Source organism: Oxyura jamaicensis, chromosome 1 (assembly GCF_011077185.1).
Source record: "Oxyura jamaicensis isolate SHBP4307 breed ruddy duck chromosome 1, BPBGC_Ojam_1.0, whole genome shotgun sequence".
NCBI classification, from domain to species: Eukaryota; Metazoa; Chordata; class Aves; order Anseriformes; family Anatidae; genus Oxyura; species Oxyura jamaicensis.
This window is the reverse complement of record NC_048893.1, coordinates 193,808,125-193,943,050: the sequence shown is the minus strand read 5'-3', so window position 1 is coordinate 193,943,050 and position 134,926 is coordinate 193,808,125. Positions and strand designations below refer to the sequence as shown.

The window sequence follows — 134,926 nt, the reverse complement described above, 5'->3', positions numbered from 1 at the left end:
GTCCCCTACCGGACCCCTGGTCCCCACTGGTCCCCCATCATCCCCCCACTGGCCCCCCGCTGTGTCTGGTCATACGGGACAGGTGTACGGCAGCATGCTGGAAAAAGCCAGCAAAGAAATCATTGTCTGTTCCTGAGGTGATCTCTCTGTCTGGTGTTGCAATAAAAGATTTATCACAAGTGCGTTTGTCTGTTCATTAAATGAGGGAGTGCGAGAAGAGGTGGAATTGCGCTTGTTGCAGCGCGGAGTTGGTCACACTCCGAAATGATCGTCCCTAACACACACACAGAGATCCTTCATGTCCTCCAAGTGAACAGAGACAGTGGGAATGTGAATTCACGGAGAAACCCTATTGAACCGACCCCAAGCTGCTTCCTGCGCCAGCAGGACCCCAAACATCTGTAGCTGCTGCGCGGTTTCCATGGCTTAGGCTGGCTCTGCCAGGAAGATGCTCTCCTTTCTCACCGAGATGAAGAAATCCCTTGCTGTGTTCCTGAAGAGACAGTAGCTGCAACTGGTAGGCAATAAAAGATCTCAGGCATCTATTTGCATTTTTCTCTTTGCAGGATTGTGTTTTGAAAATAAGAGACATCACCTGGGCTTCGTGGTTTCCGAACGCCTGACACGGAGGTTTACACTGAAAAGGTCAGTCGAGAGGGATCTCCCCCTTCTCCCAGGTTAATAACAGCTACAAAGCTGCTCCTGAGCTTAATGGTGTCATCCTTCTGCTAATGCTTTCCTCAGAGTTCAAAATGTTTCCTGCAAGAGCATTCTCATCAGGCACCTTCGTGTAACCTTAATATACCTTCTAATTGAGTGATATTGGAGTGTCACGTTGTTACTTCCTACTGCACTTCTGTCTGCTGAAAACATCCATTTCTTCCAGTTGTGGGCAGATTTTTTTAATCTCGAGGTGTACTGCCAATTTGAGATTAGAATCTGACTTCGAAGTTGTAAAGAAGTGCTGTTCCTGATGTTCACATAACATTGAACTGCTTAGGGCTAAAGCAAAGAAATAAAATTGTGTTTTTCTAAAACATCTCTTGCGCTGTGGTTATCTCAAAGGGCTTTATGAAGTAATGTCAAGTAAAGGGACACCTTTAAGCAAAGCAGCCATTCTGTGCACAAATGTACCTTCAGACATAGATTTTTTTTTGGCCAAGACACTAGAGTTATCCATAATCATTTAATAGGGCTATTGTGTATACTTAATGATCACCTGCAATGGCATGAGAAATGTCCTGTAGTGGTCATCACTTAAAACCATTAAGGAAATATAAAGGGTGCATATATCAAATTCATCCTTGGACTGACTCTACTACATAGGAACACGCAGTTCAGTCAATTTATGATTACAGTGTACGCGTGAATCTTTCCTGCATACTCCAGTAAAGCTATTACCCTTATAAAGCACATAATGTGTTGGCTATTAAGTTATGCATTTATAATGAAGTACCTGAACAACAAACCACACCTGAACTTGTTGCAGGGAAAGATCTGACCCTTGCTGGGTGGCAGGCAGGTAATTGCTACTGTAATCATTCTAGCTTCAGCACTACTCTGTAACAACAGGACATTGCCATTTAGGAAACACAGTTTCATTTCTAACCTTTAAGCAGAAGGATATGTGTGGACCATATAGGATTTTCCAATCTGCATCTGTCCACAATAGATATGATTAAGTGCATTTTTGTTTAGCTATTGATTTATTCACCTGGCTTCCTCAAATGTCAGATATATGTATGTTTTTTTTGTCCAAGAAAAATAGAGCTGTTTGGAGTATTGATTGCAGCAGCGGAGTCTGCGGTACAGCTCGGTAGAAGGTTTGGTTCACATTTTAAGACATTGCACTGTTCTTTAATAAACCTACACCTCCTTTGGATGTAGATGTAAAATCTGCTGCCAGGATTATATTGTAATCTTTATTACTTTATTTTTAATCTAGAAAAAAAAAAAAAAAGGAAAAAAAAAGTCTTTTCAGATTGTTTTGAATTATTAGTGTGCAGTAATCCTCCCTTAAACCTGCTTAGACTTTATAGATTTTATATACAGTAGCATAAAAGGATGTGAAATGTTATTATTAAATTCATTTTTTTTTTCTTTTTTGGTATTCCACCTCTGTGATGGTAGCAGCTTAGTTTTTAATATATACATATGCTTTTAAAAATCTGTGTGTATGGAGAGAAAGAGAAAAAATCACACATGAACATAATAAAATTGCAATGACTCTTGTCGCAGTTACAAGTTCAAATACAAACTATACATTTTATGGGTGGACTATAAATGTTACAAGAGCCTTTTCATGGAGAATCTTTTTCTTTTCAGAGAACTTAGTGACAAAACCTTCCAGATAACATCTTTCCCAGCTAAGAAACAGATGTGGGTTCTGTAGACTCTTTGGATTTTATTTTTACAGACTACACCAGTTCTGACATTCTTTTTCTCGAAAGGGTGAGGGAACAACAGCAAAACCACCCCACCTCTATGCAGTTCCACTTCTGGGTTCTGCTGGTGGCTTTACCTTTCAATTTTTCTCAAAAACTCCTTCACTTTTCTTTGATGTCTTTCTGGTTTCACACTTTCTGCAGATTGACTCTGGACTCTTGTTTTCTTTACTCCATTCACACCATACTCTGTGCGACCCTCCCTGAAGCACATCATCAGAGTCTTCATTTCCTCATGTTAAACACATTCTATCTCTGAGCAGCCAGGAGGCCTCCTGTATTCATATCTGATACCCTTGCACTAGGTGATATTCAACTGTAAATTTTAGTATGGGAGAGCTACACCACAGAAGTACCTATTAATGTTTTCCTGGTAATAAAAAGCACTCCAGAAGAGGATCAGATTTTGACATTTAAAGCTAGGTGAGATGAATTCCACTTTATGAGACTTCTCTGTCACTAGTGAAGCCATAGACCAACTCTGACTAATTTCAGTAGTGAAAGATAAGGTCCTGAATTATTTTTTGATAGGAGGTGTGGTTGGCACCTGAGGTGATGGATAATAAATGCCTTCTTTTCCAGCTCAGCAGCTACCTCAGAAGGCGAGTGACCGTTAGTCATTACTCTCTGAAAGTAGTTTGGTAGCCTCTGAAAAATGAGAGAATCCACTTAGCTCATCATCTGTATTCTCAAAGATAAGTTCATTATAAATGTTGCTCATTGAACTGTCCCAGAGATTATATTACTGTTTTGGTCTCTTCTGGAGAGAAGACACTCTTGGAGTTCAATTAACTGTGGTAGACCAAGTTTATCAAAGAGATGCTCGTAGTAGTGAATTGGCTGTAAGCTGGAAGTACCTAGGTAAGGAACAAGAAACAAATGCTTCAGGCTCTCAGATGAAAGTTAAAGCTAAACATATTCACAGTAAGAATGAGTTTAGAAAGAGGTAAGCAAATATATGAGGAGAGAAATATACAAACCAGGATGACTTGAAAAGTTCCAGCAATATCAACAATGGATAAATTCCAACAGGATACTTTCCTAAAAATTGCTGTATTTCCCACAAGAATTGAGCCCAGAGCTTGTGATGATCTCTATATACAGAAAGTTGGAGTCAATTATCACAATGCTGTCTTCTGCCTTTACAAACTATGGGATAAGTTCTTCAAACAGAAAGTATGTCCATATTGACAAGGACAAGAAGTGGTTTGCACTGTCACCCTGCTGCAAGAACTCTTTTCTTCTGAAGTCTGGAAAACAGTTTCACAATCTCTACAGTTTGCTCAGTGTAGAGACTAAAATAACCTTTAGAAGAATATGTCAATTGTGATAGAAAACAAAAGACTGGATTCATCTGCTGCTATAACTTGGCACAGCTCCACTTAAGTCCATGAATATATATTGATTTACACAAGAAGAAATTCTGATCTATGAACATTTGAAGCTAAGATTGAAACAAACTGAGATGCTGTTCCCTTTCACTAAAAGTCCTGCTTACAGCAGGACAACAGAGTCCCTTTTTCATTAAAATAAAATGTGTAAAGTTCTGAAAGATACTATAGAAATGTGACATCACCAGAACTTTTGCTGATCTTATCTGAAAAGCATTAAAATGTTATTCAGAAACTTCTAAGAGCTAATTTACATTTTATGCATTGGATACACTACAATAATGATTATCTTTCACAGGCTAATTCTGCAGTGCATGTTTAGTCTTTTTACATTTCTTTTGCTGTCAAAAGTGATCAAACAACAGGAAAAAAAAAATTACTTGATAATAATTGAGTATGTCATCTACTTTCAATGGCTCAAAATTCCAAAGCTAAGATAGACTGAAAGAGCAGAAATGTATGGCGTTACATTATACTTTATCTTCCAGGTAGCTAAATATTGTGACTAAAAGTCAGATTAGACAGTTATATCTGTACCATGCTTTACAGAAGTAAAAAAAAAATAAGTCTTGGACATTGACAAAGCTTTCTTCAGTACAGGCTATTGATACAAATTGTTTAGGAGCTCTGCCTATAATTTTTCACACTCTCTCTTGTTTTGGCACCGAACTACATGAAATTTACAAAAGCAACACCTCCAGCTCTCTAAATCACAACCATTTTGAGAGCTGATGTCTACGTACAACATTTCCACAGTCAGTCATCATCAACTTATTACCAGTTATGTGACTTGTGGTGAATCCCTGTAGATGAATGCCTGAGAAAAGATTTTCTTTGCTTCAAGATTTCTTTCTTTTTGGAGAACCTTTCATACCAGCCAGACTTTCAAAATCTGCACTATAAACACAGTCGTGTAGTGCTGAGCAACTTCCTGCAAGTTACTAAATGCTTTCAACTCTTGTTGATCCTTGGGAACTGAACACATTTGGCTATTTAAAGGAAGAGCTGAGGCTTTTAAAGAATCAAGTGCAAATTAATTATATTAGCTTACATATTTGTGGTCACTTTGGGGTATATTTTGGCATTTTCTATTTTTTTGACATAAATATATACTTAATGTGCAAGCACCTACTGTTGCTTCTTTTATGACTCCCACACATCATCATCTTCTGTTGTTGTGTTTTCTTCAGTATACTATCTTCAGTGTTAGAGGACAAAAAGCTTTTAGTTTTAGAAGTTAATGTGCATTTCCATGACTTTCAGCAGATAATTTGCCTCCCTTATGTATGTAAACATAGTAATGCTGTGAGCTTTTCTGTATTTTTCCTAAATCATAGCAGCCAGATATCCAAAAGGCTGATTCAGTCGAGGACTTTTTCTCTAAACAATCAGCGTAATTCCAGGCCAGAGCTGTTGACTGCTCAATGATCTGTTGAAAGGTCCAGTAGCATTTGGCGCACAGATACTGTTTACAGCATGCCCTTTATTCTTTCTGGCACATTACGGAGCCTTCTGCTTCCTCCTGCTTCACTGATGATCATCTCACAGTGACTGGGGAAGTAAAATAATATAATTAGTGAGTGTAGGTATCCCCAGATAATGTTAGAAAATCACACAGTGATATTATCCAGCTTTGTCCTTAGCATATTTAACAGAGAGATGGGTCGTGTGCTTTTTTTGACATAGTTGTTACTATAATTCTTTATGACGGCCCTTCACATTTGATGACATAGCAAAATGCAAAAGCTTTAAGTCAAAGTGGGATCAATTCAACCTTGAAATAGAATACAATCTGTGAGAATAATTAAACAGTAGGATGCCTTAGCAAGGAAACCGTAGATTCATTATAATTTAAGTTTTCTAAAAGTAAGTGTTAATATCTTTTTTATAAAATATGCATTAGTCACCTGGAAGAAACGTACAGCCTGCATTCTGGGGTTATGAGCTGGAGACATTACATTACAGCCCCTTTTGGTCTCAGAAACTATGAATCTGTATTACCATATAATGGTAAAGACAGAATGCCTGGTTCCTCTTTAGCTCCAGCTGAAGAGAATTTGGTGAGTTAACCAACCCCTTGGTCTTTAACTTCCTAACTACCTCATTTCTTGAAAGCTTGGGCAGTCTGGGGGTTGTACTCTTGTGCAAATTGAACTAGTCAGTAAAGACCGGTCCCTCATAAAACTAAGCAAGTTTGATTCCAGACTCAAAACCTTTTTATTTTTTAATGTCTGACTTTGAGATTTTTAGGAAAAATGAAAGAGATTCCGTCCCATTTCATCGGTTTTGCCTGAGCTCATTTCTAAAGTACTTCTCCACATTATATCATGGTTATAATATTTGATGTTATATCTGTGGATGTTCAGTCCTGAGGATCTCAGAGTCTAAGTTCATAACCTTTCTACCCTCCAAAGTTTTATATTTATAATTCAGATATAGATATTGCATTTTATTGCAACATTGAGAGAAATGAAGGGGTGAGATACTCCTAAATCCCTTCTCCTTCAATTTAATAACTTGCATGAGTAGGTGCTACTCGGCTACAGGAGCAATCTCACAATGACGAGATGGGCGTGAAATGCTGTTTTGAAACTAGACCCATGTGGAAACTCACAGTCAGGTGCAAGGGTATTTGAAATAGTGCATTCCTGACGGTTTCAGTTTTATTGTTCTTGTTTGGGATCTTTTCTGGTGGAGTTAAGTATGATTTTGCACCCTAGGAGTTGAAATAATATCTGGTTACATTTAGATTCATTGCTATGTATGTTCTTCACACAAAAATATTAGAGATTAGCTCTTTCCACCTCCATCTATGTAGCTGTAGTGTTAAGCTCTTTTGGTTTTTTTCTCTATAAAATTCAATAACAAGAAAAAATCCAATGCATTTATACTCACAGAAAACCAGTCATGCAAAGCATTCATTTATGAACGAGATATGGTTACACTGAGTCAATACTAACACAATTACCTTCTTGAACAAGCTCAGCTACTCTATGCATTACCTAATTCTTTCTCTTTGGATTCTTGCTGGTTTTTTGTCTGGTTGGTTGGCTTGTTTTGTAAGGTTCTTGTCTGTATTCTTTTGTTCTTGTGTTTTCAAGAACATCCACTACCAGCTAGAAATGTAGAAGTGCACACTGTTGTCATGGAAAACCTGACTTATCTATCTATACAGATATCTTGCCATCACTATAAACAAAAAACAGATGCAAGATCTGCAAACTGTATTTACAGCTCAGAGACACAATGGTCTATTTCGTACAGTTGGCTGGGAAATGCTTTCCTCAGTCTGTGTAAATCTTGAAGGAAACTCTTCTTTTTCCCAGTGGGACAGAAGTTTTCTGTATTCCAAGAGGGATGAGGGATTTTTTAAAATTTTATTTTATTTTTATTTTTTGAGCAGCAGGGAGATGAGAGGGCTAAGAATTGTCTCTCTTAAATTGTTAGATAAAAATAAATTAATTGATTAATTGTATGTGAGTTTTGATGTCTTAACTCAATCTAATCCAAATCTTTTGTTTCAATTTAAACTTTTCTTATATGAGCTTTGTCGCTAAATGGCAAAGAGTATTGAAGATAAAAATCAACGTGTCTCATTTGGGGAATATTGAAAGAGGAAGATTTCTACTATTTCCTAATAGAAATTGTTTTGAAATTGATAGTTTCACATAGAAACTCCACTTCTGCAGAAAAGGCACTTTCCAAAGACAGCTGTTTCAATTAAAAAAAAATGTAACTAGTCTTGTCTATCACTGATTCTCAAAGATGAACACTGCAGGCTTGGAGTGGGTAATTTCTGTCAGCCTCTGAAATCAATTGGAATCTTTTACTAATTCCTGAATATTGAATCAATCATTTTGCAAAGTGTTATAAGTCAAAACAGTTGTGTCGAGATCATTAAAAAATTGGAAATAGGTTTCACTTTTTAGAGACCTATTGAGATTCGCCATATCCTGCTTTTAATGCCCAGCAATGTAACAGGAACTGATTTAAAATGCTTAAACATCCCCCAGAGCATCCAAGGAGCCTGTAGCTGCCTTGTTCTTCTTTAGCTGTAATCAGGGGAAGGTACTCCACCACCACACTGACCATGAGCCGTTGTTCTTAACCCTACAGAAATGGGAATTACCTGGGAGTGTTGCACTGGACACAGATTGAAGTTACTTCAGAAGGCAGATGCAGGTCAAAAAAGCAAGTAGAAAAGATGCTCTTTTACCACAGCAGTTTGGCCTCAAGTAATGTTATTACCAAATTTAAGCCTGTGTCATTGTACATTTCCTATCTAGCATTCATCATAAATTTTCAGTCACGTACTTAGTAAATTAAAAGTCACACATTCCCTGGAGAACAGATAAGAAAGCCCATGCCCTCTCCAGGTGCCTACCTCAATCACTAAGTTTCAGAGCCATAGTTTCTCAGATCCCAGTGCATGTTGACCAAGAGGAACAGCAAAGGTGGTCAAGAGAGACACTCAGAGTGCTCTGTGACCTGGTCATTATGGCACTTTGTGCGAGAACAACCTCAAACCTTTCAGCCAAAAGAAGAAACATTTGTGTTGTCCTGGACTGAATTCAAATCCAGGCTCCTTATCAGAGAGCTGTTAGCTAGAATGGACTTATCAGGACCATCCAGCAGAGCTTAGCCTTGAATCTAATCTAAGCAGCCTCCTAGCAGTATGTTAGTCACAGAGACCACTGCTGACATTAATATTCCTTCCTCTGGTGTTAATCGTTATTTAGAAAAATCACTGCAGCATTTTTTTCCAGGCAGAAGGAATGAGGGTAGAGCACCCCTAAAGCTTGTAGTGTCATGAAGGGGATGTGAAGCAGTAGCTCTTTGGGAAAGCACACTGCTGGCAGTCTGCATTGGCTCCATCCCTCTGCAGCTCACAACTGTGAAATGGCTTGTTTTGTCAAGCTTGTCAGCAATCTGCATCATTCCGTTGACAACACAGAAAGCTTGGGCTGGCTCACAGCACAGCAATTTCCAGTTGACGAGCTGGTTCAATTGATACATTCACTTTGGGAAATAAAGTAAGAATATTCTCAGTTTGAGCGAAGCTAGCACTGCACGAGTATCCCCCTCATCTAAAAGAGACACATGATGACAGCGTGTACATGACAAGGCATGATTAGCAGGAGGGAGAAGGAGATGCAGTGTATCTTTTGGAGGGAAATTTTTCATTCAGTTTTCCTTTATCTTTTGAAAGGAGGTTTTATTTTCTTTATTGGTCATATGTGCCATTTGAAGCCAATGGGAGTCTGTGCTTCCACCTTTTCCCCAGTTCCCCTTTTCCCACACATACTGCAGACACTGCCCAGCTGGGGTCATAACCCAACAGCTGTGTCACACAGGATTTCTTCTCCAGAGGGATCATCACTTTGTAAATATAGAATTAAAGACTCGTGAATCAACAACTTTCTAGAAGAGTCAAAGAAGTGCAGCTGGACACAGGAGGGACCGATCCTTGCAAAGCTGCAGGGTACCAAAGACAAATACAATCTCTAAAAAAGGATGCTGAAAAACAGTAGACAAGGATCAGAAACCTAACAGTAAACCTCACTCCATTGCTTGCATTCAGGCACCTTCCGGAGCAGGTTGCTTTTGAAGTTGCATGATATAGCATTAATAAGAGCAATCCGTGGTTTAGCACTGCTCTTCTAGGCACTACTTCATCATTTTTCATTGCAGAGAAAGAAGGAGCTCATTTTTTTATATATTATTTATTTATTTTTTACAAATGTGGCATGCACAAGAGGAATTCCTCATGTTTTATGTAATCTGTTGCTGCTAGCTTTTTCTGCCACTGGCATTCATTCTCCTTTCTTATTGCTACATTTGCCATAGGTCTGAGCACGTAATAACAATGCAGTACATGTTAGCAAAAAGATCAGAGTGGCCTCTCACTGTATAACTTGCTGCTACAGCTGCTGCAAACCCCATCTTCTATTCCTGTTTCTGCTTGGCAGAAAACCTTTCCTGAAAACCTTTAAATAAATTAAACATTCCCAGCGTGCAGCATTTAGTGTCAAACTTTCCTCTTTTAAGATGATTTTTCTCCTTCAACTTTGTACAGAGTATGTATAATTGGTAGTCTTACAATCCTGCAGTGCTAATCATACCTTGAACACAGTAGGCTTATTTTGCTTCTAGTATAGATACTGATCCTTAATTACCCCTGCATTGTTTTAACTACCTCATCGCATCCTTATCTGTGTTGATGCACTTCGCTTCACATTATATATTTAAAGTTGGAGTCTTGACAGGAGGCAGAAGCAATCAAACCATGTTGTCTGGCGTAACGGTGGGGAAACTGCCATGCCTCTCATGCAAAATATTAATAATAGACCCGTGTGCTGTCTTTGTAAAACAAAAACATGTCTTGTTTAAACCGCTTAAAAGTTACCTCCCATGTGATGTTGTCAGTATGGGCGCCCAGCCTCAGACATCTAACGGAGTTTTAATCTTTGAAGAGGAAGCATTTTTTCCTTGTAAATCACACTGTAAATCCCTGCTGCTGATCTCAGGGCAAGATGCTTACATTAAACTGTTGCTGCAGATAGGGACAAACTGTTGCTGGGCAGAAGATGAGAACCAGCTCACATGGGAAGGGAACAGCCTGCGGATTGCCAGACGAGGGAGCTGTTTAGGTGCAAGCTTGAATTTCAGATCCAGACTGTCTGTACTGTAAGGAGCCTAAATGCATAGCTGCTGCTCTAAATATCTGTGGGAGCCACACACTTAATTGCTAGATCTGGCAAGAGCCAGGAAATTCTTGCATAGGTGCTCTCTCTCTCTTGCTGAGCTTGATTTGAGGAGGTAGGGATACATCCAGGATGATTTAATGGAAAAAAAAATAGGAGGTGTAGTAAGACTTAAGAGGCAACAAAAGTGTATTTAAAAGCCGTATTCACAGAGTGGTTAAGAGCTACTTCAGAAATATATGAAGCCACATTAGGGACTGATTTCCATCCCAGAAATATAACTATTCCATATTGCATTTCCTACGATCCATTTTAGCCTAAATATTTGAATCAAAGTAATCCGGCACAGCAAGAGTGGACTTTATTAATCTCATCAGAGGAAAGAGAAAAGGCTAAACAAAACAAAACAAAACAAAAAAATGCAGGTGGTGGGGAATAGCAAGTCCTGGCAATATGCTTGCAGGGCATGTATAATCTTCGTTAGAAAATTCAAAGCCCGTCTGGTTGGCATGAATCCTAGCTATGTAGCAGTTTGTTTAATGGTGCTGGAATGCTCGCTCTAAATTAATTCCTAATGGATTATTGCAAAATGTTCTGTAATGATGACGTGCTTGAGCTGTTAATTGATTATGAAATGCCTTAAGAACTTTATGAAAAGTGTAAGATAAAATTATTATCAGATCATGCCACTCATTAGCTTTAAAGAAAATAGATGTACTTTATTTCCAACTAGCCCCTAAATCTCTTTTGTTTGGAAACAGATTCGTCACCCTCCTTTTCTCTGGTAATATTGATACCTGCTGCTTGTTCGAATGGAAAATTGTTCAGAGAGATTAAGGGCCTGAAGCAACCTCAGCGAAGTCAACTGGAGTTGATCCCACTGACTGCAGAAGGAGCTGGGCCAGTCCTTGTTTGGTTTGCCCAAGTACAAACAGAGGTTTGTGGAAGAACTGCGATTAGGGCCCGCATCCTCTGACTTCCATGCCTGCACGGCAGCCATGAGACTCTTTGAATAGAGGGGATGTGAAAATTCTTTCTGAACAGAACGCATTACTTTATCCTAGAAGAGTTTCAGACTCCTAGACATCTTTTGTTGTCAAAATAAATTTTACCTAAGTGGTGAGATGTAGGAGATTAGGACGACATTTGCTGTGAGACATTTGCTTGGCTGCTACTGCAGCAGTTGTGCAAGCAGCCATCCTAGAGCACTTTATACTGTGTTTCCTAAGGAATTTGTAAGATAAATCCTGTAAGGAAGCTCACCTTGGCAGCTCGAATTTTGCTCAGTTCCTGCTCTGTGCTTTTGAAAGCCACAAGGACAACTAACAGAGCACAGTTCTGAAGGAATCCAAATTCTGTACTCTTGGTTAAGCACTGGCGTGATCCTGTTGTCTCCCAGGCTGACTTGCCATTTTCTATTATGACAAACCCCTGAAAGAAAGCAAGCTTAACAGGAGGCTGAGTGCTTTAAATGTTGGGTGAATGCAACCCCTGGGTAAGTTATTCACATTGCACATCTGGTGGTATGCTGAGCCTGAAAAAGAATGGTCTGCTGTGATGTCGGGCTGTTAGCTGATTCACCCTGTGCCTCTGCAAGCTGTGCTGGGAGAAGGCAGAGAATGGACAGAGCAGGATCATTTCCCCACCATGTAAGACTAAAGATCCACATATAAATCACAGATTTTCCCTAGGAAGAATTTATCTCATTCTTTGTATCTCAGTTTTTAGCACCTAAAACCCATTGTGTTTTATTAGCACAATTAATTAGAAATAAAGGTGAATAAGCAAGCATCAGCCAATGAGACAGAATCCACCTTCTGGGCTGTTTGATTAAAACGGTTCAAGGACTAGGAAATTCGAAGGCTTTCTATACCACTGTATAGCAAATTTGTCATTACTATTTACAAAGGAAAAGTTTTCCATGCAAAATTTTAGACTTGCCAGCATCTCTCATACATTCAAGTGCTGCATGCAAGACAGATAAAAATCCCACCTGATGATAAGCTGTATTAGGAAAGAGCATCTCTGATAGAGAAAGAAAAGCAGTACTTACGGGTGACAGAAATAATGGAACAGTGGTAAGTATGTTCCAAAATCCCTTCACAAGTTGATGTTTTGAATATTAATTATTATTGTAAGCGAATACTTTGGCAAAGTTACAGTAATTGTTACTTACATAAGTACTGCTATAAATCAAAACATACTTCTTAAAATGCTGCATTTGATTTTTGAGATTACTGGGGTTTTCTCAACTTCTGATTGTCATCTCTGCAAAGTTTTGGAAATAGACTACAGTCTCCAGAGTTCTGCTAAAATTTGATTGGATTTAATTTTCTGACTCCAAGTTGGTCATACCATGACTTCAGCCTAATTCGTTTTCTTGTAGACTTACCTTTGGAAGGAGCTTAACGTGAGAAACAATATCTGAATAAATAAATGTTTTATTTCCTATTTAGATTTTCAGATTTTAAATATCAATAAATATAAAGAATATTAAATCCAATTGAAATCTTAATTTGAATTTCAGCAGACCAGATTCTGTATAAATTTACATATGTATAGAGTCACTGGTGTCACTGAACTGTTTCATACAATTTGGCCTTCATGTTGGTTTCTGATGCAGAAAGCAGTTTTGCAGTTTGCACATCCATTATTATTTCATCACAAATACTCAAGATTTGGTTACATTTACCTGTCTACCTAATTTCAAGAAGGAATTTGAACACTTAGAGTATGACTTGACCATGGCAAGGGGAGTGACCAGTGCAGTCTGTGACCATTCAACCCCTAAGTGCCACTGAGAACAAGGAAAATAATCAGTAGGACATAACCTTGTTTTGAATAGGGCTCATGCATGAAGCTCAGTACTGATCCGTGGTGTAAAGCTGAATTTCAGCTCTAGTTGCCACACTTGCAGTGAGTATACTATAGCTGTCAGTTAAGCATTTTTATAATGTATAAATGGGAAATAAATTAACTAGGAGACATGATAGTTGTATTTGTAAGAGTTTTCAAGTTGTACTGCTTCACAAATAATGCTGTTTCCACCACTCACTTGGAAATGAACAGATATTTTGCAAAATGGTTTTCTATTTTTGCAGAAATAGCGAAGACCCTTAATTTCTGCCGAGCACTCAGTCTAGAGGAGTCAGCACACACCCACTTTACTCCAGACCTCAGATGCTGACAGGTAACACCAGGGCCTGGAAAGCTGTAAGTGGAAAGTGAATTCTCGGTATTCATATGTAAATTGAAATAACTGATGTCCCATTGTGCTTTTGCTTTTGAAAAATAGAAAGAAAAAAAAAAAAAAAAACATAATAAAGTATTTGCATATAAAAAGGCTTTTAACTCACATTCTTTGCTCATTGGCAATCTTCAGAAGCTCATTTTTCTTTGCTGCTGTTAAATTTACCTAGAAAAACATTCACATTGCTGGTCAAGTAGAAGTTCGTGAACAATAATTTATTCTTCATTTATCTATAAGATGCAAACCTAGACACAGGGCAATTATTTCTATGCACAAGTGGTAGAACAAGGTAAGATTCTGTTTTTGTTGTTGTTTGTTTGTTTTTAAATTATCCTAGCTAAAGGTATAAAGATGCTATTTCAGTAGAAGATCTTATAATAACAGGGAAGGAAACAAGGATGTCTTGAGTTTCTAATCCTGAGTGTGCAGCTGTGTGACTGGATAACCATAAGCAAATGGCTTAATCTCTTGGGGGACTACTGTTAGTATTATTTCTACTGGTGTAAATGTGGAATAACTCCATGGAAATCAGTGGAGTTGCAATGCTAATCCAACGTTGCTTCCTCATCTGTAAAAGAGGTTAATGACATTCTCCTCTCTCTGGGGTTGTGACATGGATATTTAGTTATGTTGACTCTTCACTGTGCAAAATGCTAATACAGTGTTATTGTTAGTGCTAAATTTGTACAGTACAGGTGAAACAAACAGTTAACACACAAGGTACTCATGCTTAACCCACTCTGCTAAAGACATATTGTAATGTATCGGCTTTCATTATAGCACCTCTAGCAATTTTCCCATGACTGCTTTCATTATGGAAGGAAGACTGGTCTATTATATTGGGAGAGCACCCAGATGCATATAAATAAATTAACACCAAAACGTTTCTAAGTGTAAAATGTGCATATGTCCTCCACTATGCTCTTTGTTTTTGACAGGTCAAAGAGAGCACTGTAAGTTTAAAATAAGCAGCTTTCATTCTGCAAAGCAATTTGTTGTTATATATATGGTGAGGAAGAATGAAGTATACACAGACTAAATGGTGGTCTGATAAATAATTACTGCCAGAAGTGATCTGCAGCTTTCAGGCAAACCTTTTAACATTTTTCTGTCTCATTATTTCTGTATATAAATTAGAAACATCTTCGGAGGAAGTAGCAAGGATACCAGGCATAAAAGCTTTAGCAGGTACCTATCCAGTGCAAATGAGAACATAACTGTTTAATTACTACTACATCAGAACTAGTAATTAATGAAGCAACTGTGGCGAGGACATAATGCCTTTGTGTTGTGAAACTGTCACAAAGCAAGTCGTAAAACTTGTGAAAGTAAAACTGCAATAACAAAACTTTGTACTGCTGTTTGAGGCTCATGCCGGCAGTTCTCAAGGCGTTTGACAAGACTGGATGTATTATTTCTACTTTGCAGCTGTGGAAAGTGATCCCACTAGGACAAATGCCTTGTCAAAACAAAGTACCTGGTGAATGAGCTGGGAGGAGACCATGCAGCCAAGTGCAGGGAAGGGAAGGGTGGAAGCAGAGCTGCCATTTCCAGCAGCCGCCATCCCATGGAGCTGCTCCCATCATTGTTCTCACCATGGGAAAGTTGACCTGCCAAATCCCATCATCTATTCACTGGCATTAGGTGGGTGGTGGAAAAACAGAGAAGTGCCACATAAAACAGCATCAGCCCATTAAAGAACCCTTCCTTGTGAGTCACTGTCTCAAGCATTTGTATCTCCTTTTTCTTTCCAAATGCCACTCTTCTCACCTGTGTGCTAAAACTGATGTTTTGCACTGTGTCTTCAACCAGTAACTTACAAGTCTGCTTGTTTGTCCCCTCTGATAGCACTGCAGTGACAAGGAAGCCAAATTAAGACTCTTATCTGTGTGGTTTTCCATGGTCTAAACCTTCCAGAGGTTCAGCTATGATCTCTTGATTTATGTTTGTTGTACATAACATGTTCCAGCATGGATCATTTAGCTTGCAAGGTCTAGTGCATTTGGGCTGTGTGGATGAATCTTCCTTCTATCCTAGCCAGTATGATTGTTTTGTGAGATTTATTTTTTATTTTTTATTTTTTTATTTTTTTATTTTTTTTTTTCCAGAGAATATCACCACTAAAACAGTCCTATATTAATCAAGAATATCTTTACACTGAAATCTAGAGCTGGCAGTGTAGTTTGAGTATCTTGGGCACCAGCTGCCAAGTACTTACACTGGATCTCAAGCTGGTTTGTGCAATTCATGCTATGATAGATACATTGCTTCTCATTCCCACATCATGCTACTTAGCTTGGTTTTTATCAACATGATATAAGAATATACTAGATAAGCTAAAATACGCTTTGTTGCCAAAATGTTTTCATTAAGAAGCAAGGATACTACAGCTATCATTGGAAATTACACAATGCGAAAAGTTTTTATTTCCAACATTAGGTATTTGTATATTCACATGCCGAAAGAAAAAACAAGCAATGATGTTTCTTAGAAGGATTTAATTTAGGAAATAAATTGATCAAGTGACTTTTACTGTAGCCTCTATGAATTAGCAATAGCACTGGTTCGGCCAGCTTGTCCTGAAAATGAGCTCATTAAATCTAATTGGACATACTGATAGCAAAGAATCATATGATAAAACTTTGAATTTTATGTCCAATTAGAAAAATACTCAGTGGTGTTCAGCACTTGATTCCAGTGGTGGATGTCTGCCAAGATACATTTAACTGAAGTGTATGTGTGGGTTAGATTAATGTATTTTGAGACAGAATCAGCTCTGACAACAGGGAAGTCATCTATCAGAGGCAGTAATTCAAAGATCACAGCAAAACTGCTTCTTAAAGGAAATCACAAACTTGGGAAAATATCGATGTTTATTAAAATTTATTATATCTTATTTAAATAGATGGCTTAGTAGAAGAGATGAGGATTTTTTTAAGAGTTTGTATCTTGATGATAGTGAATGAAAGTGATTGAAGACGTGTCTTGCAAGTAGAAAATAAGGCTTATATCTTTCTCTACAGTCAAAAGCAAAGGGATAATACACTCTTGATGCACAGATGAAATGCAGAGCACCTGTGAATGCACTTCTTATAGGCATCACAAAGTCTGGACTCAGCAGGGTGAACTGAAGAACTGAAATTACACATCTAAGGTCCATATTCTCAAAGAAAAGAATTAAACAATTCCCAGGGTAGCCCAGAATGTCACATAAGGGCTTGGTGGCCAGCCTGGATGAAATCCTGAGGCTTCTGTGTCCGAGCACTTCCCTTCTCCTGGACTTTGGAGCTTCTGCCTGCTCAGGGTGCACAGCACAAAGTCTTGCTGGAGCAGCCTAACTGAGCACAGCTCATTCTTTCTAGAGGAATGTAATGGCTGAAGGACAAGCCTAAACTGCAGTCTCAGCTCCCTCATTATCTTTGGATGTTCATCTCATGCTTGCCTAATGCCAAATGCATTGACAGTTCAGAGCACAGCAGAGAGTTCAGTCAGTCTTTGCCTGACTCAGAGGTCCCCTCACCTTTTTCTCCAAGTGTCCAGAACCTGGCAGCACTCCGTTTTCTTTTCAGTCTCATGACCCTGAGTAACTAAACCCCTAGGGATGGAATGGGACTCAGTGACTAAACCCTCCCATGGACACCAACAACAAGTTGAACATGAGCCAGCAGTGTGCCCTGGCAGGCAGGAGGGGCAACTGTATCCTGGGGTGCATCAGGCACAGCATTGCTAGCTGTTTGAGGGAAGGGATTGTCCTGCTCTGCTCTGCACTGGTGTGGCCTCACCGTGAGTACTGCGTGCAGTTCTGGGTGCCGCAATACAAAAAGGGCATAAAACTGTTAGAGCGGGTCCAGAGGAGAGCTACAAAGATGGTGAAGGGTCTAGAGGGCAAGACGTATGAGCAGCATCTGAGGTCCCTTGGTTTGTCCAGCCCAGAGCAGAGCAGGCTGAGGGGAGGCCTCATGGCGGCCTGCAGCTCCCTCACGAGGGGAGCGGAGGGGCAGGCGCTGAGCTCTGCTCTGTGGGGACAGCGACAGGACCCGAGGGAGCGGCATGGAGCTGGGACAGGGGAGGGTCAGGCTGGGTGTCAGGGAAAGGTTCTGCACCCAGAGGGTGGTCAGGCTCTGGGACAGGCTCCCCAGGGCAGTGATCACAGCACTGAGCCTGACAGAGTTCAAGAAGTGTTTGGACAATGCTCTCAGATAATAGGGTCTGAATTTTGGGTGATGCTGTGTGGAGCCAGGAGCTGGTCTTGATTATCCTTGTGGGTCCCTCCCAAGTCAGGAAATTCTATGATTAAAAGGGTAAGTATGTCTCCCTGAGTTAGCTAAACCATCATGGAGTGCATATCTGGCTCAGCCCAACACTGAGTATAAAAGCTAAACAAGTAGCAAAAGAATTTTGGAGAAAGAAACTGGCTTGAGCTGTTTTCAACCTGCACGGCTTGAATGCTGGTGGAATGGCTGGACCCACAGAGTAGCAGTCAGTGGCACAGTATCTAGCTGGAGGTCCATAACAAGTGGAGCATCCCAGGGATCAATACTGAATCCAGTCCTATTTACCATCTTTATTAATGATCTGCATGATTGAGTGCACCCTTAGTAAACCTGGAGATGACACAAAACTGGGAATAGTAGCTGATTCACCAGAGGGCCATGCTACCATCCAGAAGAACCTTGGCAGGCTGGAGAGGTGGGCTGACAAGAATTTCTTCAAGTTCAACAAGTACAAAGTCCTGCACCTGGGGAGGAACAACCCAATAAGGAGGAACAACCCCAAATAAGGGGTTGGACCAGAGGACCTCCAGAGGACACTTCCAACCTCAACCATTCTGTGATTTTACAAAACTTCTTATGAAATCTTTAGTATGTAAACAGAAAGCTTTAGAATAGAGCTTAAAATACCATATCCACTATGAAAGCTAGGAAACAAACAGGAAACTTCTATTTTCTGTAAATCTAGGTATTTATGCATCTCCCACCACTACACTATCTAAATGAGTCATTACCCATATATCTCACGGCTATTAACCTCATTTTATACTTGGGTAGACAAGGCTCAGGTTTTCTGAGTCCCAGCTGAATGACTTCTACTAGCTCAGGCATTCTGTGTTCTTATTTAAATGTTGTCTTTTCTTTCCTACAAAAGTTGGTTTTACAGGTAAGAGAATTTAAAAGGAAAACCAAGGACATAAATGTTGTGTAATTCTGTCTCTTTTATTGTGAAACAACTTCTTGTTTACAAGGAATCAAATTTAGCTTTTAGCAGAGGACTGAGCAGTAGACCTAAGCACAATAAGTGCTGATTGGTCTCGTGTGCATAAAATTTAACCTTGGTCAATCTCTTTCAACCAAAATGTATCACTGTGTGATGCTGATTCATGCCTAGCTCTTCTTTGCCACCTGCAGTGGAATGAGACGCCTGACCAGCCAACCCAGTCTGCGTGAGAGGAAGCTGATAGATAACGTGCAATAGAGGTTTATTTTTTTTCCCCAGTATGTGTTTACTCTGCATCACAGAAAATCAATTTGTCAAATATTAATTGAATTCTCCAACATTTGGCATATTTGCATAACTATTATGAAATGGAGCATTATCTCCCTTGGTATTATGGCCATTTCCCTTAGATGGTGTCTCTTTGATCCATTAATCATGTTTCCTGTATACTCCCACAGAAGCTTAATTGCTCACATCCTGCAGAACCCACTCACAAAGAAAGAAATTAGCCCTATGTAAATCTAAGGTTATTACCTTGCCTCTATAAATGAAAAACAATTAAATTATCCTCTAAAAAGGACAGTGATAAAAATCCAGATGAGCATTGATCACCCAAGGAAATAGAGTGAGGTAATTTTATTGGGCCAGTGGGAAAAAAATGTTTTACCTTTACCAAGGACGTTACTGGGGCAAATAATACTGCTGCCCATATCTTTCTCCACTAATGTTTCTGTCCCCTTCGCTGATTTCAGTATTATTTTATTATCTGAATCAAAGGGACTGATTCAATAGAAGGCTCCAATTTTAGGGCTGATGTAGGATCACACTGGTGGGTATGTCTGCTTCCTATGCAGCATCTAGACATTATTTGTAACTCAAGGTATGACCTAAGGATGTGAGAACACTTTTAGGTGGCCACTTAAAGCTACAGCTACCTGCAACCAGCTGATAGGAACTGCTGACAAAAGGAATATAGCTTAAATCCCACATCTTGGACCCAGAGGGACATAGTTTTCAGAAAATAGACCTTTAGCCTCAAATCTCTACTAAATATAGGAACCCATGTCTTCAAAAAAAGATGAGCAAAGCTTATTTATTTATTTATTTACTTCCCCTAAGAGGAGTAGATGGTAGAAACTGCATTACTTAACAGCAGTTTGGTGGCTACAGCCCCCATTGAAAGATTCAATGTTTTTCCATATACCTCAGAGTCAACTCTCACAGAGATGTTCTAACCATCAGGTATAGCTCTTTCTAGGAAAGCAGGCTAGTGAGGATTGTCTGCCTCTTCCTGGGAGGCCATGCCACTGTGTAAATAATAATTCACCACTAATTTGTCCACAAAGAGATTGACTCTAATCAGGTTTTTCAGACAAAAGAATGGAAAATGGGAGGCCTGGTCTCCAATCACTTCTTCTGCCCAATCTCAAAAGAATACAGCAGCATGTTTTGTGCAGACCCTGTGCAGTTGAAGTGTTACCTGTGTTTTGAGTATACCAGATGCCAACCTACTCCCCCCCAAAAATGTAGTTCCTGTTCTCGTTCAAGTTTAAGTTCTGAGTTCATCCCGAACCAAACAGTTGACATCAGAACAGCTTGAGCATGTAAAGGTGAGCAAATCTAGAAGCTCAGGGACTTTTAGGATTAAAAAATGCTGACTTCTAGACTTCATCAGCTTAGCTAGGCTTTTCAAAATCAGGATTCTGGGACCCAGTTGCATTTATCAGATCAAGCCCTAAGAGACTAAACCAAGATTACATGCCCAAAAATCTACGGTATCACAGGAAACTGAAGCTCAGATTCCAGATTACCAAACTAGCATTTAAGTCATGAACCAGCTTCCCTTCCACACTGTCTTCTCTCATATTTTATTCTAGATTTACCTCTTTTCAGCCACTAATGACCCTTTCTTCTTTGATCCCTCCTTGGTTTCCCTATTATTTAGTAAAATCATGGCAGCAAATTGTCTCCATGTCTGTAGAGAGATTGGTTTCTGTCAAAACGAGCAAAATGGGAGCAAGAAAAACTAATATATCACTGTTCCATGTTCACTGATTTATTCTAAATACTAGTTTGTTCACTCTATGCAGCTTTTTCCAAGTTCCTTCTCTTGGTGCAAATTCATTCTCAGTCCTTGTAAATTTTTCTTTACCAACTTTTTCTTTTGTAAGTTTCTCTTTGAAATGCATTTCTTCCATAAAGCCTCTTAATGACTCCATCTATATAATCAGTTTCTTTCTACTAAAGAAAACATCAAAGCTAATTTGTGATAGAACCATAATTTGGTACATCACAGGTCTGTCTGATCATATAGTCTGTTTGATTCAGACTGTAAAGGGCTTGATCAAGCCAAGATCCACTCTTTTCACTGTGAATATTCTGCTGGTATTTCATAAAGAGTATTATGATGTTTTAACAGATATCTGAGGATAATGTCATGACCATTTTTTGAGAGGAACCCATATTTTACATCTTACTTTGCCTGTCACTCAGTGCAGGAGTTGTCAGAGATGGCAGAAACCAGCAGTTAGGAAAAGGAGCACCTAGGACATCGTGTTAGTTGTTTTATGCGTAAATGACAATTGAGACCTTAAAAGCTATTCTGATTGAACTCTTCTCATCATTCATTATATTGGCAGAACATTTTTTTTCCTTTTAATGATTTCATCCAGAACTTTTAACCTTTCCTTCAGCAATTGGTAGACTTGAAGCCTTAAGCTATTGTTCAAAGTGTTATTACATGAATTTTATTGCTTACAATACAGCATTTGGATGCACTTCTGAGAGAATCTGAAGCTTGTGAAAACTTCAGCAGACACTTTTCAATATATGCTCCGTGCACTGGATGATGCCAAGAGAGAGTTCATGCCAAAACACGTTCTCCACTGGCTGTTTCTGATTGCTTTTGCTAGTCTTCCTCCATGTAATAAACATAAGCAACTAAACGGAGGAGGCAAACAGTACAAATCAAGCCAAATTAGGTTAGAGAAAAAGTAATCATTTTAAAATTAGGAAAAAAAAAAAAAAGGGGGTTTTCCTAGCTCCCAGTTTCCTTTGTATACATGCTGAAAATATGCTGCTTACTGCTGACATAGGACTAAAATAAACAAATTTAAATAAACTAAACAGTTTTAATCATATAAAGAGGTGTTTTTCTGCAAGGGAAAATTTTAAACTATTTAAGACATCTTGCTTGCACTACTTAAAGAAAATACCAGAAAAGCCAGCACTGTTCTACTTTCTGCTTGAAAGTACCTGCAGTAAAGCAAGTAATGTTCAGTTTAGGCTCAGAAATTGAATAAAAGCAGATATTACAAGAAGAAACAAGTGAATTTTAGCCAAACAAGATATGGCTTGGTAGTTAGTAAAAACTGGCAAAGACCAGCTGTAAACTCCTAATTGTCCTGTTTGTGAACATAATTACTATGCACGGTATAACTGCAGAAAATTCTATGCATGGTTTCTATATATTTTTAAAGGCTGAACACAGATTACAGAAATTTTAGTAAAGCGAATGTGCACGTACCATGTTTGTGCTATAGAATTCTGCATATATTGGTACTTCTGAGTAATTACACGGACTGGGTACACACAACAGTAAATACACGAAGTTCCTGTAGAGAAACCTGAATTCAGCTCTGTTGGCTTCAAACTCCGAGAGACATCATTTGTTTGAGAGTTGGAGAGCCCTGATCTCATACAGCATCAAGTTTCATGCATGGATAATAGCGTTCTTAGGCGGTTTTGGTACCAATCCTACCATCCCAAGACTGGCTCTTTTCCAGGATCCCAAACTGCTACGCCCATTTAAGAACTCTGGGTAAAGTCCCAGGGATAGAGAATGGGCATTGCATAAGCTTATTGTTGGTTCCCTACTCATAGAATCATTAAGGTTGGAAAAGACCCTAAGAGCTTCTGGACTAATATCATAAGAAAGCATTTTTTGTTTGTTTTGTTTTGATTGTTTGTTTGCTTGTTTCTTTGTTCTGTAAGACAACACTGTTTATATCTAAAATCACCTCTGATTTTTTTAGGCATTTCTTTGTCTCGTTGTTGACACTAATTTTAGGTTGTACATAGTCTTTAATTGAATTACATGATAACCCTTTCTACAACTATTTAGCTTTTCATGTCTCATTTTTTGCTCTGTGGGGTAGTTTTATTTGTTGTTGTTGTTGTTGTTGTTTGTTTGCTTGCTTTTGTTTTGTTTTACTTTATTTTGCTTTAACCTGTAGCATCTTTTTTTATGAATAGAAACTGCAAGATGAGAATTTATACAGGCATGGCTCTGGGTATAGTTGCTTTGGTATTGGAAAGTGTAGCTCTGCCGACCTCTCTTACATGACATGAAGTGTAATAACGAAAGATACTCTTCCACGTCTGTCAAGAAAATTTATCTCCAAAAACAGTCTCAGGCAGAGACTATTACAGGCTGTGCTTGCATGGGCTGAACATAGTGTATTAGTCAGTCTCTAAAATAAAGATCAGGAAACACCTATGTTTGCAAAGCTTACATGTAAAAACTGCACTTAATGCAAACTGTTTAACAAAAGCAAACTGGTTTTGAGATCCTGTATCTGGAGGGTTACAAACCTTTGTAAAACCAAGTCCTGCTAGTTCCCGGTGGTCATTACAATTAGACATCCATTGTCAGGTGCTAAAAGAGATAAAACAGCATGAGAGAAGCAATCACAGATCACAACAAAATGAACCATAGGAAAACATTTAAGACCACATGATAATAGGCTATGTGACATTGAGGAACACTGAATGCAGAGAATGGCCGATTCAAACTGAGAGAAGCTCTTATTTTATTCGGGTATTTCAGTGATCAGCAAGAAGGCGACAAGAAAGCTGTATTACTGTCTAATGAGGTGCTGCAGCACCGGGGGCAGGGAGTGGGGGGGCTAGTGTCTGAATCTGACACCTTCTTCAAAGCTCTTCCTTCACAGTTTATCAAGGAGAATACTTAATTCTTGCAGGGTGATGAGTCTTGCACAAGGGTGAGCTGACAGGTGGTTGTACCGTTCCATTAATGGATCTCAGAAAACCTACAAACCAGTGCTTCCCTGCCAGAGACACAGAAAAACCTGCAAAGCCCATCCTTCCCCTGTAAGAGCAAGAGACATGAGCATCCAGCAAGGAATTTCTAGTGAAGAAGGGAGCAGGCACTCCCAGGTGGCTGTAAGAGATACGTAGGTGCCGGATTGTTCACCCTGTCCATAATCTATTCAACTCAAGGCAACTCCTTTCTTATTTTTATTTCCAGACAGATCATATATCCAGACACAACAACCCACAGAGCACACCAAGACAACATGCCTGTGCCAGCATCTCTCACAACGGGTTGTCTGCTGATCGAACAAGCATTCTCTGTGACAGGGAAGAATGGACATCCTCAGATTTTTGGGGATTTTTTGTATCGTCCTTTCAGCTCCTGACCACATGCTGCAGGCTGCTTCAGCAGTGGACTTCAGTCATACAACCCCTCTTCAACTTCAAACACACAAAATAAAAAGTTTATTTTTTAATTGTATTTTCAAGTACATTCACTCTGCAGGACATTTTTTTTACATACACAATGAATTCTGTCTTGAAAATATATTCAGATTTTCCCCTAACAATTCTGAGAATCTGTAGATAACTCCTCTAAGTATCTCTCCTTGCCCCCAGGAGATATATGACTGGTAGCTGAACCACAGGGGAGCTGTGATCTCCAGTTTTACATATGCCTAGCTAGATGTGCTAGTATCACTGCATCACCCTTCACCTTTAATAAAAGGAACGCATCTACTTCATAAGAGGAAGGAATTAATGGAGGCCTGTAATACTATAATTCAAACAGGTATATTAAAAAGTAAAAAGTGTCACCGTATTAAAATGACTGTTTGCTAAATACCTGTTTTTATGTATGTAAATTAGGTGGCAACAGAAATAATTCTGCAATATGTTGACTAGAAAACACCCTTGAGGTAAAGTTCTTATCCAGCCCACGTAGGCTTCATAAGCCTTTTTTCCAATACTATCATTCTAGAGCATATATTTGACCTCTTTCACATCTTCTAAGTAGAGGACTCTAAAATCTATAATCTCAATTACTCTCTTAATAGACTGCCTTCAATTGTTTTTTTACCTGTTGACCTGCAGGATAAAGCTATTTAGAAGAGATGTTATTGTGGAGAGCGCTGCCATAATGAAAATGCTGAAGGACAAAAAAATCCAATAAGGAGATTGGAAAACACATTTGGAAGCACACTGCTCAAGTTTAATTTATTCAATGTGCATACTGTGAAACATCTGGGTGTCTTTAATGTACAATCAGGTGTTAACTTTGTACCAGCTATTACAGTCAGCAGTTTGCAGGAAGTTGCAAGCACTTGACAGAAAGCAAATTGTCTGCCTAACTGATCCCACAGCACAGAAGTCTTTGAATCAGAAGACAGTTTAGCACTAAAATGCAGAAGACAGGGAAGAAAGCACATTTAACTGCTGTGTAACCTTCCTATGCTTATGTCTTTTGTTTTGCAATCCTGTAATTTTTGGAGTATTTCATGTGCAGCCATGCATCCAAATGCACCACAGCAATTAGGTTTTACCAAGTAATCTCAGCTCACCTGATTTCAGTCCTGTAGGGCATAGTATAATGGGTTACTATGCTGGTTAGCTTATAGTAAAAAATTACTTCTTCCTTTTTCTAGAGGAAACTGCCACAGAAAGCAGTTGTGTTTTGCACAAACAATTAGAGGAGGACTACTGGAAATATGGGGAAGGACTCTTTTATCAGGGAGTGTAGAAACTGGACAAGGGGTAATGGTTTTAAACTAAAAGAGGGAAGATTTAGGTTGGAGGTTAGGAGGAAATTCTTCAGAGGTGGTGAGGCCTTGGCACAGGCTGCCCAGAGAAGCTGTGGATGCCCCATCCCTGGAGGTGTTCAAGGCCAGGCTGGATGGGGCTTTGAGCAACCTGGTCTGGTGGGAGGTGTCCCTGTGACTCGCAAAAAACTGACTCCGCAATCAGTACGATTGTAAAGTAGGTATGTTTATTCAGTGCTGGGCAGCACGGGGGGTAGTCCCACCAAAGTCATGCGCACAATTCAGTCGCTTGCATTCTCTTTTATCCCCTAAAATATTACATATGCATTAATTTTCGCAACACCTCAATGTATATTCATTTCCTAGCTCTGCCTAGTCCCGCTTCATATGCTAATTATCTTATCAGTCTTTCTGCGCTTGTGTAGTACTCTCTGGTGGTCGTCTGGGTGGTTGTCAGGATGAAGTAAGACACCTTCATCAGAATTGAACTTTTCACCTCGTCTCCCTGTGCATGCTCTCTGAGCCCTTGGCCACAATCTGGGCCATAAGCTTGGTTTGGCCTGGTTCTTCGGGGTCCGAGGGGCTCCTGTTATCTCGAGGCCTTGCATGTTTGACATTCTTTATCTTATCCTTTTATAAACAGTCCTCCTTACCTCTAAGCCCTTTTATAAACAGTCCTCCTTCTCTCTGAGCCCTTGGTCACAGTCTGAACCATACAGTTGGTTTGATCTGTTGGGGTCTCAGGGGCTCATCTGGAGGCCTAAGCGCAGCACAGGCACAGTACGGCACAAATGTAAGCACATGTTAAGCAATGAGTGTTGCCTACATATTTATTCTTAGTCAGTCGCTGTCTAATTTCTAATCCCATGTTTCACCTGCCCATGGCAGGGGGTTGGAACTGGGTGGGACTTCAGGTCCCTTCCAACCACTCTGTGGTTCTATGATTTCAGCATAGACCGTTTACTATATGCTTTATGATCAGTTACAAGCATTTCTTCCCTTTGTGCTGCAGCAGCTCAGACCTTAGGAAAATATTCAGTGCAAATTCTCTAGCACAGCTTCTCTTGCTTCATCCCTTTGTGCTGCAGAATTGTTTCTCTCAATGTGAATAACAAGTTTCTCATAAATCAAGGGTATCAGATGACTTCGCTTTCAAATCCCACCTGATCTAAGTCTCACACATATAATGAATGGTCACTCTTGTAACAAAAACTAAAACATAAGGATGAAAGCACAGAAGTGAACAAGTATTGTATCAGGCTTGAAATGTGTGGCCATTAGTTAAAAAAGTGGTTTATAAAATAAAAACCAGCACTAGTTACAGGTTGCGGTAGCTTTTAATTAGAAGATCCACTTAACAAGCTGTAAGCACACCTGGAAGACAGGCAGAGCAGCACTGTCCATCCAGCTGTACTATCAGTGCCTAAATTTACTCCTTTTGATTATACAGTACACCCCAAAGTCACTCTGAACAATTATGTTAAATTTTGCCATGGAGAAGTTAGTGAGTGAAGCAGCTATGCTGAGCTTTGGTCTTCCCTGTCATCTCCAGGTTAGCCAACACCCAAGCCTTCATGGTTGGAATCATGGAACGACTGAATTATGGAATCACAGAACGGTTTGGGTGGACAGGGACCTTAAGAACCACCCAGTTCCAACCGCCGCCCTGGGCAGAGGGCTGTGAGGTAATATGGAGCCCCTCCTCCTCCCCCCTCAGGGCTGCGCGAGGCCGGGCGCAACCGCGCCTGCGCAGCCATGTTGCGGCGGGAAGCGGCGGGAAGCAGCGCGCATGCGCGGAGGGCCAGCTCCGCCGGGGCGCTGCGTTTCCCGCCGCGCCCGCGCTGATTGGCTGGCTGGCGGGGAGCGGCGGCGGCCGGCGGGTAGGTGCAGGGGGCTGCGCACTAATGGCGGCGGCGGGCGGGCGGGCGTTTAAGGAGTCGTTTTGTCGTCCCTCGTCTCTCTTCCCTTCAGCGTGGTGTGCTGCAGCCGCTTTGCCCCGGCTCCCAGTGACCGGAGAGGGCCCTTAGCAGAGTTATGGCTGGAGGGGGGAGGTCTCGAGGTCTCTGGATCTCCCTGGAGGCGTTGCTTCCTAGAGCCTGTGCGGCGTTGCCGAGAAACCTGGCTGGTTTTAACCGCTGGGTGCCCTGGGTGCCCTGTGCTGCCGTTGGGGCCGTCCTAGCGGTGGGGGCCGCTTTTGGTCACAACCTGTGAGAGGGGGCCTGCCCATGGCAGGGCTTGGACGAGGTGATCTGTAAAGATCCCTTTCTACCCAAACTGCTCTGTGATCCCCACTATTAAATCCTCTTATTTTGCTTTGCACTCCAAATTTTCCTTCCCTATTGCAACCGCCGAGTAAGGGATGGCTCACAGGAGCCACAGTCCTCTCTTTACCCTGTAGCAAACTTGGGATTCACTGGCTCAAAAACCTGTGTTAACAATATCTTATAGGTAATTATTGTGCTTTTCCACCTCACCTGATTGCTTCAGTTATTTATCTTACTAAAAAGTGTATTTATTTCTAAGAATGACTTGTTTATGGTACTGAAAATTATGCAGGTGTAACGCTGCCTCATGTTGGTTGTTAGTGCTGCCTGGACTGTGCACTAATAAAACATCTTTGATTTTTTTATAACAAAACTATCCATTAAAAGCTTTTTACTGGTTTGTTTCAGGACAGCGTTTTCAAGGATGAAAATATGTAAAGATCAAATATAGAGGTCTTTTTTTTTTAATAGCTGTCGTTGCTTACATCACTTATGCTCAAATTTTTGGTTTTTTTTGTGCTCTCATAGGAGTTGATTATTCGGTGTTACCAAAGATGAAGAGAAAAGTGGCAAAAGTTGGGAAATTGAGGCTCAGTCCTAATGAAGAAACCATGCTTCTGAAAGAAGAATATGAAAGAAGAAGAAAACTGAGGCTACAGCAAGTATGCCTCTATTTTTTCAAGTTGTCCATATAATTTAAAGATGTAACAAATAATTTAGAAAAATCAACCTAATTTTACTTTATATAAGCTAACTCTTTGCAATATAGTAACACTAGGTGTATACTTAGCTTGTGGAGTAGTTTCTGTTGTCATGTTCATTTACTAGTAAATAGGTATCTTTCTTATGATACTGTCTCAATTAGATTAACACGGGCCTTTGTTCCAGAACCTCTTCATTCCTGCCAACTTCACTGTATCTATCTTCTTTTTTTGTCTATCAACATACAGATAACTCTTTTTACTGATGTGTTACACAGTGGATAAAGAAGAAGAAATAAGCCACTTGTGGCAAATACAAATCTGTCTCTATACTAGATCAACCAGCTTGTTACAGTGTCATAGCTCTTAAAGCATTAAGTATTGCTCCTTTTAGAATTACCTGTCTGTTCCTCATCTCATGTTTCTTCCTCTTATGTTATGCTGTGCTGCTGTTAGGATGCAAGGCTATTTTTCCATTTCTTTTTACTTTCTTCTTTGCTTACTTCTTTTTACCCCTTAGCCTTCCACTGTGCTGTCTTCTGAGGCATTAATTTAGCAGTATAATTGCCATTTCTCTTTAGCGTGTGTTGCATCATAGTGAGAGTCTAATAAATTATTGTATTGTATTTTTGACAAGAAGTCTATTTCAAACAGTACATTTTATCAGCTTTGTGTCTCTCTCTCACTTTAAGTAAAACTTTTAACAAAGATTAAATTTAGTATATGATACTGATTTTTGGAAAAGGGTAATGGCAACTTTAAAGTATTCTCTGGACAGATTTTCTTAATGTATCCTTCCATCTAATCTGCTGTTACAAGGAGGGGAGCGTGTGTTGTGGAAGTAATTGCTGCAAAAACACTGTGCTTTTACTAAGTTACTGACAAAACAGAAATGCTATTTCTACAGGTTAGAGAGCAGCAGAAGTACATTGCCTTACAGATAAGACAGAAAGTAAAGCAAAAGAGGGAAGAACAGCTACATCAGTTGGAGGAGGCATTGAGAGCTGAATGGCAGAAAGAACAAGATGAGAAGATAAAGGCCTTAGAAAAACTGTTTTTATCAAGCTTGAGAGCTGTTGGTGAGGGTCACCGACAAGCCAAGGAAAACGTAAGTACACAGCTTAATGATGTTCTCACAGAAATACCTTGATGTTCTAGAAAGACCAAGGTTGCTGTTTGTTTTTTTTTTTTTTTAATATTTTAATATTTAATATTTCAATTTAATATTCTGGATGGAAACTCTTAGGCATCTAAGCATGAATAACCTATTTAGTTATTTTTAGAAGCCTGCTTAAGAGTCTGCATGATTTTGTCTTTTTTTTTTTTTTTCAAGTAGTTTTGTACAGTCTTGCAGTGGTTGGAGAATACTGCATTAAGTGCTCAAGTAGTCCAGTCTGCTGAGGCTTGTGCTGTGCAAACTCCTGAGTTGTGTGTACAATATCACATTTGCTTATGTGATACGGTTTATTAAGTTAATAGTTTGTCCAGATTGCATGTGGTGAGTTGTCCCAAATATTCCAGTAACATAGTAACTTTGTTTCTCTACCATCTAATAGTTTCTATGATTAAGAAGATGAACTCTTTTTTTTTTTTTGTCTTCAGTGCCTTAGACCTTCAGTGACTTAAAAGGTCATGGTAAGGACTTCAGAGGCTTTTGTACAGATGGTGAACTGTCATCACTTAATTTCGCAACTGCAAACTATCTTCACTTCAAAACTGTAACTTGTGTAGGCCTGATCTGAGAGATTGCTGGGGTTGTTCTTGCATTGATAGGCAATTGTTGTAATGAATGGCTGAAACATAGTAAGGTGCTTTCACTGTACAGTCTAATCACTATTTAAAATGTATAAATATCTTTATGTTACTCTCTTTATAAAGCGATGAAGAGAGAAGCTAAGGTTTCCACATCAGTCTTCGGTTCCATTGGCTGAGGAATATGGCAAACTTACTGCTGTTGGTGGTAGACAAGAAGAGAATAAAGGAGATAGCAGAGAAGAAAAAGTCATTATTTAGTGGATCTTTACTCTGATATGATAGAAAGGAATTTCAGGCTTTTGATTCTTACCAGCAATATTTAATCTGAAATATAACACTGATAGTATGAGAAGTAAGTCCTGGATTAATCGCTTGCAATATTTTATTAAGGAACCTGATTTAGAAGCTCTGGCAAAGCAAGCAGAAGAAAGGAAGCAAAGAGCAGAGAAGAGGCATAGGAAAGCCTTGAAAGAGGAGAAGTTCCAAAAAGAGAAATTACTTCGTGAACAAGCCCGGTATGCAATAGATACTCAGTTTCATTAAGCACAGAGTGTGCTTCGTGGTGTTACGTGGTGAAAGCAAAAATCACCATGCTTGTCTGCAGCTTTTTATTTTTTATTTTTATTTTTTTTTGTGTGTGTGTTAAAGGATACTAGCTTGTGGACAAGCCCATGGATTCTGATAAAACTTTGTAGTTTTAAAGCCAAGATCCCAGTGTCAAGTACGCAAGTTGATCTGATCGACTCTCAATGGCCAGGGAGCCTGTCACCGATGTTTTACTATTTTCAGTCCAGGTTATTGGCAGCTATTTAGTGACATGAAATAAGATGTTCTTAGTGCAGCTCCTGGTGGAAAGTTACTCCTTTGAAAAGAGGACCTATTGCATTTGACACTGTCTTCCTTATCTGTTTAAGAAAAAAAAAAAGGGGGGCACAAATAGGTCCAAACTTGGGCTGACGTGAAAAATAAATTGTGTACTCTTGGGGATAGTTGAGCTTGAGTAGAGTTGACACCTATTGATTAAATACTTAGCTTTGTGCACACTTCAATGATTAAAATATGTTGAAGTGATGCAGAGCTTTCAGAAAAGCAGGATTTTGATTTGATCTGGAGAAGCTTGCGTGTTGTTAATGTTTTTGCATTACTTCAAAAGCTAACTTTTCAATGCTGCCTTTCAGCATAAGTTCTGTTGACTCTTTGGTGTGCTTGCCTTTTCCTGTCTCCCAGGAATTAAATGGAGTCAATGATTATATTTTTAGGTTTGCCTTTTATTTTACACAATGCTGTCATTGTTGCTTGAATTACTTTTCCTCTTCTCTCCCCATTTATTTGCTAGACGAATAAATGCACGCAAGCATGCTCTGGACGTGGAAAGAGAAAGAGCAGCAAAAGTTGCAAGCCTACCACCTCCTCTGCCACATCCTCTTGAGGTATGTATCCACGATGATCATAATTTCAGGTTACCATATCAATACAATGCTTTATTTATTGGTTTGACTCCTCACAGTGGGATATCTGAAAGTGCTATTTGCATGCTATAAGGAGAGCGGTTCAGTAAAAATAAAGAAAATTAATGAAGTATTTATTAACACACTTCTACTAAGCTTTGTAAGCTAAACCGTCCTTTTCTAATCTCTTGTTTGTGTGGATTTTTTCCTTAAAATCATGTGAGATCTCCTTTTTTATGGCTAATGTGTGCTTTAAACCTCATAATGTTTTCATTTTCACTTACTAGCTGTAGTGGTGTTAAACTCCATAGTTATCTATCCCAATATTTATCTGCCACCTCAGTCTTCTGCTGTAATAATACAGTAGTGTTACATTTTCTTTAATAGTGTACCCAAAGCTCCCCCTCCTCAAAAAAAAAAAACAAAACTATGTACTGTATGTGTAAAGGCTTTTCAGTGAGGTTATGGAAAATGCTCTTTTCTCTGATCATCTAATAAACTGGAAATAATAGATTCTGAGTTCTATAAGCGAAGTCTGTACTTGAGAAATGTTATTTTGCTGTTACGTGTAATTATATTATGGATCTGTGCTTGCCCTGCTTTGAGATGCATGTGTCAGCTGTTGTAAGTGGGTTTTGTATTTGTGCATTAAAACTCAAGTGCTTTTGTGTTAAGGTAATGCTACTGAAACAGGAAGGCAGAGCTCTGTGATGAATGTCAATTTATGCAGAGACGTTTGCTGTAGGCAGCGAGGTGCTCTCAGTCATTCAGCCCTCTAGATATTCCTTGGGCTGATGTGATTAATTATTAATCGTATGCCAATATTGAAATGACATAATGCTTTCAGGAGAATTTTGTGTTTGTTTTTAATATTTAGCTTTCTTCTGTTACTAATTAAAGTACGGAACGCGTTTCTCTTCCATTTAGTTGCTTTGTCAGAGACAACTGTTCTGTGATAAGGCTGTACTTATTTGTACTTTTCTTTCTAGAATTTGGAAGTGAAAAAGATTCCTGCAGTGAAGGCCTACGGTGCTGGCAACTTCTCCAGTACACGTTACCATATTTCAGAACCTTATGTGGATAGAGAAATGGATGGAGAACAGGTGATTAAGTGTCTGTGATATATGCATCTGTGTATCTATATTGCACGTTGTGTCTGGCTATCAGATATCAGCAGGTCAGCTTCCTAGAACTTGTTTAAAAATAGAAACTTGTGTAAAGCAGCTTTTATATGAATTGGTAATCAGAATCCTAGCTGATGGGAACTTCTGAGGACTGTTTTGTGTTCAGTTGTTGCCAGGATCACTCCTCACACTCTTTCTAATGTGAGTAGGCCTCTGAATGGAGGTGAGTTCACAAGACTGGCATGTTAGGGCACCCCAGTCCTCTGTTTTGTGGCTTATGCTAAATGAATAGTTGCAGTCGCCCGGTTTTCTTCCTCTTTTAGTTGTGTACACCCAGTCTTCACCTCATATTCACATTCATCTGTTCACGCATTCAACAGTTTCAGCTTGCCAGAATGGCAAAGGTCTGAGAGACGTATAGGGAGCGAGCGGCTGAGGTCACTGGGCCTGTTCAGCCTGGAGAAGAGGAGGCTGAGGGGGGACCTCATTGCGGTCTACAACTTCCTCGCGAGGGGGAGTGGAGAGGCGGGTGACCTATTCTCCATAAACACCAGTGATAGGACCCGTGGGAGCCGGGTTAAGCTGAGGCAGGGGAAGTTTATGCTTGATGTCAGGAGGAGGTTCTTCACCGAGAGGGTGGTCGCACACTGGAACAGGTTCCCCAGTGAAGCAGTCACTGCACCAAGCCTGTCTGAATTTAAGAAGAGATTGGACTGTGCACTTAGTCACATGGTCTAAACTTTTCGGTAGACCTGTGTGGTGCCAGGAGTTGGACTTGATGATCATTATGGGTCCCTTCCAGCTTGGGATATTCTATGATTCTGTGATTTGAGAAAAAGAATGATGAACAGAGCTATGCCAGGTGAAAAGGTTTACTCAGGTTCACAGTACAATCAGACAAAGGCTCAAGTCGGATCAGAAGAAGGGGATGATCTGGACAAGAGAGAGATGGAGTAAGCTTTTAGAGATGATGACCTGTTGTTTGGTTTGTCTGTGAGTTAAGATCACAGTCTAAGTTCTTGTATGGGATCAGCCTCTTTTAGACTAGACTCTCTACAGTCGATAAGCTTCTCTTTGTGAATGTTCTCTCTAGTGGCTTTGTTTTCATTCATGAAGTTTAAGGTTTTCTTGACCTTTAAAGGGCTAGGTCTAAACAACAAGAGCAGATGCTGTGGTTTGAGCTTCATATCAGAAAATTCCTAAATGTCAATCTTCCACCTAGCTTATGTGCAACTTTTTTACTTGAGTATTTATTAAAGTGTTAGTAAGATTGTTTTTAGTTAAACATTGCAGATTTTTTTTCTTGTTTCCCAAATGAAAATGAAAAAAACCCTGGCCCTCTTGTTTAAAACAAAATCGTGACCACAGAAGTAGTGAATCAGTAATATTGATTACATTATTCATTTTAGCTTGTATTGTAGGGAAAATAACAACTCTGCTATAATGAATAAATCATACAAATGACTGTCCCTAGTGGAGTTAGGAACTAGAATGCTTTGACACCGAACACTTAGCAAGTGTGTAAATATGCATTTTTTTTCCCAACTGTATAAACACAGTTTGGTTTTGTTTGCAGCTGAGTACTATAAAACTTCTGAGAGTGTTCTTATGGTATTGTATGCCTTTCTGAAGTGGTTTTGCTACAGAATTATTTATTGTTACATATACTTTAAACTACCACAAGAACTTGGTGGACTAAACTATTAATTGACTGCCAGCCAGATGCTCGGTTAGCTGCTGAAGAGGAAGTGAAGCGCTTGGAGGAGCTGCACCGAGAGGCAGAGAGGGAGAAAAGAGAGCAGGTTGCAAAGGCCCATCTCAGAGGAAGCCATGCCTTGAAGAAGGTCCATTTGGCTCAGGTAGGCAAAGTAAACATTGTGCCTGTTTTTCATGTCAAAGTGAGGGGTGTTAAGTAAGCTGTAGGTTTCCTGAGGGGTTGTGGTTTCAGGAGGTGGACTAAATAGAGTTTTCAGAATGCTTTCAAAAAACCATCAAGCTCATCTTAATTTTGTCTTATAAACTTCCAGACAGCCAAGAAACATTTTTGACAAAGATAAATCAAAAGTATGTTTGGAAGCAGCATAGATAGACACTGCAGCTAATCTTTTTTCTCACTCAGTGCCATAGCTCTTACAGGGACTAGTATTACAGTGCCTTTGTTTGAAATAAGTCTTTTCTCTTGTTCTCATTGGCAGAGGTCAGGGTAATCCACTGTCAGTTTAATGAGAAGTAGAAATGGAATTCTTGTTTTTTTAAATGCATGATACCACAGAAAAAAATTTATACTTGACAAAGTTGTGAGTTCTGTACTTCAGGACTTTGTTTTGCTTGTCTTTTTTCATTATATTATAAATGAATGAACTGAAGTAATACTTTGTGAGTTAACTGCTTGAAGTATTTAGCTAATTAATGATAAAAGTAACGATAGAACTTTTCTGCCTGGAAGATCTTCAGTTTCAAAGTTTTAATTTCATCAATTGTTCCTACAGCCGTTGTTTTTATTAACTTGTTTACTTAATAGCTGTGTGAGATCAAGGAAAAAGCATATAATGATTTTAAATGATGACTAGAACGGTGGATACCATTTTGCAAAGCACCTGTAAGAATGTCAGTCACCCTAAAGCTGACTAATGTGCTTTTGAGAAAATTGAAATCTATAGACTCATTATCAGTCCTTCTCCCTCCCTTGCGTTCAGATTATTTTACATAAACATTTTAAATTAGTGTTCAAAGCATTCAGTTGTGGGTTGGTGCTTCTCCCAGATTATTTCCTCACCTTTGTACCCTATTTTTTACAAAAGGTGTAAGGACCTTTTACTACCAAAAGGCAGCAAGAGATGCCAATAAGCCTGAACTTACTCTTCCTTAACTCCAAGGACTTCTGGGGAACACTCTTTGGAGCACCAGACATAATCTGTTAATGGAATAGTTTAGAGGGTCTTCTTCAAATAATATACTGCGTACACTTACCTAAGTGTATATGCAGTGAAAATATACACTTAGATATCTAGCCTTCTTCCAGAGTGCCATTTTTGAGCTGCCTCCATCTTTTTTTTTGTTAGTTATCTGAAGTTCTACAAAGTTGCAAGAACTTCTTTTTCCACAGCCTTTTTTTTAACACCTCTGTTCCTAGTGTCTGTGTTTCAAATTTCTGATATTACTGTATCTTGTCAATCATGCATGATTTTTTTCTGTCTGAAAGACTCTAAGACAGAAATCAGATGAAATAGCAGGAGGCGAAATGTGTAAGAATGCACCATGTGTATTTATATCTAATAGGAAAGAATTCAGTCATTATCTGAAGTGCAGAGATTACCGCGTTTGTACTGACATGAGCTAGTACAAATGCTGATAGTCTGTCTTCAAATCCATACTTGGATTCAAGTTGGGTGTCTTTGCAGTTATGCTCAATCTGTTGTTGGTGTAAAACTTGTTTTATTAAATGTGTATGCAGGAGAGGAAAGTATTCAATACTGTTTTATATTGATTGTGGGCATACCACTTTGTTATTGTATTGTACCTGAAGCTTGTGCTGAAAAAAATTGAGTTTCATCGTGACTTTATCATGGCACATCTCAAAGTATCTATGAGATTCTCAGAAATTACTAATATTTCTTATGAAAAGGCCACACTTTTTATAGTTTTTGGAAAAAAAATCAACATTATTACCTTAAATTAAGTTTCTGTTAGTGTGGAAATCAGGAAATATTTCTTATTTTCCTTAAGAAGTAATAGCAACTGTTGAGAAGGGATTTTGTACTTCAAAGTTTGTGACAGTAACCGGCAATAACACAAATATCTCAAATAACCCAGCTTCCCCTGTTCTTTTAACTGAGATATGATTGGCCCTAAGTGAGTACCTTACCTAACTGAGGAATTGTGAAAATTATGTTACTGATGTTCATTGTTAACAACAACAAAAAAAACGACCTAGAAGTAAGGCTTTTTTAAATAGCTTTAATGTCTCACTGTACTGTCAAGAGTATTAGCTTACTTCAGCAACTGTTATTTTGAAGATGTACTAACAAAAAGTACTTATTGGAGGAAGTACTCACCTCCTTCAGAGAACAGAAAACTTAATTCTGTTTAGGAAAGTTGGCCTACAGTGTACAACTCAGTTCTTCATTTAACATGAGATCTTTTAGGTAGTGTTTGACTGTGTTTAAAGGTCAAATATGCTCTTCTCAGAGCACCTGCTCTCTAGAACAAAATTAATTAAATGTTTAGGATTAAACAAACTTCATGGTAACCAAATGGAAGTGTTTTATCAGTCCTGACACACACCTCTCTGAATATTAATGTACAATGTTTCTCCCCCCTTTCCTTCAAGGACAGGGAAAGGCTACTGAAAGAACTTGAACAAATGCAGAACGTGGATCGGATGCGCAGGAGGCAGATGGTAGCGCAGATGCCACCTCAGCTTTTTGTACCTGCTTACAAACGCATGGAGATAAAAGATGACTGGCAGAGAGAACTGGAGTTTGCCTTTGAAGATATGTACAGTGAGGACAGAAGTGAGTAATTTGTGGGAGGCTGCTGCAGCTGCCTGTTCTGCGTGCAGCAAGTAGAAGGGCTGTGCGTTTTTATTCCTGGTGGATGCACACTTGCAAACCAGGATTACGTACTGTAAGCAAGCAGTACATACAACACAGCACTCTGCATTAAACACAAACAGCACGAATTGTCTCATTCTGTTCCCTGCTCTGGCTGAACAGGCTGAAGGCTGCTTCACGGGAAAATGTCTGTGTATGCAGAACGGATCTCTCTAGCAGTTGGTCTCAGACACTCACTCAGCCCAGTAGCTGGTCCCTGCACCCCAGCTCTCCCCAGACATATATCCCTGAGGTTTCCAGCCCTACTCTAGCTGGTCATGCTTGGACACCCTCGCTCATAGATACATGTACGTACACCTTCTATTCCCCCCCATTCCCCAGAAATGGGTCTTAAGCACCCGGCCTGTCCAGAACGGATGGAGGACCCTGTAGCCCTCCAGTTACCTTGCATGTCCCCGCATGCCCTGTTATCCTCAGTCTGTGCAATGTCTCCCTCACAAAGGTGGCTTTAGATACTCATTGTACCCAGCAGCGGGCCCTGGATCCTCAGCCTCCCCACTTGCTGGCTCCTGGGCATGCAAACAGCTGAGTTTTTCTGCTCTGCTCCTTAGTGATACACAGACCCCCCTGTATGTGCAAATACATGCACCCACTATGAATGCCTGCAATAACTGACTCTAAATACTTAGTCAGCCTCATACTAGATACCCTCAGTTGTCTGTTAAAGAAATAATATGTACGTGTGCTCGCAGGTTTCTTAGTTGAGCCTAAGCCTCCTGCAGTCTCCCCTGTTAATTAATCTTGGATCTCCTGATTCCTCTAGTGGCCAAGCTGTAAACCCTCTGTCCTCAGTATCCAGCCCAGTCTTGGGGCTGCTGTGATACCCTGCTCCCAAGCCTCTTGCTGTTCTCACTGGCTAGTCTGGCTTGCTGTTTGCTAGTCACTGCACACCAATACGTATACCCATGTACTATGCACACATTCTTGTTTATGCTCCACTTGCTGGCTCTTACGCACCTGTACATGTGCATGCATACAAAGTAGAGAGTTCCTCACTTGGGAAAACAGATAAAATGGAATTCAGCAAGAATACAGAACAGGCTGCCAGGAGCCAGGTTGTGCACGATCAGACCGGTGTACTTGCTGGCCCCTATTACGTGCTTATTCCTCAGTTTTCTCCTAAGATTTGCTAATCCTTCCCTTTCCCTGCTTTTTTTTTTTTTTTCCCTAACTGTCCGTAATAAGTCTAGTACAACCCTAGGGTGCTCTTCCCATGTGTCCCATACCCCTTGGAGGCAGAAACCCCTCAATCAGTAAGGAGATCCTGAATCCTCTCCTATGGATTCATCTTCCAGGATTTTGCACCTGGACCATGGGACTGGTGTCCCTCATGTGACACATCTGTGAACAGCCAGATCAGGGTGCTCCTTTTTTTCTGATGAATTTGTTGGGATTCTCCTGTGATGGTTCCATGTGCTACTCCTGGAAAGAGTCCAACAGAGGACCACAAAGATGATACGGGGCCTGGAGCATCTTCCCTATGAGGACAGGCTGAGAGACCTGGGTCTGTTCAGCCTGGAGAAAAGACTGAGAGGGGATCTCATCAATGTGTATAAATACCTGAGGTGTGGGAGACAGAGGGATTTGGCCAACCTCTTCTCAGTGGTTTGTGGGGACAGGACAAGGGGCAATGGCCACAAGATAGAGCACAGGAAGTTCCGCACCGACATGAGAAAGAACTTCTTGACGGTGAGGGTGACGGAGCACTGGAACAGGCTGCCCAGGGAGGTTGTGGAGTCTCCTTCTCTGGAGATATCCAAGGCCTGTCTGGATGCCTACCTGGGCAGCCTGCTCTGAGGATCCTGCTTTGGCAGGGGGGTTGGACCTGATGATCTTTTGAGGTCCCTTCCAACCCCTACAATTCTGTGATTCTGTGATTTTTGCATGGAGTTGAGCCTGTTATTTTAAAACCTTTTATTTTGAAATATGCAGCATGTCTTACTGGAAAACACTGTAGAAGTTCTGAATTAAAAAGACCTAATGACCTAAATGGTTTTAACTTTAGAAGTCTTCTCTTTGGGGGGAAAGAGTAGTTGGATTAAATACGTTGTGAAACAAACTGATGTTGGAATTTCTCAGTGTCCTGCAGTGTTCTTTTTTTTATTCTGATTGGTCATTTTTTGTGGTTGTGTTCCTTTAATTAGAAATGAAAGGAGACCTGATTTTGCAGTTTGAGCCACAACCTTTGCCAGCCCCTTCTGATAGATCTCAAGATAATGATCTCGATCTCTCTTTGGAGCAAGAATCTGCTTGTGACAATCGACAAGAATCGGAACAGATGACAGAAGGGGAGGTCCCTGCTGAATCAGAAAGTAAGGCTTTTAAATTTCAACTTAGTCTTTTTGGTTTTATAATAGAAGAAAAGAGATTGTAGTTTAATTAATCTGATATATTAACTTAGTAATAATTAAAAAGTGTAAGTACTAAAATGCTTTAACAACTATGAAATATTTCAGAATTAAGTGATTTATGATGTTTACCATGGATGATAATATTCTAACAAATGCCCCATTTCTTGAAGTGTTCAAGGCCAGGCTGGATGGGGCTTTGAACACCCTGGTGTGGTGGGAGGTGTCCCTGCAGGGGGTAGAGCTGGGTGGGCTTTAAGGTCCTTCCAACCCAAACCATTCTGTGACTCCATGATTCTATGAAATATAATTTTAAAATAGAAGTGTGACTTCTTTTTCCAATATTCTTTGGTTTGTTAATCTACTGAGCATAATTTTAATTGATGTAAGAACTACACTTTTATTAGCCATGATAGTTCCTATGTAATTATCCCAATTGATGGGATGGCACTGGTATATGAACTTTAATATGTTCTGTGGGCTTTGAACTGTTAGTCCAGGGAATAGCCGTGTTAAGGTTTGACTTTGTGTGAAAGTCTACTGACTGTATGTCCTTTATGCTCAGGTTTGTGATCGAGTTGCTTCATCTTGTGAGTAGGCCACAAAAATTGCATGTAGTGTGTGTGTGCTTGTGGCATCAACAGGATAACATAATGTGAACCAGGTGTGTTAGTGAACATCGCTGTGTGCCCAGGCGTTTTTTCCACGTCCCTGTGTTGACATTATCCATATTTGGGTCTGTGATGCGTTATGGTGCTAGTGTTAATGCTCAGGAGAGGGGGGGTGGAAGCATACAAGCTAGGGAATAGTGCTGCTGGTTTCTGCAACAGCGGAATTTGGGATTAATCTTACTCTGAAATACTGCAACTGGCTGAGCCCTCCTTTCATAGCATCCTGAGACAAATTGCTGCTGCTCTCTTCCAAGCAAGAGAAAAAACTCGTTAAGCCTTGACAACTTGACAGTATAGCTGAGCTATTCGTCCAATTGTGTGTGCAATTTAAAAAAAACAAAACAAAACAAACAAAAAAAAAAAAACACAAGATTTTTTGTTTTCTATGACATGAGGATAGTCATTACCCCAAACTCTTAAAGGTGTATGTTCCTTACAGAACACGAAGAGGCAAAAACTCACCAATCTCAATCAAAACTTGCTTTAAAGAAGTTGCTGAACAAGATTAGAAGCCAAAAAGAAGAATGGACATCAAAAAATGAGAAAGAGGTTCCAAGTGAAGTTGAGACTATTGAATCAGGCACAATTCCTAGCGAGGAGAGACAGCTCTGTGATTTAGAACTTGACTATGAGCAACACAAAAATTCAGTATGTGAAGCCAAAGGTATGTAATACATACTTATATCAAAATATGTTGTGTAGGAACAGAAAGATCTCAGAAAGAGCTCATTTATTCACCTTGCCAGAAAAGGTCTTTTGGAAGACAGATGTCTAAATACCTTGATCTTGTAAATCTTGCCCAATTTTTTTCCCACACTTGGTGCTGCCGTGTTCTAAAAGGCACCCAGGGGGTGAATTCTCAGTGCAAAATTGTTTGTTGAAGTTCCGTACCTGTTAAATCGCAAGAGCTGAATGCTTCAGAGATTCACAGCTAGAAATGCTTAAGACAAGCATGAAGCGATATGCCTGTAGTGGTGTATTTTCCCTGGTCTCAAGGCACCATTCCAAAAGGCCCCAGTGTAAAACTGGAATTTAGAGCAGTTGAGTGTTCCGTTTTGTTCGGTAACCCAAGCAGTTCGGGTTCCTTCCCATGCTGGGCCTGTGCTCTTTTCATCAGGTGAGTGCTGAAGTTGGTGAACTTGTCTCTTGTATGTTAAGTGCGATTGTTGAAGTCTATTAAAGTGATTTTTTTTCTTTTCCTACTTTTATAAGGTGCTTGCTGTGGTTTTGTTTAAAATAAGCTTAAGTGCTTTAGTTCAGTCGCATGGATACACCAGCATCATTCCTGGGGACTGGAGAACATAGCAAGAGTGAAAACCTGCCTCTGCTGAAGATGTGCTGCTATTTGAAGCTGATAGTGCAGGAAGATTTGCTTTTTGTGCAGTAGCCAAATGCTAGATCACTTTGGCAATTTTAGATCCTCTTTTTTTCTAAGAAGTTACTGCTTTTTTTCCCTCAGGATGATCTTGCTATTAGGCTACCAAGTTATCTGGTTAGAAATGATCTTCCATCCTGTTGGAGCTGGGCCATTACTTTATATTCAAGAAAGGCACGTGATAAAGGGCCATTAATGGCTTAAATAATACAAAACCCGATCTTTCCAGCTCATGGAGACGGGCAGAGTGGGATGAAGATGGTAATCTTGTCAAGACCTGCTTGTGCATATTTGTTTAGAGAGGCTGGGAAGCTGTAAAGCAAGATGTAAACATGATCCAAAACTCTTTCTGACTGCATTTAAAGTTAAATAAAATATATATTTTAGACTCTGTGGAAATGTTGGAACATACAGCTGCAGCTGAGAGCTCGGTTCTGATCCATCCTCAAGAACAAGCAGCTAAAATTCGAATGGAAAACGAGAGAAAGAAGTTGGTAAGTGTGTGTATATGTACTTTTCTTGTCCTAGCTGTGATGTAAAAAGTGATTTATAGATGTTACAGCTTATAAAGCTGTGATAGGCCCTTTTAACATGCTGTGAACATTGAAATTAACTTTTAATGAGAATTCCAGTTGTAGATTGGAATTCCCTTTTCGGTTTAGGTAAAACGTAGCTAACAACTCACAACTTTGAAACCCTGTGTAACAATACTGGAAAGTCTCTGGGATCGTTTAGAGTGACAGAAAAAGCTTACAGATTATTTCGTTTCCCGGTTAATTTAAGAAAATCAAATGGAAGAAGTCTTTTGTGTCTCTATGAATGCTACATTATATTAGAAAATAATAGCTTTGTTCATTATACACAACGTATACATAGTGGATTTTTCATCATATTTTCAGTGTATCATAGATGTTTAGAGACCTGCCAGCTATTATTGGTGGTTTATCAATTAAAAAAAAAAAAAAAAAGCTGTAATTCAGGTCTTCCTTAAATTGTGGAGTTAAAGTTCAGAAATTCGGGAAACATTTGTCAACATAGTGTATTGTTAGAGGTGTGAGCGTGTGAGAGTAACCATACTTTCACTGGGGATCTGCTGCTCTAACATCTGTTTTCTCCCACTTTGCACCTGTCCAGGCGTATTTATTTCCACGTCTGCATTAATCGTTCTCAGGTCTAGCTTTTCCTCAGGTTGCTCTTCTTCAAATCCCCCGTTCAGGCCCTGCCACTACAAATTGTTGTCCACCTCATCGTTGTCAGTGCTTTGAAATTTTTCTTCATTTCCGTTCTAAAATGATATGTGCTGTTGCTCCGTGTGGATAGAAGTGATTTGTAGATGAAAGATACTTGGAAAGAGAATAAAAATAAACAAAACACTTCAGAGATTTATGGAGTGCTCTTAAACTGGTTATACATTAGCAATTATAAAAATTTCGTTAGACTCAAATTAACATTGAAATGTATTGAACTCTTGATGAAAAGCTCTATAAAATGCAAAATAGGCTTCTGAATACAGTTTAAAAGAAGGACTTCCTTTGCAGTCTCTGGAAAATTATAATTTATCTTGAAATGATTACATTTTGATTTTTATCCATTCTGTTAATGGGTAGATCAAAATAGCACAATAGCAAACAGATTCAGGGACTGTTAGAAACATCTAGCCAGGCAACTAAAAGTGTTCTTGTAAAGTTTGGAATTATTTTTTAAGGCCTCTTACAATTTGGAAGAGCCTATCATAAGTAAGCAATGAAATTTCTGGTGCAAGTTGCATGTTGGAGCGAAGTTTTTTGTGTGGTGGTGTGGGTGTTTTTTTCCTCAAGTTGTGTAGATTTTTTTTTTCAATAGATTGAGCAAATAGAGCAACAGAAACAGGAACAGCTGGCCTTGCTGAAGCAAATTGAAGAAAAGAAAGCACGTTTGGAGGCTGATTTTCTGAAGATCCAAATGCAAACCTGTTCGGAGGAGGCTAAGAACAAAGAGGAGGAGGAAGAGAAAAGTCAGCCAGTACAAAGCTGCAGTGTTCCTTCTCCAGATCAACAGAAAGAAGTGGAACATGAGGTGAAGAATTGTAGGAAGTTGTGTGTGTGTGAATTATTTTCTTATTTTATAAGAATCAAGAGCACCAATAACTAGTTCTAAATTCTGTCGATCACGATCTTGTTTTTAGGCCTCGGGCCATGAATCAGGAGCTCTTAAAGACAAAGACCACAACTTTTTTTGTCTAATCTAGAAGCTTGTATTTCCCATGATATCAGATAAACACTTTGAATATTTGATTATCTTTGCATAGTTCTGGGGCCAGCAACTATGTCTAAAATGCCTGCTAGTAAAATCTGACTAGAGTCATATAATGATTGATTGTGTGTACAGATATCCTTCTTTTTGAAGGAAAAAAAAAATCTTAGGAAAAAGGAAAATTAAAAGAGCATCTACACCTTTTTGTCTTTGTCTAAATCCTGAACATCTACGTAAATTAAGGGAATATTTATTGTGGATATTGAGGGAAAGCAGTTTTTATTTATATTTTTAAAATCTTTTAGTAAATCTTGAACCATTTGCACAACATTTATTCTTCAAAGAAACTGTTTGCCTTGTAAAAGCCAATGTTAGATCATTGCTCCCTCACTTTGCTACTGGGTACACTTACCTCCTTGAGCTAAGCACGCTGACTTTGATGGTATATGCTAGACTTGCCAAGAGAGACTGTAGCTATAGGCTGTGTGTTCCAAAAACTGCTTTAGCTTCAGCGCCTGAGGCTGAAATCTCACAGACTTCGAGTGGTGGTACAGAGAGCTTTCTGTAGACTTGGGAGAACAAAGATGCAGTTTAAAATTGTTGCCTTAACAGTTTTCTGTGAGTTATTTGTATATTTCTACTGAAAATTATTCAATTTCAATTAGTCTGGAAGTACTGCTGTGTCAGAAACTAGAAGTCCTAAAGAAGACAGCCATTTACAGATGATTCGTAATTATCAACAGCGTCTTCTACAGCAAAATAGGTAAATTACTTTACAAAATGAAAGTTCTGACTTGCCTGCTTCAAAATAATTTAAATTACTTTGATTATTGAAAATGATGTTAGTCTTTGCACCAGTCTGGAAAGATTCATGTTTTCTGTGTGTTTAGGCTGCACAAACAGACAATTGAAGAAGCCAGAAAACGTCTACAGGAGTATCAGAATAAACTGAAGCAAAGATACTCGGCTGCTTCTCTAACACCCTCAAGCTCTGTGGAAACAAAATCAATGAATTTAACACCTGTCTTAGAACCAGTTGTACAGAGGCAAAGAGTGCAACGTGCACGGCACCAGTCACCCGAACAAGTTCGTGCAGAAGACCATGCACAGTCACCACCATTTTTTTCCAGCCTATGTAATATTCCTGAAAACACATCATCACAAAACCATGAGGAGCAAGTGCATCATATTTATCCTGATAGACATGCACAGCCTCTAGAAACATCAAAATTGCAGTATGGAGAGTTTAGCTTGCCATGGAGCTGTCCTTCACAGGAACCGGTGAGCCCGTTGGAAACCTCCACTGATGAGGTCAGAGAGCCGTCTCCGTTGCAGTTACCGTCAGCCGTAGTCACACAAGGTGTTACTGCAGTCAGAACGCAGCCAGAAGCACGTGTACAGCAGGTTAGGTTTGCCTTGCCTGCAGAAGATTCCTCTGAGCTTTCAGAAGCAGAGCACTTTGAGGAATCATCTCAGATGATGTCTGACCATCAAACAGAAACAGAAGCTGTAGAAGAGCCTCCACTCACAGCACCCCTTACGGCAGCCACAGGATCTCATGAGGTACAGGCAGCCACAGCTGATGTTTGGGCAGGTCAGCAGGGGTCTGTAGGAAGCACCACCAAAACAAGCCTTGAGCTCACCACTCGTACTGAACCTGAGACTTTATCTCATGAAGAAGGCGTTGAGGAATTCTTGACATCAAAAGGTGGAGAGGCATCTCTGTTAAATTATTCTGGAATAGTGAATTTAAGGGATAGGATGTTGGCCTCAGCAGAAAGCATCCAGGCTCAGCAACGGTATTTGAAAGAATTGCAGGAGCAGCTAGATGCACAAAGAGAAGCTCTTCTTTCTAGACAGAAAATACAAGAACAACTACTTTTACAGAAGCAGGATAAATTGAAGGAACAGATGCAGAGACAACAAGAGGCCTTGAAAGAATTTCTGAACAAGCAGGTAAGCTTTATGAATGCTTTGCATGGTGAGCTGTCTAGTGATAAAGCTTTAGGGTGAACGGTAGGATCCTGTAACGAAAATTTTAATTAGGTCTTTTGATCTGTAGTTCTTTTCCATAACTTATTTCAAAAAGTTTCTTTTCATGTGTACATACTAAGGAAATGTTTTGATAGCTGCACTCCTGACTTGTAATTTTGCTTGTTTCTGGGTAATTGGAGAAAAATGCTTTTTCTACGCTTTTAAGTTTATTTTGGAGTTCCTAATAAAGCTCCTTTTGCCCTTTTTTAACGTGAAGCCATCTTAGAAAAATAACTGTTTCCTCGAGCGTTGCTATTGCAGTCTTCATACAACCGAAATTCCTGAACTCGGGTGGAAAAAATACAAGCAGACTTTTCAGAAATTACTCCTCTTAAAAATGCTGATTATTCTAGTAAAATCTAACAAATTACTTGAAAACGTAGCCAACTGTTTTATCATGCTAGGCTTGTAGAGCTAAATATACTATGTGTTGCCCAAATGTTTCAGCAAGATATACAGGGCACTTGAACTTCTTTCTCGAAGTAGAAAGCTTAGTATTGTAAAATATACACACAAGAAAACGCTAGCTTAATAAATGAGTATAAATATAATCTTAAGTACTGCTGCTTTTATTTTCTGTTTAAGGTAAGACGTATCAGCACAAATGAAGAAATGACAGAGGCACAAATGCCTGACTGGGTTAACAGGAGTGACGTTTTCCAAGACTCAGAAAACTACCAGCAAGAGAACTGTGGCATGAGTAAACTTCTCAGAAGCGAAATGAATTCGCAGTGCATCGATCTAGCTCGGCAAACTGGTAAGGCTGTTCCAGCATTTTTTATTACAATATATTTTTTCTCTTTTTGCTGGTGAGATGCAGTTTTCCATTTGCCCAAACTGATTTGATGGATAGGCTGTAACATGCTAGGGGATTTTAATCCACAAAACTTGATCTTGCAGAGCAGCCTGAGAAAGTTCTACACAGAGAACAGAAATGGAGATCTTCCAAACCACCCGTGACAAAAGTCAAGTTAGGGCTTGATTTGGAACAGCATGAACTTAGTGTTATTCCAGAGGTAGACACACCGCGGAGTTGCAACATTTCTTTTGCAGGTAAAACATATATTTGATAAAATATATTGTATATACACACACATATATATATACACACACGTATACATGACAGATGATTCTAAGAAATGTAGATTGGAGGAAATGAATCTTCTCTGAAGTCTTTGAGCAGATTGATTGTAAAATAATAGCTGATACAGTTGTCCTAAGGTATAATTTATACATCATCCTAGGGAGCTGTTGATGAGAAAAACTTACCCTATCAGGATCTGACTAGAAAAATATATCCAAAATAAAGATCCAGTGAGAAAAGAAAATTCACTGTAATTACGGGACTGAAGTTCCCTGATGATTTTTCTGTTGAGCATATGATATAATTTGCAGGGTCTATGTTAAAAATTCCTTTTGTAGCAAAGATACGAGATTGAGTGCAGAATAAAGTCATATGTAGCTATTCAAACCTTGTTTACTCTGAGGGTTTAATCAGATGTGAACATATCAGTTAACTGCAAAAACGAACCATCAGAGCTGATGGAAGGGTGTTTAAAAGTTGAGCTGTGGAGCATAGCCAGAACAAGTGAAATCTGTAAAATAAGGAGCTAGTGTCTAGTTTCTGCAGAATTTTTATATTAGCTCTTTATTTTTTTCAATTACAGAACACTCTGTAACAATTTCAGAACAACCACACAAAGCAGTTACTGGTTTCTGTTACCATTTGTATGTAGTATTTAGTAATTCTTTGTAAGGAACATTAAGTAACAGGTACAACAAACTGATGTTTTCGGGATGCAAATATTTAGTTCTCACCCCCCCCTAAATTCACCCAAGCTTCTTTGCAGCTAAAATCTAATGAATATTTTACAAAGCTTTAATATTGTGCTAGTTGTTTCTAAAAGAGTGAAGCAGAACAATCCAAGTAATTACAGACCTGTCAGACTGGCATTGATCTTGAGCAACATAATGAAACAGCTGATATGGGACATTTTTTAATTAAAGAAAGGTAATTAATGCTAGCATCAGTTTATGCCGAATAATTCTTGTTGGGCCAATTTGGTGTCTTGATTAGATAACAAATTCCTGTCAGTGAAGGGTATGATTGAAGAATATGTTTATAAAAGCCCTTGACTTAGTATTACACATTTTCATTAAAAAAATATCAAAATACATACCTAAGAATACTTCTGAAATATTATCCAGTAAAATACTAGCGTAGAGAATGCTTACATACTGTGTAAATCCCCTTCTGATCCCCAGGTGATTTATTCCATTATTATTTATCTGTTCGTTGTGTTAGAGAATAACAAATTGAACTTGAGTTTTTTAATTGGATTGGGTGGCCAAAAGGGGCTGTTGGTGGGGTGAAAGGGTTGGGGAGAAAGGAGATCTTAACCCGGAGAATTTGTGTTGCATAACTATACCTAAACTGCTTCAATGCTTCAAATCCAGGTAAAACAGATTCTGTTGGTGGAGAATCTTCTCCTGTTTCAACTGCTGGGGAGTCTGCATATGTGAAATGTTACAGTCCTGCTCTTCGGAAGGATGGCAGGTCGCCTAGGAGCACAACAAGCTGTGAGGAACAAATTTCCAGTGAAAGTCCAAGGCAAAGGAAACAGTCTGGGTTATTACAAGAGCTGTTGCTGATGAATGCTGAAAATTCCTATGATTCAGGTGAGGAAATGCTCTTCCTTTGAGGAACTGTGTGAGTACCATTCTGCACTGCTAATCTTACTGCTATTTATCTGCAGCATGTAACCTGACTCGTTAAGGAACATTCAGTGTTATTTAAATACTGTTTAATTTCAAGTGTAAAGAATGGAATTTCAATAAGTGTGTGTCTTAGAAGGACTGAATTTTGGGGTTTGATTTTGTTTCTTGTGAGCCACTACCATTCTAGTAATCTGTGTTCATGCTATAGTGATCTGCACTGCTAGGCAAGAGTTTCATCCAATGAGTGTGCTTCAAATCTTGCTCTGCCTTTACCATCAGAATCTCATGCATGCATAGGGAGCCAACTGCTAGAGAAAGCTGCTTTGGTTTCCCTCCCGAGAGGGGCCTTCTGCCCAGATTGCTCAGGTGGGCAGCTTCACCAGGTAAGAACTTGTTCTGAGCTGTCCAGTGGTGGGCCTGAGTCAGTGCCCAGTGATTCCTTTAGAGACACAAAGGAAATTAATGTTTAAAAAGAACTCTGAATTGTTAATATACTGATGTAGACATCCACAGAAAGTGGTCTTTCTGTAAGAAATTGCTTAAAAGTTTAGCTGAGACAAACTATAGAAGGCTGAGTGTAACCACTAGCTTAAAGAAACAACCTTGAAAGAAACAGCTGGTAGCAATGATAGAGAGAAAAATAATGCAATAATGTAAGGATTACCTTAATTCTGCTATTTTCTGTTAATCTCTGAAGAGCTTTTTTTAGAAACTACATTTTTGAGACCAGTCTGTGTCCATGGATAACCGAATTACTGTGATTCCATAAATAAATAGCAGTTGTTTTGGCTATCACAAATAAAGCAAGCTGTGGATGTTCAAAATAATTTTATTACAGGATTGTTGAAACCTACTAAGCCCGTTATGGGTATCTTAGCTGGCTTATAAAAGGACAGAGGCACTGGTCTTAGGTAAACAAGTAAAGTGAGTTTCTATGAGGTTTTTCAAGCACTTCAACTAACAAGTGGATGCCAAGGAGTTTCAGTCCTACTGTTTTTCCCCGCCTATAAGAAATTCAGCTTGTCTCTTTAGTCTTGGAATATCTAACTCAAAGGCTCCAGGACTTGGAGTTGCACTGCACTTTCATCTCTTGAAATTTCTGCAGATTGAAATGCAGTTTGTTGTAGTTCCAGCTGAAAAATGGCACGCTTGACTTGCTGTGAACTCTTAAAGTTTGTGAAACACTTAGTTGAGCAATGTGAAGTTTATTACAAGATGACAGCACCTCATTGTCTGTTAATTTTCAGCATCCATCCAAAATAAATACGTTATTAGAGCTGCTAACGGGTTGTTTTCAGTGACTTCGCTGCCATATGTATGTTGTTATGAGCAATACAGCTATGCACCTCTTGCTTTTGCTAGAATTTTCATTGCTGCCCCAAATCTTAAGGTAACTTTTAATTTAGTTTGTGCTGAGACATCCTTTACAATCAAGGTTTAATAGGAATTGAACTTGCTTTAAATCAATACATGTAAGTACGTTAGCTCACATTCTTTCAATTGCTTCCTTTAATTCTCCGAACAGTCCTTTTGAAATGTATGTGTATATAAATTATCACTGAAGAATTTTGTTTTTTAACAATATTTGGAGACAAGATTTTCTGAGTAAGTTTTAGAAGTATTGCTCAATCACCAGTTTCCAAATTAACAAAAACTACCATGCTGTAGTCTCTTTTTACGTAGCATTATATATGAACAGCATAATGGTCTATGTAAGATTAGGATTAGGAACCATCATGTGAACATCCATATTTATATAGAAAAGCAAAGCTTTATGTGATTATGTATTTAGGAGCATTGTCCTCTCGAGCGGTTCAAGTAACAACCCAAACTGTCAACAATATCTTCTTTGGAATTTGAGGTCTGTAAAGCACTTACTGGCACTTGGAGTAACCAGTACAATATTTTCAGCAAGAAAATCTAGTTTTTCCTTAGCATTTTTAAAGATGGAAAGTTAGGGTGATTTTGAAGTTGCAGCTTACGATGGTAGCTATGAATTCATTTTTCTACTTGATTCTAACTAGATTGTGTTTGCAGTTGTCCCGTGTTTTCATAGAATATCCCGAATTGGAAGGGACCCACAAGGATCATCAGGTCCAACTCCTGGCACCACAGAGGACCCAAAAATTCACACCATTTTCAAGAGACATAATTGTCTCTCCAAAAATAAGAGCAAGCGAGTGCTTTCTGTGTGTGATCTTGACCTTACCCTCTAAGGGGAGATTTGTGGTTTCTAGCTTTAATGTATAGCTTTACAACTTGCAAGTTGCACTGCTTTGTAATTATAGGACTACCAGATGTGCACAGATCCCACTAATCACTATTCACTTGCTTCTTCAAAGTAAAGCATTAGAGATTGAAAGGTCAAAGTCATACAGGTTCTGAAAAAGATGAATTTGGTAAACCTATTTAGATACTTTATCAATAAAGGTGTTTAATTTGATATAGGGTTTGTCATTGGGTGACAGGCATATTCTTTTCCTGGAATAGTTATCTGTATTTCTTTCCTCCAACTGTAACAAGAAGGAAAAAAGAACCCTCTCCAATTTAGATGCAGACACATCTGGCTGTAAAGGCGGTCTCAAGGACTGTTGTTCCTGGTTAGGGAAAGATGAATCCCTAAATCCCTGTCCACCATACTGAGTGGTTACAAGTGCTACACAAACTGCTCAGCCGGTTGGCAGCCAGAGGGGACAGGTAACTGTTAGAGTGGTGTTGCATTATCTGCCTCACTGGTGGCACTGATTCAGATTGCGCTCTCTTACCATGCCGCTGATGTCTCACAAGATGAGTTAGAAACTCAACAGATTTGAGATTTCTTCTTCTAAATCCAGGTTGGTTAAAATGGGCTAATAGAACGTAAATTGTTAATAGGGAATTGCAGAGTAATCCTGTAGATGAAACAGTTTGATTGCATAAACCTTATTTCCTTAGGGAAATCATCTTGGAAATAGTGCCTAGACTTGGTGCATACAGCTTTTTCACAGTTCTCCTTCCCTGGCTGTCAACAAACCTTTCTATTTATTCGTCTTGTGCTTTGAGTCTCCTTGAGCAGTGTTCCAGATGTGATTACTTTCATGTAATGCCACCCTAAACAGAGATGTTATGCCATGATTATTTTTTGTGTAACCGAAGACTTTAGTTTAATTTTAATAATCCCAAATACTTGTCTGTAATTCATTATTGCCGCAGGGTATCTTATCCATCAGCAATTTAGCAAACTGATGTGGAGTACAACTTTTTTCCCCCTATGCTTGGGTTTGGACTGGTCCCTGGTTTTCATTGTCTTCACAAACAATTCATCGTTCAGTCTGATGCCTTTCAATAGCACCGTAAAATTACTGCTGTTACTATTTTACTGCGATTTCAGTTGAATAAATTGCATTCTGGGTATTACAGCCTCATTTTTTAAACACATTTTAAACACTGTGGTGGCCAGGAGATTAAAATGTGACAGTCCTATGTAGATGTCAGGAAACTGTGAGGAACAAGAACCTTGCACTGTTATTTTGGAGGGAGGAGAAAAGAATTAAAAAAAAAAAAAAGCCTCTTTGTGAGTCACCAAGTACAGCTTTTAAGGATATCACTGTAATAAAGACATGAGATATGAGCATGTTGTATTTTTAGCTCTGAAACCAGTAATTAATTTGGTTTAGAGCATGGAATTGCTGCTGTTTGTCCCATATATTTATATCACAGAACAATGCAGGTTATTGCAGTATAAAATGTTTGCCGAATGGCTTTTAATAGAATTTATATAAAGGAGTATCAGATACTTGAATCTGCTCTCATATGTGTACTAAATTACTGCCTGTCACTGCGATAGGCATTATAAAATAAAGCATTTATTTCAGAGAACTATCGAATCTTGGTGTAAAGATAGCAGGAAAAAGAATTCAGTGCTCTCCGTGGCAGCTTGTTTCAGCGGTTAGTGACTCTAAAACAAGCGGTCTATTTCCAGTTCCCATCTGTCTTACAGCCATTTCTTGCCCCTGCTTCTTGTTACAATGTTCTTTGAGGTTTAGATTAAAGGACGTTTTTTTCAAGGCCTTGGTTATTCTCACGGTCACCTGCCTCCTGTGTTATGCTCCCAAGAAGAACAGCAGACTTGTGCTGTGTATCTGGACTGGATGATGGTACTGACAGCCAAGGAGCTCGCTGCCACCTTGTCCTGCTCAAATTTTAAGCCATCTTTCCCATGAACCTGAAGACCTTTGTCATGCACTTATGTTTTTACGTGTACTGCAGCAGCATTGTTTAACAGACCCAGATTTGCATAAAGACAAGATAATTTTTACAGTTGCAGTGCTATTGTGCTTATTGTTCTTCCAGTCTTTGTTATTTGCAAATTCTGTTGGCAATGGCCCTGTTCGGTTACTGAATGCCATGAATGATCAGGGTCAAGCCTACTAGAAACTTCTGGAGAACTGGGGAGGGAGGTCCTTCTGACAACTGTTTTCCCCTTTATTTTGAGATGTGTCATCTAGCATTTAAAATAATAACATAGTAAATGAATAAAGAATAAGTCAACTTCTCTTTTAATCCAAGTAAGTATATTTTAGATGTTATTTCCTTCCATACCTTGTACTTCCTCCTAGCAGTGTCCTGGGTGACAGTGGCTAGAGGAAACCTTGGATTATTATTTTTCTTCTTTCTTTCTAAAAGGAGTTTCCAAGTGTTTCATACTGACTTAGATACCTAAGGATAGCATCGTACAGGTGTTCTGATGTTGCCTCGCAGGGGAAACTTCTCCCACTTTGTATAGAAGCAGAGAATCATTAAGGTTGGAAAAGACCTTCAGTAGGAAAAACAGAACACTTGTGCTCCACCTTCTATTAAGAAATTAAGTTTTGGTTCATACAAGGGACACATTAATGTTAGAAGTCAGTGGTATGTCTACTTAAGGATAGAGCCTTACAGGTGCTGGAGATTTGAAATCTCTCTGTCATCAGCAGCCCTAGCAGAATTGAAGAAAATGTGTGTACTTCTCCAGTTTGACTTAAATTTCTGTTGGATATTTAACACTTTTCCCTGAAAAAGTGAGAGCGGAACTGATGAATTGAGAGCAGCCCTGAGGAGAAGGACCTGGGGGTGTTGGTGGATGAGAAGCTTGACATGAGCTAGCAATGTGTGCTTGCAGCCCAGAAAGCCAACTGTGTCCTGGGCTGCACCAAAAGTTAGGTAATTTTTAAAAAGTAATAAAAAAGTTAGTTAGGTAATTCATAGCTTCTGATTTCTATGCTCTGCTTTCCTTTGTAATCATTGTCATGGTAGAGGGCAGAAAAATTCCTCCACCCCAATGAAATGGTCGTAGGAATGCTACCAAAGATGTATTTCATTCTGCAAAGCCAGAGCATGAATTTCTAGCTCTTCATGCGTGGTCTACAGAGATCAGCCATGCTAATCATAAATCATGGTACAGTGGAACAGAAAGTATAATGTATGTGAGAAGAAAGAGGTAAGAATGGGCAAAAATCAGAGCCTAACAGTGAGGGCAGCAGCAGCAGAGTATTACTGCCATCTGGTGGTAAAAAACAACAACAAAAAAAAAAAAAAAAAAAACACAAAAACCAAACCAACACTAACAACTGCTTCCTTCTTGCTTCTGTTATATTTTGTTCAGCTCAGTCCCAAGATTCTCTTGCGGCTCAAGATTCGCCAGTTCCTGCTGTTGAAATCGGAGAGGGAACACCACGTTCTGGACCATCGTTCAGAAGCATTCATGGGGTTAGTCGTTTCAAAATGACTGCGTAACCATAACTTACTCTTTGTGATGTGTTTAGCTGGAATGCTAAGATGATGTGCAGAAGGGCAAATACTGTCATGTTCTTGTTGCCTTGAATCAGGCTTTTGAGAATTTTATCTTACATTGCCAGAATGCTCAGGAACAGGTAAGATCTAGGACAATCGTATGGTAATTAAGATTAGAAGGGACCTCGGAAGGTCCCTGTTTCAATCTCCTGCTTGCAGCAGGGTCAGCTGTGAAATCAGAGCAGGTTGCTCAGAGCTTTATTTCACAGGATATTCACAAATTCCAAAGGTGGAGACTTGCATGGCTTCTCCAGCCAGTCTGTTCTGGTGCTAGGCTGTCCTGTAGGAAAAGTTGTCCCTTATATCCAGATTGAACCTCTGCTTTTTCAGCGTATGCATTGTCTTTTGTCCTCCTGACATGCAACACTGAAGACCCTGGTTTTGTCTCAGTACCCTTCCTATGGGCTGCAAGTTGTCCCCTGCAAGCCACCTCTTCAGGCTGCACCAGCTCTGCTTCCCCAGAATCCCAGAATGGTTGAGGTTGGAAGGGACCTCAGGAGGTCATCAGTAATTTATAAGATGGAGAAAGACTTTTTACTCGGGTATATAATAGCAGGACAAGTGGGAGTGGTTTTAAACTAAAAGAGGGTAGATTTAGGTTAGATATAAGGAGGAAATTCTTCACGCAGAGGGCGGTGAGGCCCTGGCACAGGCTGCCCAGAGAAGCTGTGGATGCCCCATCCCTGGAGGTGTTCAAGGCCAGGCTGGATGGGGCTTTGGGCACCCTGGTGTGGTGGGAGGTGTCCCTGCCCATGGCAGGGGGTGGAGTTAGATGATCTTTACAGTCCCTTCCAAGCCAAGCCATTCTGTGATTCCATTCTATGCTGTCTCCTCTGGCTCCTTGCCAAAGGTGTGAAACAGGGCAGGTCCCAGGTTAGACCCCAGACATGCTCCCCTTCTTCCCCCCATGTAGGGGGAGTGTCACCCACTAACCCCTGTCCGCTGAGCCTGGTTGCCAACCAGTTTTCTGCCTGTCTGGCTGTCCGTCCATCCAGATTGTAGCAACCAAACTCAGATACAAGAATATTTAGAGAGACTGGCAAAGGCCTTTCTGAAATCAATGTCAATGATACCCCTGCTTTTCTTCATCCAAAGATCCTGCCATTTTGTCAGTGAATAAAAACAGCATTTAAAAATTACTGCTTGTTTATAGATGTATGGAAACATTTATGCAAACAGCATGTATATTTGTACGTGCGTGTCCGTATGTTTATGCACTTTTCCTTATAAAAATATTTAATATAAGTGAAAACAACGGAGGGAATGGGTTTGTTAGGTTTCTGTCTTTTATTAATGTATGTTTTAATTCAAAGTTTGGGAAAAATAAAATGTTAACATCTCATCCTTCCAATATGGAAGTATAAGTACCCTCATTCCCTATTCTGTGACTGTAGGGCTGTCTTCAAAAATAAGGAAGAAAATATTTTAGAATATTTTGTATATTTAGCTGTAAAACTAGAATTAAACTGTTAAGTCACTTTGCTATATTCAAGAGGCACAGACTTAAAGGTGCTTGTAAAATTCCTGACTTTTTCGTGTACCGCATTTATGTTCCTCTGAGATCTACGATTCCACTGAAGTAGGTCTGTGATGAGAAATAGCCAAATCTGACCACCAGGAGATAAAATGATCTTCCAGGTGCAATGATTTGTAGACAGTTCTGAGAGGCTTGGGGTGCTTGTGTGTGTGTGTGTGTGTGTGTGTGTGTGTGTGTGTGTGTTGGGGGGAGGGGGCTGCTGGGGCGCATTTGGGTCTGGGGGATGGGCTGTGAATGTTCTGTGCTGAGCAATGATGAGTTCCTCGTTGCCTGACTGCCAAAAATGAAGGCTTCTACACTTGAACTGAGCTCAGCTTCAATGACAGTGTCTGAATACAAGGTAACAGATATGTTACTTCCTCCTAGGAAGTGCTTTCTAAAGTAGTGTCCCCGGATTTGGGTTCAGAGGCTTTCATGCAAGCGATACCCTGTGATTTATGTTCAACAATTTCCACGGGAAGCTTTTTGACTAGCGAGACGTTGGATGCCAGCGCTATTGATGCTGGTAAGTGTTTGGCTTTTGTTATTTTTGTAAATGAAAAATTGTGTTCTCTACCTTATTTCATAGCAGAATGAATCTGGCTGACTGGACATAAATCTGTCTGAAAAAGGTTAATATGGAACTTCACTTAGGAATTGTCAATACACCTTTCAGAGTGTAACTGGAACATACGCATTCTGTGCTTGTGAGCTTTGTTAACTTGTAACTCAGCCTTGTAACACATCAGGTTTGGCAAAGGGTATTTTAATGAGCAACTGTAACACTAGCAGCTTTCAGGTGGCCCAATTTTTAGAAAATATGATCCCCAAACAATACACTGATGGAAGTTTTCCAATCAGTATACACCATAACTTTTTAGAGTGCTGATAGTTGTCCTGCTGGTAGGAGAATTGTGTCAGTATCTTGTTGCACCAAAGTGTTACCATAGTAATAGTCTGGCTCTATTTCAACTCCAGTGTTCTGAATGTGTAAGTGGCATGTTGAGTAATAAACTTTGTAACTTGAATCAAGTTGTGTTTTCCTTATGTAAAGCTCAAACTCTAAGATCATTTGCTTGCAGCCTTTCTTTCCTATTGCTTTTAGTTGTAAAAAAAAAAAAAAAAAAAATAGTTTAAAAAAAAATCTGACAGGAGACAGCTTGCAAAAAAAAAAAGCACAGAACTAAACAAGAATTGAGATGTTAAGGGCATTGCAAGATAGTAAGCAATGTGTTTTCAGGTGAGTTCATGTGAGTGGTTGATATGAAAAACTGTGTGAACATGTAGCTTCTTATTTCAGGATTGTCTTCCGACAGTACGGAAGACCAAATTTTGAAAAAAACTGCAAGCTGCCCTTGGAGCTCGTTGCTACCTTTTACCTCGCAGCAGAGGCAAGAGAATCTGTCAAGAGCACCTGAAACCTGGTTGTCAGAAGGGGAAGTGTACCTTTATAAGAGCAGTGAGATTCAGCAGATCTTGGAGAAATGTGGAGATTTGAACTCGTCATCAGAGAACAATATGCATTTCCAAGGTAACAATATATAATACTTATCAACTATCAACCCTATCTGAATGAAACGGCGATTAACAGCCTGCCAGGAGGTCCGTGCTCTCCTGCGTGCACAGCTGTGTGCTCTCTAACTGTGCACGTTTAATGATTCATGAAAATAAAAAGATCTTTATTAGCTGTCATGGGGATAACTCCAGTGTTTTCATTTGAACTACTTCCTTCTGCAATGTCTTTGGAAACGCAGAAACACAGAACTTTAGATTCATCTAAAGAAGGGACTTGTCCTTGTGATCCAAATTCTCCTTCCTGCTCAAAGCAGAGCCAGTTTACACCAGGTTGCTTAAGGCCTTGTCAAGCCTTGTTCTGATCGTCTCCCGTGACGGAGATTTCATACCACCCAGGCAACTTGCTTAACAACCTTCACTGGGAACTTTTTTCTTCATGTCTAACCAGAATTTCCCGTGTTCTGTCTTTTATCAGTTATCTTCTTTCACTGGGCATGTTCAAGAAGAGCATGACTGCATCTTCTCTCTGCTTTCTTTTGGGATGTTGTAGATGGCAGAGATTTCTGTTCCTCACCTCTTCTCCCACACTCAAGCCTTCTAGTAAAACTGAACAAACCCAGTTTTTAAGCTTCTCTTCAAACATCAGGTGCTTCATCCTTCCTCTGACCATCGTCGTCTCCTCACTGGACTTGCTGCATTGTGTCAACGTGTACTTTTCGTACTGGGAAGCCCTACATAGGACGCAGTGCTTCTTATGCAGTCTTGCAAGTACTTAACAGAGAGCTTCTTGACTGTAGATCTTCATTTAAATACAAAATAAAATCAGCACTTTCTTGCTGCTGTTTGTTCCTGCATTGTAAGAATTGGATGTTGTAATTTTTTTTTACAAACTACTGTTTGTATGCCTGCAGAATTCTATGTGCTCTACTTATTCCATCTGAAATATAACCTCTTCTCTTACAGCTCTGGCAGCTGAGCTTGATTTTCCTGAAATGGAGAGGCATTTTCCTACCTCCCGTCATCAGCTCTTTCAGCCTTTGGAACCAAGTTTCGACTTTGATATTTCATCATCCATTTCTCAATACAAGATTTCACAAGACAACAGAGAATTTAGGAAGGTACTACAGAAAAACTGTCTTAAAATTTATGGAAGATTTAAGCACGTAATCCCTATATTGTGTTCTGTTTGTATGAAACACAATAATAGTTTGTAATGTGCTTAGAACAGGAAGCATTTTTACTATTAGCAAGGAGAAATGCGATACAAAAAGCAAAAAATGCCATTAACTTCTTATCCTTCATATTCCTGAGAAAATGGAATCTTAATCAGGATTTTTTTCTGCCACTAGACTTCAGCGTTTTCAACAGAAAGTCAAGACATGTCTGCATTTCTAGATGGGAGAAACTCCAGTCTGAATAGACGAAGAGGCAGTCTGCGTTCTAGTCTTGAAACAAACAAGCCCAACACCATTACCTCAGAAGAAGAGTCTTTCAAAGAAAATGGTATCCTGGGTATGTACAATGCAGTCTGATCTACGCTTACAAAATCAACTTTCAGATGACAATGTAATAATTAGCAGATTAAAAGCTAATGATTCTGCAGCAGCACTAAGCTAACAGCAGCTCATAACTGGGAAAGTTTTTTGGTTAATGTTCTGCCGTTGAATTATTGAAATAAACTTAATCTGTAACGTATTCTAAAGAAAGAACTGATCTGAAATTCCAGATGCAGGTAGTAGCGATAGAGGTATTTCTGAAGCTCTAAGTTACCAAGAACCAGGTGTTTCAGCACAATGGTGCTCTAACAGAAACTGCTCAATAACAGTAAAAGTAACAGGGTATTTACGTAGTGGATGTATTAGTAATATAAATGTTCCTGGTTAATTATCCTTGTTATTTGCATGTGTGTCCACATCATTTTGGGAAATACATACTGGTCATGTTTGAAGCTGCAAGCAACCGTGCTCGGTTTATTATGCTTCTTTCACTCTAGATAGCAGGTACTAGCACAAAAGGAAATGCCAGAAAAGGCTTACACCATGAGACTGCCTGTGGTGACAGCAAAGGGGATTTAGGAAACTCCTGCTAGCTGTAACATTTGCTTTCTAAATTGCTCACAGAAACAACCTCCATGCTTTAAACTTCTTACATTTTCCCATCTGTTTTAAGTTTTCTTTTTACGATCCTAAACTAATTATTCTCATGCTTTAAAATAAATAAAAATAAATAAGAAAAACCATTACAAATAACAAGATAAGAAATCAAAAGCTAATTCAGGTTGGTAGGTTGATATTTTAGTTCCATCATATGGGGAATTTTCTAGTGATGGCTGAAATTGCAGTGTAATTCTTCCCTGTAGGCTCTTCTGATATTTTTAATAACTGCTACTTATCCGGAGACAATATTCCTTATGCATATAATACCAGATATCTTGTTAAATAATACAAAAATTTCTTTAACATAAATGCTTAAAGGTTTATCTGATATATTGCTATCAATAAGAAAAAAAAAACAAACAAACACTACCACCAAAAAATATGAATAATGTGATGCTGGAGTCTGTGTAACCAATTTTATGAATCTTATGTCAGAGGCATATTAAAAATATATGTATATATTTAAAAAAACCTTGTTTGTTTGGTAGATGCTGTAGTACTGAAGTGCCTCCCCAGTAATTAAAATATTAACACCCTATGTTTCTCCTTTCCTAGCTTCTTCTGGAAAAAAAAAAATCTTGACGTGTATGTTTAGAATCTAAGGGAAAGATAATGTAGGGTACAATACTGTAGCTTTTAGGACTCACAGAATGGTTTGAGTTGGAAGGGGCCTTAAAGCCCACCCAGCAGCATTATGAAGGCTATCCCTAAACATATCATAGTAAGCAACAAAAAACACTGTTTCTTTTTTGTGTACAAAATGAATCAAATATGAAAAAAATAAAATGAATCAAAGTTGAATGAATCAAGTAATATTCATGGTATTATATTTTACTAAACTTCAGCAGACTTGCACATTCCTCAATAGTCCTGTTACGGAGGGATTTTTTTAAAGCTAAAATTGTGTTAAGATAGAATTCTGACTCTAACTTTTTGGAACAGGTTCGGATGAATCCTTTCACCCGCTGCGAGTAGAATCTTCTCTGAGCGATTGCAGTGAGAATGCTGATCAGCCAGAGGACCATAAGGTAATGTTAGAGAAGTCTTTAGGACAAAATCCTGGGATTAAAAAAAGAGACAACGAGAACTCTATGTCGTCTGCCAGAGAGTATGAAGAACTGGCAAGAAAGATGGAGTGTGTTAGTCTGCAAGGTTCAATGGAAGAGATGCGAAACGAAAGTCTGAGTTCAGTGGAAGAGCAAAAGTCATTTTATCAGCTAAATACCACACCTGCTCCAGTGGAAGGAACTTCCCCTCAACACTTATTCAAAGAGAGTGTAACATTCAGGCAAGAGACTTTGTCTTCTGAAAAATTACCTGTCGAGGCATTTGATAGGAACTACATGAAGCTTCCTGAAAAATTTCTACATGTACATGAAGCAAATAAAGCTGTGGCAGTGGATTCTCAGTGCAATAGCAATGTAAATAAGCCAGATCAAGGATTCCCAGAAGTACAGAAATCCTCAAGGATTACCAGGGAAACCGGCTTGGAAGTCCCAGGCATTCATTTACAGGCTGCTGTACAACAGAATGCTTCTTTCTTGGGAAGACGTGAAAAACATTCCAGTTCTGTGCCTGGAAGCTCATGTTGTATCCCAGTCTGGGTGCGTAAAACAGATTTTTTTTTTCAATTTGTGCAGGTATTTTGTTTACTTTTTCTTTTAACCAAGCTATTTTATGCCTTTAACATCAGAAGACTTGGCAAATGTTGGCTTTATGGTTCCAATTTGACTTGTCTGTTTCCTGGACTTCTGCTCTCCTGCTTGCTCTTTCAGTTGCTCTTGCACTGAAGTCAGCAGCAGTAGCTAAATTGAGCTGGATCTTAGTTAACTGAACAGCCCCTACCCCAGTTAAGAAGGGGGCTAAATAATTTAACCAAAGCATAATCAAACGTAAAAAAAACAGGTTTGACAAAGTTGTGTGTTTTTAATTATTTTTTTAAAAAAAGCGTGGCCTGAAACTAGATTTCAGATGTAATTTAAACTTGAGGTGTGGAAGAGGTGATTTTGTTGTTTGGTTCTTTGGGTTGTTTGTTTTTATTTAGCAGTGTTTAGAAAAACAAACAAAAAACGAAACGAACTTTACATTGGAGTTGGGTTGCAGGGTTTGCATAAATCAATTAACAAACATCCCAGGCAAGGTGCTCTATTTCCCTAGTGCTTGGGGCAGATTTTTTTCCTACGTATTCAATGAGCCTCATCTTTGGGACAAGCCACTAGCTGTTGCTATTTCTGGAAATAGTGGAGATTTTAAAAAATATATATATATATATACTTAAAATATATTTTTAAATGTATCCAATGCATATATATGTGTTATATCTTATACACTGAGGTCTTGTGTAATCTGTTTGCTAGGAAACTGAGTCGGGGCATGGTATTATGGAGGAACCTGAACTCACTCTGATAAGCTCAAATGACATCAGTGTTGTGGAATCAGACGCTGAGCATGTGAACCAAGAAAAAAGTGAGGAGGATAAAATCAGTAACCTGGCAGGTGCGGATAAGCCTGACCTTAATGATTTTACTGAGGTGAGTCTTAATTAGTGTAATTCTGCAGTTGAGATCTAGTGGGCAAAGGGACTGCAGTGGATTTGTTTTTAAAGCTTTTGAATGCTTTCTAATTCTTACTGTCAGGATCCATTTCTGGTACCTTTTCTTGTACCTAAAGGCAAAAGAATGTCTTTTATTTCTGTCTGGTCTGTGTTGGTGGTGTGCAGTACTACTACTTCACTCAAACTTGTGGCGGATTTTAGGCATTTTTAACTAACGTTTCTTTTTGAGACAGGAAAGAGAATTTTTACCACTGGTTCCAGATGCCAATTGTTCCATGTTTGTACAGCCTGACAGTTCTTCCAGAGCCCAGAGTCCCAATGCCAGACAGCATCCATCACATCAGACCGCAGGTAATTAATTAGGAGCTTCTCAGGTCTTTGGTGTGTTTTGAGGCTTTAAGATGCTTTTGATGCAGTAATTATTTCAGTATCTGTCTTGGCAGTACTGCTTACAGGTACTAGATTCTGTAGCTCTGAATTGCTGCTTGTTTTGCAACATTTCGTTATTCACAGTGTCACCTCCTAGCACTATTTATCAAAGCAGTCAAGGTCAGCATTTTATGAGAAGTTGATTGAAATCTGAGTTATTCGAGGTTCTTTGCTGAAAGAGAAATGTTTAGCCTTCTCCTTTTCTTTCTCAGTGATGCTCCTAGAGTTTCCTTCTGCATCAGGAAGTTTGCAAGAATCTTTTTTGAAAAGAAAGAAGAGCTTCATTCAGAAATCTCTGGAGAGAGTAGAAGAAATCAAAAATAAGGAGAGAAAAAATGAAAAGCCAGAAGCCAGACAGTTTCAAAGAAGAAAGTCTGAGAAGTTAAGCAGGCAAAAGGAGTCTTTTCTTCTCTCTGGTATGTTTGTCTGGGACATGACATAGGAGTAGGTGTGCTTTTAGTTGCTGTTTATTATCACAGAACAGCTTTCCCATTTCTTTCATTCTTTCTTTTGCAGGCATCTCAGGGACGTGGGGAATTTTTTTCCCCACTCTTTGATTACCCCTTCAGTGGTGTAAAGGCCCGTAATTATCTGCTTCATACATGTACGGTCATAGGGTGTCTCTTAGGACTGCATTTAGAGAACCAATTCATCTCTGTCTGTTAATAGGGGTTTGGAGGTCCGCTGTTGAGAAGCAGTACCCTAATGAGTCAGAGCCAGACTTATTTTCTACAGAAAACTTAAATCTCCATTGTATCTGCTCTAGCTTTTCTTTGTTGTAGTTTCATCTTTCAGTCTTTGAAACCTCTTGTGTTTTTAAGTACTATTGCGCTGAAAAACCCTGTCATTGACATTCTTTGATATTTTACAACCAGTCACTGTTAAATTGTGTCAGCTTTTTAAATTGAGTAAGCCTTTACTACTGGGACACAGTGTGGCTTTGTATTAGCTAGATTCAAATCCATTTTCTGTCTTTTGAAGGAAAAAAAGGTGCAGTTGTCAACCAGTTGAAGAAAGTAGGAGAAGTGAAAGTATCTTCTCCAGAAGACAGGAAGGCTGGAGAAGTGGAAATGCATCAGCGTACTTCAAGGTACTGTGTGAACACAGAAGGATTAAACAAACAGACGTAGTTAGTCTGTGTCTTGTGAAAGCACTTTGTGGTCTTCCAGCTGGACCTTAAGGGAACACAGCTTAACACATAACTAGTGGGAGAGGGGAGCCAAGTGTGCTTGAGGCACCTTGCAGAGCTTCCTGTAAGGATCAGGGCTGGCAGCCTGCTCAGCTGCAGCTCACAGTTAAAGCTGGACACTTACAGCTCCAGAATGGGGTTTTTGTTAGGTCAGAGAGCAGGAGAAGAATTTTAAGTGACTCTCGATTATTGGATAGCGAAGTCAAAATTGTTTTTCTCTTTATTTTTAGTAATTGAGACAAACTCCTGTAACTTACTCCTGCTTTGCCACTTAGCTTCCTGACAAAATTTTCCCATTGTTTTGACAGACTTTATAATCAGCTTGAAGAAGTAAAAACCAGAAAGGAGGAAAAGAAAAGGCAAGAAACATACGCTAAAAACAGAGAAAAGGCTAAGGACTTTCAAAAGGTAAAATAATCTGTTACACAGTATCTTGAGCCAGTCAGTTCTCATTTCACTGAGCTTCCACTCAGAGACAGTTCTGCAAGGTGTGACTGAACAGACTGCAGACTGAGAATGTTTCAGTTTAGCTTCTGGGGAGCTGTTACCTAAGCATTGGTTAGGTATTAAAGATTAAAGAGGCTATTCAATACACTATTGGCGTATCACACTTAAGACTGCCTGAGTGGACACAGTCACCGTGTTTGTAGATTCAGAGCATCTCTTAGGGCTGAAATCCTTCTCTAAAGGAAACTAATTGACTTTGGCTGTTCCAGGTAACTTGTTTCTACTGAGCTGAGCATATGTGGCAAGGATCCTGTTTGGATTTGCCTGTAACAGGAGCTACTCTGTATATAAAAATTATACAGCTGCTCTTACAGCTATACCTGAGTAGTACCTCTGTTTTCTGCTTTACTACATTTTTAGTATGACTACTTAAGCTACATTACTGTTGTTTCCTGATTTTCTTACTTATAGAAAATGCTGGAAAAATTACGAGCGAAGAAGACAGGGAAAACACCTTGACTTGCAGAAGCCTTGGAGCAACCTCCATTGCAACCTCCATTACTGGGTTGGTACAATTCAGAAGAGCAAGCACTTGGCAGTAAAATCTTTAACTATGGTGTCTGTGTAATGCCCAAGGTAACAATTCAGCAATAACCTTACAGCAATTAATTACTTTTAACCTGTGGTAAACTTTACTAAAATGACAACGCTGTAAGTCTTTTTTGATGTGCATTTTTGGTTCTAAGAACTTGTAATACAAATTGCGTAAAAATAAAGTTTTTTTAAAAAAATAATCCAGGGATTCCTTCTGAAAAGCTACATCTTTAGGTAGTTCAAGTTTACTTAGCCCCAGCTTAGAGCTGAGGGCAGGATGTCACAAATGCTAAGTTCAACTGCTCATGCAAGGCAGTAGGTAGGGTACCTGGGTAGCAATATGAAATCTGGCCCTGGTTAAGATATAGAAGTAGTTGGCCCTGGGTAAGTAAAGTCTCAGAAGGGTAGGAGCTGAAGGAATTTCTCTTTAAAGAACTGCTTTTATTTTGTTCCAGAAAGCACTATCAATGGTAGTGGAGCTGAAGAGATTTCAAACTGCTCCCCCCTCCTTAAAGAGCATAAACCAAACACAGCTTGTCATTCCCTGGAATTAAGCAACACAGAGGGTTGCTGCAATGGGGGGGGATCAGAGGTAGTTTTGCAATTGAAGGGGGGAGGCTCTACTCTCACCTTCACCTTAGTGGTTTTAAAGGGCTGTTCCCTCTTACACTTGAATATTCTTGTTCCTATCGTATACAACAAGGGAGAAAACAAACCAACTTCACCATGTTTTATAGTATAGGGTTAAGAAATAATCCCTGGCTGCAGCTGATCCTTTCAGACATTTTATTTAAATGCTGTGATGTGTACAGAATGAACACCCCCAAGCCTGAATACAGTTCAATAATGGAGCAGTGAGGGAAAAGCAGTTGGTAACACACTATTTCAGTTTTCAGAGCAGTAAGTTAGAATGACATTACTGCAAGTAACACTAGCATCCTTTCGGTATGTAAGAGCTGTTCTGTTCTTCCTTGCAATAAATGTGCAGCAACATCACAGCAGGACCTGAAAGAGAAGAGCATACATTAGCACCTTAATTCCAGAGAAAAGCCATCTGAACTACTGTCTTCATGTTTTCCTAGGAGTATAGTATAAAGAAATTAACTTTGTAACATGGTGTCCACAGAAAGGCAGTAGTGCAGGAATGTTTATATAGCCCTCACTGAAAAGGTTTTTGGGCAAAACACACTACTTCCAATGCCAGCTCTGACTGTAATTTTCTTATGGCCAGTGTCCACAGCATTCCAGTCCCGCACTTCCATCCTCCCTCCCTCACTTATTTCGGATCTACTCAAAGACTTTCATGCAGCTCTACGAACATGTCACACCCCCCCCAAGACAGAAGGAACCAGCGAAGAAACCAAGTAGCATCCTCTCTCCATCAGCACCTCAAAAAGGTGAGGGGCATGATGCTAAGCAGCTTTACTACATCAGGTTTTATCTCCTCAGAAATAGACCACAGCACACACAACGTGTCCACAGCATCCTGCAGAGGATTTCAATGTACGGTCACTGCGTTAAGAGCTGCTGGTTTTTCAGCCATGCAAGCCCTCTTTGAAGTGACCCTGAGCATCCTTTTAATACCAGCAATTCTGGTAAGCACCTTACCTTTGGACTTACTCTGGCAGCACTCAGGCATTGTTTTTCACCCCTCTGATGTTCAGCGACTCAGTAAGTGACACTACAGGCTAAGAAGTCAGATGGTTAGTGCACACCGAGAGTTACTGCAAACTGCAGTTGGATGCAGACTGCACGGAGCATCCTTGTGTTCTCCCTGGTCATGGGAGATGACAACTGGCATGACAACTCTCCTCACAGCAGCTTCTGGAGCCTGAATTAAGAGGTGGACATTCTAACCAGAACTTTGATTCCTTGGAAGCCCAAGTGTCAGAGCTGCCCAACAATACAGCCACAAACCTATCAACACCTCAGCAGGAACCTGCTTGGTTAACTTGACCAGCAAAAGGCAGGGAGCATGTGTCTGACCTACATTAAAGCTTTGTTTCCAGCAGACCTAGTGCCACACCAGGTAGCAGTTCAAGGGTCTGATGGACTTGCTTTATGGTCATGTCCGCAACTCACCAGAAACGCAACATCCTAGTAGCCTTGGTAATGACCAGATTCGACCAACTTCTCACTGCTATTACCACTAACTTAAATCTAGGACTTGAACCAATATTTATGTTTCCCATCCTTTTTCTTAAGGACCATGAAAATCATGCCAATATGCAAGTTAAGCGAGGCCGCGTACCAACAAGCCAGAATGCTAAATGCTCCAAAAAAGAATTAATCATGACCAGCAATAGTCTTTGCTTCAGGAGCTACAAATCACTAACCAACTCCGTGACATCCACTCAAGTTACACAAACACTGAGGTTTGAATTGTGGATGAAGCAGCTTGCCTGGATACTGCCAACATCCAAGACTGCTACTAGACAAGGATTTCTGTCCCTCACCAGACAGTTTCCTTCAAGTCCTAACAAGTTAACAGCTGCAGTTCTATAAAACTGCCTGAAACTCTGAACTGACAATCAACTCAGTGCTTACCAGTCAAACAGGTCATTATCTTCTTCTGCAGCTAATCCTTTTGTAACAGAGTTCCCTCTGTTCTGTATTCCAAATCACCTGTTATTAAAAAAAAGAAACTGAGTACACCTGGGGGAACCAGCTCTCACACTGGGAAGTTGTGTGTGGAATAAGGAGTGCACTCAGATCCTTGAAGAGGGCAAAGGCTGTATCAGCAGAAATACCAGGTTTAACAACCACAGCAGAATGAAAACCAACGATGCCAAATGCCGAACTGCTGTAGCACTGTTTTTTGAACACCCCATCAGAGGAATGCTGCTGGGTGCAGATACCATACAGTGCAACAGGTGCAATAGCTTTTAGTCCACCACTGCACGTGTTAAGGTTTAAGCTCTTTCTATACCCACTTCCCAAAAGCTGTCATGCATTTAACAGGGAAAAAGAGATTCCATCAATTTCAGCAGCTTCAGAACTTTCAAGTATTTACTTTTTCCAAAGCATTTTGCTTGTTTTATTTTAAGCTATATTCTGTAGAACAGAATCCAGGAATTTTAACAGTATTGTAGTAAACTGGCTGAGAATCTCAGAATTTAACTCCTAAACATTTGAAGAATTTGAAGTTTAAACACAGAAAAGCAGTATTTATTGCTCAATTACATAAGAGAACAAAAATCCAATATGTTATGAAGTTATTTCAAGACCAGACAGACACCAGACTGCTGGCTTTTTTTCTTTTAAAAAGCTATAGCAACCAAAACAAGAACTAGTAAATAACTGTGGTAGGATTAAAGCTGCAATAGACCTTTCCAAGACAACAAGAACACTCAACCCACAAGCAACAATAATTTTGATACCTACAGGAAAAAAAAAAAAATCAAGCTATGTAATTAACTGTGTTAGTTACACTTGAAATCTCAGAACACATCTTTTGACTCTTACCAAGCTTCTCCATTTGCACCACTTTTCACGTGTCAAATGCAAAAGTCAGTACCTGAAGGAGAACATAATGCATTACTTTTATTCCTCAAATGGCAAATGAAGATTTGTCTTGCAGTTTTATCCCACAGAGCTAACAGGTAGTTCAATGGGTAAAACTAAACCACAAGTTTGTTCTGTGAGGCGTTTCCAACGACACGAACCTACAGCAGAGATCCCATCGGGATAGACCTCACCATTGCTGTTACCATGAATTAATAATACAACATGTAAAAGCCAAGCAGACCAGAGAAGCATAGTATAATAGTTGCTCCTAAATTGCCTTTTTACTTTTTTCAAGAAATTTAGGGGAAGAAGGAAGGGAAACGATGCACTAATATTTGGGTAAGATGCAGTAATAACTCCTTCATATCAGCAACTGTTTTAATATTAAAAAGCTAGTAGTACCTGAATGATAATAAACAGGAAATTAACTACAGAATTTATGTAAACACGTGTATGTAACATGTGTTTTATACCTTTCACTTAAAGCAAACACTACTTCAGAACACAGCAATTAGTGTTGAGGAAAGTCCCTGAGACTCCACAACGCAGTAAACTTGACTTGATAAATAGTTCAGTCACTGACACCCAGAGCCCCCCAAGCACTAATGGCCTCACATAACCTCAGACAGCATACTAACCTGCAGACGGGTTCATACTCCTGCGAAATGGCTTTGTTTTTCCTCATTTTCTCTAAGGATGTGCCACCTGAAAAAGCAACATCATTATGGGGTTACAAAGTGACATGTGTGCATACAAACACGTAGAGCCTACAGCAGTACTTAAGTGATTTCTAATCACACAGGCAATTCTGATAGCCTCTCTCACTGGAAGCACACTTAAAGCTACTACATCTGAATACTAAATATAACTATGTAATTTGAAAGCTTTTTTGTTAATAAAGTCAGCCGTCATCTTTACTCACAGACGAAACACCGCTTGTTAAATATTCAGAATGGCCATGCAGAATAAACTTAACTGTTTGTTCAGAAAGGCTATTCTCACTCACTCTCTTCAGAGCAGTTGAACATTTTGCCAATCATCACAACAATTACCTTACAATACTCAAGTCTGGAGGAAGGTGAGTATCTGATGCAGTAACACTGCATCTTCCCAGTAAGAAAAAACAGCAATGTATCAGTTCAAGGGTTTGAAGTAAAACAGCTAATTTGCACTAATCAATAGTCATTAGAATTTGGTATCCAACCAACTTACCAAGACATTCCTTGAGACTGGACTAGTGGGTGGGCTTCCTGAAAAGACAGTAAGTTACAGAACCTGAGAAACAGTTCTAAGTTCCCTCAACATTTTAATAATTACAAGATTCAGGTACTCTGATTTGTTATCAAATGTTTCTTTTGAGATCAGAGACATGGCTGAGTCTGTCACAAAACTATCAACAAAATCTACTTGAAATTTAAAAGAAATGTGAATGCTACATGAGATGCGAGCAGGGGAGTTACCTACATGAACTGGTATTGGGATGTGAAGAAAACATGTATGAGACTCCACCTTAAGAAGGCTTACAAGTATGCTTTCATGAACCATTTACAGGACTGGAGCGCTGCATGCCTTGTAGCTGCCAACCTTCCTCTGTAGGCAGGATGCAGAATTCAAAAGCAAATCCTTGGGATTTTCTTTTATTGTAGCTACAATTTGAACCATGCTTGTGTAATCGTTTCACTAATTAAGCCTGTTACAGGCCTCATTGTCACCACTGCAATGAGCTTTACAGTGAGGAAAGCACAACCTGTTGCTGTTCTAGCCACGTTGTTCAATTCAGACACACAGTGAGTTGTGTCTATTTGCTGAAAAACGAGGCATAACAACGCTTCACCATGCCTAGAGAATATGATGCCAGCAGCTGAAACACTGCAGTGCTGCTTTCTGAACAAATCAAAAAGATACTGCTGGATACACATGCCATACAGTGTACAGGCTGATTACTTATCGCAGTATTCAATATACTTCTCTGAAAAAAAATTAATTCTCTCATGCTGAAGCTCAGCAGAAACACAAAGCTTACCTCTCTCCCTAATGTGTTCCACAGGAGGGCGCTGAGGTCAGCCAACAGTTGTCAAGAATTCAAACAGTCCAAAAAAAACCACCAAAAAGTAGAAACTGCTCAGTGCTGCCAAGCCGGTGAATTCATCCACACAGTCTGGGAAGGAAACAATGCAACTAGACTGTATTTCTGCAAAGGCAATATAAAATTCCCGCCCCCGATTCAGGATTTAGATGAAATACTGCTTGAATAAATGCAAATGTTGTCCCTTCATATAAGTAACACAACCAATACATGCATCAGCTGTGGGTTGCGAAGAAGGGTTTTTTTTAAGCACTAGGTTCCAGGTTTTTGTCTACAGCACCAGACAAAAACTGAACACGTGCTGGAACAAACTGAAGGCATCAGCTTTCACCTTATTTTTCACTCTTTTTTGACTATACTCAACGAGCACACAGAAATCAAGCTCAATTTCTCAGTCTCCTATATACTTACCCCATGAACAACTGTCACCTTCCATATCGTGCCTTCTGGTTTTAGACAGGTGTAATTTGGACTACAGTAACTGGGGCAGTGAGTTCAGAATCAGATATGCTGTCATAGAAATCAATTTGACCCAGCACAAGTTCTCTAGTCCAGTACCCTTCCTACAGCAAAGGCCAGAAGATGATGCTGTGTTCCTACCCTCTTACAAGGAAGAATGCTCTCAGAAGGTTTCACTACCTGCTCAGCTACGTCTTTTGGCTTCCCACTTCGCAGATCTTTTCCTGTCCATTTACCCTACAAAGTGTTCTTCTTCCATGCTATTTCCTAGGCCTTCCTGAAGGCATGAGAACTTGACACACGAAAGCAGCTTCTTGAAAGAAGCTTCACAGCTTTAGAGATCTATGTCCAGGCCTACCTCCCTTCTGATGTTCCCCTGTTCTTGCACAGGACATGCATTAGGATGGGATTTTACCAGAGGGAAGCAATCACAAGCTGCAGCTGCATGAGATACACCACTACACAAACTGCTGGTAGGGCACCACCAGAAGACTAAGAGTACAGTAGCTCTCCAACTTCCTCAGCACAGAAGGCTCCAGGTAATATCCAAAACAAATCAAGTATTTCCATAAATGACTTCTAAAAAAAAACCTGCCTTTAATATGCAGGTACTACAGATTTATTTTACTTTCCACTCAAGCAGAAGCTACAGGCTCTAATTTTGGTTAGACTGATAAGTGTTACTCTGAACTTTATCTCTTGAGGTTTCACACTTAGCAGTGAAATTTTATTTATTCACCTGAGAATTTAATTTCTTCACACTAAACTGTTTTTCAAAAACATTTTGTGAAGCAAAAGCTACCCGAAGAAAATAGCAACTGCAATCCAAGTAACAGCTTACCTCTTATATCAGTTGACTGGTATTTCATTATCCAAAGCAACATAAACTGGAAAAAAAAGAAAAGGGATAAGAACTATTAGATATGAAGTAACGTGAGATTCCTGAAGCCAAAAGCTACGTTTCAGCAATCAATTTAAGAGCTGTAACAAGCTTGCTTTTCATGTGTACAAATCCAGTTCTAATCAGAATTGAAATTTAGTTCATTTCTGAGTCACTCAGCAGTTGAACAGAAAAATTCATCATGTGAACTGCAGAATGAGCAGCACTCCCTCCACACACCACCTCGCTATGCCTTACCCAGCAAGAACCCCACTCCTAGATCCAGGATGAGTCTGCCAAGCCATAGAGTATTTCTCAGGTAGATGCCTAAAAGAGTTAGATTTAGTCATGAGTTTTGGACCACTGAAGAGTACTTTTTTGTAGTCTTATTCCCTACAATGGGGAAACCTCAAGGGAAATCTTCAAGGATTTGAAACCTTAACTCCACCAAATAAGGAATGCAACTTGACCAATCCTCTTCGTACTGAGCACCCGCAGTGAATCTCCCCAGCCTGTAAAATCAGCAGATAGCTTGCCTTTTTTCTTTTTTTTTCGATCCCCATTCTGCATCAACAACTTTTACCTGCTGAACAGCTGTTAGTTTGTTGCTGACAGCAACTTGGCTACTACAGAATATTTGGGGCTGAACCCATTGCTCATTTACATCTCCTTGATTTACAGGTAAGCTTTTTAAATGTTGCTTTTTTTTTAATCATTATTTCTACCACTATCAAGACAGCCCTGTGATCTAAGAGTTATCACTTAATGCTCATTAGTCATGTTTCCAACTGTCTAACACACCTTTCAGGAAGGAGATTTGGAATTGAGGCAGCACTTGTTAAGTACTATCATCCTAGAGAGCTTCCTATTCCTACTTCTGCTTAGTTATGTTCACAAGACCTCATTAAAGAAACCTTTAAACTTCTGAGTTATCCTGCACTGAGAAACAGACAACTTCAGTTTTAAGAATTATCATCTTTCAAATGTATCAACAGCATTTTGTAGTAGCCTTGTTGAAGCTAACCAACCACTTCAGTTTTTTTTACCACTGGAACACAGATTAGCATTAAACTTCAATTCTGTCTTCAACCTTTGCTCTGCTCTCAAAGTGTTTTGAAACACAGCCTGCATTTCCTTGAGATACTGAAGAATACCTCTCAAGTGTCACTCAGTCTTACTCCCTAGAGCTACCAAGTTGCAACAGGGAAACCTCAAGCTTCCTCTGCAAAGCTATGAAAAGGGTCTTTAAGTTCCCCTTCATAACATGAACACACCTATATACGTGAACACACACTTCTAGTCTCTGCTGCTGCTAAACTACAAGATTTTGAATATTTCTTAATTCTGCAGTTCTATGACCCACCCCTTGGTTACACAATTAAAGTCACAGAAGCTAATATTTAAACAGATCACCGGCCAGTGCACCAAGGATGTTAGGTGTCTGACAGGTAACCACTTAGCAAAACAACTGTACTTGTTTCCTAACAGTCAGACACATAAAACCAATATACTCACCTAAAACCCAATCTGCCTAGGTTGCTGAGTTGATAGCTTAATGGGGTCTTCAGACCAACACTTTAAGCCAAGCGGGCCTTAACACGGTATCTGAAGAGTGACCGCCGCACCTCATTTAGCAGTTTTCTGTTCACTGACGTGAACCTCGCTGAAGCCCAGACTTGGCAGCAGCACGGTCTTTCTTTTCTACTTCCACCACTCCTGTTGATTTTGCACGTTTCGTTTCTGTCTTGGATTTCTTCTTACTGGGAACTTGGCTGCTTAAAATGAAACAGCTGTTGTCCTGAATCAATGAAAGACAGCATATTCACAAGTCTAATTTTGAGACACTTCACTTTGATAAGGACATTGTCTACTTCTTTAACCTCAGAAGGTTATAGAGTTTTTGAAGTTAAGGAATATTTACTCACCACTACTCTGACATCAAAGTTGTCTTGATTATCAGCACCCAGGCTGTTATCGTCACTGAAACATATAAAATTTGAATCAAACTCTCTTACAGTAGCCTAACACACGTGCTATTTTCCTACCACAATGCCTGGCTTCTCATAATGCATACGGAAGTGCTTTAGCTTGTGGGGGTAAGATACTACTGCTTTTACAGGAGGCTGTTCTCAAGGGAGTTTCTGGCAACAGAATTACATCCCAGGTACCAATGCAGACAGGACAAATTAATTTCCACTATGGTCCCCAGGTTTTTACAGCAAGACAAATTTCCAGAAAGCTGGGACAGTTTTAGTCCTATTGTCCTGGTTTCAGCTAGAGTAGAGTTAATATTTTCCTTCTAGTAGCTGGTATGCTGCTGTGCTTGGGATTTAGGATGAGAAGAATGTCGATAACACACTGATGTTTTAATTGTTAAATTAAATTTTAATTGTTAAATTTTAATTGTTAAATTAAATTTTCAGCATCTCACACTGTCCCCAGCAGGTGGGCTGCGGGTGCAACAGGAGCTGGGAAGGGACAGACCCAGGACAGGTGACCCAAAACCTACAAGCTTTCATTTCTTTTTGATTCTCTCCCCCATCCCAGAGTGGGAGGGAGGGAGGAGGGTGAGTGAACAGCTGTGTGGTGCTCAGCTGCCTGCTGGGTTAAACCACAGCAAGTGGCACAAGGACAACTTGCTTCAAAACTCTTCTTCTAGTACTTAATTTCATGTAAGGAATTCCCTGTTTCGATGAGCCACTTTGCATTTGTTCTGCAGACCTTTTTTTGCTCTTCTGTAGAAAAGAGCATACTAATTACTGTGACCTACTTCAGAGGCTCACCCTAATACTTCAACATGCAAGAATTACCAGTTTGAGTGATAAGTAAAATGAACAATACCCTTGTACCTTTACATGATCTTCTAGCCTCCCAGTTTTAAGGTGCCATGTGTATTTACAACACCAAGTTAGCTTGCTGACTTTCTGATCTACTTATTGTGTGTAAACAAACTGTTTTGATCATAAAGACCTAAGGTAATACTTTTTATACCATAAAATGCTCCACTTTATTTGTGATAACTGTAGAAGAACTGTAAGTATTTCCCCAAAATACAGATTTCGGTCAATCACATTTAGATTGCATGATGTTGATATAGGTGAACAAAAAGGGTAGATTTGAGCTCAATACACCCACAGCTTGGTCACAAACTCACACACTATTAAAGACAACTGTACTTCCCTCTGAATTGTTTAGCTCTAGGTGTAGCAGAGTGTACTGGATATGGTTGGGGTAGCTTTCTTTGTAGCAGCCCATACCGTGCTCTGGTTTGGATTTGTGATTTTAACTTGCCCTTTCCTCCTTCTGTTCCACCTACCTCATCCCCAGGCAAGAAACAGGAGCAAGAAATAGGAGGTGGACACAGCAAGAGAGCCCATCTGAACTGTTTACATAGGCTGATTTCATACTGGTTCATCAGCATCAGGTTCAGCAACAAATACCAGGGACTTGGTCTTAATCTCCCTACGCTGAGTTTTGCCTGCGACAGTAACTGGTGAGTGATCTCCCTGTCCTTGTTGTAACACACAAGCTTTCTGTTGCCATGCCGTAGTGGTGGCTCAGCAGTTCATCACTGTTAAACCACCAAGTGCATTACTGACTCACATGAGTACCTATTCATTTCACCAAGAAAAGCCATGCATCTACTTGTAGATAACAACATTGATGCAGTATAGTCAAATTTATGTTTTAGTTGAGAACTAAACAGCAAGATTTTAACTCCTTAAATATATAACATGAACTTACTTCATCTCCTGGATAGGAGAAATGGGCCCTTCATCATCTAAATACTTGTGTTTCCGTACTGCCAGACATTCTCTTTCTAAGTCTTCACTAGCTTGAAGTCTTTTTAAAGCCTTTTTGAGGTGTTCTTCATATTTGAGTATTTCAATGTACTGCAAATATCCCTTTGTAGCTGCTTGCTAAAGAAAAAAAAAAAAATCAGGCAAGATTTTAAAAATTCCACTATAGTAAAGCAAAGAAATAAAGTATATATAGTATCAACTGAATTGCAATATTAAATTGACACCCTTATTTCAGCTGTGCTTTTCTTTAAGATATTGAACAGAAAACAGCAAGCGTCCTGCCTGACAAAAATAAAACCAGGTTTGTTTCATTGTATGTAGCACATCAGGAAGAAGCAGGAAACGGCCAATTTACATTCCCTGTTTTTAAAATAAATTCAAAATTAAAACATTACTCCAGTAAAACAGAACTTACCTCATAGTCAAGAACCATCTTTAAGGGGATGTGTTTCGTCCCATAATGTTTTTCAACAAAAGGGAATTGAAAACCCCGATGTAGAAGCCTTTTCTTTTGCTCTTGTGGTGAGGCCGTCAGTGGTGGCCTCCCAGTAGGCATGTATGTGCGCTCATGCCTTGTCTTAGTCTTTGTCTCCGTCTCCATCTCAGTCTTCCTCTTCCTTGATGTACTCCGAAAATTTTTGTGTGCAGCAGTTTTAAACTTCCTTCCCCTGAAGTGATAGGCAAAAATGGCTTTCAAATTAAGCTTTGATTTCTTCTCTTTGGAGGGTTCAGGTAGCTTCACTGGACTCAGAGGAGACGGAGAAGAATCTGAACTTTCATCATCAGGCACCGTTACAACAGCTTCCTCCTGTTGCCTTGAAGGTTGTGATCTCCTTTTTTGCTTTGAAGGTGCAGTGGAGCACTTGGTGGGGTGCTCACTCCCACTAGAAGCAGAAAGGTCACCAGAGAAGACATTTACTTTCAACAGAACATGTACATTTATGATGTATCATGCAGGTTTTGTACATGAGAAGTTCTCAAACTAGCAATAAAAACTCACATTTCTGAATCACTGCTGTCCAGGATGACCTCAACTGAAGACTCCTCAGGAGTGGCACCCTTCTGCCTTGATCGTGAACGTTTTCTTTGTTTATTTGTTGCATGCTCATTTAACGTGCACGTTTCTTTCTGTTGAGTGCATATTAGATCTTGGGCATCAGGGTAATCAGAACCAGAAGCCTGGGATTCATCTGTATCAGTCATGTTTCAATCTGTCCTAAGATCAATGAGCATTCAAGAAATCAAAGAAAATCCTGTGTTAACCAGACAAACCTTCCAAGCTCCATTTCATAGGGTTAACTAAAAGCAATTTGTGAGCAAACTTTGACATGAAGTTCTCCTGTATATGGACACATGCATGTAAGCCTGCAGCTTAACTTTAAAGGATGCTACAGTTCTAAGTCATAGTATCCAGGACTGTTGGCATGAGAAACAATGCTATTTCCCTGTTCTTTAAGGCCTCCTCCTTTATCTGTCAACATTTTGTTTACTGATTAGCAACAAAAGTGGAAACTAGCCCCAAAAGAAAGTTAATTTTTAGATGAATCTGCAATACAGTCCACCCCTTGAGCTGCATAAATCTATACAAAATAGACTGGAACACACAGCAGAGGAACCTGCCCTCACTGCGTAACAGCCTAGAGTCATTTACTAACCTCTAGTTCTCTATCTTGGGAATTTTTACATGCTTTTTCCATAGCTACAAGTTATTATCAGAACAAATGTGACAAATACCATAAATCTATTGCAGCTGTAGTTATCATAAAAGCAGCAAATAAAACTCTAAGACCTATTTTGAAATCTTAGGAAGTAGGCATTCTTTACTATCAAAGCTGCAGCACTGGAGACACGCATGGATTGTTCTGCCTAAGTACATTTGCCTTCTCAACACTGACAAAAAAAATTATAATCATAAGGCTTACATATTTGTTATATTTCTTGAAGAAGTCATACATATTACTATTGGTTTACTGAAATTATATATTTATATTCCTTCCATCTGCACAGACTCAATCAACTGAAGCAGTGGTCATGGTGGTTGTTGCGGCCTCTTCATCTTTGTTGATTAACCCCGATCCTGTTTTTCACTCTTTCTTCCATAAATAGTGTTGTTTTGCTGATGTGCCAGCTGAGTTATGCATGCTCTTTCATTTCTTTCTTATGTTGTGACCCTTCCTCCACTTCCCTTAATTTTATTAGTGCTTAACTAAGCAGAACATATAATACAGAATTCCTCACGAGGCAGGACATATAGTAGAAGGTTCCTTCCATGCTAATATCAGTATTATTCAGGCCAAGAGATCTATCAGTATCACTGCACATCAAGTAAGTTTTAAACAGCCTACATTTGGGAATTAGTTTTTGCATCATGTAACTGTTCAAGGTAGAACCTTCTTCCTTGCACCTTATTTTTTTTCCAAAATTGAAGTCATTTATTTATCAACCTGCACTAAACGCAGATGTTTAGAGAGTACAGCAGAATCGAAACTCGCCCTATAATGGAGTTTCAGAAGCAGCCGAGGGGCCAAATATGCCCTTCCTTTGGTGCCAGATGAAACGCAAAAAGGTACTGTAACTTTCCAAGACTCATTCCAGAGAATTAAAAAAGCAGATATTCTTTATTAACAGCACTGGGTACACGGGGGATAATTCAACAAAACACACACACCCAAGCACGAGTACTTATTTATAGTTTAGAGCTATACATATTCACACAACTTCCAAGAAAGCTAAGTATTTAACATTAATGGTTTCTCAAAACTAATCATATTGCCTCTCCTACTCTCACATGCGCAGTACTCTGGTAGTCGCACTCTGGGGTCTTTTTGATTAAGGCTCAGTCTTCATCACTATGCACTTTTCCTCTTTCCATCTTTGTGCATGCTTAGTCATTGTTTAACTCTTTCAGAAGCTTTGCTCTTTACAAGCTCAGCTATTTTTTTTAAGTTCTGCTTTAGGGCACCGTGTTCCCTCTTCAGGTAAGTTCTTCCTCACCCTTGTGATTGGAGCCAAGTCTCTGGACGAGTGAGGCTGATGATGCAACCCAGCAATCTCTTTTAGTTTGCACATTTTATATCTGTGTTTCTATTTGGAAAAGAGTTTTTGTATCATGTAACCATTCAAGGTAGAATTTACTTCCTTGCATGTTTTTTTTTTTTTTTTCCAAACTGAAGTGATTTATTTATAAACCTGCACTAAATGCAGGTGTAGGGGTACAGCGGAGCTGACGCTCACCCCAATGCAGTTCCAGAAGCAGCAGAAGGCCTAACGTGCCTCATTTGGTGCCAGAGCAGCCATATGGCTGCTCTCCTGCTTGTGGCCATCCGTACAAGGCCTGAACAATGCAAACTCCAGAATAAGAGCACATGCAACAGCGTCAGCTTTTCCTACTCGACCGCAGAGAATACTTACGGTTAGGAGCTAAGCACCAGCTTCTCCTTCTTCTCTCTCACCAGCCGGCATGCCACGCAGCTCCCTAAAAAAGAACAACAACCCACTTGTTACACATTCACGGATCCTTTCCCTCAGGAGAGCCAAAAGACTGCCGAAAGGTGCCCAGCCCGCCGCCCGGCCCCGGGGCGGACATTTTGTGGCAGGAGGGAGCGCGGCCACCCGCCCTTACCACAGTCCAGGGGCGCCCCGGCAGCCCTGAGGGGAAGCTCGTCGCCGCCCTGCCCGCTCCTCAAGGCGATCCCCGGCCTCTTCCCCAGGCTTGCCCCTTCCCTAAGCTCGCTCCTCACACGGACTCCTGGCTGCAAGCGCTGGGCGAGCAGGAGGGAGCGGCCATCGCCTCAGCCTCCCCTCAGCCGGGCGCCTCGCCCGCCAAATGGCGGCGGGTGCCGCGCTCCCCCCCACCCCGCTCACCTCACGCTTCGGCGCCGCAAAAGACTCGAAATGGCCGCCCCGGGGACTAAATAGCGGCCGGCTCTCGCGAGAGGAGCTGGGGAGGAGGGAGGGGAAGAAGGAGGCATGAATGGAGGTTGGGAGGGCCGGGCTTGGAGGCGTCATGGAGGGGGTGGCGGTGCCGCCTCCATGCAGCCCAGTCGGGGGAGGGACTCCCCGGGAGGCGGTGGTTGGGGCCCGACACTCTCCCGGTGTCTCACAGGGAGCCAGCCCGGTCCCATCTCGTAGTCCAGCCTGACACGGGCGCAGCTGCCGGGCTTTCCCCGCTCGCTGTGGGACTGTGGAGAGGCGCCGGTCGCGCAGGTTTGGCTCTGCGGCTCCTGGCGGTAACCGCGGGCTCGCTGTGTACTGGGCGGGCAGGGAGCGGAGCCGTGCTGCTGCTTTCCCGCCTCCTTCCCTCAGCTGCCCAGCCTCAACAACCCCTTCTTTCTTCCCCTGCCGACCTCAGCGGCAGCTTTGCTGTTTCCTCTCTCTCCGCCGCGTTTCCTCGCCTCCGCCTGATGGTCCCTCAGGGATCCCGGTCTCGTCCCTCCTCATCGCTCCTCTCCCGGTCCCGTCCCTCCAGCTGTCCCCGCAGCCCTCAGCCGAGGAACACGACTTTTGCAGACACATCCAAAGATGTTCTGCTTTGCTTGGTGTCTTCTCTGGCTCTCTTTTCTTACTGGCTGTCATCTTCAAAGTTTCCCTGAGACTTCACTTCCCATCTCCCATAACATTTGTAGCCTACCTGTAACTTTTCCTTTCAAGTTTCTGTCTTTCAAATTAGTTTTAATCCAGGTTTTGATACCAGGCACTCCCCACCCCATGAACATGCTTCCTATTTATCTGCATTCTCCTTGCCCTTACCAAATCTCAGATGTTGTTTTATTGCTTGAAAAGAAAAACTAAAAAGTCTTTTTTACGTGCTTGTCTCAGTTCTTACTGCACCATTCCAGACCTCTTCCTAATAATCTTACTGTTCCTTTAGCATTTCTGTCCGTGACACATCAACACTGCTTCGAAAGCCTTCTGTACTAACTCCACACTGGCGTCCCCCTACAATGGATTTAATTGCCTGTTGTCTCCTTCCCTGTTCTCCCTCACCCACACCACACAAACTCCCTGCAAATGCTGTCCTTAGGCTGGTGACTAACTGATCTACTTCTCTTTTTGCTTGCTTCCAGGTCGACTACTACATAGCGATCAGATGGTGTTTTTTATGGGACACTGAGCTTTATCTAGTTTTTCTGTTTAGTGACTGGTGAGCTGACTACTGTCCTCTAAACAGCAGGTGATGGTCTGGGTGTTACATTTGAGCCTACCTGATTGAACTGTGTCCAAGTCTTGCCACAGTCCTTTGCACAGTTCCAGGTCTAGCTTGTCTTCTCAATCTATTTCATGATTTTTCCAACTGGTATCTTGAGTTCTCGCACAGCTTCCTTCTGGACGTGACAAAAGGTTCTCGAGGGGATGAGGATGAGTTAAAACAATGCTGCCAAAGCCATCTTCACTCGTTATCTGATTTAATTACTCCCTTTCTTGTGTTCAGTGCAAACTTAAAGTCCTGGAGTTGGATTCAATCCATCTGTTGGTAGGCTTCTACCAGAGGCACAAAATCCAGTCTGGTGCCTTCTCTTCCACAAGCCAAAGAACAGAGAGGGTCACTCCTGGAGATGGATAAGACCAACTAAGACAAAAATTACTATACACAGTTTTCTTTCTTCCTTTCTCTACTGCTTGCAACAGCAGTGCAGACTCAAGTGGACAGTTGTGTAAGGACAGTTGTGGCTTTTTTTTTTTTTTTTAATATTGTTTTCAATTGTAAAAGCTATGAATTTATTTTTGCTAGAAGCTGAAAGTATACATTAGCAGGTAGCTCACGTCATAGTCCTTTCTAACAAGAGCTCTGTGAGATCTGGGAATATAGTTTGATTTTTTGGCTTTTTCCCACAAAGCCTGAGATCTAGATGAGTGGGGCCCATTTTCTTTTTCTGTTGTGTGCAGCAAACACGTGCCTAAGGAGTTAATGATTGCTGTGGCTGAATTATAGATAGCGTATAATCATATGTCTGTGCCCAGAGCTCGTGGTTTGCCCTAGCAGCTGTCTTTGCTGTTGCAAGCAAGGCTAACTGAAATATAGCTCATTTCAAAATGGACTATTACACTTATGTTCCAAACAGAACTTTTTGTTATGGGCTCTGTATGGGTACAGAGCCCAGTACGGTAGAACTTGCTGCTGCTGTTTTCTGTTTTGAGATGTGCTGCTAGCCTGCTTCCCTCTGGAAAGGGAAGCACGTGCCCATAAGCAAGTGGAGACCATGTCACAGCCAAGGTTGAAAGTCCGCAGTAACCAATGCTTGAAAGAGTAAACATTAACGTAGGGAAGACCTGGGGAGGCAACTAGCATGCTTTAGAAAAGCCCAGTTTTCTTTCAAAACAAAATATGCCTTCTTCCAAAGCACATAAGAAAATTAACAGTAACCTCGAAGCTGTTAGTCTTTCCCTTGAAGATATAATTGCAGTTCTACTGTTGTCTATGTATTCTTGCATGAATTTGAAAAATAAGTTACATATTGAAAACAGACTGTTTTAAACACTAAACCGTTGCCCTTGTTGACAGATCAGTCACTTCTACAGTGTGTGATAATATATTTCTTACCTGAAGAAATCAGTAACAATTAGGAAATGGCCAAAGTTGAAAGGTTTGCTTTTCACGTTCCAAGCCTGGAGGAGCTTGCTGGAGGTAAGTCATGCAGAGAGTATAACTTATTACAAACTTAAAATGTGCTTTTCAAACTTACTTTAAAGCTTTTATCATATCTTCTCCATAGCTAATACAGGCAGAATGTTCTTGCTGTTAGCACACTAGGATGTAAAGAAAAACACTGTTTTTTATATGCTGTTCTTTAAAACAAATGACACCTCCCCTTCCCCCAAAAAATCTTGCCAGATAATCTTCACATGAATGGAAACATGACAGGCAATATCCTGTAAGAGCAGACACTTCCAGACTATGTCTGGAGATTATAATCAAGCAATTGCAAACAGTCTAGTTCATGTGTTTCAAAAAGTCATTGCCTTGTCAGCTAAAACTTACTTCCTTCTTTGCTTTCATATCATACTTGACTGTGATCATAATTTCCTGCCCTTGTGAAGCAAAAACACTGCTGAGTGTAGTTTAAGGTTATCCATGTTACTTCACAGCTACGGTATGTCAATTAAAAGCTTTGTAAAATTCATAATTAATGTGGTAACTAATAATTCTCTGAACAAACTCCTGATCTTATGCAAAGTTCTGGCTTGAGAAACAATGCACTTATAGGCGCTAACATTTAAATCAGTAGATTTAAAATAGATTTACTTAAAGTATCTTGCTGAAATAAAGCCTAAAAATATTTTGTGCTGTTAATTAACCCCTCGGCAATGTTTCATTGCCAATAACTTTGTCATTACTTTTTTATTACAGTTTTGCAGAAAGGCCTTAAAGAAAACTTTGCTGATGCTCAAGTCTCTGTTATAGACTGTCCGGATCTGACTCAGGAACCTTTCAACTTTCCTGTTAAAGGTAACCTAGCATTCCTGTCTTCCTTCTGCAGTTCTTGCTACCTGATTGTACTTGGTTTTGATCTTCTAGAGATGTTAGGAGAGCTCAGGTCATTTTTCAGGTACAGAATATGCGTGGGAGGAAAGCTACATTTTACTCTTGGATTTGCTTCCTACTTGATGTACAAACAAGGACAAATCTTTCAAGCACTTGTTGTCATTTTCTTTCTTTACCTATGATAGCAATATACACTTATTTCGTTGTCTTTATTTATTAGACTCAAAAGGTTTTGAAATGAAGTTACCTTCCAGCTGGAGAAATGTTTTTGATCCATGCCAGTCACTATCTGAACCTAAGGAGCTGCGCTTCCATTTGTTGTAAATTCCTGCTATGTATGTCTGTTAAATGAAAGAAACTGTCTTATTTTGAGAGGGATTCATTGTCTTTGACCTTAGCTGTCTAGAAGACAGATGCCTCATGTCATCCGTGCTACTCACCTGAGTTCACTTTGACATTAATGTAGGTAATGAAGCAACTTGAGAAGGTGATGCATCCCTTCTAAATTTGAGTCTGACTTTCTAAAGAAGTTTGAGGAACCAGTTCTTTGCATTAGACTGTGTGCTTACTTAAGTATTTCACAGAAAACATTTTACCGAGCTAACTGGCTGTATTCTTCCAGGAATCTGTGGAAAGCCTAGAATAGCAGATGTGGGAGGTGTTCCTTACCTCATACCCGTCGTACAGAAAGAAAAAGTGAGTATTTTTCTGTAGATGTGGGGTTTAAATAATTTTTTAATAGAAAAGGAATATCTTGTTGAAATAAAAACAAAACCAAGCAGTAATGGATACTGTAAGATTCCACTTGTGAAAGGGCGTTAGTTTTCAGTGTTCTGTTAAACTGATTCTGATGCACAGACCATATCAGGAAATCTTACAGATCTTAGCAAAGATCTCATACGCTGTCTAGTATCTGGCAGTTCATCTTCTCCTGCCTTCAAATACCAGATAGTATTGAAAGCAAACAATTTGTGACAGGAGCCATGGAAAGAAATACGAAACAAGGGCCTTGTCTGCATGTTTATATATGGCTTGTTGAAGTCGGTGATTTCAACTCACAGCCGTGCTTCTTTGTAAAAACTGGCTGCATTTGCATTTTCAAGCCAACACCAGATTCACGTTACTGTTCTTTTCCAAGAATACCATGCCTCCTGCCTGATACCCGGCCGTATCTGTCTCTATGTGATATTCTCTTCCATGGGATTTCTTTTTATTTTATACAAATACAATTTTCAGTAGAAACAGTAATTCAGTTTTGGGTAAAATGGCAGGGGAACATACAGGCAGACCCTCTCTTTCAGAAAATGAGCAGGGATGTACCCAATCTGTCAGTACTAAATGTTGTGTTGTTCAGACTTGGGAACTGTATTTATCCTAATTATCCAAAATACCAATGAGGTGTTGTGAATGAAATGCATCCAGAGGTTACAGTGAACAACAGAATGATAACTCCAGATCACAACAGAACACCACAATCAAAGGTTTGTGTCTCTTGCAGGTTTATGATCTCAATACGGTTGCAAAGGACATAGAGCTACCTGGAGCCTTCATTCTTGGAGCTGGAGCCGCTTCATCTAGAATTCTTGGTGTCAATGCTGAGGTCAGTAACAAAAAGTGTGACAGTTCTCAGTGAATTTGTGGAAGTATCAAAATAGTAGAATGGTATCATGCTCGGTGTTTCCCAAAGTGATCCTTTAATGTACACATTTCCTGTCAAAAGCACATAAACTACATTAGAAGGAATTAGATGGGAGCCATCTAATGAGGTGCACACTATTGATATAATACAAATTGATTTTTAACTTGCAATTCTCCAGAAAGCATGTGATTGATTTGAAGCACACAGGAAACATGATTTTCTTGAAACTTATTGACAAAAGCCCGACCAGTGGTTTTAATGACAAGATTTAGACGTCTGTCCAAGTTACATGTAAATAACTTTGAAATGCCTCCTGCCTTTTGCCTTCTTCAGTAAGTGCTTTACCATTCTACATTTTAAAGTTTCCACATACAAAATGTTTACCTGCAAGAGGGGCAGGAGACAAAAACTGCTGCCTGTGGAGGCTTTTAGTTAGTCAGAGTCCTCAGAGAAGAAGGGCATGTGATGTGAAGGGGATTATTTCTTGGGATCATGGTCCAATGCTTAAATTTACATTCGACTGACTCTTTCATGTTCTTATTAACTTATTTTGACTTATTGCATGTTATTTTTCTCAGCTTATCCCTATTGTTCAAGCTCAAAGCGATAAAAAGCCTGCTGTAAATGGAAGCTACATCGCTCAGATAAATCCTGCAGATAAAGGGTGCCTGCTCGAGAAGTACAGCAGTAAATACACTGACTGCGAGTTTGGGCTGTTGGCCAACCTTTATGCCAGTGAGGGCCAACCTGGTAAGGTGCGTACTTGGATCCAAGGTGACTTTGCTTGCAGAGCTTTGTGGCTGAAAGGAAATCCATGTTTCAATGTTTTTAAATCAGTTTTCTATGATAATAGTAAAGAATCAATTCTATGAAAGAAATATCCAAATGTAAGAAACAGCTGTTGGTGAGCAAGGACAAAAATTGGTGGAGACAGAGAAGCGTTTGAATTTTTGAGGAATAAGTAATAGTTTAGTAAAACTTTTCCCTTATAAAGCATCCATCCAAATCCAGTCTAAACATGCAGTGACTTAAGGTTATCGCTGTACAATGTCTGACTTGCGTAAATCATTTCTGTGCACTTATTTTTGTAGGTGTGTTGCCCCCAGCACAGCTAGCATAAAGCAGTGTTGGCAGAGCAGCCAAAAAAAGCAGTTTACTGCACGGAAACTGAGCAATCTTTTCAATTAAGAGCTTCTAAGAGCTGAAGCCAGCTGGTGGATAGAAGGGTATTGCTTATACCGTTGTTTCACGTGTGGGTAAATGACTTGTGGCCCAGTACCCTTCACCAAGTTAGTGTTGAATAAAGTCGATCAGGTACTGAAAGGACATGGAGCAACAGCTGTGGGGAAAGCCATGCTGTGAAACAGAAATCTTGGGTTATGAGTGTGGGAGAGTTTCAGAGCAGCTTTCACAGACTGTTGCAGGCTGTTGCTGGAAGGTAGGAGTGATGAAATATCTTTACTGTCCAGGTCATTGAAGTGAAAGCCAATGGAAGAACTGGGGAGCTTAATTTTGTCTCTTGTCTGAGACAAATTTTAGAGAAACACTATGGAGAAAAGCCAGTTGGGATGGGTGGTACATTTGTCATTCAGAAGGGGAAAGCAAAGATTCACGTTATGGTAAGTTGCTCTCAATTCATATCACTTTCTTCATTCTTCTGAAAACAGAAATATAAATCCAGGTGTAACCTCTCATTGCCCTGACTTCTTCTTTGTATTTTTAAATTTATGTGTAAACTGTTAGGATAAGCAGTGTATTAAACTAAGAAGCTGATAGTACAAAACTGACATCCCATAACTAATGATGCTGTATTACTTGGCCTTAATACTGTGATCTTTTCTTTTGAAATCCATGAGCAACTGAAGAAGGAACTGTACAACTGTTGTGAAGTGAAATAAAATGAAATACAGGCACTGAGATGATCCTTACAGAAAGAAATAAACATTGAAAAAACAAAACAAAACTAGTTGAGTTTCTAAAATGCACTAGGAGGAGAATCCTCACTTTCCCACTAAGCATCTGCAATGAAAGAAGTAATATTCTGACCATTTTTGTTTCTGGCAGAAACACGGTAATGGGTGAGCTTCTGTAATTTGAACAGAATAGTGGCATGGGGAAAGGTGAAGGAAAGTTTCTGGAGAAAAAGCGTCTTGGTATAAGTAACTTCATCTCACTTAAAGCTTTTGTTTTTGCTGTAGCCTCCAGAATTTTCTGCCTGTCCTCTGAACACTGATGAGGATGTGAATAACTGGCTCAAATTCTTTGAAATGAAGGCTCCGCTGGTTTGTCAGCCAGTAATCGTTTCCAGGGATCCAGTGAGTCTCTTCCTCATTTCTAAGTGCAAACTAAGGCTTGTGATGGATTTTGTCTTGGATATGATTTTTTACATAGGAGTTTGTATGTATTGTGTTAAATGCGTCCAGAGGGGGTGTGATGAAATACAAGCTTCTCACTTCTGTCATTGGTTGGAATTTTACACTTAGTCAATCAGTTTGGGAATGTAGTGAGTGTTCATAGTGGATTGAGGTTAATGGTTCTGTTCCAATTCCAAGTGTGCAAGTGTTTGCATTGCAAACCTAACAGCACGGTTTGCATTTACAGCTAGGCACAGCAGGAGGAATGTCGAGAGCACAGAAGCTTGATCAGCCACGTGTTCTTGTAGCTCACTTTTAGAAGTCTCTTGCCAATGCTGTGTCAAAATGTGTACAACGTGTCTCAGTTGCTGATGCAAATTAAAGCCTGCAATTCCTCATGTTAGAAAGATACCTAGCATCTTGCACAAGCACTAAAATCAACAACAAACTATTCAGGATAAAAAGTAATCAGGTTTCAAAAGCCATTTAGATGCTCACCATTAGGAAGACTGTGTTCAGAGGTAACCAGGAAGCCATAGACGAAATTGACTTTTTAAAATAACAATGCAGTAGTAAATAATATAAGTAAAAATTTCCAGAGTGAAATGAGACAAGCTGTAGGCTTGAATATGCTCAGTGGTGTGACTTTATTGTGTCTTTATTTAGCAGCTTTTGGCTTAAGACTAAATTGTGTGCATCTTCCCAGAATCTAATGCTGAGTACTTGGAAAACAGCTGTCAACAGCTGCTCTGTTCTGAATCAGTACGAGCTGTGTAGTGGATGCAGCTGGAATATTCTTATCAGTATCCATTGGAAGCACAACAGCACTCAGCTGGGGCTGTGTTTTTGGAAATGAGTGAATGCCATCACAGAGATAACAGTGGAAGACAGCTTTAATCCTGTGTTAATGAATTGTTCTGTTTCTTGCATTCAGATGCCATAGCATTTACTCATCAGTGTCCTCTGGATATATAAAATTGATAGGGGTGAAGTCACTGGCGAGGATGCTAGTTGTTATTTTATTTGCTATTCTTCCTGTTTTCATCCAAGCTGGCCCTCAGAGTTGGAGGAGAGATTGTCCCTTTATTACATGTTTCTATGGTATTCAGTGCAGAGTGGTTCTGATTTCCAGTAGGGCTTCCTTGATGAGTCTGATTTAATCCCAAATTAGAAAAGAAAAAATGAAATCTCTTGGAGATTAACACCAAAAGCTGGGGGCTCGCAGGGTTTCTAAATTCTTTTCTGTCCTGTGGTACGGACTCATATAGCTCCTCTTAGTTTTTCTTACTGTTAGTTTCACAAGCACCTTGCAAGTTTTCATTGCTTAATGGCTGTAGCATCCTTTGAGATCTGTGGAAATACAAATGCGAGATTATACAAGTACTTTAAAATACTGATTCCAGGAAAGTGTGCTCACAGGCTTTTCTCTACTGACAGGGTTTCGACTTGCGCACAGAGCACACGCACTGCTTCAGCGCCCACGGGGAAGGAGGGCACTACCACAACGACACCACGCCGGACAGCGTGCAGTACTGCGGGTATTTCTTGCCTGCGGAGCTTCTCTTCCGTATCGACAGGCCCAAGGAGACGCACATGGTTGGCAGAGACTAAGCTGGCCCGTCCACAGGGAGGCTTTAATGAATGCGTAGCAATCTAATTTTGTTAAGTAAAAATGCTGATTTTTGTAATGCTTTTAATTATGCACATATTTATCAAAGTCCAAGAACAAATATGACAGCAATAAACTTCCAGCCTTTTAGATATGTTAAGGAGAGAAAATCAGAGTTTATTTGTAATTGGAATGGTTATGGCTGAATTCAAGCTGTAATTTCATTGGAGTATTATTAATAACGTATTTTTGCTGTTTGGTTCCTCTTCCTGCATGCTTGTTGCTGATGATCGATGATGTTTTGTTGCAGACAGCACCAAGCTGGGGGGAAGTGTTGATCTGCCAGAGGGTTGGAAGGTCCTGCGGAGGGACCTGGACAGGATGGGTCAATGGGCAGAGGCCAATGGGATGAGGTTCAACATGGCTAAGTGCCGGGTCCTGCACTTGGGGCACAACAACCCCATGCAGTGCTACAGGCTAGGGGCAGAGTGGTTGAAGAGCTGTGCAGAGGAAAAGGATCTGGGATTGCTGGTTGATGCTCACCTGAACAGGAGCCAGCAGTGTGCCCAGGTTGCCAAGAAGGCCAACAGTATCCTGGCTTGTGTCAGGAATAGCATAGCCAGCAGGACCAGGGAGGTGATCGTCCCCATGTATTCTGTTCTGGTGAGGCTGCACCTGGCGTGCTGTGTTCAGCTTTGGGCCCCTCAGTACAAGAAGGACATTGAGGCCTTGGAGCATGTCCAGAGAAGGGCTACGAAGCTGGTGAAGGGCCTGGGACACAAGCCCTGTGAGGAGTGGCTGAGGAAACTGGGGTTGTTTGGTCTGGAGGAGGCTCAGGGGAGACCTCATTGCTCTCTGCAACTACCTGAAAGGAAGCTGTGGGGAGCTGGGGGTCTACCTCTTCTCACAGATAACTAGTGATAGGACTAGAGGGAATGTCCTCAAGTTGCACCAGGGGAGGTTCAGGTTGGAAATGAGGAGACATTTCTTCTCAGAAAGAGCAGTCAGGCATTGGGACGGGTTGCCCAAGGAGGTGGTGGAGTCACCGTCCCTGGGGGTGTTCAAGGCAAGGTTGGACGTGGTGGTTGGGGACATGGTTTAGTGGGTGACATTGGTGGCAGGGGGACGGCTGGACCAGATAATTTTGGGGAGCTTTTCCAACCCCAACCGCCTTATGAGGGGCACCCGCATTTCCCTCCCGTCACGAAGGGGGGGAAGGGCGGTCCCTCTGGGCGCGCCCCGCCCCTCCCGAGCGCGTTTTCGGCCCCGCCCGGCGGCGGCGGCGGAGCAAGGGGGGAGGCCTCCAAGATGGCGGGCGTGCCGGCCGTGCGCATCAGCATCGAGTCGGCGTGCGAGAAGCAGGTGCAGGAGGTGGGGCTGGATGGCAGCGAGACCTACCTGCAGCCCCTCTCCATGTCGCAGAACCTGGCCCGCCTGGCGCAGCGCATCGACTTCAGCCAGGGCTCCGGCTCCGAGGAGGACGAGCCGGGCTCCGCGGGCCGCGCCTGGGCCGAGCCGGGGGAGGCGGAGGATGAGGAAGGTGAGGGGCGGCCGGGCCCCGCCGTCGGGTGGCCGCCACCAAATTGCGGTGGGAGAGGGGCGAAAAGACCCGGATCCCGCCTTGTTTTGTTGTGATTCGTGAAATGTGTTTACAGGGAGGCTTGCGCCTTTGTGTCTTACGAGCCTTGCTTTCGTTTTTAGGGTTGGTGAAGTTCCAGCCGTCCCTCTGGCCTTGGGACTCGGTGAGGAACAACCTGAGAAGCGCCCTGACGGAGATGTGCGTGCTGTACGATGTCCTCAGCATCGTCAAGGATAAGAAGTTCATGACCCTGGATCCAGTCGTGCAGGAGCCCCCTCCTCCCAAACAGGTACGGCGCAGTGCCTTGTGTAGTTCATGACTCGATACTGAAGATTTGGTTTCATTGAGGCTTTTTCATGTGTGTTACATGCAAAATGTAGTAGAGCATTCCACATCATGTCCTGGTTCAGTGCTCTATGAGTAGGAAGGCTAAGAATAGGAGGCGAGGCTGATTTCAAAGGCCTCTTTGTCAGGGCTGTAAGTCACAGTGCTTCTTGTGTATGCACAATACTGATGTGAAAGTGATTCTAAATCAGCCACTCAACATACAGCAAGACCCGCTGTTGGTTGCTGTCAATTAGTTTTTACTAATAATAATTTCACGTGACTTAAAATACAACTTTTTTTTTTTCTTTCTAGAATCCTCAGTTTCTACAGTTGATTTCCAAAAAGAAGTCATTAGCTGGAGCAGCTCAAATCCTGCTGAAAGGAGCAGAAAGATTATCCAAATCAGTGGCAGAAAACCAGGAAAATAAGCGACAAAGAGACTTCAACTCTGAGCTGTTGAGACTGAGACAACACTGGAAGCTGAGAAAAGTGGGCGACAAAATTCTTGGTGATCTGAGCTACAGAAGTGCAGGTATACAGTAGATTTTTTTGTTGTTGTTGTTATTACCAAGAATGGAAACTTATATTTTACAAAGTATTTTCAAAGTGGAAAAACAGAGGGGATATCTTTAATAATGCTTAACAGTTAATAACAGATAATTATGTGACAAAATTCCAAAATGAGGAAACTTGATTTATTATCCGGGAAAATATGGTGATATTATCAGAAGAAACAGGTAAGCGACCTTAAAGGCTGGCTGACTTTTAGTAAAGATTGCTTTGTAGAACAATTCTGTATTGGCAGTAGGGTTGATCAGTTGACGAGTAGGTGTTGTAACTCTTTGGCTTTTGTCTACATTTGGAATGTGAAGCATTTTAAAACATTGAGTATCTTGAACACTGGTTCATTATTTCTGTTGTGACTTCTGAGAACTGAAGCTGAGAATATGCATTATTACATGAATTTCAGTAAGAGGGGTAAACGAACCCAGAGTCTAGAGCCAAATATAGAATGAAGGAGTGAATGCAGAATAAATACAATTTGTAAGTACAAAGCAGGCATCTAAGCTGGTTATATTGGGCACCTGACATGTAGTCAGTGAAGAAGAGGAAAGAAACTTAGGGCTATTCATCTTCTGTTAATGAAGAAGCTGTGTGTATGACCCTTTTTGATCATTTATCTCAAAGAAGATGAAATGTTCCTGGATGTAACAGGGTTGCAAATGTGGACATCTGCCTCTATCGGTCTCACCCAAGTGGCAGGCTGTATGATTGCTTTTTTACAGACCGAACCCTGTCATAGGTGTTAAACTGCAGGCCAAACATAAGCAACATTGCTTTAAATCATGTGTTGCACCTTTACTTGCTATCTTATTGTAGAATATTACATAGCACCCACTTGCAGACTGAGATGCTGCTGTGCTGAAGTTAACTTTCTAAATTACCTATATTTTTTAAGATTTCATTAAGAAGTTGGAGCTGAGTGTAAACTATGGAGCTCTGGAGTCTTAGGTGTGTTGTAAAACAGAGGTTTGGGCTTCCTTGTTTGCAGGAGATGCTCTATAGGCTCAGGGCTGTGACATCGTTGGCCTCAGAGAGATGTGGTGGGACAACTCGTGTGCTGTGAGAGATGGTTACAGGCCCTACAGGAGAGGGAGGTAGGGAAGAAGTGGGTTAGCCCTGTATGGCAGGGAGCCCCTTGGCTGCATGGGGCTGGGTGAAGCGAAAGGCCAGTAAGGCAGATATGGTGGGGGTCTGTTGTAGACCACCCAACCAGAATGAAGCGGTAGAGAAAATACTCTACAAGCAACTAGGAGAGGTCTCACAATCATTAGCCCTTGCAGGAGACTTCAACTTCCTAGATGTCTGCTGCAAATACAGTACGGCAAGGAAGAAACAGTTTAGGAGATTCCTGGGGTGTGTGGAGGATAACTTCTTGACATAAATGGCGAGGGAGCTAGCTAGGGAAGGTGCCCCACTTGACATGCTGTTTGCAAACAGGGAAGGACTTCAGGGTGATGCTATGGTTGGAGGCTGTCTTGAACACAGCAATCACAGAGTGATGGGGTTTTGATTCTTGGTGGAGATCACAGCAGTTGCAAAATGAAGAGTTTTTGATCCTTGGTGAAGGAAGGAAGGTGGTTAGCAGAACTTGGGAAGGCTCTAGAGCTGTTGTCAAGTTGTGGAGGGAGAAAAACAGGAAGGCCAAAGCCCAACTGAAACTCAAAAGACAATTAAAAATACTCATTTATAAACACATCAACAGCAAAAAGAGGATTAAGGAGCATCTCCATCATTTATTGGATATGAGGAGGAATAACCAAGCAGCTTTCGTTAACCTGCCAGCAGTCCTGGCTAACCAGGGAGGGCCCAGTTGACTGGAGCTCAGCAAGCACGACTTCAATCTATCAGAAAGGCAGGAAGGAGGATCCAGGGAATGACACACCTGTCAGCCTGACCTTGGACACGGGGAAGGCTGTGGAGCTGAATCATGTGATGATTCATGTCACAGTGAATCTGAATCAGATCGAGATCACATCACTGTGATCTTACCTTGAATGTCATTTTAGGGCACATAAGGGGCATCTGAGTGATCACAGGCAACCAGCATGGGTTTATGAAGGGCACATGTTGCCTGACTAACCCGATCTCTTTCTGTGACAAGATGACCTGCTTAGCAGATAAGGGAAAGGCTGTGGATGTCCTTTACCTCAGTTTTAGTAAAGTGTTTGACTCTCTTTCCTATGGTGTTCTCCTGTCTGCTCATGGCTTGGACAGGTGTATGGTTTGTTGGGGGAAGAGCTGGCTGGATGGCCAGGTTCAAGGAGCCGTAATGAATGGAGTTTGGTCCTGTTGGTGGTCACCAGCGGCATTCCCCAGGGCTCAGTGTCAGAGCCAGCTTTGTTTAACATTGTAACATAGATCTGCATGAGTGCATCAAATGCTGCCTCAGGAAATTTGCAGATGATGCCAGTTTAGGTGGGCATGTTGATCTGCTTGAGGGTAGGAAGGCCCTGCAGAGGGATTGGGATAGGTGGGCCGATGGGCTGAGGCCAGTTGTGTGACATGCAGCAAGGGTACGTGCTGGGTGCTGCTCCTGGGGCACAGCAACCCCGTGCAGCTGTATGGGCTGGGGGAAGAAAGTCTGGAAAGCTGCCTGGCAGAAAAGATCTTGGGAGTGCTGGTTGACAGGTGGCTGAACATGAGCCAGTGGTATGTCAGGTGTGCAAGAAAGCCAATGGCATCCTGGCTTGTATCACAACTAGTGTGGCCAGCAGGACTAGGGAGGTGATTGTCTCCTTGTACTTGGCACTGGTGAGGCCACACCTCGAGTACTATGTTCAGGTTTGGGCCCCTCACTACAAGAAGGACGTTGAGGTGCTCCTGTGTGTGCAGAGAAAAGCAACAAAGCTGGTGAAGGGCCAAAAAAACAAGGGTTCTGAGGAGCGGCTGAGGGAACTGGGGTTGTTTGGTCTGGAGAAGAGGAGGCTCGGGAGACCTTACTGCTCTCTGCAACTAACTGGAAGGAGGATGCAGTGAGATGGGTGTTGGTCCCTTCACATTGGAACAGGCTGCCTAGGGAAGTGGAGTCTTGATCCCTGGAGGTATTTAAGAGACATGTGGACGTGGCACTAAGGGACATGGTTTAGTGGTAGGACTTCAGTAGGTTAGGTTGATGGTTCGACTTGGTGATCCTGAAGGTCTTTTCCACCCTGGATGATTCTATGTTTCTAATATGCATGTCTTTGTTCTTCCTTGATTAGGTTCCCTTTTTCTTCATCATGGCACATTTGAGGTGATCAAGAACACTGATATTGACCTCGATAAAAAGATACCTGAGGATTACTGTCCTTTAGATGTTCAAATTCCAAGTGACTTAGAGGGATCAGCCTATATAAAGGTTTGTCAGTATCCTTAATAATATAGCATGGGTTTTTGTACGCTTGCAACAAAAAACAAACATCAAAACCCTTTTTTTTCCCACCTAGGTTTCTATTCAGAAACAAGCTCCAGACATTGGTGACCTTGGGACAGTCAATCTCTTTAAAAGACCCATGCCAAAATCAAAACCAGGTACAGTTAGTTATATGTTGCTTTCTGAGCACATTATCAAGAAATTGGAAAATTCTTGCACAGAGCTTGAAAGAAGAGTGAACAAGAATATTCTAATTTAAACTCAAATTCTCTGTTTGGACTTCAGCAATGGGACATTTTCAGAGTGTACTCCTTCCATGTTTTACACGTGTTTACACAGTTTCTGAAATAAAATCCCTAAATTTGTATTTAAGCATACTGGAGTGCCTTGAGCATGTAACTGAAAGTACATCAAGATACTGTGGTTCAGCCAGTTACAATCCACTTAGCTCAACTGAACTGAAGGACTGTTCGCTCTTAATTTTGCCCCAAATGCATCATTTGTTGCTGTGGCTCATACATTTTCTCTGAATCTGAAACATGCTGGGCAGCATGTCTTAACTACTGACGGCTCACCTGGCAGCAGCTTGGTTAACTTGATACACGCCAGTATCTGTAGCTGTAAACCTTTGGATTATAAACTCATTTTTAGTTGTTTAGGATTAAGAAAGAACTTGTTTCTGGCAGGGTTTTACTTCACAATGGTGTGTGTGCTGCTTTGAACATAGACATGATGCTATGTTATGTAGATATTTCATACAGCATTCAGGCTACAGTGTAGACCAGAATCTTCCAAGAATTTTGGGCCTATAAATCATTTGGAAGTACGTATTTTAAAATATCTTGTGGGTTTGTTGCAGAGTGAGTTAAATAAAGCCAGAAGCTTCTTTAGAAGTAAATAGCAGCTTAAGAAACTGAGGTTCACAAGCAGAGTTCATGAAAGATCTGGGAATATAATGGCAGTTATAGAAGGGACTAGCAATTTACAGTATATGTATATACGTACATATATACATTCAATATACATATAAAGCAAAGTAAAATTCAGTAGTGTTATCTAAAAGTCATTGCTAAACAGATGAAACTTTGGAAAATATTCTGTTTGGATAGAAGATACCAAATGCCTTGCTGCTATAGCGATTGCATTCAGGCCATGTCTCACAGCTACTGCAGAATATCTGATACCTGCAGGGGGAAAAAATAAAAGGTAACAACTTCTCTTTACTCTTCTGAAAACATTAATTCATGTTTTTAAGGTTCTCCGCACTGGCAGACAAAATTGGAGACTGCACAGAACGTTCTCTTATGTAAAGAAATCTTTGCCCAGCTGTCACGAGAAGCTGTTCAAATTAAATCACAAATTCCTCACATTGTTGTGAAAAACCAGATCATCTCCCAGCCTTTTCCAGGTAGGATTATTTGCTTAAAGACGGCCTGAAATTCATTCTGTTTGATGTAACTTCAACAAACAAAAACCAACTGAACAGTGTGTTAATCTTGCTACTCAAAGAATTTGAAAAAGAGTTTCCTGGAATTTTGCTTACTAACAGTAGGAAGATTGAACTAGTAATTTTTAGTTTCTGATTTACCAGTATTTTATTGTATGGATTATGATTTGTTTCTGATTTGTTATTTTGTCTGTAGCATTTAACGTTGTCGACTCTAACGATATTTGTACGTAGCAGTTTGGAGCTCTGCCTGTCATTGCTCCTGGCTTTCATGCAGGAGAAACTTGAGACTTTAGCTAATGGGTTTTCAGAAGAACTAAGATTAAAAAGGGGTATACAACAAATTATGTTTTATGGAGAATGTTTCTGTATTGCTTGCACCTTTTTTTTTAGAAAAAGATGGTGAATGGCGGTTATAAAGCTAATGACTATAAGGTAAAGAATAAGAAGTTCTCAGCAGCAGGCTCAAGAACTTTTAGTATCCTTAATTTTTTAATCTGCTTGTGCAGGTTTGCAGTTGTCTATTTCTCTGTGTCACTCTTCCAATGACAAAAAATCACAGAAGTCTGCTGCCGAAAAACAGAATCCAGAGGATCACCTCTATGTTCTGGAGCATAATTTGCATCAGCTTATCAGAGAGGTAATGTGTTTATGGTTAAGAATTGAGTTTTTTTTTTTTTTTTTTTTTTTTTTTTTGGCTTTTGTTCAGACTTGCACGTAGTACAACAGAAAGCCACTAGAGGCCAGTAAACTCCCATCCATTTGTGCAAGGTAGCCTGCCATTCAGTTCTGGTACGCGTGGGTGATGAGGGAGTTGCAGTTCTGCTTTCTTGGAACAGTAGTTCTGGACTTAACCTTTGGCCTTGCAGCTTGCTTCAGAAAAACCGTGCAAGGTCTTTTCAGTACAGCTCCTCAGTCTCCCTTTTTCCTTTGTGTCTGAGTGTTTGTCAAGTACTTGAATTGAGCATTGGTTCAGACTGTACTCCCACGAGGAAAGAAGAATCAATTACTATAATAACTTTGCTTTGTTTGAGTTCCACTTCTTGCTTCAGTGTTTTAGATTCTCATGTAATCAGGTGGAAGGACCTGGGTAGGAGGCTGAGGTGTGTTCCCCTCCTGAACAAATCAGACACATTGCAGATATCGAAGCAGTTGTGACACCATGTTCCTGAGAGCGTCCAGATCCTTAGAGCATAGTTCCACAAGTTTTTAAACACCGAGCTACGGTACTTGAAGCTTTGGCTTAGTGCCCAGCTCTGTTGTGAATTTGTTTTGTGACTTTAAACTTTTTGTTCCTCAGTTTTCATCTCTAAATGCTTCCTTTAGTTTTAGACTGCAGACTTGTTAGTGGGAGCTATGGCTATACTACCACACTTTTGTTAGCTGGTAACTCTTTTTTTGTTGAAATCAGTTTCTCCTTTCATTAAGGTTTGAAAGATGTGCCTGAACAGGGAGGCAAAGTGTGATTATAAAGCTGTTTTTATGTAAACCGCTGTCAAGCCTATGAAGTCAAAAAAGGTACCCTTTGTGAAAGTATGTACACTTCAAAGACTCGGTGTGAAACAGAATGTTGTAGTATACATACTACTTCTAGCAGTTGCACTTTCTCTCACAACAGCTGTTGTTTGTTTGCAGTGTCACAAGCAAACCCTGAGCTCAACAGTGATGCCACATCCAGCTAGTGCACCTTTTGGCCATAAGAGAATGAGACTAGCAGGACCCCAGGCTTTTGATAAAAATGAAATTAGTGCTTTACAGTCAAACGAAGGACTTTTGGAAAAGATAATAAAGCAGGCAAAACACATCTTTCTGAGACGCAGGTAGGTCACAGGCTATTCTTATTAAAGTTGCAATAAAGTACATGTATGTAAAACACAATTGATCTTTTTCTGGTGTTCTTAAAACTAGCTACTTGACTATTTATTTTGAAGTACTAAGAACAGATAACAAAGTATGAGTAAACACTTTCCTAGCTTAAAAAAAGACACAGATTTCTGACATCTGTGGCAGCTGTAATGTAGGCTGCTGATAGTTGTCTCTACTTCCCTTATACTGCATAAATCCTTTTTAGTATTCTTTGTTGTGCAGTAGCTGATACTGAGTAACACCGCTTCGATATTTCTGCAGAATACGCGTGAAATAGAGGAAACAAGTGTGCTTCATTTGCACCTGAATGGTGATGAAACAGAACTTTGATCTACATGGTGCTGTAAAACTAGCAAGCTTTTTGCATGGCACAAAGAAAATCTAACTCATAACCTCTTCATCTCCTTGTAAAAAAATAAATAAAAAAATAACAGCACAAACTGGCAAGATTATTTTGGGTGGAATGTGTCTTTCTCTTCTAGAACTGCTCGAACCATTGACAGTCTGGCTAGCCGTATTGAGGATCCTCAGATTCAGGCCCACTGGTCAAACATAAATGATGTTTATGAATCCAGCGTTAAAGTTCTAATAACATCTCAAGGATATGAACAGATATGCAAGTAAGTATGAAAATGTGTGAATCTTTCTAGCTGTAAACTGATGCTGCAATGGCAGAGAGTATTCAGGTTCTACTTTGCAGGTTTAAGGCAGAAAACAGAATTTGTCTTAAGACAGAAAACTAGGAAACATTTTTTTTGTATAGAAGTAATCTGTTTTTCTGAGTGGTGGGAAGGAGCAACCGCCGTAAGAAAGCTCTCACCCACTTTACAGTGCATTTAATGAAGAAACGTAGTAAGTAGTTAACTTATTAAGCAGAGTTTCCTTCAAGGGAGTAATTGAAACAGAAGGTGGTTTTTGAGGAAGATGATGATTTAGTTCAGATGAAGATAGTTGAGTATAAAGTTTTTCTTTACGTACTGGATTCTAAACTTCCAATTTGGTCATGGAGAGCTGGTTGCTGCTCAGTCCTAACTTGGTTACATAGGAACTGAAATGTGAAGCTCATGCAATTTATGCTATTATTACATTGACGTTGAAATATGAGACATCATGTTCCAGAAACAAATGTCTACACGCTGACCAGCAGCAAATTAACTATATGGACAAGTGGACGAACTAGTTGCTTTAGCACCATTTTCCCATTTTGAGCGTTCCTTTCTGGCCGCTTCCATGCTGCGGAGCTGGCTGTGGTCACTGGTACAATTTGCAGTCTCGGTTCCAGAGACACCTGCTGCTCAAAGCTTAGGTGTAGAACAGTAACCATCATTTTCCCATGCACCTCTGGAAGGAAGCACAGTAGCGGGGAGGGGCTGTGAGGCGCCTCGGGAGGTTCTTTGACCTGAACAAGCAGCGGACTGGCTCTGGGAGCATGCCATGTCCTGCAGTATAGAGGGAGGAGGTGTTGAGGTAAATGATGAAATCAAGATATTTTGAGTTGCTTTGTATTCTATGGGCTTTGCACCATGCTCGTGTTGGCATTCTTACAAATTAACGGGAGGCATTCTGTGTTCTAGAACAAGCTTCCTGTTTTCAGAAGTAATACATTTTGAATAAGTGTACGTCTTGTCTTCAAAGGTCCATTCAACTACAACTGAACATTGGAGTTGAGCAAATCAGAGTAGTGCATAGAGATGGAAGAGTTATTACCTTGTCCCATCAGGAGCAAGAACTGCAGGATTTCCTTTTATCTCAGGTAGACTGGTATACATTATTCTTCTATTTCTAGTAGTGTTTTGGGGAAGAGTAGAAGTAAAAATTTCACCTTTATCTTTGTAAATAAAATACTAGAAAACTTGAAATAAAGGTATTGCAAATAGGAAGGTATATGAGTGGATTTCTTCAGTATGTTTGTACAGTGACTTTAGCAACTGATACTGAATAGGACGCCAGATTTTACAAAGGTAACCAGCAGCGATCAGTTTTTGCTTTTCCATTGAAATGCATTTGTTTATGCTAGTCATTATCAGAGCACTAAGATTTTTGCTGACTTCAGAACAAGCAAGCAAGAGTCATAGCAGACTATAAGGCATTCAATATCTGAAGCTTGCTCTAACCAAATCCAATTTAGAGATTTTAATGAGTCCACAATTACTGTCGTTTCAGCGCTGTCTTGTTAATGTTTGCTCTGCAGCCACCATTACTAAATCAGCTGATACTTGAACCGTGGTTTCTTAATAGTGTGGAGCAAGCTGCTGGTTTTGTTCAGAAGTGACAGTCTCGCTAATATGCATTTTAAATAGCCAAAATACAGGCCTTTAATAACAATGGTTGGCCTGTTGCAGTTACATGAAACTCCACGACACAAAAGAAAACAAGTTGAAACAGGTTCTGCTGACAGTATCTCTTTTTGATCAGGTGTTTTAAGGCTTTTTCAGAGAACTGCTAACAGTGCTAGGCTCTTCCTTGGAACGAGCATGAAATTTTCATATGGAAAAACTTAAGCATTAACAAAAGATTAGAAACTTAAAGCACTTGAGCACTAATGGAGATAATCATGTGCCTGAGAACCTCAGCTTTTATTTGTTTATTTGAGTTTGCCATAACACTTCTACGCACAGATTTTTTAGGTATTCTAGGGCAGAGTTCTCATCTCCTGACAAGAAAAAATAATTCAATATCCTGTTCATAACACTTCAGTTAGGTGTTAATTTAAAACAATACTTTAAAAAAAAAAAGGGGGCATATAAACCATATACCTATGGAAAATTCATCTGCTTAGTGTTCTTAATACAGTAGTCTCCTCTGTCTGCAAAGGAGATAGTCTAACTTGAAGAAAGCACTACTGACATACATAGCGTATTAAAAAAAGTTCCTCCAAAACTTGAGAACGTAAGATAAAGTCGCTTTTATAAATAGCTACTGTCCAGCAGCAGAAGAAATACTGGTTTTACCAGGCTTTTCAGTTACTTCAGCGGTGTGCAAGTATTGATGAGAAGCTGAACTTTTTGTTACCTTTCAGATGTCGCAGCACCAAGTACATGCGGTTCAGCAGCTTGCAAAAGTTATGGGATGGCACGTGCTGAGTTTCAGTAACCATGTTGGTCTGGGGCCAGTGGAGAGTATTGGCAATGCATCAGCGATAACTGTAGCATCACCAAATGGAGACTACGCCATTTCAGGTAATATTTTTCTATTCCAAATGAATACAAAATTCTTAAAATTCTTAAATGCGTTCTAAGGGGTTTTTAAGTCTTTTTCTAAAGCCAGTCTCTGGGATTTATAGAATAATGCCCACTTATAGCAAAATATTTTAGAAACAGTCTCTTGTGTATGGAATTGACACCTAGACAGAACTAGTGTATTATTTTTGGTGTATAATAAATGTCTTTTTTTTTACTGTGAGGGTACACTGAAACTTTTTTTTACAGTGAGGGCCCTGAAACGGGTTGCCCAGATATGTTGTGGAGTCCCCATCCTTGGAAATACTCAAAACCTGACTGGAAATAGTTAAAAATCCCTTAACCACACAAAGAAAACACTGATCTTGCAGAGTTTTGTGATGAAAGCAACAAAAATCCTTACATTTATAGATGCATTTCAAGAGATTTAGAATATACATTATTTTAAATGGAGTGGTGAGGAATACATCATATATACGAATTAGAGAGGGGAAAAAAAAACCTTGGTGTTCTTGACACTCTTATGGAAAAATAAATGCGTGTGAGGGTTTTTTGTTGTTGTTGTTTTTCAGTTTTGTTTTGGTCAAATGTTTTTCTGATTTGGTGCAGCCAAGAGCATGCAATGCTAACATAAGAGAAGTAATAGAGAAGTGGGAAACCAGAGAAAGCAAATCCAAAGAGGAAAAACTCTTTATTTAAAAAAAAAAAAAAGTATGGTAGTTTTTTTTCCCAGTATGTTTGGAATTGTCTAGGTAGTAACGTATAGCATGCATGAAGAAGGATATTTAACATAAGGAATTTCTAAAGTGTAAAAATACTCATAAAATACTCATACTCTGTTCTTCACAGTACGTAATGGTCCTGAGAGTGGCAGCAAAGTTATGGTTCAGTTTCCACGGAGTCAGTGCAAGGATCTCCCCAAAGGCGATGTACTGCAAGATAACAAGTGGAATCATCTTCGAGGGCCCTTCAAGGAAGTTCAGTGGAATAAAATGGAAGGGCGTAACTTCGTGTATAAAATGGAGCTCCTCATGGCAGCCCTGACTCCGTGCTAATAATCCGTCAGTCTGTCCGGGGGGGCTTGGAATCAGCGCTGTGCTGCAAAAGTTTGCTTCCCACACAACAAAGGGAAACTGAGCCTATGGGGCAATACAAGAAAACAACGATTTATTTCCTGTACAGATCTGTCTATTGTAGCGTTTATAATAAAGTGTTTTCAATGACAGAGAATGACTTTTGAAAAAGTTCTTTTCAGCTGTACCTTTGCGTATTGTTCTACCTAGATTAACATATCTAATTAATGTTTTTTCTTTTAAAAATATGAAATTGAATAGTCCTGTGCTGTATGAAAGGTGCCTGCTCAAAGTAATACCCTTTTCTTCCCAGCCTCTGCTTTTTCTGAATCGATTTTTGCAAATCTTTCTGAAAGAGGAAAATTCTGATAGTGAAGTTGTGCAATCAATAAGCTTTTCAGTGACCTAGATCACAATATATATATATAAAATTCAAGTATCCAGTCTTCACTGTTTGATGTTTTTGGGTTGGGTGTTGATGGTATGCATCAGTTGTACAGTGATGTGGCCTCTGGGTCACCTGTTTCATTTCTTCTTGAGAGATACATTAGTGCTTCAGGTTGAGAACACTACAAAGCCACGGCTTCTGATGAGTGTATGCAGTGTATGTTACTTCGCAAACGACAGAAGTTGCGAGCAGGCTTGTAGAGGAATGAGTCTTTATCTGCGTGTTAAAGGATCCTGACTGAATTTGTATTTTTTGGGTGGGGGTGTAAATTCATGTCTGAGAAGAACAGAGCAGGAACAGAGAGGAAGAGCAGGTAACTCATGCAGCAGACCTTGGAACTCCACAGTCATGCTTCCCCCCCCCTCTGCTCTGGCATCAACTGCCATTTAGGAAAATAGTATTATTCTTATGGAGATCAGCTCTTTTGAGGTCCTAAAACAAAGAGGTAATGTTTGTTTTTTTTTTCTTTTCTTTTTGGTTGTAATTGTAGCCTTCTTGAAGCTTCTACTAAGGTGTTGCACAGAGCTCTTCTTTTGTCTGATGATTAATTGCTAAAGGTCTTTTTGAAACCTGTCTGTATAAGCTGGTTTAGACTTAAATCCATCTTGTGTTATGAGGTGTATGTATACATATGAGAACTCCTGCACATAGGCTGTGCTTGAATTAAAGCATCGTAATTCTGTAGTGACAGCTGTTATTTTGGTAATGTTCTTGAGCAATATGGAATAGCTGTTAGAAACGTGTATTAAGCAACTGCCTGGGGCAAGCTGCTGTTCATCGCGTATCCAAAGCAGCCACTGTGCTTACGTTGGAATTTTACATTGTGGAACAGACTGTTCTTGCAGTTCATCGAAGTATTTGCTTCTGTGCAAATGAAATGTGGGAGAGAAAATGGTTTTCTCATAAATTCTTTGATAACTCAGAAAAAAATAGTTGAAAATAGCACATACATCTTTGTCTTAAGATGGGCAAGTCTTAACACCTGAGCTGCCTGTTGCTATATTGCTTGGCTAGCAGAAGCTGTAGGATTACAGACAGAGAGGGGTTTTGTTCCCTTCAGTTCACAGCTGGATACATTTGTCACGCATCTGGTTGCAATGAGGCTGTTTTAGTAATGCAACACATCTTTCAATCAAAATTAGAAGATGAGTGTATGAAACTTAAAAACAGTGAAGTATACAGATAAATTTAACTCAAACTGACAAGTCTGTGTGTAGCAGTAGTCTTTTTGTCAAATAAGCACTTCATTACCAAATCATCACTGTAGAACGATTAAGTTCTTATGGCTGCAGGATATGTTTCCTTCTGGGAGGGGAAAAAACTAAACACAAGCAAGGTGATCGTTTCTCCTATTCCAGGAGTGTAAGCACTACACATCAGCTGAATATCTTCACTTAAAGACTTTCAAGCTTAGCTGTTATTAAAAACCAACCCCCAAGATGATTTGAAATCTTCAAAGTGTCTTTTAAAATTAGTAATCCCTGTGTATTCAACGCCAACGAAAAAACAGACTGATATGACTTCTAACAATAGAAACAGTCTTGAAATTTTTGGTAGTATGTCTTTAAGCATGAGATGGAGACATTAACGAATGATTAAGACCTTTACACTTGATTGCCAAAGCAATCTTAGGAACTTGGACATCTCTTTAATTAAAAATGGTTTAATCCCTTTGATCACTTGGAATGTTCTAAGTATTAGCTTTTGCTGCGATTTTGCATGCAGTTTATGAATGGAATAAGAGTTGCTCTTTAATTTCTAAACTTCCATTTTTTAAAAGCTTGCAGTAAAACTAAATCCTTCAGCACCTCCTGTGTAGCATGGGACTGCTCCAAACAGCCTCACATTTTGTATATAACATACTATTGACGTGGATAATGCATCTTGACAAATACCAGTTTCATAGAATGCGAATTATTTTGTTACAGTACCTGTAACCATGTTTCATTTTGGATAATTTTTTCCTGCAAGGAATTGTCTAGGAGCAAAGCAGTGCACAAGTTAACTGCTGTATGGGATCACTGAATGTTCTTTGAATCCTCCTTTTTCATCTAGGCTATCGCTACATAAAAGAGATTGGTGGCAGCAGCATCAATAACCAAGGATGGGAGCCTGAAACTGCTTTACCTTTAGCCAAGCTGAGAGGTAGAACCACACTAGTCAGAAACTTCATACTGCTGTTACAGTGCGTCTGAATTGTAAGGATTTTAAACAGTCATTTACTACTTTTATCCCAGCTTCAAGTATTGTATTTTGAAAGTGAAAATAATCTCCACAATTAGAGCAATGAATTCAAAAGGTTGTTTATGCCTGCATATGTTTGCTGACTTTGACAATTACATTATTCAAGTAGATGTTAGTAGCTACTAATGGTTTTACATGTAAGCTACACTTAATTGTACTTTCTAAGCAAGTCTGGCAATGCACCTGCTATATGCTCAGCATAGTGAATAACTTCAAGTTCTAAGATTTAGGGACTGAAAAATAATAATCTGAAATAGATAAACTGAAAAAAAATTATGTATGTTCCATATGCTATATGGATACCTTACTGAGTGCTACAAGCTTGGTAGTTAAAGCTTCTAAGCTTCTGTGAAATCAAAGCTTGCTTCATTCAAACATACAGAAGACCGGTAATAAATACATACTTAATGTGAAGAATTGGAACAAATTGTTCCTTTACAAAGCTGTGCTGTAGCTGGGATTTTAATTTAATTTTATTTTTAGTTTCTTTCCTCCTTGACAAAGGAAAGAGCAGCCAGCTGAATCTAGCATGTGAATTTATGAGTGGATATCGGGCCCTTCGTACTACAAATGGCCCACTCAATCTGGGGCTGACTCTTTAAAAGTACTATGTTCAGGATGCTTTGGAAAAAAATTTTCTAGCACCTATCTACTTTATTATGCACTTGGCAAGAAAGTCGTTGTTTTTACAGGTCTAATCTCTGCACCTGAGCACAGTAGTCCTTGAGCAGAGGGAGGGGAAGCTGTCAGCATGACTTGTAAAAACTGTATGAGAATGAGTGAGCTGCAGCGTGAGAGAAGTAGTAGCAGCAGTTAAGCTCAAAAAGCCACATGGCATCTGTAGACAGAGATTAGCCTGCAGTCTCTTACATTTCAATGTTTATTTCACACTGCTTTACAAAAGCAAAATGGGTTAATTTGAAGATTCATCAGTTTAGTGCTTTCTCTCTCACAAATGCAAATTTTATTCCACCCAAAAGATCTGCAGGTGGAGAATTCAAGTGCAGCATGTGGTTTCATGAAAGCACTAGCTAGCTTACTTGTCTTGTACTACGTAGGAAAGCAAAGGTGTCTTTTCTTAACTAGAGTGATTTCAGAACTGTAATTGTAATTGTAAGGCTGTTTAATTTTTTCTTGCTCGATAGGCAGTTCATCAGTGGGCTCAGTTTGCAAAGGGCTCGACATCTTTCACAAGGAAACTGTTTGGTATTTCCTTCATGCCACAGGTGTGATACGTATTTTATCTGCCCACTCTAATCGTTAGTCATCTTCAGTGCCTGTGTGCAGTTCCCCACTTAACAACCTTTCCTAGTAACGTAATAAAATGTGTGTTAATAGCCCCGAGCAATGTAAACAATTGGAAATGTACGTGGTGGAACTTTGACCAGCTTGGCATTATTTCAAAGTCAGTTTTGTCTCAAGAAGAATTACAGTTTGTGTTCAGACCTTCAGGAAATTCCTTATGACTGAAAGTAGCAGCATATGCACAATAAACAGGATTCAATCCTTGCAGTTAATTTTTTTAATGTAATACTGTAATTAGACATAATAATTTATGTTGAATGATCCTAATGGCCGGTTGGTCTATAGCAGGATACTTGCCGTGGCCAAAATGCAGGCGTCCTTCAAGAGTATGATCATTTCCTTTATGGGCTGATACTAGTTGGGTGGTTGTTAAGAGTAGTAGAGGCTGTGGATTTTATTAGTTAGCCACAAAAATGTGTTTGTGCTCAGCCATTAAAGCGTACTCTTTTACTTTGACAATGACTAGCAGAGCTGAAATTGTAACAGGTCAAAACAGCTCCATCAGACACAGCTCATTTCGTGTCCTATTAGCTTTGCAAGCCAAACAGCTTCTACAGTAGTCACAGACACTTTACCTTATGTTTCTTCTTGCTTTCTTTGCCAATACTTTCTCCTGAGGTAGAGTTGTTATTTTTGTTATGAGACAGTCCTTGGCTAACATTCAATGGTTTCCAATTCAATCTCTTCAGTTGTACTTGCTGCAAATGAAAGGATATTATTATTGATTGGCAACGGGATGGGAAGGTCCCCATTCCCAAATTAACAACTCTGTGTTAATAGCTGAGACATTCTGTACTTTTTAATATTAGCTCAAGCTTACTCATCTACAATTGGGTTTTAAATACAAGACATCTTTTCCAAGTATTTGCATAGAGTCCCTCACTGTGCTGAATGTGACTCTGGTTTTGTCAAGTACAAGACTAAAGGCACTATGAAAACTAAAAGTCTATAAGGCCATTATACTTTTCTTTATGGCTTCCAAAAGGAGGGCTGTCCTAAGGTGGGATCAGGACAGAAGTTATGTCCCTGGTTGGATCCTGTTCTGGATGAGGATAGAGCAGGTGTCCAGTACTGCAGTATTCCTGAAGCCTGCCAAATAATGTATGGGATTCAGACTTTGTAAGACTCTGGCTCTGTAGAAACGTGGGCTTTAAATGGAGGAAGGAGAGGTTTTATCCAAATAAGACTGTGTATTCTGGCATGATATGAAAATTTTCAGTAGCTACAGGAGCTCGTGAGCTGTGTGTGCACTGAAAAAACATCAGCAGCCCTTAGAGTCATAGGTGAGCAGCAGAGTTGACATGAAGTCTGGGCAAGGAGGATTAGGATTCCGGAGCATCTGTGTTGACCTGGTGAAATATTGACATTTTGGCTGCTTGAAATGTAACAGCTTAAGCAGCACTTCAAGAAGAAACACAGACATTTTACCTATAGGGCAAGAGACCACAAATGGATCTGCACTTACCAAAAATGGAGGTGAATGGGTGAAATGTTTTGAAGTGGTAAAAGAAACCACCCATCCAAGGATCTGCCGAGAGCTTGAGCCCATGCCTGTAGCATGACATCTTCTCTTGCTACCTAGGCAGTATATCCCAGGCTGTGGCTGGAACGTTTCTTAACACTCCTGTCAGTGCATCCCTTGTGTTCTCTTGATCTGTCAGCTTTGCTTTCCATGCCTGCTGCCTTCGGCTCATGTTAGGAGCCTGATTTTAATATTAGTCAATGTTCGTTGAAGTTTGCAATTGGGTCAGCCATGCGGATGGATTAAAGGAAGGTTTTGGAAGGTGAGAAAGTGGTGCGGTCCTCCATGAAATGAGGACCACTCCAGGGGCCATTTGAGTATTTTCCCCTTGGAGACACCCTTCCACGGCAGAACCTGAAGGTGTTGCTGGTGCTTTTTGGCTCATGTCCTGTGATGGGGGGCAGTTATTGCAGCTCTGGCCTTTTCTCCCTAAGTTTTGCAGTTCATGATGTTGGGAAGTGTTTTATGGTTTTTGATGTAAAATGTGTACGGTAAACATCCCGTGGATCTCTCTGAACTAAGTATCTATTATTCTGTTGCCTGTTTAGAGAGTTGAACAGGATAACTTAGCTGATCCTGTCCAATTTAGTTTCTCTGTCACTGCTTAGCAGCTTTACAGCTCAAACTGTAAGTGAATTTTTGGCTCATAATTCAGATTTGAGAACCCTGTAGCTTGACTGCACACTTAGATACCTGATAGCTTATGTGTCGTCTTCTGGAATAGATGCAGGGATTTATTACACAGCCACATGAAGCAGATCAAAATGGCAGATACTGCAGCGAGAAATGCAAAGAGAACCGCTACAAAATGTATATCTTCATAGATAATCTCTGCAGGGAAGACAGAAATATATTATTAGAAAATTGTTTATGAGCAGATCAATGTTTAAACGCAGGGTAAAGCTAAGAACTCCCCTGAAGTTCATACCATAAACATTGACTATGATGGCGCCGTAGGTGTTGGTTCCATACTCCTCCGTGACAGTGACAAAATAGTAGCCAGCATCTCTCATGCCCACGTTCAGAAGCTGTATAGAGCCATTTTCAAAAATAGTCACTCTGTCCTTGTAGACAGTGGATATGTTAACGTAGTTCCCACTTTTCCACTCCACAATTTTGGTGGTGCCCCAGCTCGACACATGCTTCCACTCAACGGTGGCGATGCCTCTGCAAGAGTATTCAACCGAGAGGAGGATATTTTGTGCCACCGTTGCGTTGATGTTGGGCTGTGGGACAGTTAGTGATACTCCTCCAGGGGCTGAAAGAGAAAGGAGGCAATAAGTGAAGGTGATGCAGCAGTGAGCGTCCTGGGCAGGATGGGACCTCTTGGAGGGCAAATCTTCCTGTCCCTGTGACCTGATGTAGAAGAGGAGGGATTATCCTCTGCAGTTTCTCTCTCTGCTGACTGTGGAAGGAACATACACATCTAACTTAAGACTAAACACATTTTTATTTGGTTATAACCAGGAGAAATTTGTCTATCTTACAGGACAAGTAATTACTTGCGTTTCAGTGTTCTGATACCCATGAGGAGACAGTTTGGAAGAGTCTTTCTGGGGAAGGGAGCATAACACTTCCTGAAATCTCTGATCTTTGAATATACCTCAAATGGAGGAATGGAAATCACATCTTGCTTTCATAAATCTCATCTTTAATACATTTTAACAATCAAATTCTCTGTGTAAATGTATGGGGAAAATAAGTGCTGCATTTGCTTGGTAAGTTGAAGATCCCTGCTGTAGGCACTCCCTATCATTGTGCTGCTGTCTCTTCTCATGTCCCTGCAACCCACCTCTCTCCTCAGAGGTTAAACGAACCGTTTTTTGTGAGCAGTCCTCACCTCCCATCTCCCTCATGTTCCCCAAAGCCAATAGGCTTCACAGTAATGTATTTACAACTTAAATGCTGAGTACTTAATCAAAAAAAAAAAAAAAAAAGAAAAGATGGCATTTATGATTTCAGTCACAATGTTCCGGTTTATGGGGACCTTAGACGAGCCAAGTCAGCCTAATGCCCCCACTAAAATGGCAAGGAACAGTTTGAAGAAATAAGATTGTGTAAAATCTGGCTTATTTACCTCATGCCATGGAGCAAGAGTAAGGCTTCTGTGTTCACCAGTAATTGGTTTGCCTTTAAAATCCTGCATTTATATGGAAAGCTTAACTTTCATGGTCAGGGTAACCTACCGTATCAGTTAACTATCACCCCCAAAAAGCAAGGACAGGCTTAAACATGTGAAGACTTTGCAAGGACTTCGTTGTGTTTGCAGGATGAGAGGGACCAAGCAGGCTGCTGGAGAGGTCTAGTAGACTTTAAATCAGAAACAAAGTGTTAGCAACATTTGAGACAACAGCAACATCAAGGCAGCCAGCTGTCGGCCGGTGCAGATAAATTGCATACAGTCAGAGGTACCTTGTTTCATGGGAAGTGCAGGCACTGATTTTTTGGCAAAAACGGATACAAAAGAATACTGAATTCTAACACAATACACACTGATGTGATTATGGAGCTGTTCAGAACTGCTAAACTGAACTGATTATTCAGTTTAATGCGTAACTGCAATAGCTCTGCTTGCGCAGGGGTTTTTCTGCCTGAAGATTTGGATGAACACCAAACATCCCAGTTTCAATCGGTGTACATAGTTTTTGAATTAGTGGCCCATTTCAGACACTTGGCTAGAGGCTGAAAGCCGGTTATCCACAGCAATCAAAGCAGACAGATGGCAGATAAAGCACAGAGTAAGCCCTACCATCAAATGCCTTTTCCTGGTTCAGCTTGGAGGAGCTCACCAGCTTGCTCTCGTGATGTGGGCACATCCCGAGTGCTATTGCTGAGCTGAGAAGCAGTGATCTGCAAATGTCGAATCTAGAGGGGCGAGAGGGTGAGTCCCTCAGCCGTGCTGAGGGTGTGAGCAAAGCAGGACCCTGGGGAAATGCCTCCTGGAGGCTGTGAGGGGTCTTTGGGAGAAAGAATGCTTAAAAAAGGCAAAGAAAAACATCTCCAAGGGAAATATTTTATTTATTTATTTATTTATTTTAATTAAAAACCCTCTGGGCCAGTGATACCCCTGAGCAAACACAAATGGGGAGGAGAAGGCTAAGTGAATTTCAAGCTGACTCCCCTCTGTTTAGGATCCCTCTAATAGGATTCAGAAGCTACTGGCTAAAGTAAGCCAGGGAAAGTGGCGAAGCTGGTTTGATTCCTAGATCTTCCTCTATGGGACCAGTACAGGAGAAAGCCCCAGCCTCCCTCTGTTTTTTGACCAGATAGGGTGTAGGCTTTGTCCAGGATAAGACCCTTGGGGTTCTCCCACCGTGGTTCTGTGTCGTGCTCGTGCTGCCTGCTGCTGCTGCAGGGACACTGTGCTTTCCACCTTCAGCTCAGCTGTGCTCTCATTTTCACCCTGCCTGCATGAGACTACGCAGACCTGTGGAAAAGGGATTTGTGGCAGCTAGATAAACAGAACGAACGGGAACTTCTGGTAATCGCTGCAATTTGTTCCAATTGTTTTCGCTGTGTTCAGTTAAAGGCTTTTTGCTCTGTTTCTGTCCACACAGGAGCTGTGTCTCACCACAGTGACTCTTTTATGCTTTGATAAAGGCAGGACTAAGTTTTCAATGTAAGACTGCAAGGTAAAGGTAAAAATACATAAGTTTCCTCCACTGAATTATTTGCTTGTGTTCTGTCTCCATCCAGCACGCTAAGCCAAGTATGGCAACGCAGTATCTAAGCACTGAAACCCATTTTTAACATGCAGTCTGCCTGGGTCACCTGAATCTGTCTGAGCTAAGCAGAGCCACATCGGCCCCGAGAGCAAACATCGCACCCACCTGCAGCACCCTGCGCAATGCCGCCACGCGCTTCTGGCTGCACCCATGGACCCTTATGGCCTGGAACGAGGCGGGATGAGGAGAAAGGGGTACAGATACTGCCTGTTTGCTGGCACACCGCTGCACCACGAACCCTTCGTCTGGCCAGGAGCTCGAGCTGGACGCTCTGCTTTGTGTCCCAGACCTTGCGATAGCCGCACCATCCGGGTTTGCTGGGTGGAAGAGTGCTGGTGGCAATGAGGCCGGTGCTGCTCACGTGGAGCTCTGGGGTCGAGCGCTGTTGGTCCCCAGAGAAGGGTCTCCGTGGACAGGACATCCACCTGGCGGTGTCCCACTTGTGTGCCGCCTTGGTGAGGAAGGAGGCAGCGCACAGCAGCCAAACCCACAGCCACCCGCGGCAGTGCCCTCCCTAATTCCTCTGTGTGGGTGCTGGGGGGCTCGTCCCGGTCCCAACACATCCTCTGAGCAGGCAGAGCAGAGGCCAGAAAGGGGGAGAGGAGGAGGAAGAGGATGAAAGGAGAAGGAAGAGGAGAAGGTAAAGGAGAGGAGGAGGAGGAGGAAGAGAAAAGGATGAGGAGGAGGAGAGGAGGATGAGGAGGAGGAGAAGAGGATAGGAGGATGAGGTGGAAGAGAGGAGGAGGAGGAGGAGGAGGAGCGCAGGATAAGGAGGTTCAAAGGAGGATGAGAGGAAGATGAAAGGAGGAGGATGATGATTAGGAGGATGAGATGAGGAGTAGGAGGAGGCTGAAGGAAGCGGACGGGAGCACGGGGGCGCAGCGGGGGCCAGGCACTTACTCTGCAGAGCCCACCCGGCGGCCAGGCAGAGGGTGACGGTGCCCACGACGACTCCGCGCCTCCGGCAGCCCCGCGGAGGTCTCATCAGCCAGCAGCCCGGGGGCTCGCATCGACCCCCCGGGGCGGGCCAGCCCGGCCCGGAGGAGGAAGCCGCGGGGCCTCTCCCTCCTTCCCGGCCTTCCTCCCTCCCTCCTCTTCCTCCACAGGCACCGGGGAGGCACCCTTGGCTCCCCCGCCCCGAGGCGGGTTTGAGGACACGAAGCCGCTCCGGGGCCCGGCCGCCGCCAGGAAATGAGCGCTGAGGGGCGGCCCCGGGCCCGCGGCGGGGCAGGGCCCCGGGCAGGGCGGCGGGGCTGGGCCGAGGAGCTCGGCTGGTCCCTGGGGAGCCCGGGGGAGCCCTGGGGAACCCGGGGGAGCCGGCAAGGGAGGGCTGCCTTCGGGTTCAGGCCCGGTACGAGGGGCTCTGGTGCCCCTCGGTGAGGGCACAGCAGCGGGGTGCTGAGGTGCACCTCGGGCTACTCGATGGACACCCCTGTGCTCCATGATCCCAAACCCTTAGGGAGGGAGACAGCACTTTAGGTGACTCCAGGAAGGATTTTGAGGAGAAAGCCCCATTATACCCAGAGAGCACTGGTTTTGCAGGAGCTTCTGGTCAGAGCTGGAGGGCAGTTTGCCTGGCCAGCTGGACTCCCAGCCCCGCACCACTGGTGGTTCCTTCTCATGGTGACTCGAGCAGGGCCTTTGATGCTGCCCCCACAACATCCCCACGGGCACACTGATGGGGTTGGGGTGAGGGAAGAGGAGAGCGAGGTGCACGGAGAGCTGGCTGCACAGCCAGGCACCTGGACAAGGAGAGAAATGGGGGGGAAAAGGGGAGAGATGGACATGCTGGAATGAGCCTGGTGAAGGACTATGAGGAAGGTCGAGGGTTTGGGCTACATGTGATGCAAAGAGAGGCTGAAGGAGCAGGGAGTCTTCATCCTGGAGAAGGGATGGCTCAGGGCAATCTTGTTAATGTGTATTAAAAGCTGATGGCAGGGGGAGAAAAGAAGTCAGGGCCAGACTCTTCTCAGTGGTGACCAGTGATGGGACAAGAACTAACGGTCCTGTTCCCATCCTACTGTATCCAGCACAGGCACTGGGTGTTCCCTCCTTTTGATCATCTTCCAGAAGCCCCCCCCAAAATGCATGTTGTTCTTTCAGAAAAGCTGGCATAGCACAAGGTAGGCAAAAACATGATTTGAAAACATATAAATGCCCCAATCCTGAAAATTGATCCTCACTCAAAGATGGATGCTGCCAGGATAGCCACCCCATGACCAATAAAAGGGTCGTACAGAGTGGTGGCACTTCTGTAATTATTCCATGCTTCTCATGTTTCCTTCTCCTGAATATTTCCATACGGTAGTGTGTAGAAGAGATAGACACCTTGGTCTGTGCATTAGCTCCCTTCATGGGTGGGAGGGAAAGGAGATTCCCTACCTTGTAGGGTAGGGCGCCTTGCTGGGGCACCAGGGTCTGCCCAAGCCCCTCAGCCAAGGACTGAGCTAAGACCCATAGAGGGGATGCAGCCTGCATGGACTCCAGGGCCCATCTTTTGTTCAGGAAACCTCTGGCTTCCCTGACATCTGGTGCATCCCTTAAAGCTCAAGCAATGGGAATCAGGTGAAGGTACAGGGGAAGGAGAGGTCAGTGAGAACTGCCAGAATATTGTCTCTGGCACAGGTTTTGCAGCCTGTCCTGGTCTGCGCATGGTCTGGTGCTGGGGTGTCTGAGGGTGTCTGAGGGTGCAGAGGCACCTTATCTGTAAAAAAAAAAAAAAAAAAGAATTGCTGCCCCTCCACCCCATCTGTGTGAGCTGCTCCCGTGGTTCACCAGATCCCCATTCTTCCATCATGTCTGTGCTGAAAATGAGACCAGACCAAAAGTCCTACAGTCCTTCTCCCAGGAGAGAACCCCAGTAGCAAAAATTTCTTCCTGACCCCATCTCTTCACGGCAGTTTTATTTCTCAGAGCATTAATGAAGGTCTCATGGTGATGTGACTTTATATCATTACCCTTATTCATCTATTTAAGCCTTTATAAAATTATTTTGGGGGTTTTGGCCCAGTGACCTGTTTTGGTAGCACAACATATGGGGCATAGGCTCGAATAAAATGAATTGCACTTTGAGTAATTTAAAATGTAACCTGCTGGTTCCGTCGATTTAATCTGCTCCACTGGAAAGACAGATGGTAGTCATAAAATTCAAATCCAGGTCTCGAGCTCTTCCCAGATACTGTGAGTTTTGGCTTTGCAGTGTAGGGCAAATATCCAGTCCTGGGATAAGAAGCAAGTGCCTGTTTTCAGCATCAGTGATTAACAGCAATGGGATTTTGGATTCCGCCTTTTTAAGGGGAAAATTATAGAACATCTAGATTAAAAACAAAACCAACCAACCAACTAAACAAACAAAAACAAACAAAAAAACAAACGCCAAGCCTGTGCCTCAAGAAACACACTGCGACACGTGACAAAATGCTCAGTATTAAGGAAGTATTTAATCCAATTCAGAGACATAGGGCTGCTGTTGGGGACACAGGGCTGGGAAGGGAACCAGCCTGGTGGCTGCTGCCTCACATCACTATGGAGTTTCTCATTACTCAGCTTTGCAGCTCGCACAGAAAGGGTCTGCTGCCTTAAAAACCATCACCAGAACCTCTCTGGGCAACTTCTGCAACAAACCTTTGGCATGGAGGAGTTTGCTGCTGCTGCTCTGATTTCTCCTGCCCTCGTGGGCTGGATGGCTTGAGGAAACCTTACAGTGATTGGTGAGAGGGGCCAGCTTGGCAGCTTGGATGGAGAATCACAGAATGGTTTGGGTTGGAAGGGACCTTAAAGACCACCTAGTTCCAACCCCCTGCCATGGGCAGGGACACCTCCCACCAGCCCAGGTTGCCCAAAGCCCCATCCAGCCTGGCCTTGAACGCCTCCAGGGATGGGGCATCCACAGCTTCTCTGGGCAGCCTGTGCCAGGGCCTCACCGCCCTCTGAGTGAAGAATTTTCTCTGAACATCTAATTTAAATCTCCTCTCTTTTAGTTTAAAACCATTCCCCCTTGTCTTGTCAGTATCTGCCCAAGCAAAAAGTTGCTCTCCATTTTTTTTTGTAAGCCTCCTGTAAGTATTGAAAAGCTGCAATAAGTGTGCCGCCACAAAGGCTGAATCCTACTTCACCTTTCCAAAAAGCAGAGGATTTTACTGCTTTGCATGAGAAGCATCACATTAGGGCTCTAAGGGCTTTAGAAAGACCATCCACGTCTTGAGCAGTGTTTGAACCCAGAGCTTCCTGCCCCACAGCACAAATCACTTGACTCTGAGGAGGACCTATAATGATCAAGTGGTTCATTACCAGCATATCTAACCTATTTTAACCTCTATGCTTGAGTTCTGGTGGGCCCCAGGGGGTCAGCACCCCAATTCCCCCCAGCATGTGGCTGCCTCCCAACACCCCAAATGCCAAGCTGGGGGGCTCCAGCAGACCTCTCCTGCCGCTGGAGCAGCTAACCCAGAGAAACTTCACCAAAAAGCCAGGCTGGGGCGTTAATGCTGAGAATATTTACCTCGCCATATTCTTGACTCATTTTCGTAACGAAGCTTTTTATTGAAATCCTGTCCGACCACATTCAGATGGAGGTAATGATACGCTGCTCCGGGTTACAGAGGTTTCGTCCATTAGTCTTGCCCTTCTGGTTTTATTTTAATCACTTTGCCAAACAGCAGCTCTAGAAGCACGAGCATATCAAACAATAAGGCACAGGATGCGAGGAATTAGTTTTTCCTGGTTTAATTATAAAGTGCCCTTAAAGCAGAAGGCTTTGGGAATGATTTACAAGTGTTGTGAAAGATTCATTTCACCACCCATACAGTGCTATTGACACCCGGAGATTTTTACTGCTCCATGCTTAGTTCCAGTATTTTAATTTTATTTCCCCCCTTCCCCTCTGTTATTTCCACCATTTTAAGGGTCCCCCACTGCTCTCCTTCCCTCTTTGCTCTTTGAGAACCTCTCTAGTTTGTCTGGAAGGTCTGATTTCTTTTGCTGGTGTCATTAATAATGGAACAAAACCACATTAACGACTGCAACGGCAGTCAGATAGGAGCCAGAAAGCTCCTTTCAATCTCTAATATGCTGCATGAGTGCTCTGAAATGCTTTCGACAGAGCTTTGGTGGTTTTTTGATTTTTTTTCTCACCCTTTTCCTTCTGAACGAGCAACAGAAACGTGCGGCAGAGGTACCGAAGGAAAAGAGGCAGCATCTTGCTGCACCCTCCTCTTTCACATGGAGTTGGCACCCCAGGCTTGCCTTATTCCAGCCTTTAGGAAGTGGAAAGGATGTTCGCTGGGAGGACGAGGAGGTTTTGGTCTGTAAAAACATTCCTTCCTTCCACATGAGATGAAAAAGGCCCTTTGAAGTAGAACCTGGCCAAATCTTCGCTCTGTGTGTCAGTGGTTTCTTTCTGCTTTTAATTTTTTTTTGGCAGAGGCATGGCACAAAATGCCCTTTTCTTACCCGAGATGAATCAATAGCTGTAACAGGAGAGACCCTGGCAGTCCTGGTCTGTCAGCATTCCTCTGCTTTTTAAGCTATCTGAACCAATCCTCTCTGTGGTTTGAGGTCTGTGGTTTTGGGAGAGGGGGAGGGAACAGAGGATAAAATAAAATGAAGTGAAATTCAACCTTGAAAGATGCAGAGATGTATACGTGAGGATGCACAGATGTTTCCCCGTTTGGAAATAACATTTATCAGATCAGGGGTACTCAGAGCCCACATTCAGATGGGAATGTCTGGGGGACTGCACTGCCCACCAGGCACTGCTCAGGGTCAGTGACGAAGCAGGCGATGGCTACGTGGCACTGAAACTACCACCAGGAATATCCTCACCCCTCCACACCTTTCTGAAATAGAGATCACAATTCCCCCAGGGGAAGCCAAGGCACGGAGTTGCTGGTTTCTAGGAAGTTTGTGGCAGAAGCCCCAGCTTTCCTGAGTTGCTGGGGTCACCTCCAGAAGGTGCAGCAAGGGCACTGTGTGCAGCCAGCACTGTGACAGTGGCTGTGGGCTCGTGCTGTGGTGGTAGGCCATGTTATATCATTGCAGCAATTCATTGAGCTCCTCATTAGTGGGTTTTTCTCTTTCTGTCTCCCTTCCCTCTTTTTGGTCCGGTTTATCACACACAGTGCAAGCGCCTGCAGATGGTGTTTAAGACATTGGGACAGAAATGGTTGAAGCGAGCTGTGGTTCATGCACTACAAATCATGCCAGGAGAAACAGCTTCACCCAGAGAAGCAGCTACTGCACCAGTCGGAGCAGGTGTGATGACTATGAAAACCTACCCAAATCCTGCAAAATGAGAAGTGAATCTTGCTTGTCTGTTGCGGATCTGCCATCAAGATGCTCCCAGAGGCAATGGCTACATCCATGCATCACTTTTAGCAAAGCAACCGGGGTGGGATTTCCAGCCTGGCGTGGCCGATGTGCATCTCCAGGGAGCTTGGAGGTGCTTCACTTGCAGACACAGGCATGCCATCTCTCCCAGACAGCTGTATATGTGCCACCTGAAGGCTTGCTCCTCAGATTTTATCGTCCTGCTCTATAAATCACAGCAGCTTAAAAAATCCCAGGCATTACACACGTCAATAGTTGGTAAATCTATTCTGTATCAAAATTTTGTTTTGGTTCAGCTAAAGCTGTCCAAGAATTTGAATCCTATATAATGAATATTTTCAGGATTATTTTCCCAGGGCTAGTCTCCACAATCCCTACTCTCTTTCCTCTCTTGGTTTTTATTCAACAGCAAGGCTCTCACCCAATAACTGGGAGACACAGGTCAAATGTGGACATTTCTGGGGAGGTGGGATGAAGGAGAATAACTGGATACCCAGTTCTTTTGCTCTGAAATGTTAACTGCACAAAACAAACTAGGTTTTAATTTCAAAAAAAAAAAAAACAAAAAAACAAAGACAAAATAATACCAGGAAAATAGCAGCTCATTTCTAATTAAATAATAATGTTTATGCTCCATTTTGGCCATGACACCAGAAGGTCTGTAGTCACATACCCCTTCACCTGACATCTGTATCTGAAGTTAATGTCTATTGTGTAAATAAAAGAGCTTAGTTAGTTTTACACCAGATACACACAAAAGAAATAAAAGCAGCTTTTATCACATGCAAGAATCATCTAACCATTCCCAAAGATGCTCTAGTTCTAATTCTCTGATCCACGGTACTTTGCATTATTCATTAGTTGCAGTGTAAATATTTTCAGATGCAGAAATGGCACATCTATCCAATGTGTGCAGAATGAAAACCACCTCTAAAAATAATAGTAATAATCACAAATACAAAAAGGGACTCTTATATTTTCCTTTTCCCTGAGAGTTTTGATTTTCTCCTCTCCATTACCAGACTAGTGCAAGGTTTTGTCATCCTGAATCCTGGGATGTCCCAGGAGCCTGAGCCCCTGTCTCCCTTTTCTAATTCAGCCACTGTCCTAAGATGCAGGAGTGATATGCATAGACTGGGTGAGAAGTTAAAAAGAATTTATCCTGAGTTATATTTAAGCAAGACAATGATTAAGCATGATTAAACTAGTTTAAATGGACAATTTAAATATCTCAATAGCTCTTTTTATGTGGATCACCTGATCACCCCTCCATTCAATTTGGTGTGAATTTGGTGCAAATAATTTCCTTTGACCTGTCCTCACGGCTCCCCTGTCTGGACGTGGCACCTGTGGGGGGAAGCTCGGAATAGGCAGCCCCAAACCAAATCGAGTCAAGCCCATCCAGCCTTGCAGAATGACCGCTGAAGCATTTTAGGCATGTGGCCTTTTGAATAATGGTCATGATTGAGCAACACGTGTAATTATGGTGTCTCCTGTGGCAGCAAGTGTGGGTAACTCAGGGCACTCACAGCTCAGCCCCTTGCACATGCACCAGGGGTAGTTTCCTTGGGGAGCACGACAGATGTCCCCAAGTCAATTAGAGCTTGGCTCCAGCTCCCCACCTCAGCCCGTGTGTGGGGAGAACTTGGGAACTGCCCCGAACATACCAGAGGTGGAAACTTCGTTTATTTTTTGCCTCTAATTTGTAGGAGTGTGGTGTGGGTAGGTGGCTGCTGGAGGTCATGCAGCACAATCACAGGCAGCAGAAGACCTTTCAATAACGCACGTGGTGACCTGGGATGGGCTGTGGGCACCTTGTCCCAAAGTCCTCCTTTGGGTTGGCTCCCCAGCAAGACCTTTTGGGAGGTACACTTCTGTCCAGCAAGGGGCAGGTGATGGTGCCTGGTGGCAGCCTGTGTCTCCAGGTGAAGACAATTCTGGGGATGCTGCATTTAGGGTGCAGGGAATGGCATGCTCCTAAAAGGAAGCACTAGCTTGTGTTACTTGGGGCTGCTCTTAGCTGGTGCTAGAGAGTAAATAATTAACACCTCTCTGCAATTTGGGTGTCCAAAGAAATCTGTCCCTAAAACATTTTGTGAAGGGTGGTGAGAGGGTTGACTCAACACTATACAGCACAACACATCTCACAGGACATGCCAGGGCTGCAGGGATTGAGGGAAAAGAATCTTAAATGATCCTACTTTTTTCGTACTTTCTTAAAACCTGATTTGAAAAATAAGACTCCCCGTGTCCACCTGTTGAAAGTAAGCATCCTTTGCTACTGGGGCGTTTCATTGTCCTGGCACATACTGCATTTGGATAAGGGCTCTCAGACATGGTGCTTACTTTACAAAAAAAAAAAAAAAAAAAAGAAAAAGAAAAAAAAAAAGTGTAGAACCTGGAATTTGGTCCTTCATAACAACAGGTACATGATGATGGTGGACTGCACAGTGGAAGTACAACTAGAAGTTTCAGGTTTTACCTCCAACCGGCCAGTTTTACGTTTTACCGGGGGTTTCACCAGTACTGTGCCAGTCTGCAGACATTTTTTCCACTGCAAAGATAGAAGCAGGGTCTAAACTATGGCCAAAACTATGATCCTTATTGCAAGCTATTGCCTTTTATACACTCTTCCCCATTTTTCTGTAAGTTTTCTATTTCAAACATCTAAACAATTCTCTGAACCTGGAAGGGCTTTGGAAAGGTGGTCTTAATTAATTGAAGTAGAAACTGCAATGCAGCTACAGAGAAAAAAGGATTGTTATTCACTCTGTGTTTAGCTCTGAGACTCTTAAATGTTTGATGTTTGGTTGCTGCTTTGGGAAAACCTGTTGTAGGGCTGTGGAGGACCTGTGTTTTAGTTGGGCGAACTAAAGGAGCCCCAGGGCAGAGATTGCAGGTTTGATTTCAGCCTCATTTCCACTTTCTTTCACAGTCTTATTCCCAGACAGGTGTGTGCAAAGGTGAGTTTTCTCACTATGAGGGAGTTATGTAGCCTAGAGAGCTTCAGCAAAGTTGAGTTAGATGTATCTTGATGGGACTGAACTGTAATCTTTCATAGACAGCAGACAAAATAGCATGAATTCATGCTAAGGGGGCATTACTTACCCTAAATTATGTCATGGTACAATTTCTTTGTGGCCTTTGGGGACTGAAATGCTGCCAAGGCTGTCTTGAGATCATGTATTGAACCAGCCACGTCCATCCAAGAAGAAGCTACACATCAGTAGTGCACAAAATAACTTACCTCTGGAAAACATACCTCTATTTAATGTCCAGTTTATAGGTCCTTGTCCATAAAATGCTTCCTATACTTAGACTTAGTAACCAGGTGTTGAGGCCAAGAAATTAAAAATCAAAAAAGCCATTTCAGTACTTACATGGGCTCCTTTTTCTTTATCCCTGTTTCTTTACCTAAATACATTATTACAAGTGCATACTATTCCAGGTCCAGTGTGTATGATATTTGACAACCTTGTTTCTTTGTATTTCATTCTGTTTCCTCTTTGTGGTTCTTCTGTTTTTCTTGTTTCCTTCCCTGTTCCCTGAACTCTCAAACTGGCAGGGTTTCCTACCTGTTCCTTCCTAATTCCATCTAATACGATAATCATCAACTACATAGTTAATCTTTGCAATTCATTATCATAGGTTTGGAAACTTCGTATGATTAAGGGAAGTGCAGGAGAATCAATCTCTGCTAGGCATCGTTTCAAAGCGCCCTACTCAGTACTGCTCCATATCAATCATTGGACTGCGCTCATCCTGTTCTGAACTGAACCCTGTCCAGAGGTGCATTATGTGATGTACAGCACAACAGTGCACAGTTCATCAAAAATGTAGAAATGTGGAAAAGTTGGAAGTTTTTCAATTTGCTTTTTCTTCATAGGGTAATTTTTTTCTCCCATTCTGTGATTAGGTCAAGGTCTGTTATTTCTGAATTAAAAGCACAGCTGAACTTGTGAAATAAATCTCACATGTCTATTAAAGAAAACCCTGTTGTGTCCTTTCTGCAACACAGTGCAAGTATCACAGTCTGTAGCTGCATAGCAAGAATCCCAGAGTTGTAAATATGATTTATTTTTTAATCCCACTTCCTTCTTTTTTAATAATCACACTCTCTTTGTTAGCTTTTGCAAAGATCACATGGGATCCAGAATGCAGGGTTTCTGCTGATGTAGGACCAGTTTATATATGAATCCAAGTCTCATTATGGTCTTGACTTCATCTCCACGGCTGGGGTTCAGGTGTGATGGCAATGCTCCGAGCATTGAGTGTCATTAAGCTAAAAGTGGCAGTGGTTTCCTGGATGGTTGCCCATCTCCATCCCTGAATTCAGGGTCAACAGAAGTAAGGAACAGAAGGCATCACTGGGGTTTTCTAATCTGAATGTTGGGCTGGATGTCACATTCAGAGCTCCCCAAATGAAAGTTATCCCCTTAAAACAGGGGATAACTTTCAGAAAAGCTTCCAATTTCACTGTAGCATTTTCAGTGATGAAGAATCCACCTCAGTCCTTGGCAAATTGCTCTTATATTTAATGGACCTTACAGTTTAAAAAGCTGAGCCTTGTTTGTAGTCCAAATTTGTTTAGTTTTAACTTCCAGCTATGGTCCCTTCCAAACTCAACCATTCTGTAATCTTGCCAAAAGCTCTGCGAGAGAAGAGAGACATTATCAAAGTAGCAGGAACATGCTCTGTTAGTGATTCATCTCACCTATCTTTCAACATTACAATGCATAACACCATTTGGGGCTTCTTTTCGGGCAGTGTCTGTACTCAATATTAGACTGTGATTCACCTGATCTGTCTATAGACCCCTGTGTTAGACTGTCCATCAGCCCATACTGAAGTGCATCTCATTTGTTTGGCCAGCTGATGACACGAAGTGGACTGCTTTTCATTGCTTCCCCAGTCACCGAGAAATGCAGTTCAATTGCATAGTGCCAAGAATCAGCCTCACTAGAGATTCAGATACTGGATGACAATTTTGTACATGTAATTACATTTCAGGACCTCTCAGTTAGCCACTTAATCCTCCTAATGTACACAGCATTGATTTTTTTACTGTTCTTGTTTCTTAATCAAATTGCCATCTGACATCAATTCAGATGGTCTGCAGAAGATGAAGTCTAAAAATGTCAAGGAAACTCATGATGATGGAAGCCTCAGGGCATCACAGTGGATCCTGCTAGCCCAAGAGATGGTGGCATGCTGCCCAGGTGCTGCCCAGGTGCTGGTGTTTGCTGCTTCAAATAGGTCTACTGGAAGTATTTCATCCTCTCTGTTCACTCCCAGGTCCTGGGCCACTGCTTATCAACTTTGCATGAGTGCTAGTGCATTCTCAGGATCTTTTTTGGAGTGAAACAACTGGTTTCTTCCAACCCAAAACTCATCTGCCATTCTGGAGAGAGTTCACTCTAGACCACTCTGAAGAGATGAAACTGAGCTAGGGGCCAAGGACTGCTCCACCACGCAGCAGCATTTGGTCCTGTAGACACAGCTTTTGAGCCCCCTGGGTTCTCTCCCTGTCCCATGGGACCAGCACAAGCAATGTTCAAGAGGCTCTTCATCTCCTTTAGGATAACCAACCAAAACCCTGTCTGACCACTAATTTAATCTGTTTCCCATTTTTAGAATCTTTCTGTTCATTGTCATGCGCAAACTGCAACAGCACCAGGAGCCTTCAAGGCTCCTTATCACATTTATATTCACATCAATGGCCCAGACTGTTCTGGCCTTTTTTCCCCAGCTTTTGTTAGATTTTGTAAACAAGGGCATGCGATGCAAGCTAAGCTGGACTTCTGTTATCTTGGACAATTTTCTGCCCTGTGTACAGCAATAAAAACACAGTTTTATGAAAAAATAAAAATGAAAATTTTTCTAGGATTCAACTGCTTGTTATTACCGATGACTGAAGTGAGAACATATCTGAAAGGAGCCCCTGTCCAGCCCACCAAAGGGATGCTGCTGATGAAGCAGCTTCTTGATTCTGCCATGAATCTGGCCTTGCAGTCTTATAGGGTCACCTTCACAGAGGAGAGAAGGTCCGTGCAGAAATTCCGCAGTCCAAACTTTAGCTCAGAGCAGGATCAGTGAAAACAGGTTGCTGAGAATTGTGTCCCATTGGTTTTGAGTATATCCGAGGATGGAGACTGCACAACCCCTTTGGGTAACTCCTGCCACTGCCTCACATTGACAGTGAAAAAACTTTTCTTAGGGATTATCTTTTACTTCAGTTTGTGCCTGTTGGCTCTTGTCCTCTCACTGGGCACCACTGAGAAGAGTCTGGCCCTGACTTCTTTTCTCCCCCTGCCATCAGCTATTAATACACATTAACAAGATTGCCCTGAGCCATCCCTTCTCCAGGATGAAGACTCCCTGCTCCTTCAGCCTCTCTTTGCATCACATGTAGCCCAAACCCTCGACCTTCCTCATAGTCCTTCACCAGGCTCATTCCAGCATGTCCATCTCTCCCCTTTTCCCCCCATTTCTCTCCTTGTCCAGGTGCCTGGCTGTGCAGCCAGCTCTCCGTGCACCTCGCTCTCCTCTTCCCTCACCCCAACCCCATCAGTGTGCCCGTGGGGATGTTGTGGGGGCAGCATCAAAGGCCCTGCTCGAGTCACCATGAGAAGGAACCGCCAGTGGTGCGGGGCTGGGAGTCCAGCTGGCCGGGCAAACTGCCCTCCAGCTCTGACCAGAAGCTCCTGCAAAGCCAGTGCTCTCTGGGTATAATGGGGCTTTCTCCTCAAAATCCTTCCTGGAGTCACCTAAAGTGCTGTCCCTTCCTGAGGGTTTGGAAATGTGGAGCACAGGGGAATCCAATGAGTAGCCTAAGGCACATTGTCCATAAATAGGAAATACATTTTAGGCACGTACACCTTATAGACTTGCCATATATACTGATTCTTCTTAAGCTTGTTTGGTGTAGAAGGCATTTGTTCACAATTCTCTGTCTGGCACACTGAACCTCACTCTGGTTCACATTTTTCTCCTTCATTTGATTATTCCAGGCAGCCCAGATTCCAGTTGCGAAGATACACTACCTCAGCGTCAAAGAAAGCCACCTACTGCTGCAGCTGTGTCTCCATCCCTGGGGATGATGGCTGGCATAGAAGTTTTAAGAATCAGCAAAGTGAGATTTTTTCATTTATTTATTTATTTTTCAGTGTGCCCATGGGGATGTTGTGGGAGGCAGCATCAAAGGCCTTGCTCGAGTCACAAGAAGGAACCGTAAAGCCTGAGAACTGCGAGGGGAGATTGGAGTGCGGCATGTGGGGATAAAGTCAGAGAGCGTGGCATTTCTGTGGAAATGAAGGAAGGTTCATCCTGGCCCCACACAGCCCATAGCTCATGTGGAAGTATCTTTCTGACTGTTAGGAATATCTGACAAACCTGTGAGTGTTTCTTGTCTCCCTGGCTTGTCCCCAGCTGATACTCCAGTGGGGACACATTTAGGAGTTCCTAAAATTGAGCATAACTGAGAAGGGGAAGGGGTACAGATTTCCCTTGTGAGGTCTCATGTTCCTGTTTTTCTCATTTATGTAAACCAGGCATCCGTGAATGCCTAGTGAGGAACTAGGGATAGTTCCTATCAGTATAGGAACTTATTTGTATATATATCAGGAATATATATAAATAGGGATATGCACTGGAAAGCAAACACTTCCCAAATTGCATTTTTTTTTCCAAAAAGATAGGATATGATTGTATTATTAACCTTTAAAATGTCAGAAAATGGCAGTAGGTTTGTTGTTTTTTTTTAATGATTTTTTTTTTTAATGATTTTTTTTTTTAATGAAAGTTAATGAAAACTGGAACTGTACACAGATCGTGTCATGGGCATATTTAGGATGCAAAGGAGGCAAACCCACAAATGGAGGGGCAAATTGGGGCCCTACAGTGTCCAAGCAAATTATTATTATTATTATTATTATGAAGAGGGGGCAAAGAAACAAAAGGTATAGTGAACTGGAGGCAGAAACCTGAGAGATGAATGATTTCACTGGGTCATTATCCCCTGTGCTGGCAGCACCTCAAGGACATTGGGTGTGCTGGACTGGAACAACTAGGCATTTTGTCATTAAGTATAGGCTAGAATTGCTTTTATATTTATTTTACTTGCAGCTAATTTCTTTCAAAACTTTACCTGACCTTGATGAATGTTTTCCTTTTAAGCTTGCTGGGGGATGTTCTGAGGAGGGAGTCATATAAGCATGGAAAATGGTAAACATTCGGGAGAGTTACAGTCATTGTGTCTTTGCCATTTTAGTCCCTCCACGCGAAGCAGTGTGTTTCAGCAGTATGAAATTCAGAGGAGCTTTGTAAGGGCAAACTGTCCCTGCTGAGCGTGCCAGATACCCCTCACAGCATTAAAGATGTTCCTATTTGAACACGCGGTGAGTTTTCTGTGGTGATGCTGGGTGGTGACGTGACCGTGGTGCTGATGCTCGTCGGCAATGCTCTGCCTCACAGTGCTGGACTTCGGTGCTGCCTCGGGAAGCTGGGGATCTACTGCCTGCCAGGAAAAATGCCTGATTTAATGTCAAGCTTGGGGACTCTGCAGTGAAACAGCAGAAGTTGGGTGTAGTGGTGAACAGAAAAGATGTGTTCAGATCACGGAATCACAGAATCATTAAGGTTGGAAAAGACCTTCAAGATCATCTGGTCCAACCATCCCCCTACCACCACCATCACCCACTAACTCACATCCCCAAGCACCAGGTCCAACCTTTCCTTGAACACCCCCAGGGACGGTGACACCACCACTTCACTGGGCAACCCGTCCCAATGCCCGACTGCTCTTTCTGAGTAGAAAGATCGAGTCATTTGTCCTTCAGAGCTCCAGGGTAGGGAGGTCTGTGAATGGGATGCTGGCCTTGACATGAGGAATTTGGAGTTTCATTTGTTCATTCAGTTTGAGACGTGCAGCAGACCCTTATGCAAAGTGCATTGGGAAAGTTTTGGTCTGCTCCACACAGAGGGATGTCCAGCACCCAAACTAGGTCATCCCTAAATCAGGGGAGTATTCCTGAACAAGCTATAGCAACTGTGATTTAACAAGAGCCTGGTTCTTCTGGTGCTGAGGTAATGATAGCTTTGGTGTCTTCCTTAGCTAAGCATGACCTCACATGCTCCCTCTCAAATCACTGGTGTGAAAGATTTCAGTGAGTGACTGCCTAGGGCTTTTAATTTTCAAAACATTTGTTTTTGCACTTTCTAAACACGTTTCAATTAGTGACAGTCTCTAGAGATACAGGAAAGGATTTCTGGACTTGATTTAACAAAGCATATCAACAGGACTGCTGTATACAGGTGTCTACCAACGCTACGGTGGAACATAATGTAATGTGATAATCTTTCTGATGAGGAGCAGAATTTCCATCTTGCTGAGGATGATGCTGGAGAAGGTATTTTAAAGGATGCTCTCCATGGAGGGCAGAGTGATCAAGGCCATATCTAGAGCCCAGGGCTGTCAATCCTTGTCCCAAGGCACCTTGCCTTGGCACAGTTCAGAGTAGCACATGGTCCTCACTGAGTTTGCTGCAGGAGTGCACGGTGGCAGCAGCATCACTTCTCACTGTGTGCATGCACAGCATGTGCTGGACACCACTCACCAAGCAGCATGTTGCTTTCATCCCCTGCAGCTCGGCAGGCTGTCTGTTGCTCTGGTATTGTGGATATGCTGTTATGTGTCTTGTGGATATGCTGTTATGTGTCATCCCTCCAGTGCCAGGTATTTCCACACACAGCAGCTCCCACTGCTGCTTTGTGGTGAGGGGCTGCCCAGTTCCTGCTGGCCGTGGTGGGAGGGTTGCGACTGATCCCTGGTGAGCCACTGTACTTGAAATGACAGACGTGTGAGCCATCACTGCAGGATCTTCCTGAATCTTTATTTCAGTTCCTATCTTAACAACCCATGCCTGAGGGATGTTTTCAGTCCATTAGACTTCAGGCAAGTGACCAAACCCAATAGTTAGCTGGGCCATATTTTTTTCTGACCCATTAAAAATTTATACAAACATGATACCAGGGGCTTTTCTGTAAAGACCTGATGTCTTGAATCTGTTGGGATCACACCCTAAAGATTTCATATCCTTGAGGGCAGGCCCAGTGCCTCTTCCCAGCACTGTTCTGTCATCACAGTCCTCTGAGGTCCTGTACATCCATTTGTGGAGGTATCTCACAGCACCCCCTTATTCAGCTTGGGTAACACCTCTGCATGTGTGGTTTAACCGGGTGTGTTAGGGGACTCACTTGCTCATGAGTCTCTCAGGCACCTCCAGTTTTCCAGCTGGTTGAGTTTTTGTGAATAGTGGCTATGTAACACCTTTTTAAAATCCAGTAATTAAAAGGCTTCTGCTTTGTCCTCCAGTAACTGAAGGGGGCCTACAGGAAAGTTGGGGAGGGACATTTTATCAGACAAGGGGGAATGGCTTTAAACTACAAGAGGGAAGATTTAGAATAGATATACATAAGAAATTCTTTACTCAGAGGGTGGTGAGGCCCTGGCACAGGTTGCCCAGAGAAGCTGTGGATGCCCTATCCCTGGAGGTGTTCAAGGCCAGACTGGATGGGGCTTTGGGCAACCTGGTCTGGTGGGAGGTGTCCCTGCCCATGGCATGGGGGTGGAACTGGGTGGGCTTTAAGGTCCTTTCCAACCCAAACCATTTTGTGATTCTGTGATCTTGCTCCTCTGCTCCGCCAGAGCAGGTCCTGGTCAGGGGGGATGTCCTCTCAGCTACATGACAGCAGATTGCCTACGTGACCTGAGACCACAGCTGGGGAGAAGAATATGCAAAAGATACTGTGATATCAGGGAAAGCTTTCTAAAGCATACAAAGAATAGTGTAGAACTGATATTGCTGATTGACTGCTGGGGTGATTGCATGGCATTCAGTAATCTGTGTTTTATATCTAATGCCCTCCCCAGGGAAGTTTACACTAAAACTCTAGCTGTTTCAATGGGAACAGGTTTACTCACTTTTTTTTTTTTTTTTTTTTTTTTTTTTTTTTTTCCCCTTTAAATCAAGAATGCCTAATCTATTAAACATCAACGTGTCTCCTTTGTGGCAAGAAAAGTATGTGACTTGAGAATGTCATAAATGTTGGAGCCTTGCCTTTGGGTGGGGAATCAGGGACACCCTGGAGCAGCCACTGCTTGGGCCCGTGGTGCCCCGTGGTCACCACCACACGATCATGCTGCACCACCACGCACCTTTAATCACGTCAGACTTTGAGCTCACTCATTCTCCTTGCATGAATGGATTGCATCTTTATTACTCTGCGAGGACTTTAAATAATTCATTGCTGGAGAAAGCAAAGGGAAGAGCAGCACCAGATGCTAATTGCTGAGTGCAGTGTGTCCTTTCAAACGAGGCCCCACAATTAATCCTGATTCTCTTGCAGTGCGACTGTTTGAGTACCTGTCCATTTGTCCACCCGGCGGAGGGGGACGACGGAGCGGGTTTCCCCCAGCACATTGCAGACATCCCATCTGCGGGGAAGGAGGTTTCTCTGAAACAAAACCACAGCCACATATGAAACAGCAACAATTGTCCCCAGGGTGAGAAGCACGGTGAATGTTTTATAGGGGAAGAGCTGCGTGTAGGTCCCGTTCATGAGGGTGCAGCCTGGGTAGTGGATGACAGGGGGGATTTTCAGGGCAGGCTCCCCTGCCAGCAGCCTCAGGAGGAGCCCAATGAAGAAGCCAGCAGCCGAGCCGTAGGTGTTGGTGCTGGGAACGAAGAGGGCACAGCACAGCTGGGGGAAGAGCAGGGCATACACCAGCTCCCCGCTGAGGAACCAGAGGTCGTAGACAGAGCTGGAGTAAAAAGCCAGACCAGCAGCCCCAGCCCCAAACACCAGCATGGAGATCCTCATGGCCCATAAGATCTCCCCTTCTGTAGCCTGTAAAACAGGAGATTGTAACATTACAACAGCATTGCCCTGCCCCAGGCTGGTTCCCACCAAGCCCTTGCTGCTTCCATGTGGCACCACCAATGGCCACCCTGTTTCTCCTGCTCTGAACATGGCTGCAACAGCACTGGAGCTGCCCTCTGTAATTCTAAGGGTTTTGGTTTTATGCTCTTTCCATAAATATCCTAGTCCATATTTTTACCACTCATTTTATGAAGAGCAAAACACACTGCATTGGATGTTTGTATCCCTGCTGAGTATGTGACACCAAGCTGTGTGGTGTGGTCAACATGCAGGTGGGAAGGGATGCCAACCAGAGGGACCTGGGTAGGCCTGAGAGGTGGGGCTGTGCGAACCTCATGAGGTTCAACAAGGCCAAGTGAAAGGTCCTGCACCTGGGCTGGGGCAATCCCAAGCACAAACACAGGCTGGGCAGAGAATGGATTGAGAGCAGCTCTGAAGAGAGGGACCTGGGGGTGTTGGTGGATGAGAAGCTTAACATGAGCCAGCAGTGTGTGCCTGCAGCCCAGACAGCCAACAGTGTCCTGGGCTGCACCAAAAGCAGCATGGGCTGCACCAAATCAGTGTGGCCAGCAGGGAGAGGGAGGGGATTGTCTCCCTCTGCTCTGCTCTCCTGAGACCCCACCTGGAGCCTTGCGTTCAGCTCTGAGGCCCCCAGCACAAGAAGGACGTGGAAGTATTAGAGGGGGTCCAGAGAAGGACCATGAGCATGATCAGAGGGCTGGAGCACCTCTCCTGTGAAGACAGGCTGGGGGAGCTGGGGTTGTTCAGCCTGGAGAAGAGAAGGCTCTGGGAAGACCTTACAGCAGCCTGCCAGTACCTAAAGGGGGCTACAGAAAAGCTGGGGAGGGACTCTTTGTCAGGGGGTGCAGAGTTAGGACAGAAGGAAAAGTCTTTAAACTAAAAGAAGGGAGATTTAGATTAGATATTCATAAGAAATTCTTGACTGTGAGGGTGGTGAGGCCCTGGCACAGGCTGCCCAGAGAAGCTGTGGATGCCCCATCCCTGGAGGTGTTCAAGGCCAGGCTGGATGGGGCTTTGGGCAACCTGGTGTGGTGGGAGGTGTCCCTGCCCATGGCATGGGGGTGGAACTGGGTGGGTTTGAGGTCTCTCCCAAACCAAACCATTCAGTGATTCTGTGATTCTATGAATACACCAGGCCTGCATTTCATGGCTCCAGAAATTCAGCAGCTGAAGTACAGACACCTCTAATGACAGACAATGCAGAGTGCATTTGAATCTGTCCTGAAACTAAAGCATCTAACCTGACACCAAAGCTGCTGAATGCTGTAACCAAATACCTGTTTCCTCAGGATTTTTCTGTAGATATTGTGAGCGAACATGGAGCTGGCAGAGAGAAGTGCTGAATCTGCAGAAGACATTGCAGCAGCTGCGATGGCTCCTAAGCCAGCAATGGAGACGTATGCTGGGCAGAGATAGTGTAAAACAAACGGCAGTACCATAGCAGATTCTCCTCTCTCATGTGGACTTGGAAGACCATAGCTTGTCTGGTTCCAGTCTTTGAGATAGAAGAAGCAAAAGTCACAGCAAAACCTTCACTGATATTTCAGCTCTATAGAAATACAGAAATAGCTGAAAAATTTATAGAAATGTCTATAGATATACATGGATGTCTATAGAACAAGCTTGTGTGTTTCCATGAATGGGATCTTTAAAGATCAGACTTCTAGACCTCACTCATCAGAGGTCTCTCAGAGGATAAGGGAATTTTCCTCTGATGACAAATTTGGAAATTCAAGTGGTTTCTGTAAGTGTCTGGTGATCTGGCTGCTCTTTAACCCTTGCTTACAGCCAATACAGGATTGAACTCCTGGGCAGGGTCTGTAGGTTTATGGGACTGAACATCTGGATTCCTCCAGGCAGGTTTTCTCCTGAACATGAAAAACAATCTGTAGTAATACTATGGGGTCTTACATGCAGAAGACATTAACAGAAGACATTAACAGAAGCAAGCATAACTTTTCTTGGAAAAGAGGATTATGCAATGCTTTACAGGTTCTACCTTCCTCTTTCCTCAACACAAGGTGCATGAAAAATCATTTCACCATAAAGATTGAAACAGGTTTTGGGGCTGTTGTAAGGTAAGTAATCATGCATTGAACCTCAAAGGGCTCCACATTTCTGGTACAAGCTTCTAGCTTGGCAGCCACATCTCCCATAGGGGGTCTTTAGGGCAAATGGTTCGAGGTAATTGGAATCCTAAATCAGGACTTATTTGGGTTCTGTTTAATCATCTTTGACAAAAACACAGTAGTTATTCAGAGACAAACAGTTGAGTTATACCTGTTGATGCTGCAACTGCACCAATGAGCACGGAGGGGATGGCCATGAAAAAGCATCCCAGTCCAGAGAGGTAGGAGATGAACCTGGCCTGGCCTGGCGAGGCAGCTGAGAGCACTCTTTGGAAATAGGTTTGCCATGGGATGCTCCCAAGCACCTGAAACATCCAGATGTTAGCAACAGTTCCCACTGGATTCCTGACTGCCGTAGGGTGTCATACATCCTTTCTTTCCTGTGATTAAAACCTCATTTCAAATGCATAACCCTTGCCCAGCTTTAGCTATTGAGGCTGAATCCTTCTCATTGAGGGTGTCATTTTTCTTTGTTTTAATTGCAATGGATGTGAAATTTTGATCAAAACAGATTAAAGCTTTAGCAGATTGAGAAAGCTGAGAAATGGGTTGTTTGACATGGTGAAAGAGAATCAGAGGAACGACAACACAAGTTTTTCAGGAATGCAGATTTTATAAAAATCTTCCCAAAGTTAGCTAGAGAATAATCTTAAGATAAATTATTTTTTTAAAAAAACACCATTTTCACTTGCTTGGCAGATTAATTTCATCAGATAAAATCTGAAGATTCTTTCCTCACCAAACAAACTCAAACTTCTATGTGTCTCTATTACCACCCTAATGAGATTGTAACAACCCACTGCAGTCTTGGCTATACTGATAGCTCAAAAGCTGAGCTGTGCAGTGGAGCCAGTGGCACCATGCTTGCTGATGACCTGCAGTAGTCCCATTTTAACAGATTTTTCTCAAATAGAGTGAATTTTACATAATTACGTTAAAAGCATATGACTGAGGCTGCAATACCTACCTCTCAAAAGGTACAAAGTGCCTCATTTAGTGCCAGGAATAGAATTAGTTGCCTGGATGGTCTTACTCCAGAGTAAAACATTGCATTCCTTCACATGGGTGCAGGATGGAGTGTCCCTACCCCTTCTTTCCTACCCAGAGCTGAGCCCTGGATCTCTCCAGTCCATTCAGTGTGCTGCAAAGTGGCTGGGGAAAGGTTTTACACCTCATCCTGCCCTTGCCAACTGTGCATTGTAGCACTACCTGCTGGAAGAACCCATAAGCTTTCCATGCAGATACTCCTGCACATTTCATTCTCCCAACCACCTGTACAAGAAACATTCCATACCAGGTAGAAGAAGTCATCCAGCCACCTTCCAAGATACAGTTTTTCTATTTTTCCAATCCAAGGGTCTTGGTAATATTTATGAGTTGCAGTGTAATAAATACTTTCTGTTGCAGAGTTCACCATGGCAAAGGGGATACAGACCCACTAGGGAAGAAATGGAAATAGTTAACCATTTCTCCAAGATCCTTGTTCTAGGGAAATTTATTCAGACGTTGAAATCAAGTTAGATGTAGAATATAAAACATTGCATAGAAAAAATATAAAAGATTAAACCCAGACTCAGAGACTTCTTTTTCCTCCTTCCTTACCCTAAATTTACATGTTCCTTGTTCATGGCATCATCAAGAATATGAGCCACTAATTCAGGTCAATTGGTGCCTTCAGTAGACAGGTCTCTCTCCTTTCCAGCCAAGATTATTCTGGACAGTTGCTCACCTTACGTGTGAGTAACTTGTCACCAGGAAAGACCAATAGCTTGTGTGAACACTGTCCAAAATGCCTAAGGACTGTAAGACCTTTCAAGAGACCAGAAGAGGATCTGTAGGGCAAGGAACAGGACTGATGGAATTATTTTTGGCCTGAGACATACTGAAAAGAGCAGGATTTTGTCACTTGGTTAGGAAACTGGTAACAAAGAAATGGACAGGACTTGCCAGGCTGAGGGTAATGAAAACCAACTGGATGACATCTGTGTATGCAACAGAGTAGAGGCCTCCCAGTAGAGTGTAGAGTATGACAGTGGATGCTGAGAGGATGATAGCCAAAGAACCTCCAATGTCCAAGATAACCCTCATTGTTGCTCCTGCAGAAGAAGATAGTGGTCAAGTATTTTAACACAGATTTCATACATGCAGAATACATAATAAATAAAGCCACATTATTCCCTTGATGCCAGCACACCATGCTGGCCGAGGAGCACATGGTCTAGCAGAGAGTGTGTAGAGCAAGGACCAGGGGAGCCCATGTTCCCTTTCTGCTCCTGCATCTACCATGCTTCATAGCCTTAGCCAAGTCAGTCTGACTTACTGCATCTTCTCTCCCACGGGCAAGATGAAGGTACTAAATTGTATTGCCAGAACTCTCTGTTATAATATCATGCACAGATATGACACTACCACCACTTGTTCTAATTCTAAAAACATATTTTCCAGAAATTAGAAATTATTTGGTTCCTCTCAGAAAAGGAGACATGAAGCACAACTTCCCACAACTTTGTCCAACTCAATTACCTCACGTGTATTACACTTTGCTATTTGTGCCATATGCCCTTTAACAAATGTAACAGTGAAGCAGTTATTTACCCAGGGATGCCAGGATAGCTGCAAACCAGAACATCTCTCCTAGCAGTGGAGGAATGAAGAGTAAGCTTCCCATCACATTCCCATATGCTTCCTGGAGGGGATCCATCACTGTCATGTAGCTCTTGGATCTCATTGGATTTACAAAAAAGAAACC

General features: G+C 41.4%; 6 protein-coding genes, 2 long non-coding RNA genes and 9 other non-coding genes across 20 annotated transcripts in view; 4 read left to right on the top strand and 13 right to left on the bottom strand.

Moving 5' to 3' along the window:
• Positions 1-27,512: 27,512 nt before the first annotated feature.
• Positions 27,513-64,824, top strand: CEP295 (centrosomal protein 295). Of its 2 annotated transcripts, none has more exons than XM_035328717.1 (28): positions 27,513-27,695; positions 28,608-28,741; positions 29,688-29,888; positions 30,926-31,050; positions 31,872-31,965; positions 32,973-33,086; positions 34,826-34,966; positions 37,438-37,621; positions 39,865-40,032; positions 41,179-41,403; positions 42,502-42,608; positions 43,957-44,169; positions 45,012-45,109; positions 45,237-46,302; positions 46,966-47,137; positions 47,281-47,433; positions 48,838-49,059; positions 54,722-54,825; positions 56,813-56,951; positions 57,726-57,956; positions 58,904-59,058; positions 59,290-59,452; positions 61,039-61,700; positions 62,454-62,627; positions 62,884-63,001; positions 63,292-63,495; positions 64,061-64,169; positions 64,577-64,824. In XM_035328717.1, the coding sequence occupies exons 1-28, from the start codon at positions 27,605-27,607 to the stop codon at positions 64,683-64,685; spliced, it is 5,676 nt and encodes a 1,891-aa protein (XP_035184608.1). In that variant the 5' UTR covers positions 27,513-27,604; the 3' UTR covers positions 64,686-64,824. The 2 variants fall into 2 exon arrangements, with proteins under 2 accessions (XP_035184608.1, XP_035184616.1); XM_035328725.1 differs by lacking the exon at positions 27,513-27,695 and adding an exon at positions 28,016-28,263.
• LOC118161010 lies at positions 56,492-56,575 on the top strand. Its single transcript, XR_004747822.1, has one exon. It is a non-coding gene; the product is annotated as a small nucleolar RNA U2-19 (small nucleolar RNA).
• Positions 64,825-66,080: 1,256 nt separating the features above from the next.
• Positions 66,081-69,279, bottom strand: LOC118168418. Its single transcript, XR_004751545.1, has 4 exons — positions 68,775-69,279; positions 67,857-67,934; positions 66,918-66,997; positions 66,081-66,314 (listed from the first exon to the last, which is right to left on the bottom strand). It is a non-coding gene; the product is annotated as an uncharacterized LOC118168418 (long non-coding RNA).
• LOC118161004 lies at positions 66,743-66,875 on the bottom strand. The gene has a single exon (XR_004747816.1). It is a non-coding gene; the product is annotated as a small nucleolar RNA SNORA25 (small nucleolar RNA).
• On the bottom strand, positions 67,307-67,428 carry LOC118161006. Its single transcript, XR_004747818.1, has one exon. It is a non-coding gene; the product is annotated as a small nucleolar RNA SNORA32 (small nucleolar RNA).
• LOC118161003 lies at positions 68,040-68,178 on the bottom strand. Its single transcript, XR_004747815.1, has one exon. It is a non-coding gene; the product is annotated as a small nucleolar RNA SNORA8 (small nucleolar RNA).
• On the bottom strand, positions 68,877-69,008 carry LOC118161008. The gene has a single exon (XR_004747820.1). It is a non-coding gene; the product is annotated as a small nucleolar RNA SNORA18 (small nucleolar RNA).
• A 514-nt stretch (positions 69,280-69,793) lies between the features above and the next one.
• LOC118161002 lies at positions 69,794-69,866 on the bottom strand. Its single transcript, XR_004747814.1, has one exon. It is a non-coding gene; the product is annotated as a small nucleolar RNA Z40 (small nucleolar RNA).
• A 638-nt stretch (positions 69,867-70,504) lies between these two features.
• LOC118161005 lies at positions 70,505-70,636 on the bottom strand. The gene has a single exon (XR_004747817.1). It is a non-coding gene; the product is annotated as a small nucleolar RNA SNORA1 (small nucleolar RNA).
• Positions 70,637-70,854: 218 nt separating this feature from the next.
• TAF1D (TATA-box binding protein associated factor, RNA polymerase I subunit D) lies at positions 70,855-79,926 on the bottom strand. 2 transcript variants are annotated; one of them, XM_035328750.1, is made up of 9 exons: positions 79,456-79,519; positions 77,045-77,260; positions 76,460-76,928; positions 75,986-76,161; positions 74,167-74,221; positions 73,757-74,039; positions 72,500-72,568; positions 72,203-72,248; positions 70,855-70,974 (listed from the first exon to the last, which is right to left on the bottom strand). In XM_035328750.1, the coding sequence occupies exons 2-6, from the start codon at positions 77,245-77,247 to the stop codon at positions 73,887-73,889; spliced, it is 1,056 nt and encodes a 351-aa protein (XP_035184641.1). In that variant the 5' UTR covers positions 77,248-77,260; positions 79,456-79,519; the 3' UTR covers positions 70,855-70,974; positions 72,203-72,248; positions 72,500-72,568; positions 73,757-73,886. The 2 variants fall into 2 exon arrangements, with proteins under 2 accessions (XP_035184641.1, XP_035184651.1); XM_035328760.1 differs by lacking the exons at positions 70,855-70,974; positions 72,203-72,248; positions 72,500-72,568 and adding an exon at positions 79,909-79,926 and having other exon boundaries at positions 73,944-74,013.
• Positions 71,080-71,205, bottom strand: LOC118161011. The gene has a single exon (XR_004747823.1). It is a non-coding gene; the product is annotated as a small nucleolar RNA SNORA40 (small nucleolar RNA).
• On the bottom strand, positions 72,380-72,451 carry LOC118161019. The gene has a single exon (XR_004747831.1). It is a non-coding gene; the product is annotated as a small nucleolar RNA SNORD5 (small nucleolar RNA).
• A 1,177-nt stretch (positions 79,927-81,103) lies between the features above and the next one.
• LOC118168426 lies at positions 81,104-82,683 on the bottom strand. Its single transcript, XR_004751558.1, has 3 exons — positions 82,545-82,683; positions 82,157-82,159; positions 81,104-81,184 (listed from the first exon to the last, which is right to left on the bottom strand). It is a non-coding gene; the product is annotated as an uncharacterized LOC118168426 (long non-coding RNA).
• Positions 82,541-89,394, top strand: C1H11orf54 (chromosome 1 C11orf54 homolog). The gene is made up of 8 exons (XM_035328770.1): positions 82,541-82,669; positions 83,393-83,491; positions 84,150-84,223; positions 85,026-85,127; positions 85,745-85,921; positions 86,636-86,785; positions 87,365-87,481; positions 88,958-89,394. Exons 1-8 carry the CDS (start codon positions 82,612-82,614, stop codon positions 89,129-89,131), a joined length of 951 nt encoding a protein of 316 aa, XP_035184661.1. The 5' UTR covers positions 82,541-82,611; the 3' UTR covers positions 89,132-89,394.
• Positions 89,395-90,401: 1,007 nt separating this feature from the next.
• MED17 (mediator complex subunit 17) lies at positions 90,402-102,910 on the top strand. The gene is made up of 12 exons (XM_035328736.1): positions 90,402-90,669; positions 90,831-90,997; positions 91,348-91,567; positions 94,800-94,936; positions 95,025-95,109; positions 96,207-96,359; positions 96,908-97,038; positions 98,034-98,218; positions 98,747-98,884; positions 99,900-100,017; positions 101,284-101,443; positions 102,293-102,910. The coding sequence occupies exons 1-12, from the start codon at positions 90,438-90,440 to the stop codon at positions 102,496-102,498; spliced, it is 1,932 nt and encodes a 643-aa protein (XP_035184627.1). The 5' UTR covers positions 90,402-90,437; the 3' UTR covers positions 102,499-102,910.
• A 412-nt stretch (positions 102,911-103,322) lies between these two features.
• VSTM5 (V-set and transmembrane domain containing 5) lies at positions 103,323-112,852 on the bottom strand. 2 transcript variants are annotated; one of them, XR_004751541.1, is made up of 5 exons: positions 112,661-112,852; positions 108,964-109,293; positions 108,729-108,866; positions 107,089-107,211; positions 103,323-103,828 (listed from the first exon to the last, which is right to left on the bottom strand). XR_004751541.1 is itself a non-coding variant. In XM_035328775.1 (4 exons), exons 1-4 carry the CDS (start codon positions 112,743-112,745, stop codon positions 107,168-107,170), a joined length of 597 nt encoding a protein of 198 aa, XP_035184666.1. In that variant the 5' UTR covers positions 112,746-112,852; the 3' UTR covers positions 103,915-107,167. The 2 variants fall into 2 exon arrangements, 1 of the variants encoding a protein (XP_035184666.1); XM_035328775.1 differs by lacking the exon at positions 103,323-103,828 and having other exon boundaries at positions 103,915-107,211.
• Positions 112,853-129,347: 16,495 nt separating this feature from the next.
• The window catches only part of LOC118168364 (high affinity choline transporter 1-like), a 9,536-nt gene continuing 3,957 nt past the window's right edge, over positions 129,348-134,926 (bottom strand). Inside the window, exons 3-8 of the mRNA XM_035328706.1 lie at positions 134,773-134,926; positions 134,125-134,273; positions 133,472-133,615; positions 132,329-132,482; positions 131,326-131,543; positions 129,348-129,994 (exon numbers count right to left, since the gene is read on the bottom strand). The exon at positions 134,773-134,926 is cut by the window's right edge and continues 2 nt beyond it. Of these exons, the coding sequence (XP_035184597.1) occupies positions 129,473-129,994; positions 131,326-131,543; positions 132,329-132,482; positions 133,472-133,615; positions 134,125-134,273; positions 134,773-134,926 (1,341 nt within the window). The 3' untranslated portion in view covers positions 129,348-129,472. The remainder of the gene's footprint in view (positions 129,995-131,325; positions 131,544-132,328; positions 132,483-133,471; positions 133,616-134,124; positions 134,274-134,772) is intronic.

What these genes read in the sequence shown, in the direction of transcription:
- MED17 (XM_035328736.1), top strand. Translation starts at nt 90,438, where the DNA reads ATGGCGGGCGTGCCGGCCGTGCGCATCAGCATCGAGTCGGCGTGCGAG. An exon ending in CATCTCCCAGCCTTTTCCAG is followed by an intron (nt 96,360 to 96,907) that starts GTAGGATTATTT and finishes CTGCTTGTGCAG; the next exon opens with GTTTGCAGTTGTCTATTTCT. An exon ending in CACATCTTTCTGAGACGCAG is followed by an intron (nt 98,219 to 98,746) that starts GTAGGTCACAGG and finishes TTTCTCTTCTAG; the next exon opens with AACTGCTCGAACCATTGACA.
- CEP295 (XM_035328717.1), top strand. Translation starts at nt 27,605, where the DNA reads ATGCGCGGAGGGCCAGCTCCGCCGGGGCGCTGCGTTTCCCGCCGCGCC. An exon ending in TTCAGTATGTGAAGCCAAAG is followed by an intron (nt 41,404 to 42,501) that starts GTATGTAATACA and finishes TATATATTTTAG; the next exon opens with ACTCTGTGGAAATGTTGGAA. An exon ending in TTGCAACATTTCTTTTGCAG is followed by an intron (nt 47,434 to 48,837) that starts GTAAAACATATA and finishes CTTCAAATCCAG; the next exon opens with GTAAAACAGATTCTGTTGGT.
- C1H11orf54 (XM_035328770.1), top strand. Translation starts at nt 82,612, where the DNA reads ATGGCCAAAGTTGAAAGGTTTGCTTTTCACGTTCCAAGCCTGGAGGAG. An exon ending in CCTGGAGGAGCTTGCTGGAG is followed by an intron (nt 82,670 to 83,392) that starts GTAAGTCATGCA and finishes TTTTTATTACAG; the next exon opens with TTTTGCAGAAAGGCCTTAAA. An exon ending in CCGTCGTACAGAAAGAAAAA is followed by an intron (nt 84,224 to 85,025) that starts GTGAGTATTTTT and finishes TGTCTCTTGCAG; the next exon opens with GTTTATGATCTCAATACGGT.
- VSTM5 (XM_035328775.1), bottom strand. Translation starts at nt 112,745, where the DNA reads ATGAGACCTCCGCGGGGCTGCCGGAGGCGCGGAGTCGTCGTGGGCACC. An exon ending in CATCATAGTCAATGTTTATG is followed by an intron (nt 108,867 to 108,963) that starts GTATGAACTTCA and finishes TCTTCCCTGCAG; the next exon opens with AGATTATCTATGAAGATATA. An exon ending in GACGACACATAAGCTATCAG is followed by an intron (nt 107,212 to 108,728) that starts GTATCTAAGTGT and finishes TTTCATTTGCAG; the next exon opens with CAAGTACAACTGAAGAGATT.
- TAF1D (XM_035328750.1), bottom strand. Translation starts at nt 77,247, where the DNA reads ATGACTGATACAGATGAATCCCAGGCTTCTGGTTCTGATTACCCTGAT. An exon ending in GACAGCAGTGATTCAGAAAT is followed by an intron (nt 76,929 to 77,044) that starts GTGAGTTTTTAT and finishes TTCTGCTTCTAG; the next exon opens with TGGGAGTGAGCACCCCACCA. An exon ending in TCTCCTATCCAGGAGATGAA is followed by an intron (nt 74,222 to 75,985) that starts GTAAGTTCATGT and finishes TATATGTTTCAG; the next exon opens with TGACGATAACAGCCTGGGTG.